General features: G+C 40.5%; 2 protein-coding genes across 4 annotated transcripts; both read left to right on the top strand.

Moving 5' to 3' along the window:
• The first annotated feature begins 23,782 nt into the window (after nucleotides 1-23,782).
• Nucleotides 23,783-34,031, top strand: ndnf (neuron-derived neurotrophic factor). Its single transcript, XM_023266892.3, has 4 exons — nucleotides 23,783-24,304; nucleotides 30,056-30,250; nucleotides 30,644-30,768; nucleotides 31,892-34,031. Exons 2-4 carry the CDS (start codon nucleotides 30,057-30,059, stop codon nucleotides 33,286-33,288), a joined length of 1,716 nt encoding a protein of 571 aa, XP_023122660.1. The 5' UTR covers nucleotides 23,783-24,304; nucleotide 30,056; the 3' UTR covers nucleotides 33,289-34,031.
• A 13,248-nt stretch (nucleotides 34,032-47,279) lies between these two features.
• prdm5 (PR domain containing 5) lies at nucleotides 47,280-94,313 on the top strand. Of its 3 annotated transcripts, XR_004847068.2 has the most exons (17): nucleotides 47,281-47,533; nucleotides 50,007-50,090; nucleotides 52,342-52,464; nucleotides 53,872-54,037; nucleotides 54,198-54,375; nucleotides 55,610-55,702; nucleotides 55,795-55,916; nucleotides 56,590-56,669; nucleotides 59,767-59,851; nucleotides 59,945-60,102; nucleotides 60,494-60,587; nucleotides 65,952-66,112; nucleotides 69,768-69,861; nucleotides 79,741-79,826; nucleotides 86,365-86,469; nucleotides 89,648-89,863; nucleotides 90,074-94,313. XR_004847068.2 is itself a non-coding variant. In XM_055004095.1 (16 exons), the coding sequence occupies exons 1-16, from the start codon at nucleotides 47,435-47,437 to the stop codon at nucleotides 89,247-89,249; spliced, it is 1,734 nt and encodes a 577-aa protein (XP_054860070.1). In that variant the 5' UTR covers nucleotides 47,280-47,434; the 3' UTR covers nucleotides 89,250-89,639. The 3 variants fall into 3 exon arrangements, 2 of the variants coding, with proteins under 2 accessions (XP_054860070.1, XP_023122725.1); XM_055004095.1 differs by lacking the exons at nucleotides 89,648-89,863; nucleotides 90,074-94,313 and adding an exon at nucleotides 89,244-89,639 and having other exon boundaries at nucleotides 47,280-47,533; XM_023266957.3 differs by having other exon boundaries at nucleotides 89,648-94,313.
• The last annotated feature ends 49,866 nt before the right edge of the window (nucleotides 94,314-144,179 follow it).

The raw sequence follows: 144,179 nt of genomic DNA, 5'->3' as shown, positions 1-144,179 counted from the left end.
CTTCCATGATTGTGTGGATTGCTGCTTGTACGCTGCATAAAAGGAATTCTATTCTATTCTCAACATAAGAGCAGGAATATCAATATGTGCACCCACTGTCAGATCATGCATGAGGATACATCATGTCAAAAAGGGTGGTTGGAATAAAGCAGCCACCGTCACGTTGACCAGGTTTCTGGTTATGTTGCAGATTATTAGGAAGCACCTGGCCCGCTAAACAATATCAAATTTCACTGCGTTTGTAAAGCTAGTTCTATTTAGATCTCTGTCAGTGTGGATGGCTGTCACACTGCAGCTGCAGTCGTCATAGCAACAGGTAATCTGCATTTCCTTTTGTGTGCCTGATTAGTCTGTTTGACTATCTGTGCATGTTTTCAAGGGTTGGGCTGATGACATTGATCAGCTCATCCTGTTTGACAGACCTATCCATCAGCCCTGATGACTCTGTTCTGGGGTTGATGGGGAGTGTGTTCCACCTCTTATAATCCCATCTCGGCATACAGAAAGTGTGCCGACCTTTGTGCTGCTCGGTGCCACATTCAGGTTGTGAAGATGTCACTGAGCAGAGCGGCCATCGGCCTGCTGTCTGAAGGGGAACACTGAGACTCAAAAGGTGATGAAATCAGATCCGTGGAATCCTATGAGTCTTGTTTCACAAATTACAAAACTGTATTTTCTCATTTAGCTTTAGTTGTATTTTGTCATACAGATAGTTTTGGTTTCGTTCTTAAAACTCTTTTAGGTTTTGAACTATTGGTCTGTAAAATTTGTTCATTTACCGCCATATAACAAAAGTCAACAGCAATGTCTCTGTCCAGAATTAGAGCCATGATTAATTAAGCTAATCATAAGGCCTTGTCATGAGCAGTTTTCATTGCAACCGCTTTCTAAAACTGTTTAAAAAGCCAGACCTACTTGCTCGGTGCCTGGTCAATGTGTTAGAATGGTCTGACTGCACCTCTTACTATTCTGCTATAGTAGGGGAAATGATTTGTTTATATGTCTTTAAAACAAGAAACAAAGTCTTGGGTGGTGCTCAACCCAGAATGTAGTGATGGTGCTCCAGAAAAATAGGGACACGGGAGGACATTTGCATGCAGGCAGGCCACTGTTGTCATTAAAATGCTAATTCACCAGAAAAACCATGCAAGACTGCCTTATTGCACAATCTAAATCTGTAGCAAAAGTGCTCAGAAGTTGTTGTTGCTGTTTTCTGTAGCGATTGTGAAAATGGTAACATGTAAGCAGCAGAAGTAAAGGAGAAAACTGCGTGAAATGCACAGCAGGCTTATATCCACACTCTGCAGACTAAGACAGACTATTAAACTGTAAATGATGCTGGTGAATTATCCAAGGTAATGGCTATGGTGATTGTTGAAAGTGATCGTTTCTAATTGTGATGTGTCAGTTAATGTCTCCAAACCAAAGCAAATCCAATCAAAACTGTCTGCACGGATGGATACCACTCAGGGTAAATAGATTTTTTTCGTAATTTGGACAAACTGACCCTATGCCTTGTCACCTTTTTCCATTTATCACAGTTCGCAGACACCAAGTCTCATTCTACCTGCAGCTCTAATTTTTCGTGGCAGCCTACAGTTCTAATGCCAGCTCACTGGAGGGGTTTTGTTCTGATTTGCACCCAGCACGGCCTCCAGGACCGAGGTGTCTTTGTTGCCGTAAATTGTCCCTTTGTTGTGTCTCTGTGGGCACTGAATAGCTCTTTGTGTTTGCTGACTGATAAAGCTTCTGCAAACAGTCATCTCAGTCACACACACACATAAACACACACACACACACATAGCCAGAGGTGTCGCTAACGATGTTACATCCACGTTAGATCACAAACTTACAAACACACACTGACCTACATTGGGAAAGAGGACGCCTGCATAAGCTCATGTCGTGTCCAAACCGGGGCTCGTCCTCAGCCGTCACACCCACTTAAAGCCTCGATTTCCTCAATCAAAAAGGCCCGTCCCAGCTATGATTGGCATTATTCTGTGAGATTGAATGAGCAGTCGGTCGGTATCACGAGCGGCGCACATTTGCATTTTACGGCCCATTGATTGACTGATTAGATGGTTGGTTTTCCCAAGGCTGGATGAGGCACATCTGTCATGCTTTACACATATTAGAAGTGTGGCATGGTGTCATCCTGCTTCATCAGTTTGTATGACCTTACAGCAGTGCAGAGGACTCTGAGATCAATCCTTCTCCAACTACGATAGCTTTCTTTGATCAACTTCGTCCCTGTTCTCTTTGTCTTGGCGCTCTCTTGTCTCTAATCCTATTCCCAGTATTCCCATGAGTGCTCTCCACTGACTGTGTCCATGTCACATCTGTCTGCTCTCTTAGCTGGTGCATGTATGAGTGTGTGTGTGTGTGTGTGTGTGTGTGTGTGAGGGGATAACACGGTGTTATCTTAATGTCAGAGTAAATTTCCTTTGGTTGTTGCACAGAAGCCAGAATGCTGTTGTAACAGCAAACATTCACATGAACAGATAACAGCCTCCAGCCTTCTGCTTTCCATTGGGCCCTTTATTTGCACACAAATACACGAATGGGACGCGCGCACGCACACACACACACATGCAAACACACACACACACACTGTAATGTCAGGCCTCAACAGGGATCTTAGTCATATGGGGATGCCTGTAATGCTGTTTAAAGGAGAAACAAAGAGGACACCAGTCTAACCACACACACACGCACACACACACACACACACACACACACACACCCACACACGCACGCACGCACGCACGCACGCACGCACGCACGCACGCACGCACGCACGCACGCACACACACACACACACACACACACACACACACACACACACACACAGACAGTGTGTTTCTGATTAAATCTACAGAAGCACCTGTTCACCAGTGTATTGCATTATTGCAGGTAATGCAATTAGGCGTGGCTCCCTTTGTGTGCATGTATGTGTACGTGGCTGCTTGTGTGTACATCTGCATTTGTCTTGTATACATTAGAAGAGAGCAGCTCGAGTGTCCAGAGAACAGAGCTGCAGCTGGGGGTCAGAGGTCATCGCTGACAGGTGTCTCCGGCCTCCAGATGCCTCGCTGAAAGCAAGCAGGTGTGGAGAAAATCCCAGAAAAATAATAATATAATGATAATTTCTGAAGATAATACAAGATAACAGAGTGCATGTTATGTCTGCTGCTCTTATGGTTCAAAAGATGCTCATAGAAGAGTCCAAATAATCAACAATCACTGTCATTTGGAAACATATTCATCCTGTCATCTGATTGAATTTTATTAGGCAAATGTATTTATCCATTATCTCTCCATGTATCAAGAAAACATTGTATTTTCAATAGGAAGAAATCTCTCCACATCCATCCATCCATCCATCCAATATCTATCCACCGCTTTATCCTCATTAGGGTCACTGGGGGCTGGAGTTTATCCCAGCTGACTCAGGTGAAGGCAGGAGACACCTTGGACAGGTCACCAGTCTGTCACAGGGCTACATATACAGACAAACAATCACACTTACATTCACACCTATGGACAATTTAGAATGATCCATTAACCTCAGCGTATTTTTGGACTGTGGGAGGAAGCCGGAGTACCCGGAGAAAACCCACACATGCACAGGGAGAACATGCAAACTCCATGCAGAAAGATCCCGGGAAAGCCGGGACGCGAACCAGGGATCTTTTAGCTGCACGGTGAAACTGCTAACCACTGAGCCACTGTGCAGCCCTCTCCACACACATTTTAAATAAAAAGTGAATACATATAATTAAAATATTTGTACTGCACAAAATCAAACATTAAACTGCTATTATGTAGGCAGTGAGATGATTTGCGCTTGTTTTCAGTGGTTTGTACTTTATTAAAGCATTCTTCACCACAGCTGCTCTTCGTTGTCAAGAACAATAGATACAACTTTTTTCTTTAAAGCAATTGGTTTATCTTTTATTTATCATTAATCCTATTATTAAGAATTTAAATAATAAAAACAAGAAAGAAATGTTGTTTGTTTTCAGCACCACAGAGGTTTAGCTTGTTAGTATGTTTGTATTTTCTGCACTTTGAGGTAAAATGATTGAAATTTATGACACTGTGCCGCCACGCTTCCATGGTGATGACAAGAACAGCATGCATGCTGGTATCTTCATTATTATGAATTAGTGATGCATGAATCACACATCAAGAAAAGCCTAATTTTATGCATCATCCACAATGGGGAAGATGCAGAAAAGTAGAAATTGCATGGCACAAATAGACTATTATCAATATTATAGAAACTCTAAAATGTCACAAATCTTTTTTTCAGGAGAGCTTGTGCCTATAAAAAGGAGTTGAGCTCCACTGTTATAGCCTGTTAATGATGTTTGTTTAAGCCAGGGGTGTCAAACTACTTTTAGTTCAGGGGCCACATTCAGCCCAGTTTGATGTCAAGTGGGCAGCACCGGTAAAATCACAGCATAATAGCCTATCAATAACCACAATTCCAACTTTTTCCTTTGTTTTAGTGCAAAAAACTATTCTGAAAAAGTCCACATTTAAGGAATTATCTTTTTACAAAACATCATGAACAACCTGAAATTTCTCACCAAAAATAATTTCAGTTTTAACAATATCATGCCAGTTTATCATTTACACATTAGCAACTTACAGATCACAGAGTATCTACAAAGACACAAAGCATTTAGTCAAAGGTTTCTGGAACTGAACAAAACAGTATTTTACTTTATGATCAAAATAACAAAAGTCAGACAAAAAAAGACAAAAACCAACAAAAACAAGACAAAATATTACAAAAATGAGACACAAAATGACAAAATCGAGAAACAAAATGACAAAAAAGACAAAAAAACAAGACAAAAAGGAAACACAAAACAAGAAAAATGAGAAAAACGACAAAAACATGATACAAACAACAAAAGCCAGACAAAAAACAACAAAAGCAAGACAAAATATTACAAAGATGAGACACAAAATAACAAAATAATAATGAGCCATATAGTATTTTACTTTATGATCAAAACAACTTGTCATGGTCTAGAAATTATTTTAAATTTATAGTTTTACAAATTTACAATTTGCAGCTAATGTCTTCTCTCTAATTTTTACACTTTACAAAGTCGTCTCACGGGCCAGATTGGACTCTTTGGCGGGCCGGTTTTGGCCCATGGGCCGCATGTTTGACACCCCTGGTCTAAGCTGACTGCGTGTGGATCAGAGTGGGGTGAAATTCTTAATTGTTGCACCTTGTGATATGGACTAAACTGCATTGCTGTAAAAGCCTTTTTACTGTGAATGCTGCCAAAGACAGACTATTAACATGTCAAAGCAGCCAAATCCTCAGGGTTATTCAGATCTATATAATTAGATCAATTGCAGGATTTGCGTGACTGAATATTATTTTTGCAAAAATCATGTGCCAAATGCAGTCCAGTTATATATGTAATATATTTCTAATATATTGTGTATATTTTCTTCAATCGTAGTACTGAAAGGCTTCAAATCAACAAATATTTTCGTTGTCGATACACATGACGGTCATTTTCTTTAATAATCTGCTGGTCGGTGTAAAAATATCAGAACGTCATAGAAAGTAATAAACTGAAATAGCTTATTTTTGGTTGAAAGACAGTATGAAATACTTTCAGTTGATTATCATAGAAAACTGGGATTTTTTGCCCTGCTGCCCTGCTGCCCTGCTGCCCTGCAGAAGGTTAACCTGAAATAACACTGGATCTTCCTCACTGGAGCTGCAGTGGTGGACGGAAGCATAAACTGCACACTGCTGCCGCTCAGTGGTAACCATGACATCTGCACTGTATATGGAGAAAGCCTTTCATTTCTAATGAATGCAGCATTGTAAAAAGGCTTCTTATGCTCATTTATTGCATGCAGACGTGCACATATAATTCACTTAGTAAAATAACATTGCTTGCAAACACAAAGTTGTCATGGATACTAAACAAACTGTAAAGGGTTTCACGTTTTTAAGATGTCTAAAATTTCCACAGCAACCTACACAACCTTGAACGTCCTCGGTCAAGGTGACAGTCTTGAAAAATCAGACAAAAGAAACAGATTTTATCTGATATATGCCGGTAAGCACCCCCCTTCCCCTGACTCACCTCGTCTGGCTTGGTTGACTTGTCGGCCTCTCAGCTTGACAGTTTATTCACTGAAGGCTCAGAGAAGGTTGTGGAAGGTGAATGGAGGAAAGCAGCTGGGCCAGATGGCGTCCGGAACAGGTTTATAGCAGGGTTTGTATAAGATGCAGCGATAAAGTCAGGCAGAACTGGCTTAGTGCTGCAGTCATTAAGGGCTTTAGGTTTCTCAATCACTTTCCTCAACACAAACAGAACCAGAAAAAAATCTATTTGCAAGTAGTTTTGCTTGATTTATCAATAATAACACTATTTTTAGATTGTGTTTGAACTGACAGAATAAGGAAAAGGGCTAAGTTCTACATTATAACTTTGGTTTGACATATTTTAAGAAACCTCTCAAGCATTATAAACCTTTGAAAAGCTGCATCAGTTGTGTTTGGGTTTTGTAGTCTTAAGAAAGATTAAGCGAGTCTTGAAACAATGCTCATGTCTTCACATGTATATTTGAAAGAGTCTTTGGTCACTGAATTCATTCTGCCTCTTTCCATTAGCTGCAAAAAATAGAGATTTCCTCTAAAAGTGAATCCAATGTGACTGATGTAGGACATCTATCTTTCAAAGTTACAAAGTCTTTTTAAGTACAAATTTCCCTCTTTGTGTTGCTCTCTTGTGAGGAAATGCCCTCATGGGAGCCAAAAAGGGAGAATTTAATATTAAACAGCCTCTAACTTTTAAATGATAGCTCTTTGATTTGTCTGACGCAGAGTGCCAAAGCTCCATCCTGGGTTCTTTTTTTTTATTGTTATTAATTTTTAAATGAAATGATGAAAGCATGGATCTCAACCAGTAGGGAAACTAGGAACCATTACAAAGACGGCAAGGTGGTAGGAGGACATCCTTTCAAAATATGAGCCAATCCTTCAGTGTATTTAAGTCATCAGAGACATGAAATAAAATCACTTTTCTAGCATTAAAGACAGGATTTTTAAATACATGCTCTGGTGTCTAAATTTTTCCATCATACCTGACGCGCTTTTTGTCCGAAAGTGAGAACTTATTTTTTCAAAAGCTTATTGTGGGCCCTTTATTTTGAAAGGGACAGTTGGACAACAAAAGTGGAGGAGAGAAAGCGGGGGAATAAAACTTGGCAAATGTTTCCCAGTTTGCTGCTCTGTACATATTTTCCTTGTAATGTGGCTTTTTTTTCTACCCCAATCTTTCTTTAAATGAAATAAAAATGTGGAAAAATAAGTAGGAGACTGCTCAGTACGTGGATAAGATGTGGTATATTGTCACTAAATTTTGCAGCCAGGAGTTACCGCATTGTGGAAGAGGATGAAAGTATCTGTGAATACTGTGAAGTGAATGAAGGAGAAAATGAGTTTTCATTTTCTGCCTTCTGTCTGTATGATTATTTATAACAAACGTTTTAAAAAAGCTCAAGTTTTAGTGTTTTGAAAAGATATTTTTTAAAGCACAGAAAGTGAGCGAAAAAACAATAAGATGTTTTAATTTACATACAAGTGACAGATTAAAAGAAAACCCAACATAAAATGTCTTCATAACACCATGACATCATTCTCATTTGGTGTTGTGATGATGGTGGTGGGAGTTGGATTGAGATCTGTGAAGGTCTTAACGCATGATTCACATCATTTTTGTGAAATCCTTCAGTGACTCCTTGTGCCTTATGGATGGAGGCATTGTCCTCTTGAAGGAGACCACCCCTATCAGGATAGAAATATTTCATCATAGGATGCAGGTGATCATGCAGAACAGCTTTGTATTGATCGGCAGTGAACCAAACAATGCAGTGAAGACCCCCACAGCACAGTGGATCCTCTCACTGCAGGGGTCCAGTGTTCCGGCCTGTACTCTTCTCCTGGTTGCCCATTTGTCGAAAATAGTAAAGGATGACTCATCTTCCCATCTCTGTAGAGCAGTGCTTTTGTTTTTCACTTCACTAAACTCTCAAATGCACATTCATCTATATGTACACTTCTATAATATCCCTCTCTACGTATTGTTCTTGCTGACAGCTTGATCAGGTCCTGTGTGACATTTTCGTAAAAAGCACAATTATCATGTTTATCAAATGTGTGTTGTCAACCACAATCCCCAGCCTTACTTGCTGTCATCTTTTCCCATAGGTGTACACATACTACCAGTCAAAAGTCTGGACACATCTTCTCATTCAATTTAATCATTTTATACATTGTAGATTAATATGGAAGACGTCAAAACTATACAAGAATACATATGGAATTATGTTGTAAACAAGAAAGTGTTAATCTTCAGTATTAATCTACAATGTAGAAAAGAATACAAATAAATAAAAAGCATTGAATGAGAAGGTGTGTCCAAACTTTTGACTGGTAGTGTATGTATGTCACTTTAGTCACTGTTTACATTGAAACACTTACCAGTTGAGCAGCCTCTTATTCATTTTCCACCAAAACAGTTCAGCCAACGCCTACTTTTGAAGCGATTATTAACATTTTGACAGTCAAAGAACTGGATCTGACCACTCACTTCAGGATTATAGTGACCAACAAGACAAAAAACAAAGCTAGTAGATAGATAGATAGATAGATAGATAGATAGATAGATAGACAGACAGACAGACAGACAGATAGATAGATAGATAGATAGATAGATAGATAGATAGATAGATAGATAGATAGATAGATAGATAGATAGATAGATAGATAGATAGATAGATAGATAGATAGATAGATAGATAGATAGATAGATAGATAGATAGATAGATAAAGCTGGTGTAAGAAATAGAAATAAGATGCCCAAAATGCTATTATTTACCAAAAAAGGTGCAGAAATTATTAGTGTTTACAATAGAGTATTAGAAAAGAAATAAACTACAATTTGAAAATAGAACTAATGATAATAAGGGATGGGTACGCTGCATGTGTTTAATTGGTTTAATTGCACAGCTGAGTTAATACCACCAGCTGGCATTCATAAATGTCGTTACAAATATAAATGATGGCACATAAAGTGTCATGGTCTTAGTTATTGTTGCTCGTTGTGTTTTCATGATCCATTCCTGTGTGTTTTTCCTTTCCCTTTCCATGTTTCCTGTTTCCTTTGTCTCTGTTTATGTGCAGGTTTTAATGTCACTCTTCGGTTACGTCCTGTTTTATTTTGAAATCGCCTTGTCTAGTATGTAATTTGTGTGTTTACTCCTGTTCTTTGTCTCACTTTTCCCTCCATTTTGATCACCCTGATTAGTTTCACCTGAGCCTTGTCTCCCCAATCATTTCAAAGTGTAAAAATAATTAAAGCTGCAAGCAGCGTTGGACGGGTCCTTGCATCCGAGCGGCACGGCTGGCCCACGCATATCCACCAGGAGGCGCTGCAACTGAGAGAGTAAAGTTTCAGGCAGATTGGAGCATGTACAGGCTACTTACACAGCACTTCCTGTTTCATGGCGAGAAATCCAAAATGGCCACCAAGTGGCAAAAAGGCGCTCTTTGCGCTCTTTGCGCTCTTTGCGCTCTTTGCGCTCTTTGCGCTCTTTGCGCTCTTTGCGCTCTTTGCGCTCTTTGCGCTCTTTGCGCTCTTTGCGCTCTTTGCGCTCTTTGCGCTCTTTGCGCTCTTTGCGCTCTTTGCGCTCTTTGCGCTCTTTGCGCTCTTTGCGCTCTTTGCGCTCTTTGCGCTCTTTGCGCTCTTTGCGCTCTTTGCGCTCTTTGCGCTCTTTGCGCTCTTTGCGCTCTTTGCGCTCTTTGCGCTCTTTGCCTTTTCCAGCAACTTCTTGGTTTTGCAGGAACCACCCTTCAACTCCAGTCCAGTGACACTCCACACCACAGACCACAACCTTTCCACTCCACTATCATCCTCCACAAGGTTCCCAGTGGGGATTCGAACCGTGACCCTCCACATGACAGACACACAACCTATGTGTGAGCTATCTTTCACACAAGCTCCTTCGTGGACTTTGTTGTAATGATGGTTGAAAGAGGTTGTCATACAGCCAAAGTATGTATATATTGTAAATAAAGATGCTGTAACAATGTAAATTTCCCCTGGAGTGGGGAGAAATAAAGAACTTTATCTTATCTTTATCTTATCTTATAAAGTGTCAAAAGAGCCCTGGGCTGGATTCGAACCAAAAACCTCCTGGATGAGAGGCAGATAACTTACCACTGCGCTATCCTTCCTACTGGATGTAACTGTTAGTTTTCGTAAATGATGGTACACAAAATTATTAAGGAGGTGAAGATAATAAAGGTACTAAGGTGGATTTCAACCGGGGACCTTCAACATGCCAGGCAAAAAACTTACCTCTACACCACCTGTCCTACAAGATGCTGCTCTAACTTTGCTTAAATGATGCTAGCAATTAGTACTGGAGCATCCAAAGGACACATAAAAAGTGTGAGTGGGGATTTGAACCATGGACCTTCAACATGTGAGGCACAGAACTTACCTCTGCACCACATTTCCTACAAGGTGTTGTTGTAAATTGGCTTAAATGATGGCATCAATCAGTACTGGAGCAATCAAAGGACAAATAAAAGGTGTGAGTGGAGATTTGAATCATGTGAGGTACAGAACTTACATTGCAGGTTTGTTTCTGAGACTGAATACACCCAATCTCATCTGATCTGCAAAACTAAGCAGGGTTGGGCCTGGTTAGTATTTGGATGAGAGACTACCTGGGAATACCAGCTGCTGTAAGCTTTTTACTTCTCCTCACAACCTGAACAAGACACTGCTGGTCATTCACTAGAGACAGCTATCAACTAAAACCTCTTGGTTTCTTTATTATACACTCTATGAGGTGGATAAGCTGCAGCTCATGCTGATTTATTGCTGGTTCTGGTTGGAGCCAAAGAACAAAGGCGTCACCTGTTGGAGCAGCTGATGTCCTGCAGCCTCTTCACCACAGAAAGCCTCTGACAGCTTCAATTCTTTACACTCTGACTGCAAGACACCAATCACATAGGAACATATACATGTGTGGAACAAAGAGCTGAACTGACACTCAGCATGTGTTTGACCATTTATTGATAAAGACATTCAAACATGTCTAGAGATAGAACACCAACGCACGGTGTAAGAAAGGTCAGAACAGACTTCACCTGCTCAGGAAACTGAGGTCCTTCGGGGTGCAGGGAGCAATTCTGAGGACCTTTTATGGTTGTGTGGTGGTATCAGCCATCCTGTATGGAGTGGTCTGCTGGAGCAGCAGCATCACGGCTGCAGACAGGAAGAGACTAAAGAAACTGGTTAAGAAAGCAAGCTCTGTCCTGGGCTGGTGTTAGACAGGAGGATGATGACAAAGCTGTTGTCTATCATGGAGGACATCTCCCACCCCCTGCAGGAAACAGGACCATCACCGGCAGCTCCTTCAGGGACAGACTGCTTCACCCACGATGTTTAAAGGAGGTCCTTCCTTCCTGCAGCAGTCAGACTGTGTTCAATCAAACCTGCTCCCAGTAGTTCAGATCACCCATGAAGTAACTGCAATAAAATGTAAATAACTCAATATGTGCAATTTCACAACGTTTTTTTTTTTTTACAAGCATTTCTATTTCTTCTCTAAGGAGAAAGCATCTATTTATATCTGTGCACTGAATGCTGCTTTTCTTTTTACTTTTTTTCCTATCTGCTACTGCCACACTGAAAATTTCCCCACTGCAGAATCTACCTATCCATCCATCTATCTATGGTCCATCTACCTCCCTACCTATCTATCCATCCATCCATCCATCCATCCATCCATCTCTGTCACAGGTGTGGGGGTTGATTCACCTGTTCTCAATCACCTTAATCCACAAAGGCCCGGTTCTTCATTCTTCCGCTCTCTGCCAGACCAGAGACTTTGAAACCAGAACCTTTCTCCTACAATTAGTCTGGTTTCCCCTTTTTGTTTTCACCTTGGTTTAGTTATCCTTTCTGTGTTGGTTTTAGTTTCATTCGTTAAATAAACTGCTTGTAATCTTTGACCTGTGTCTGCAGATGTCCTATGACACCAATGATCCCATCTGATATTTACCATGTTTTCAATTATTGTTCCCATTTCTTAAAATAAAAAAAAAAAAAAGCCCGCTGAAATCTGATCAGATAAATGAATGTGAAACTACTTTGGGTCTGCTGCAGCTGCCTCCCTCTGATCTTGTTCCTGCCCACAGCACAATCTGATCAGTGAAACACTGAAGGACAACTTCAGCATGTAAAACATAAATAAGCAAAGGCTGCAACTCGTGATTATTTTAATTTTAACTTAACTTTATGTGCTGTTCAAAAACTTTATTTTTTCTGCAAATGTGTAGTGATTCCAAATCTTGGTTATTGATCTCCTTGATTACAAAAAAAATCTGTATCGACCCGGAAAAAAAACAAACATGTCAGGCACCCTATGATGTTAACTGTTTGCCTGGATGTTTTTATTTAAAATCCTCAGTAATAACCTTTGACTGGTTGCTCTTAACCCTGTAAAACTCACTGCTGCAAAAATACAACATCAGCTTATTTTTTAATTACTATTTTCTATTATATATATCTGAAATAAACCCTAATCTGGGGTCTGACAGCAGCATGAGGTCAAAGAAGCTGCCATCAGCTGCTGCACTTCTGTCCGTCCAGCAGATGGAGCCATGGAGCTGCAGTGAAGTGAAGAGCAGCACAAGGCAACCACCACTTCCATCCACTGACGCATTCAATTTGACTGACGCTAATGTTTTATTGACTTCCAACCACTAAACCAATAAAAGCTGCAAGCAGCGTTGGACGAGTCCTCGCATCCGAGCGGCCCGACTGGCCCACGCATATCCACCAGGAGGCGCTGCAACTGAGAGAGTAAAGTTTCAGGCAGATTGGAGCATGTACAGGCTACTTACACAGCACTTCCTGTTTCATGGCGAGAAATCCAAAATGGCCGCCAAGTGGTGCAAAGATGTGATTAGGGCCGGACTCTGATCATACATGTAAAATTTCAGGCAGATTGGAGCATGTACAGGCTGGTTACACAGCACTTCCTGTTTCATGGCGAGAAATCCAAAATGGCCGCCAAGTGGCACAAAGATGTGATTAGGGCCGGACTCTGATCATGCATGTAAAATTTCAGGCAGATTGGGGCATGTACAGGCTGGTTACACAGCACTTCCTGTTTCATGGCGAGAAATCCAAAATGGCCGCCAAGTGGCACAAAGATGTGATTAGGGCCGGACTCTGATCATGCATGTAAAATTTCAGGCAGATTGGAGCATGTACAGGCTGGTTACACAGCACTTCCTGTTTCATGGCGAGAAATCCAAAATGGCCGCCAAGTGGCGCTATGACTGTGAGTGTATATCAACCTATGGATGTGATTAGGGCTGGACTCTGATCACACATGTATAATTTGAAGCAGACTGGAGCATGTACAGGCTAGTTAGACAGCACTTCCTGTTTCATGGCAAGACATTCAAAATGGCCGCATTCCGCTGGTAACTATGGCCACGCCCTCAGACTTTTGTGGAGCGTTTTGATAACTTTTGATCAACCATGACTGGTGTCCATCCTGACCAAATTTGAGCTCTCTCGTGGTTACGCTGTTTGAGGTTATAGCTTTTGAAAATGTCCAAAAATGACAAAATTGTCCAAAATATGAATCATATTTCAAAATGGCCGCATTCCGTGGCTCGCCATTTCCACGCCCTCAAACTTTTGCAGAGCGTTTTGATAACTTTTGATCAACCATGACGGGAGTACATCCTGGCCAAGTTTGAGCTCTGTCGGGGTTAAGCTGTTTGAGTTTATAGCTTTTGGAAATGTCCAAAAATGACAAAATTGTCCAAAATATGAATCATATTTCAAAATGGCCGCATTCCGTGGCTCGCCATTTCCGCGTCCTCAGACTTTTGCGGAGCGTTTTGATAACTTTTGATCACCCATGACTGGAGTACATCCTGTCCAAATTTCAGCTCTCTCAGGATTACGCTGTTTGAGTTTATAGATATCAAAAAATGTCCAAAAATGACTCATAATTCAAAATGGCCGACTTCCTGTTGCATTATGGGTAATGATGCAAGAAGCTTTTTTGTGCGTCTTGATGAGTTACATATGTGTACCGAATTTCAGAAGTCTAGGTCAAACACTGTCCGGGGGCTGAATTTTCTTAATTTTCTAGGGGGCGCTATTGAGCCATTTTGGCACGCACGCGTGCCATTTCCCTAAAATATCAAATTTTTCGCCGGTTCTGATGTGTGTGGCGATTTTCATACGTTTTCGTGTATGTTTAGGGTGTCAAAAAGGCCGATTTCCCGGCGGACGAAGAAAAATAATAATAATAATAATTCTTAGGGTTTCAATAGGTTCCTCGCACCACTTCGTGGTGCTCGGACCCTAATAATAATTCCTAGGGTTTCAATAGGTTCCTCGCACCACTTCGTGGTGCTGGGACCCTAATGAGTTTGTCCTGTTGCCTCCTGTTTTGCTACCTTCATGTTCTCCTACTGAGTTCTGTATTGTACAGTACTGTGTTTTGGATCTTGTTTAGTTGGATTAACTTCTCTATTTTTGGATGTTTCTTTGCCTGGATTACCAGTTTGTTCACCTGTATGCCCTGGTAAGTTTGTTTATTATAGTTTTTTTAGTATTCACAATCTGTTTGCAATGTCTGTACTTGTGTCTTTACTGAGAAACAAACAGAGCAGCATTCACAAACACAACTGCCATTTGCAACGTGAAAACATCAAACAACAGGCAAAATGAGATGAATTATGACCTCATTAGCTTCCCAGCAGTGGTCTGTAGGAGATCTGTCTCCTTGCACTGTGGTCCTCAACCAAACTTTAGAATTGAATAAGGGAAGTTTCAAGAACAAAACCTAAGTTCAAACAAATGTATGCAGTGAAATGACATGGAACTGAAAACTGGTTCTTAGAAGGTTCTCAAGTTGAACCAAACCAAATCAAACCAGCACAGGCCCAGATTTAGCACCTAGTTCATGCTAGAAAGGGTTTAGCTGTGACTGAAGCTCTTGCTGCCTGCGCCCCAACAATACATCTTTGCTCAAAGTCCCTTACATCTGAGACTCGCTCAACATTTTTACAAATGTCACAGAGCATGATTGGATTTGATTTGCTTAACTGTGCTTTTTCAAGTGCACGTGTGTTGAAGCATCTGGTTTCATTGGGTTTCTCGGCTCATTTGTTCAGGAGTTTCCCTTAATTTGTCACCCGTCTGTGCACAAATCAACATTGCTTTAACTGTCATAACGTTTAAACTGAGGCTTTATGTTTATGTTGATTTATTTTCTGTTACTGCATATCTCCTGGGACACGAGTGCTGTTCAAGCCTAGTTGTACACACTGTTTTAGTTTGTGGATTAATGTGTCTCAATGACCCCATGAGGGGGCAGTTAATTTGGAAATCTACACATGAGACACTGATGACTATTCAATATGATCTTGTAGAAAAAGCTGCAGTTTGTGTCTCTGGTCAGGAGGGTGCAGTGTTTCCATTCCTAAAGCTCCACACAACTGAGAACCACTTATTGCCTTAACAGACGTGACATTTGGGAATAAGGGACTAAATTCTTGAAACTTCTTTAATCCCACTTCAACCCTTAATGGGCCACATTAAAGTCAATGAAAGCTATTTTTTGTATAATGCATTTCATTTATATGTTTTTCAGTCCAGTAATCTGGATTTTCATGTTCATGAATTTTTCTCCAGGGCTGTGAGCATGCTGGGTAAATTCCTTCATCTCGAGCAAATTCATATCAGAGCTATAAACTTTGGCCTGCTCCAGTAGACTGTGATATTGTTGCTGGAATGTTCTCTGTAAGGATTTTATGGTCTTTTCCTGTAAAGTCTCTTCTGGGACTGGCTGAAAATCCTCCTCAACAGACAGGACATACAGTATTTTGGTAGAAAGTCCCCCCTGACAACCACAGAACAAATCTAATAAAGTCTGAGCACCTCGCTGGGCTTTCTCAGGTCTCTGTGATGATTGCAAACATTCTTTCCGTGCACAATAGAAACTCTAAATCTGCACGACAGCGAGGTTCGTGCATCTTTTTTGCGTCATCTCATCGTCATTATTTGCACAACATAATGACGTGCTGAAAAGTGCAAGATGATGACCGGACAGTGAAATATAAAAGCTTTGTTGTGCTACAAATGTTTCCTCTCGTGCACAGCATGAGTTGCATGCTAGTTTCCAGTTTGCCTTCTGTTTTTGCTGCACCATAAAATGTGACAGTAAATCCTGTCTTTGAAACTGTGGTAGTGAAATGGGAAAAACAGGACTTTCCTTTTGTTTGCAGGGCTATTTGAGAAAATCAAAGTTGGATATGCAAAACTTGCAAGCTATTGATACATTTCTTATTTTTGCACATGCATTTGGATTTATATAGGGCAATAACTGACTTTATATGTGCATTTATGGAGAAAGTTTAAGTGTTTGAAGCTACACGTTTTGCCTTCACACACTTTGTAACAGTATTAAGGTCACTGTAGTGCTCGATTTCTGTCTTTTTCATGTAAAATACTGAGTTTAAATACTTTTTAAAAAACTAAATTCATAAGATAAGCTAAAACTTTATTAATCCTGACTTAAATTTATGTGCAAGATCAAATAAACAATGCAATTGACATAATGGGAGAAAGGTACATTTCCTCAAAGTAAAAAGCAATAAAATATATGTACAAAACAACATGAAATTGTAACCATATTGTCTGTTGTATAATTTCATTAATTATATCAAAAACAGTATGAGCTTTGGATTGATGATCAGGTTGGTTTTTGGTGAACTGAAAAATCCAAATGTGCCATAATTTACAACTTAACTTCAGCAGTCAGATTACTGTGAGATGTTATTACTGTAAAGATAAATTAAGAACAATGAGATTTATAATGTGCAGAATATGGAATAAATTAATGTTGCAGCTGGAGAGATCAGATTAAAGTGAATTAAAATGATCGATCTTAGACTAATTAGCTGTAATGTGGGGTAATGACTGCAAGCACAATATAGAACAATAGTGCCACAAAACAATATTTCTTAATTCTGTGCAAAAGGTCGTTGTTGTTGGTTAAAATTAAAACCTAAAGAAGAATTCTATTACTTTCTCATGCAAATCTATAAATATACGACCTTAGATTATTTCCTTTTAAGGAGGAGTTTTTCTTCACCACTGTGATCAAGAGTCACATAGAATCAGTGGGTTTCTTTCTTTAATATAATGCTGTAAGGTCTTGACCTTACTGTGTGAACTGCCCTGTGATGAATAATGCTGCAAATTGGCAATATATATGTAAAACAGAAATAAAACTGAATATCAAAAGGAGCATTTTTGACACACCATTCCTGTTTCTAGTGCCTCTCATATCTAAACAAAGACAGTCAACATGAATACATAGATGCAAACATACAGCTGCTGTGTGTAATATTGCATTTTTATGGCTTAAGCGTTCACATGACATGACCATAGTAACTTCTTGTACTATGTACTGCAAGGAACTGCAATAAGACTTAAATACTTTTCTTACAATTTAAAAATCCTTCATAATTGTCTCTCCATGCCAAAAATAGCTGTTTGTTGCTCAGAAATAAACACAGTAAATTAAACATAAAACCCTGTTACTTTTCTTCCATCTTCCAGCTGCATCAGATTCGTCTTCTGAAACTAAATGAGACGTGAAGAGTCAAATATGACACTTCGCCAGTTAGTTTCAGTACTAAACTTGATCACCAGATGTTCCAAATAAAATCATCTTCTGTTTTCATGTTTCATGCTTTTATGTTTGCTCTCCAATTAATCAAATCCATCCTCTTTCTTGCTTTCTGCACAGCTCAGGGTTTGACATGACATTGGCATGCTACCTCTGTAAAGTATGAACATAGAACTAGATGTGTGAGGTGGATAAGCGTTTATCGGTGCACAGTTTGAACTGCATGCTTCATGAGTCTCACAATAGCACAAATGTCAAAGATGGAGTTACAATAAGAAACCACTGGGCAATTTAGCATTTTGTCCTTCCTCTGAGCGATTAGGTTCAGTAATAAATGGCATTCTAATGTTGCTTGGCTGGTTTAGCTGCTCCTATAGTTATAGCCATAATAACAGCATGAGTGGTTGAATATTTTTCTGTGAACATCACTTCAGCAGCTGCTTCAACATCAGAGCAGCTCATGTGTCTGTTTATAGTGCAGCCAAATAAACTGCTGAGGTAGGCACTTTGTATTGTGGGCAGTAATGGTGAAACCCACCACTCACAATGAAAACTACTGTATGAAAAGGTTACAGAAATACACTGAGTGGCTAATGCAAGTACAATAAAAACCATGAATAGAGGCTGGAAACGTAGAGATTATCACTTTAGGTTCCTGTTTGGCTTAATATACGTGTGAACATCAGTTGTGCAGCATGTTGCACATGACGTAATGCTTCTTCTGGTTTGTCCTCCCCTTGGCCTGCAGACAGAAAGCAGAGTGGGGAGAGCAGAGCCTCCTCTTGGCTGTGTTTACAATGGGCATACCACGCCTGGAGCTGCTGCGCTCTAGAGTTTCACTAAAAAGGCCCGGGACAGACTCCTGTTTGAATCTTCCCCCCGTGTGTGAATGATTGTGAGTCTCAAACTTTGCTCTTTGTTTATTCCTCGCCGTCCCCTGAGTATTTCAGGCACCGCCGACTTGCTGCTCTCTCACTGGATAATAGGATGAAGTTGGAGGCTGACAACTGCTGCTCTCTTATTGGATAATGAGAGGAAGTTAGACGCTGACACGACATGCGCTCTTCACTCGTGTCCTCTTTCATCTGGTTTCAATTGAGGCTTTTAGTCTTTTTTTGCCCACACTATCTAGAGCCAAAAGCGCTTTTGAAGAAGAAAAAGAGAGGATGAGTAAACGCCTGAGGATGGCCTAATTTTAGAACTCCTGAACCGCTCATAAAACCTAAATGCCCTGTATGTTTATCTGTATTTATCTGTGCAGCATCACGGATCTCTCTCCATCACACAAATTCATCCAAACTGCAGGAACTTTCCTTCCCTCCATGCCTGCCTTATCTGCACTTACAGCTTCATTTTGTTTGAGCTGATGGAGGTATCTGTAGAAGGCCCGGTGGGTACACGCTGGGATAAAACTCTCACAGCCTGGTTAACCGTTACCACTGTTTCCCTCCCTCATTCTTTGCCTTGAACTGTAACCTCCTTGTCTCTCCTCCCACTCCATCTCGCTGCTCTTTTCAGGGATGATGCCTTCAATATCACATACTTCACCCAGCGGATCCGCTAGAAAGCTCAGGTCGGAGTCAGAGTTCACACAATGTTTGTCCTCCCTGAACCCCTCAAGAGGGGAAAAAATGACAGGGAGAGATGTTTACAGAGAGGATGTTTGTCTGGCGAAGGCTCTCGGCTCTGTTGAGTTAATGATGAACTCGGTATTAAGTAGGCAGAGTGCTAAAAGCCAGACCTGGTCGTCCTTCTTCTCTGCAGCTGTGATGGATTCAGCCTCTCACACGGTGTTAAATGGATGTGAGGTGACTGATGCAGATTATGCCTCCCAGGCTCTGCTCAGCATCATATGAATGCATTTCAGTCCAATATGATATTACTTTCCATCCTCCCTGGATTAATGGATTACCTGAGCCGTCAGGGAGGTGTAAGGAGATCAGTTAGGTGAGGCAACAGTCAGTGACAGACTTATCCCCCAAAGCAAACGTCTTGATAATGAGTCTCAGCGTGCATCTGTTGTTCAGGAACTGACCCGTAAACATTTCGAAGCCACAAAATGCTGCAAAGTTTTTCCTAAATCTTAAAGCTGGGACACTGGTTTTCATTACAAACCCTCAGTGAGACACATTAGCCGGAAACGTAATAGAACACCAGCTGCTGACATTTTTATGCTAAGAGCAGACAATCAGGATGGAAAACTAGTTTAGCTCAGTGGGTGACTTGATATCCAAAAGCAAACAAGTCAGCCTCCCAATGCTTCGCACTGATAATAAACCGTTAATCATTGGTGAGATGTACTGGATTAAGACTACATTTTTACTCGACATTTTTCCTGTTTTCCATCAATTGTGAGTACGAAATGTTTGATTTGACCTGAAAGTATAACTTTTTGACAAATCTGACATTTCTGCCATCGTCCAAATATAATGAAAGTGAATGATAGTCATCTAAAAACCTGACAGTAATGTATATTTACAGAAATATCATTCCAGTTTCCCTGTATAATCCCCAAGAGAGTTTTTCTTTGGCCATGCATGTGACATGACGCCGAGGACAGCGAAAATGGTCCGTCAGAAGGTTGAGCCATCGCTTTGGTCTTAAACATGCAACTGAATGAACCTACCAGGCACAGGGCCGGGGTCCAACGAGTCAACGGGACCCTGGTCCAGAGCCTCTGTTTGAAGTGACTTTTAACATTGTTTAGTCAAACCACCACAAAGAGGACACTCAAGGAGGCTCAAAATATTTAAAAGACTCAAATGACTCAAAACATCAACAAAGAGTCTCAGAATTATATAAAACAATGACAAGACTCAATACAACAGCCTTAAAATTACTCTGACAACCAAACTCAAAACAGCTAAAAGAGAATAAAAATGACAAAAACAACAGCAAAGACACCCAGGATGACTATAAATAACAACAAAGAGACTTAAAATTACACAAACCTACAACAACCAGACTTGCATTCTTGGAAAAGAAACCCTACATGACTCAAAACAATGATAAAGAATCATAATGACCACTAAAACAATACAAAACACTTAAAATTATGTGAAATGACAAGACTCAAAACAAGAACACAGAGAATCAGAATGACAAATAACTGACTAAAAAGAGACTCAAAATGATGCAAAACAACAAAGAGACTCAGAATGAAAAAAACTACAAGAAGGCTCAAAATCACATAAAATGATGACAATGAGACTCAAAACAACTACAAAAGGATTAAGATGACCAGAAAGAATTGCAAACCAAGAAAACAGTAAAGCATAATGAACAAAATTAAACACAAAAATAACCCAGAAATTGACAGAAAATGAAGAGAACTTGATACAAAACTCTGTAAAGAGCCACAAAATTACAAATTACATCAGACCAACACAACAGCCTCAAGGACACTTTGCTCATAATGTGCTGATGGTCCTAAAGTATCTCAACAACTAGTGGATAGTTTTCTACAAAATTTTGTACAGACGTTCATGGTCCCAAGAGGATTAATCATGCTGACTTTGCATACCCACATTACCTTTAGGCCAAAATTAAAAATTTTACACGAAAGCCTCCGTTGTATTTTATGTTTGACCTGAGATGGCAAACATTATACCCGTTAATCAGTGTGTTAGCATTAGCCTGGCTGCCAACTCTTGGGCTTCTGGAAATCAGTTCATATAAAAACATGTGCAGTTGAGATCTTAACTCCACCAGTGTTTCACAGAATCCGCTCAGTGACCAAAGTTGGATGTACTGTATGTAAATGTGAAACAGGGATTAAGATTGCCTCAGCTGACTTTCTCTGAAACATTAAACGGCCAAAAAGATGTGTGTTGTGTGCAAATTTTTCAGCAAATCTGTTAAAATGAGATTTGTTAGCCTCTGCAGCGGAACAGGGCAGGAATTAGTATTACAGGAGCGTTTTCCACCTCCTTATTCCCCTCCACCCTCCATCTGTAGGCTACTAAACTGTCCCTGGTGTGGATTCGTTTTCAAGGTTCTGGCATGTAGCTGGGTCAGCGTGTGTATGTGTGTGCCTGTGTGTGTTTCTGGGTTATTGTGAATATACATGTCCCCAGAGTGGATTGGTTTTCACAGCTTGGTGGTGGGGCTAATAGCAGCTTCAAATTGGCATCTATTTCAGTCTCAAGGATGTGGGAGTCACAGCGGCACTAATCAGAAAGCCAGGCATCAATAAACCACACACACACTCGCATTTACCTGTGTGTAGCCTACATATACACTACCAGTCAAAAGTTTTGGAAGGGGGGCTGATGTAACCAGCTGACTTGGGACGAAGGCAGGGGCCACCCTGGACAGGTCACCAGTCTGTCGCAGGGCTACATACACAAACAGTCACACTCACATTCACACCTACAGACAATTTAGAATAATCAGTAAACCTCAGCATATTTTTGGACTGTGGGAAGAAGCCGGAGTACCCGGAGAAAACGCACATGTGCACAGGGAGAACATGCAAACTCCATGCAGAAAGATTACAGGAAGGCTGGGACGCGAACCAGGGATCTTCTCACTGCAAGGCAGAAGTGCTAACCACCACTCCACTGTGCAGCCCTATTTTGAAGAATCTAAAATATAAAACATGTTTTGACTTATTTCATACTTTTTTGTTTACTACATAATTCCATATGTATTCATTCATAGTTTTTGATGCATTCAGTGAGAATCTACAGTGTAAATAGTGGTGAAAATAAAGAAAAAACATTCAATGAGAAAATGTGTCCAAGCTTTTGACAGGTAGTGTACATCAGAAGTCCCAGTCTGTATGTTAAAACATGAAAGTTAATATAACTAATACTGTAAAGGAGCTGTTTGTTATGAGAGACAGTGTGAGTTGAGCTTCCATCCTTATTGCAGCTGTGTTTTTTGCAGCCTTTTGGGCCTAAAATGTCACATTTGTTATTAAAAAATGAGTATAGGACAAAAAAAATATCTATCTTCCCCTTTGATTTCTGCAGTGTCCTCTGTGGAATTGTTCTGGCAAACACTAGATGACGCTGTTGTACCAACACTTTGTCCAGATTCACAGCCAGCAGCCTGCAAGCCAACACATTTATTCATTATCAGTATAAAACTGAACCCAAACTCATTTATACTCATAATAAACACACAAATGTTTCCAAATCAAAATATTTTCAACTATAGATCTTTATGTTTGATAATGTATCCTTTTATTTTTCTTAATTTACCTGCTTTCTGCAAACATTCATCCAGAGTCTGGATGTGACATTTTCCAGATGTTTTCCATCTAATTAGAAAACATAACTTGTCATATATGCACAGATATAGGAAAACTGCATAAACTGAAGGGGTGGCCTGCATATGAAGATATCATCTGTGGTCCTGCGTGCAACCTGCAGCCTCTCATGTGTGCAAATGTGCAGATACCCGACATGAAAGACGGTCCTCCTGAGGGGAGGAAACGGCAGGAAACGGCAGCATCCTCTAAAATCTAGATTGCCCGCTCTTCAGCCACGGAGCCATAAATTCAGGGAGGACAATTCAGTTCCGAGACAGTCAATGGCAGCTTATCTTGGATAAATATTTGCTCCAACCCAGGAACTGACAACAAAAACTAGTGAATGCCTCACTGGGAATTTCCACAGCTGATCAGTAAAACTTTTGTTGTGTGTTGAGGTCCTGTGTGACACATGAAGGAGACGTTTCTCGCCTTTCTGCTGAGCCCATCATGATGATCACGCTTTTGCGCACAGAGGGCCCATGATAAAACTTGCCTGCATTATATAGCCTGAGGGGTTGCGTGACTTCAGCAGAGTGCTACTGCCCAAACTAATAATTTTCAGGGAGCATCACAGCCAACAGCGAGGAAATCTAAAGTATGAGGGGGAAGCCCGCTGTCTGAACACCGAGGGGCGTTAGATTCATGCTCTGGTGACATCTGACTGTCTGCAACACACACTGCCCCTGTTACAAGCTTTTAAGAATTTACATGTCTCCATATTTTTGGGGAGTTTGAGGGCCAGTTAAACCTCTCTGTGCATGCATGGTTTGGTTTTTTTTCTTCTTGTGGCTTGCTGCTGAAGGAGTGGGCTGGTTCTGTGTCTTGGAGTCGTCCTACTCAGAGCGCAGGGAAGAAGAAGTTCGCACCAGTTTTGCCTCCAATCCAGTGGAGGTTTCAATAGCAGCGGCGCGGCAGGGGAGGGACGCACTGCCAGCACTCGGGATACCCACTCAAACGCACTCTCACACACACTCCTGCCCACTAGAGACCAGTTAAATCCGCAAGAAAACTGCAAACACGCACCAGAGCTGTCGCCTAATCCGATTGATAGGCACCAACAATAGCAGTGAAAACTGAAGGAACTACTGGACACTGTAGAGGACAACGTGCGCTTTTCAGTTCCCCCCTTTTTAAATCGCTTTAAGGCACTTTTCTTTTTCATTTTTCTTTTTTTTTGCATATTTCTTCCAAAGTGGTTTTGAGAACAAGAGGCGCCATCCTTCAGATAACTTCATTTTCCGAGAGGTAAGACTGTCTCCTGTAAAGATATATATATTTTTCCACATGATTTACTTCTGGCTTGTAGCGGCTGCGCCTGATCGACGTTCAGAAAAAAACTTCCCCTTCTGTCTTTAACTTTTCTGAAGCTTTTAATATCTTTGTGCGTAAAAACGAAGCTCCATATAAATTTAGAGCCGGACTCCCCGAGTGAAGCAGCGCCTTTGAAACGCCTGCCAGACACAGAAAAGAAGTGGAAGAAGAGGTTTTTGCGGTTTTTACAACTCCGGGAACTTAAAAAGTTTCAAACACATTTCAATCAAGCCCCCACTCGCATGCGTTTTTAATTTTAGGTTTTTTTTTTTTTTTGGTTTGGGATTGCGCATGAGCTGGAGAGGAGATGAACTTTAGGAAAAATCTTTTTGCTTTTGTAAGATCCCGACAGTTCCCATGCTCCCAGGGGTGACACGGCACCCAGTACAGGCGATTGTCAATACGCGCAGTATTTCCACCTCCTCATGTGTAAGATTTCTCTCTTTTCTCTCCACCTGCACTTGTAGCTTTCAGCTTTTCACATGCCATCCAGTTTTCATAAATATTCCCTTCACCGTGCCGCCCTTGGGTGCTTTTACGCACCTGTAACAGCCATTTGGAACGGACCGGAAGAGATGAAGAGCCACTTTTTAAAGATATCAATGAAAATGTGGATGTGTTTGAGCTGCCGTCGCCTCGGTTGTTTTAATTGGGCTAATTCTAAGGCAGATTGATGACAGTTTAGCTCGTGTTGGGAGTTGTTTTCCTCATCCGGTCCATGTGAGAGCCTCTCAGTCAGTGTTTAATGAGAGACATACCCGGAGTGGGGATTTGAATAACTGTATTTAGCAGCAGGGTGAAGCCACACTGCCTCCCTCTTCTACTTTCTCAGGAGAATGAATCATGAACAACAAGGAAAAGAGAAGAAGAAAAAAAAGTCTTAAAATGGGAAGGTCTGCGTCGCATACCGTAACTAAACCGTGATTTGCATATGAAAACTCTCCGGCTGAAAGAATTCCGCCAGTGTTGCTATAGCCCGTTTGCGTCCTGGAGAAAGTGACAGGCTTCAGCGGTGTATCTACAGTCTCCTCCGCGCTGCCCCCCTTTTTTGTCACATATCCAGAGTCAGTGGTGGAAGATTAAGGGCGCAACTTTTTTGTATTTCCTTGTTAAATTATTCATCATATCCACACACACACACACATGCACACTCCTCTCCATGCGCTCCTGCTCGCTCTCTCCCTCCCCCGGGGCACGCTCACTTTCCAAAGGCCCTCATTATGCTCCCTCAGATGGACACAAGAAGCTCGCACTAGCTGCTGAACAGGCTTTCTGTGCTTCCCTCCAAGCACAACATAACGGATCATGATTGACTCATTTCCCACGACGCAGGCCGGGCCCGTGCGCCCCGGATGATGGGCAGTGGGTGGATGACTTTCCCATGAGGGGGGCATTTTCTCTTGTCATCTATAATCACCCCTTCGCAGCCACAATGCCAGCACATCAGTCAGAGCCACCACCACCACCACCAGCAGCAGCAGCAGCAACCCCCCTCCTCAGTTCTATGTGAAAACGCAGAAAGCGACCCTCCTCATAGAGGCATTCCAGGATGCAGAGGGAGGGGAAGGGAAAGAAAGAAGAACCTCTCCTTTCCATCATGCTGTTGTGCCAGCCTTCGTGGTTCTGCTGATGTGGATTTTGCTCAGAAACTCAAACTGTGAGTGATGTTGTGGATGGCGAGGTGACAGGTCCTGAGTGATGACTTTGTCTTATACACAGAGTGGAGCAGAGGAATGTCATGGTTTGGACACACGCACCAGATTAAAAAAAAAATCCCCATTCTTGGGTCAGAGCCTCCACCACAGTCTCTACCAATTCATTAATGAGCCGTTTAAGCAGTCCAAGAGAACCAGACCTGATTTGGTTTGGCCCGCCTATAGAACAGGTCCAGTTCCTGTGTTGTTCCATCCTTGGCTCCGGCCCCCTCCCATATATACTCCACTTACTCCAATCCCCACATTGGCCCTGAAGTGACAGCGGTGATGGAGCTCGCTACCGAGGACCCACCATAAATCTGCCTTCAGACTTCCCCGTAAAGAAAACACACAGAGGCTTCAGGTCCATGCCAGGCGTCTTGTTGGGTGGAATCCGAAATGTCTCTTTATTTGTGTTGAAATTAAACTGTCTTTTATTCCCCTCCCGTTCGGTTAATGAGCTCCATGTGGCAGCAGGCAGGAGGCTTATCCATCTTGACAAGGAGCTGGAGGGAAGGAGGGGAGAGGCCGGTTAAACAAAGTGAGTGGAGGTCAGGGGCAGTTTGGTGCACGAGAACATACGTGCACACACGGGGATGCGTGGACGCAGTCTCGCCTTGTGTTCAGAAACGCCGCCATACATGGAAAGCTTATAATCAGTATGTTCTTGCTGGGAACACACTCCTCACACATGTGCACGCAGAGCTGACCAGGTGGATGGAAGTTGAGGCTGTATTGTTGTATGTAATTGATATTTTTTGCTTTAATCTTGAGCGGATTGTGAATGATCTTAATTTTGCAGCGGTTTGCTGAAAAGATTGCATCCATCTGGGAGATGTAAATACAAAGTGTGAACATTTTGTTTTGGCTTTGCACATGATTTGCTTGTAATGACCCTAAATTAGAGCTGGGTCAAAGCTGTTAAAGAACTTCAGTTGATGGGATGCCATTCCGCTCATTATGCAGGAATGGAGAGGAGATGGGGGGTCATTTTTCGTGTATTTTTTTCAGTTTGAGACTGATATTGTAGATGTGGCAAGTAGGCAGCCATGGGAAGGAAGATCACGACTATTTCCACCCGATGTAACTTGCTGCAGTTGTCCTTTAATCTCATTGCACAGCTCTCTAGATGCCACAGTGTGCCAGTTAGCACATTCTACCCAAAATACTTGACACATCCCAGTAAAAGTGAAACAAAAACCTATAAATATATAAATAAACAGATAAAAAGCAGCAGCAAAACAAAGTTGACACGACTGTGGGTGACTTTGCCTTAAAATTATCCATTCCTCAAATTGCGATCATTCATTCTTCCCCATTCTAATTAAACATTGGACTTTATTTGTTCCAGATGCAGCATTTTTCCTTTCTGTGTTATTTTGGTAAGGGAACTCTGTGGCATGAGAATGGTGGCGGGCCGCGTGTAAAAGCAGATCCAGAGCAGGCTGTGTGACCATGTTGACTCTGCAATGCTCTGTGCAACCGCAGTGACCCAGTACAACTGCTCCAGTAATATTCAGATGTCACCTCCCTGCAGTGTACAGTATATTGTGACGAGAGTGCTTCAGTGGCAGGAGTTGGAGAGCTCGCAGGGTTTAAATCAGCGGTGTCACATGTGAGGAGCACATTGAAGGCGCACATCAAATGTGCAAATGACAGCGGTGATAAAACCCCTGAGTGTGCGGGTGCTTGCAGACATTATGTGTAATGACATCAGTGTGGTGGACGGAGCTGGCTGGGGGACGGGGCCCTCGCTGTGTCTCTGTGGTGTTTGGGGATGTCGGAATGAAAGACGGCTCTGAGCAGCTCTCTACATACCACCTCAGCGCTGTCTTGAGTATTAATAGACATGTCTTTGTTCCGACTGACACGTTTCTGAAGTGGAATGAGACAAGCTGAGGCGATAAGGATCTCCACCCTCTGTGTGAGTCAAACCTCAAAGTACCACTTAGGCGGCTTTTCCTTTTGCTCTCTGAAGTCTGGCGGTGCGACGGGAGGCTGGGCTCAGACAACAGCAGAGACAGAGACACTGACAGGAGCTGTCAAGGGCTTTTTCCCCCTGCTTGTGTTTTTAAAGGATCATAATGCAGAAATGAAGCCACGGTTGTTTGCAGTGTGGACCTTCATTTGGGCCTCCTGGTTTTTACTCATCAGCCTCTGTTTAGGGAGGCAGTGAAGGAGGGGAACATGTAAAGAGGAGCCGAATGGGACGGATATGTGTGCACAAGTGTGAAAGAGATTATTTGGCTGATGAAAAACTGTGATCAAGAGAAAGAGACAGACAAGGGAGGGTGAGCAGAGAAAGGGAGAGGGAGAGGGGTCATTAAAAGGACACCATCTCGCTTGCAGTAAATGGCAGTAAAGTATCTGGCTAATCTGCCATCATTACACTGATTAAATCACCAGGGATTTGGCGTTCCCATCAGCTGCAATCAATGGGGCACAATCAATAGACAGGGGATACGTGAGAGGCTCCCAGCTGCACCTCGTCCTCGGCTCCAACTGTGGCCGCCACCACCAAACATTTTTATATTAGCGTCAATAAAACTTAAACGACACGGATTTGGGGATTTTTTATATTAAGCGTTTTATGAAACTGTGTGGTTCCCTGGAGCGCCAAGCAATGTCTTTTCCTTCACACATTCCAGTTTAGATCTAATCCCTCCTTCCTCTCTCTGCGGCCCGGGGTTCTCATTCACTCCTTTCACTTTTTTGTCTCTCGCTCTCTGATTCCCTCACACATGGTGATTGTGTTGTGATCAGGATTTCCTATTAAATGTTAATTAAGGCTAAAACTGAAAGGGAAACATGGCAAGAAAGCACATTTTAACTTGAAATACAATATGTAGTGGGGGAGAAAATTAAAGCAGGATCCCATAAAAACACTGTATGCGTGTCGCCAAAACTAAGTGGTGCCAAATAGCTATAACTCATTAGGGAGAGTTTTTGTGTTTTTAGCCAATGCCAGAATGAAAGGAGAGATTAGAAAAAGCTATTTAGTACCTCCATGAAAAAAATGACATTTTGAACACATCGTATATGTCACCAGTACTCATTTCTAATGTGCATTAAAGCAACAGTTATTTTGGTATTTGACTTCTTGCTGAGAAGATGTGTGAATTGATATCTATCTTGCTTGTTACTAAACATTAAGCTGCAACCAATAGTCGCTTAGCTTAGTGTAGAATAAAATAAAAATCAATGGGAGCAAAATCCTAGAACTGTTTTCACAATAAGTATCACTGTTAGTTTGGTTGTACTGTAAAGTAATGGTTTAACATTTAAGGAAGCACATTTGTTGAAGTTCAGTCTGAGAGTTGGTTGAGAATGACCATCTCATGTCTGTTTGCTAAATATTAAGCTACAACCACTAGCTTAGCGGCTATGAGAGACAGACCAAACTTTGTGTAATTATAACAATAAACATAATAACAATAAAAGAAGAATAAAATAATATATATGGTATATTATATATTACTAATACAATAAGACATATATGTTTAGTCCACAACAACTGCTGCACTACTGGCCCTGTTACATTCACACAAAGAGAAGATTTCTACCAACACTTCTAAAACTCACTAGTTAACATTCTGTTCAATCTGTGATAACAAACTGTGACAAAAAAGTGCAAAAATGACAAGTTACAGCTTTAAGGGAGAAAGATGTTGAGCGTGAGACCTTGGATTGTCTGAAAGCGGTGTGGAATAACTAAAAAGGTCAAAACTAGTTAAATTGTGTAAATTTTTAAGTTATGTCTTTGAATAAACTCAGCGGTTGCCCCCTGTTAGGTTTTTATACTAAGCTAACTGGCTCCTGGCTGTATAGTTGCTGTAGAGATACCAGAGAGGTACCTTTTTATCCAGCCATCATCAAGAAAAGAAGTTCCAAAAATGTCAAACTATCCTTCTCAAATCAGACAAAAGTCTTTTTAGGATATGCTGCATATTACACTGAATGAAACTGAGCCCTTTTTGTTTTTGTCTTTCAGAATGAGGCAGTGTAAAGGTTGGAGCGCGGTGCTGCTGGTGTTGTTGGGGCTCGGATCTGTGGCCCAAAAGCTGCCTACGAGAGATGAAGGCCTCTTTCAGATGCAGATCAGAGACAAGTCGCTGTTCCACGACTCCTCTGTGATTCCAGACGGAGCTGAGATCAGCGGCTACCTTTTCAGGGACACGTCCAAAAGGTAAGAAACAAACTGTGACTGAATGAATGACATAATGCTGGTGATTAAAACTGTCTGCATGGCTGCAAAAATGAGCTAATTCCACCTTGAGCTGCTGACTGATTCACAACAATCACTGAGGTAAACATTCAACCAGTTGATGTCCACTTACTGTAAATAGATAGGAAACATCAGATGTTGCCCTGTAACAGGATCTCTTGTGTTGATGCAAAAACTAAATAATAGATGAGAAAGTCTGACAGCTCAGAAGGAGAGAGACCAAGGTCGACGGTACAATAATATCACATTGTGCCTGAGCTTTACAGTCTCAGCATGTTCATGCATTTACTCCACGTGTAATTTAGGATAAACTGTGAATCTTGAACGCTCATATCGAGCCTATTATTTTCACAGGTACTACTTTGTGGTGGAAGAAGACAACACACCCCTGTCTGTGACCGTGACACCTTGCGATGCTCCTCTAGAGTGGAAACTGACGCTGCAGGAGCTGCCAGAGGAGGCCAGTGGAGAGGGATCAGGTATAATTGACATCAGGCAGCCATAGAAGAGGTTAATGACATGTTATGTGGAAATATCACTATCCCCCACACACAATTAACCTACACAGTGATGTTAGGCTTTGTGTTTTGGTGGGTTTTAATTAAGTCACAGGCGTAGTGTCTAGTCTGACCACTTATGAGGTCTGACTCGCCTCAAGCTGATGTCTATAATTTCAGTCTACTGAATCAAAGCCGCTGCATCCCTTTACTTAAGCTCTCTTGGTCCTCTTAAGGTAAATCCTGTTGCACTCCGTCTGTGCTCCTTCCTCTTTTCTTTTGTGCCTTTTTTCTTTTTTTCTGCATCACATTAAAACTTTCTACATCTGGAGGGTGTCCTTTCAGCACAGCAGATCTTGCCAGATGACTAAAGCAGCGGTTTAGAGCGTAGATGTGTGATGTGAGCATATATTTGAATGCCAATACATGAGCACCTGCATGTGTCCGTACTCTTGTCAGATCAAATATTCCAAAATGATTTATTGGGTAGTTAAACTGTTGAAGACATTTACCATGCCTCAAGAGAAAAGAATTCATCCTGAACCGGAAGAATAATGACAAATTTGAACCCAACACACGCAGTGCCAGTCTGACTTCACTAGATGTGGTGCAGCAACGGTTCAGCCAGTGAACTCCTTCCTGCCTTTGCAGCCGTTTTCCGAAATGTCTCTAGTGGGAGTAGATCTTTGAGCATTAATTTTTAGTACACCACTGAGCACACTCTCTAGTTGACAAACATAATATTATGGTTTCTTGCTTGAGCCGGGGTAACAGCTTGGACTGTTTCTCTCACATAGAAACTACAAGGCGCCTCTTTGTAGCGTGACTTCCCCGGAAAAGCCAAGTGAATGCTGGCCTGTGATCTTTGGGGATGTTTGGAGTGAAAACATGGCTGCCTTGTGAGGGGGCTAATCGTCCATGAGGCTTGCAAAGCTTCATCATGACCTCATATCATTAAACACTGTTAGCTTGCCTGGAAATTCTTTCATCAAGAAAAATACTGTAAAGGTCATGACTACAGATGTTTATCAAAGCTGGATAAATCAACTTGGATGTTGAATCAAGCAAAGGGCTCATGTTGTGCGTGTTTGCTTTTGCTTTCCAGGAGAGCCTGAACCTCTGGACCAACAGAAGCAGCAGGTGACGGTAGATGAAGGGACGGAGCTCTTCACCTACAAGGGGAACGATGTGGAGTCCTATGTGGCCACCAGTACGCCTTCTGGTCTTTACCAGCTGGAGCTGCTGTCCACTGAGAAAGACAGTAACTTCAAGGTATACGCCACCACAACTCCGGAGTCCGACCAGCCCTACCCAGAACTGCCTTATGACCCCCGAGTGGATGTGACCGCACTGGGTCGCACCACCGTCACTCTGGCCTGGAAACCGACGCCAACAGGCTCCCTGATGGGCCAGCCTGTGCAGTACTGTGTGGTGATCAACAAGGAGCACAATTTCAAGAGCATGTGCGCTGCCGAGGCTAAAATGAGCACTGATGATGCCTTCATGCTGGCTCCGAAGCCCGGCAGAGACTTCAGCCCATTTGACTTTGTGCACTTTGGCTTTGTTCCCTCTGACAATGGTTTTGGTAAAGACCGAGGCCTCACTAGTAACAAGATCTCACGGGCGTACACAGCCAAACCCAGAGCGTCAGACATTCAGAAGGTGTGCATTGGCAATAAAAACATTTTCACTGTGTCAGACCTGAAACCAGACACACAGTACTACTTTGATGTGTTTGCTGTGAATTCTGCCACCAACACCAGCACGGCATACGTAGGAACTTTCGCCCGCACTAAAGAGGAAGCCCGTCAGAAGACGGTGGAGCTGAAGGATGGCAAAGTATCGGATGTTTTCATCAAGAGAAAAGGCAGCAAGTTCCTGCGCTTTGCCCCAGTGTCTTCCCACCAGAGGGTCACTCTGTTCGTCCACACATGTCTGGACGCCGTTCAGGTTCAAGTGAGGCGCGATGGCAAGTTGCTGCTCTCCCAGAACGTGGAGGGAGTACGGCAGTTCCAGCTGCGAGGAAAGCCAAAAGCCAAGTACTTGATCCGCTTGCGAGGCAGCAGGAAAGGAGCCTCCACTCTGAAGGTGCTCGCCACCACGCGACCCAGCAGCAAACAGCCTTTCCCTTCGCTTCCGGAGGACACCCGCATCAAGGCCTTCGACAAGCTACGCACCTGCTCCTCCGTCACTGTGGCCTGGTTGGGCACGCAGGACCGCAACAAATACTGCATCTACCGCAAGGAAGTGGCCGACAATTACGGAGAGGAGCAGCGACGCCGGGAACAAAATCAGTGCGCCGGGCCAGAGACCCGCAGGAAGTCGGAAAAGGTCCTGTGCAAGTACTTCCACAGCCCGAACCTGCAGAAAGCTGTGACCACAGAGACCATCACGGGTCTGGAACCAGGCAAGACCTACCTGCTGGACGTTTACGTGGTGGGACACAGTGGTCACTCAGTGAAATACCAGAGCAAACTGGTGAAAACAAGGAAATACTGCTAAATGACTCTGCAAAGAATAAATCTATTATAAATATATATATTAAATAAGTTTATTTAACTCTAAGTGATATTCTACTAAGGAGTGTATACAGACTGACTACTCACACAGCTGATGCGCCTGTGGCAGTGACTGAACTGTTTGTAGAGAGAGATATCAACCTGTATATTTATGTTTACATTTCATTGTGGCACGTCTGGGTGGCCCATAGCGTGCGGTGCTTTGTTACCAGGCTTGTCGTCTTGACATCGTGTTGCCACTGGGAAGGCAGAACTTCAAAGAAGATCATTTTTCATCTCGTATGTTTCTCTGTTGCTGCATGACACTTGCTTTTGTCTGTCATATTTGTCTCGTCCTACAGTTACAAATCACGTTGACTGGAGGGGACATGGTAGCTACCCGCTTTGTATAGATCTCTCACTGCATATTCACTCAGCGTTTTAGGAGGAAATTTAAATTATTTTATACTTTTCGTCTCTCTTTTTCAATCGTCTGTTTTTATTGATGACAATAATAACTGTTACAAGAAGATTCCAGTTTTACGAGGAAGTTGTCGTAGTTCAGACATTCCCTTACGTATCTCAGCCAGTGTTTGCTCTAGAGCTCATCTTGTAAATGTGTTCTGTGCTGGAGATCTGTGTTATTATCACTGTATCGCTGTGTGTGCGTGTGTCACATGTACAGAGCTGTCCTGCCAATATTCATGTACATAAAGACTAAATATAGAACAAGTAATCCCTGTGTCACCCTGGGTGTCATGTTCTTTTGCCAAGCAGTTAACATCACAAACTCTGAGATGAAAGAGCACACTGCACATTGTGTTTATGGACTCAGACACCTAAATTAGAGTCGCATAAGTAGAACTTGATACACTGTGGGATCTAAAACAATAACTTGATCCTAGAAATGATTTGTGACTAGAGAAGACAAACACAATATGAATTATGAGCTGGAAAAAGAAGCGTTTCATTGATGTGCACTCCCATAAATACATAGAATGTAGATACTTCTTTTGAGTGCCAGATAACCATTCATGTTCTGTATAATACTGAATTACAAAAAACCTAATTAGAACTGCTCTCACTGCAGAAAATCTGCAGAAAAGTTGAATGCTTGGGTTAGTTCTGGGAGTACAGACCATCTTCTTTCACACAGTCCTCTTGTAATCTATATTTTGAAATAAAAACACTTTGTTGCTGCTGTACTTACTGATCTCCTAAGTGATGAAGTACAAAACTGTGGAGACTGACAAATTTGCATTTCATAAATAAAAACATGCACAATATCAGTGTCATAACGGTTGGAGGAACAAGTACGATAAAAGTCAACTGTGTCTGATTTAAAAGTTGCTAGCAGTACTGATAGAAGCAGATTTCTTGTCAAATACTACAAATAGTTTGGCCGTTTTTGTCTTATTTTTTATGATAATGAAGGAGCCACAGTGTACCATGGTGGTTGCCAAACATCTGCCTGGACAGAAATATTTGGTGCTGCATCAAAACTGCTGCATAACTTCAGCTGTAATTAACACAGTACATTTTCAGTTTATGTAAATCCCAGGAAATATGTCCTTATAATATCTTATATTAGTGCAAAAATTGCATCTCAAACACAAATATATAACATCTATCACATACAGAGGCTGCTACCAAGACACTTTTCTAAGGCAAGAACATTAAGAGCTGCACTTTCTTTCAACCATAAATTTAGTATTATTTGTTATTTTTGTGATTAATGTGTTATTGGTATGTAAACATTATGTAGAGGTGGGAATCCATATTTACCAATCACAAATAATACAGATAATCATAAATGTCGGTATGTTAGTAAGACTGACAAAAACCAAACAATGACCATGAATATCACATTTTGCATTTGTTCTATTATGTTTCTCTTTGCCTCCCTCCCAGTTTGACTCACCCTTATGGATCTTATGGACACAGAGAGCAGTTGCATTAGTCAAGTCACTGCTTTGAAGCACATTTAATATGATGCTCAGAACTTGCCGTTATAATAAGTAGCTTGGTGGTTAGCACTGTCGCCTTGCAGCTAGAAGATCCCCGGTTCACATCCTGGCCTTCCTGGGATCTTTCTGCATGGAGTTTGCATGTTCTCCCTGTGCATGTGTGTGTTTTCTCCAGGTACTATGGCTTCCTCCCACAGTCCAAAAACATGCTCAGGTTAATTGGTATCTCTGAGTTGTACATAGGTGTGAATGTGAGTGTGATTGTCTGTATATTTCCCCTGCTGGGATAGACTCCAGCTGCCCTGCGACCCAAATGAGGATTAAGCGGTGTATAGATGAAGGATGGATGGATACAGAAATTAAGGAGAAAAATTATATAATCTGCCTTTTACAAATTAAAAGAATTTTTAAGCAATAAAACACACCACTGTTTATGTCAGTTTACCCAGAAATTGTGGTTGCTGGCATAAATTTATATAGCTGACATTGCTTAGTCAATTTGGTGACTTTGGGTTACTGCTGCATTATTTTATCACATTTAGCAATAAACATATTGTTAGGAATAATTTAATGTTAACTCAAGAGTGTTGGAGTGGGTAAGTCAGTAAATGAACAATATCTATACAACCTTAGCCACCAATGTACCACCATACGCTGCTGGTCAGACAAAACCAAGTAAGACTACAGTGATGAATTTCTCCAGTGGGGAAGCAAAACATGTACTACTTTCATCAAAAATGTAAAGTATCTCTGAGGATATTGTCTGAAATTACATCAGTCACAAAGAACAGGTGAAACTAAACAGACCACCATCCATGAAGCAATCTTTCTATTCACCTCCACTTATATTCTGAGGTGTGTTCCCTTAAGAAAACAGACTCAAAATCTGGAAGAATTGGTTGAGTTGCAACACCATTTAGCCATTAGACACCGTTAACCACAAACAAGCAAAGAGAAAAGCCAGACACATCAGCACACATGTCCACACGTACTGAGCAGTCTCAGGTGAACAGAAAGCTTCTCTCTGTTGTGGCCAAGAAAAGCAGCTGCTGCTCCAGAATTGCCATGTTTCCATCCCGACCCTGATTCTGGGTAGCTGCGCTCCGATTCATCGCTGGAGCTCGCTGTCAATCAAGCGCTCCTGGTCGGAGGAAACGCAGGGTGGCTCCACCTGGCTTCCATTAACCTGCTGTTGCCCTGGAATAATGTGGAGAAGCTTCCAGAGAGTCATGGATATCTCTTTAAAGAGCCACCAATAAAGCTGGCCAACTCAACTGCTATCCTGCACGTGTGAATAATATCTCCTGTGAAGCGTTAAAGACCCTCCTGCTCTCTGGTCAACTCCAAAGGTGTGGGATGGAAAGAAATGTACTGACACTTCTGTTTTTCCAACATGCTTCAGGAGATCCCCTCATAAACGCACATGCAAACATGAACATACAGAGAAACCTCTATCTGAGCGCTAACCATCTGCAGGGCTCCCTGTGTTTATCTTTTGCGTAGAAAGGAGTGCAGGGCTTTGATGTATAAGTTTTGTATATATGTGTGTACATAGAGCAGGGCAGGGAGTGGAGACAGACATGCAGGGCCTCGGTAAGTGGTGGAATAATCACAGCAGTGCACAGAAGAACTGAATCCCACTCCTGGTTTGGTTTCTTTTATACACCACCAGATTAGATTCAGAATGACTGAAATGAATGAAGTTGTTTGTAACGCTTCAACTGTAGCAAGGCTGTCAATGCTGAGGCTGACTAACTTAATATGTCAGAATATCTAAGTGGTGTTTTATACAGTTAACACAAATATAGACCCCATACTGTAGAGAGCTAGAAGTTTGAGCTCAAAGGCATCTTAGACATCTTATTAGATAAACTGCAAGCATCTTGGGAAATATGTTTAGTGGCTTTCTTACTGAAAATTACATGAGAAGATCTACACCGCTTAACCACAACATTGAAACCACTGAAAATTCAATGTTCTGCTGGGAAACCTTTGGTTCTGGCATTCAAATGGACGTTACTTTAACACGTACCACCAACTAAACACTGTTCCCTCCTGCTGCTTTGCAATGTCACTCCCAGACGGCAATGACCTCCCACGGCTGGACAAAACCCAAAAACTGATTAGGAACAGCTCGAGGAACAGGAAAACGAGTCCAATGCATTGACCCAGTCTCCACACTCCTTAGATACCAACCTGATTGAGCATCTGTAGGTTTCAGTAGCACAAGTCTGATCCAAGGAGGTCTTACGCCTCAACCTACAGGAGCCAGAGGATCTGTTACCAACGTCCAGATGCCACCACTGGATGCTACCAGCGTCTATATGCCAAAAGAATCTCAACTGTTTTGGTGGCACGAGGGGATCTACACGATATTAGGCAGCTGTGTTTTAGTTAGCTTAGCTTAGTACAAACACTTCTGGTAAGATGCTGCTGTTGTATATTTTGTCTACAATTTAATGTTTTCAGTGACTTGTTCTTCAGATGCAAAACAGAAAAACATTTTTAGGAAATTATGTTTCTATTTCTGTTCTCAGTCAGATCCATCCCTCACTTCTTATGTCTAGTTTTAAAAGACCAAGATGGCAACGGCCAAATTTCAAAGTCAAGGCTTCAAAATAGTAGTCTGCAAACTAATGGGTCATTGTGGTTTTGTCCGTCTCTTATATACAATCTTTGGTAATAGTGTGGTAAAGTTCAGTAGTTAACTGCTGGCTTATTTTATTTATCTGTAGTTTATTTTGTTTGCTTTTTAAAAATATCTATCTGCACCTCTGAAACTCACCATTGAATATGTTGTCTTGTTTTTTCTTGCTTGTTAAAGCTTGTTGTTTTACATTTCAGTTGTTTCTCCCTGCTTACAGTCCTTATGGTTGCCGTCTTAGCTTTAAATTGCGTATTTAACTAGCAGATATGAGAGTGGTATTAATTTTTTCACCTTTCGCTTTTAAACAATACTTATAATATTACCCCCAAGCTTAACATATCACTGAAATCAGCTCTCATTCTGTTTGAATTTCTTTATAAGGTCTACACAGTCAACATTATTAGCAAACTTAATTCATTACTCATGAAAAACATACACCTGCCTCTGCACCGAGGGTCTAATTTCTGTTTTCAGTGCATCATCATACTGAAGCACAATCCTGACTGAAGCATACTGTTAGTCAGACACTGTAATCCTTCTAATGGCATCGTCACATATGGTTAAGGGTGTGAAGAGTTTTTCTTTTGTTGTTTTTATAGTTTAAAAAAAAATGTATATATATATTCCAACTCCCAACAAGAAAAGCAAAAAGAAAGGGAGTTTCCAAAATGATAGAAATATTATTAATGCATTGAAGTCAATGTGGAGCACTGGAGGGAAAAAAAAACTGAAGAAGTGTTACAGAAACTATATGATGTCACAGACGTACCTCATAGACTTGCAGCAGTTAATCTGTAGCAGAAATCCCAACAGCACTCTTTATGAGGGCTTTAGGAGTTGGCATTTGTGAGTGTGTTTGGTGTATGTGTGTGTGAATGCATTTGCTGCTCAACTTAGAGCTGAGTGACACTTTGGACAGAGATCGTGAAAAGAGAGCAGAGGCTCGAGCAGAATCCAAACAGAGACAGACAGCAAACAGACGGACACGCTGGGAGGGCTTTGAGTGTGACTTCTGTGGCCGAGAAAAGCTGGGAAACACTGTTTGTGTGTACAAAGGTCTGAATGAAGGGCTCCTGCCATGTATGGGGTCAGTACTATACTGGAGGGTTGGTTAAATTAAATGATTCAGCTTCACACTGGTGCAGTGTCTCAGAAATCTCCAAAGTAAACAGTGAGAAATGAAATTACGAAGCTTTGATATCTCACACACAGAGAGGGAGCCCCGGCAGGAAAGTAAAGAGGAGAAGACCATGATGAAAATGATTCCACTTCAGCGGCTCCGGGGATAGATCATTACTGAGGCTCAGGTCCAAACCAGCTCTACATAGCTCTGATTTAGCAGAGGGCCAGGCAAAAAATCTGAGGCTTCACTCCAAACCCATCCCGACCGAGAGCCCATTCCCAGGAAGGGTGGAGAGGGACCAGCGGCCCTGGGGCATTGCTCGTCCCAGACGATCTCCAAATGGATAACTCAAGCAGTGAAAAAAATGCAGCGACTGGCTCATTGAATTCTGCTGTATATTTCACTGTAAGGTCAGTATTACAATCAGATTAGATGCTACACATCTGAGGATGAAGTGTGGTGCTGATATATCTGCACTTGAATGAGATTTGCATGTGTGTGGGTGTAGATTTGTATATGCATTAGTCGCATGCTCATGTGTGTGTTTGTGTTTGTGCACTCGCTGCCATCGCTCCCTCTTGCCTGAGTTGCATAGGGGTGGTCCCCTCTGCTCTCTTGTGCGCATGAAATCACTCCTAAGTGCCTGTAATTTCTCACGCTTCATCAGTACTGTAATTTCAAAAGGCTCCCTCTGAAGACCCTCCTTCAGTGGCGACCTGGGGTTGTCAAATGAAAACATCATTTATCCAGTGACCTCGGAGCTTCAGGAAATGGTTTGCTGGCTATTCAGCGACAGCCTTGAAATAGGGAGTTGTGGTGAAGGACTGCGGGGGTTTGTGAAACATGAAACAAAAGGTGGTCTGGCCCCTCAATCTACAGTATCAGGTTTGGGAGATTTCAGAAAAATGCGCACATCCATTTGGAAAATCTTGTATGGAACCATTTGTATGTTTGCCAAACTGAGGTTTTCCCCCAGTGAAAATATTTACTTAGAAAAAAAGAAACTCTGAAAGTATTTATTTCAGTGCAATCCTTTCCTTCAGCATGTCCTAAATGTGGTTTCTGTAGCTTTTGGCCCTCAGAGACTCTACTGGCAGCTCAGCCACTGAGTGGCTCCGTTCCAGGGCTGGTACGCTCACCTTCAAAGTCTTCATCCTATGGGGCTGATCATTCAAATGTTTCGGTTTGTTTTAAAAAAATAATTAAATGTCAGACTTTAAAGTCTTTGATGCATCACTGCCTACAAGTATTGCTTTGTTTTGTCCGTGTGTATGCCAGGAGTGGTTAGTTGTTTGGTCCACCACTGTCCAGACTACAACATTCTAAGTAAGCACCAACTGGGATTTCAGCTCTAATTTCTGGTTGAAAACTTGGTAATATTTAGTCTCAGACCTTTTTCACCCTCTTTTCAATCAGCTGAAGTGCATCAACAAATCACAAAACACATATTTGTTTAATTGACGATCACAATTTTGCACTAGTAGGGTTACACAAAGACATAATTACAACACATTTCATAAAAATTTTATAAATATGGAACTATAAAGCCTGTGTGTTGCCAACAAGAAGCTTCCAAGACATTATAACGGGAGCATTTGTATATGTTAATGCAAAATAAGACATTTTGCTGACTGCTGCAAGGGTTACAGCTTCGACTACTCCAAAGATAGAACATGCCTCCTGCCCTTCCAATATAAGCAGTACAACACCGTGGCATGCATTTAACTCTGCAACAGCTGGTTAGCTCAATAGCTTAGAATGTGGGTTAGTAATAGCAAGGTCAGTATGATTCCTACTAAGATTTAAGAAGTTGGAAATGTTCACAAATCACAGTGAAATGTGGTTTAAATGTGGACTCCAAAATTAGAATCTTGATAATAATACAGAATAAAAACCATTCATTTTAGAGTCCATTCTGAATATCTTTTCAAGGGTAACCACTGTCTTTTCAACTTAAACTGCTCACTGAGCTGGATGCATTAGCATTTAATCACGTACAGACATTGATGGTGCCCAGAGGATGAATCCTAATAGCTTTGATTCTACTGAATTTCCCTACAGTGCTACCATGAAGTTCACATTTTCTTTTCTGTATGAAGTAAGTGGAAAAAAGAATAATAGCTTGCCAGGAGTTTGGTTCAAACATTCACGTCGCCCTCAGGATGAACTGCAGCAACTTTGGTTACATTACTATAAATCCCAAGTGGTTGGGATATTCAACTGGCTGCACCTTTGCTGCATGTGCCACACATACTCTTTTTGACATATATTTTGCTGTCTCTCTACACTGAATTAGGTAAAAAAATATCCAAAAAATTCTTTAAGGGAAAAAGTTATAGTGGGTGCAAATAAATGCTAATCTCACAAAGCACATCTTAATCTCAGTTTAAATTTGTGTTTTGTTCTAATTAGCAAATATTAACATGACAGCACACTAAACTAAGACTAAGAAAGTGAATGTTTTATCCTTATTTCGCTAATGACAACAGTTACAATTTTTATTGTCTGCTTGCTGATGTTAGCATTTAGCTTGTAGCACCACTGTGCATTGGTAAAGCCTTACAGAGCTGTAGGCATGGCAGTGGATTTAGAATTGTTTAGAAGACTCTCTTGTGAAAAAATGTGTTTGTTTTTTTACCCTGTTACCATGTATATATGGTGTTTTTTTATGGATGCTTGAAGAAACCTCATTGGCGAAAGCTGCATTTAACACCACCTTGACATTTGAGTGTCTTGATGACAGTCTCAAAATTACAGATTCAGATTTCCACAGTTTCATATGAAACAAACCTAAAGAACCAATCCTGTCAACTTGCAGGGTAAGATCAGTTTCTGGTTACTTGTGATAGTATAGCTTTGAGTAGTTTTACAGTGTTTAAACCAAATTGTAGGTAAGCTGGTGTGCTTGAGCTACAGGGATTAGGTGAGGGGTGAGTGGATAGAGTCAGGAACTTCATACGCTATGTATTCTAAAGGAAATGACAGTGTAGAATTACATCCAAGCCATTTTAAGGTAGGAAGGGATTATATTCATGAAAAAAATCTACAACTTTAAAAAGTTTAGATGATGAGTTTATAGGAGGATATCAACACCCAGAGATGGACTTTCATTCAATCCAAATGCAAAATATTTTGTATCACACAGTTAGACCCACTCTCAACACTGAAGGATGACCTGTCCAGACCAGCACAGGTTCCTTGTGATCTCAAAATGACCCAATCTGGATTATCATCTTGTCTTTTGATGAGTTCCCTGCATGAAGAGAAGATGTCTGAGTGTGTCTCTGAGTGTCTGTTGTGCAGGTGTTGGAGATCAGAGCTGGTGGGGATAACCCTGGGATCTTAGTGAAAGCTGAGTGAAAGTTAATGGGTTGGAGGGTCCTCAGAGGGCGCAGAGGAAAAAAAGGGGTCGTGACATTTAATCGCCCTGCCCCGACAGGCCAAGGCACTGACAGAGAGGTCAGGGGGGACAGAAATGGACCAAGGAGGACATGGGTGGGGCGGACACACACAAAGACCCCCTCAGTGCCGTGATCAGGCCTGTCACCCAAGTGTAACCCTCTCCTGTGGCTTAACTCTCTGAAATCCACCAGGAATATGACTCCAGGCCATTGATGAGAGCATCTCAAATACAATAGTAGCCTGGGAGGAAAAAATCCCTCTTGAAGGACGTGTTTACCTCCATTCTGAAGCAAAAACCCTTTAAAAATAGCAGCTGAGACACTCGAGTACAGCAGCTCACTGACTCTGATGTAAACATGTGCATCATGATTCGGTCTTTGCTGTAATTGTCAACCAATGCTCGTCATTTGGACCAATCATGGAGCAGTTGGGCATGGAGCCACAACACAACAGGAAGCCGTTGGCATAAACACGAGTTATAAACACAGTAAACAAATCCAACAGAACACTGACACACAGCTGATTAAAGGGGGAGACGTTTGCTGAAGAGGTGTTCTTTAACAGAATATACACAAACAGTCAGCGATTAGACATGATGCTAATCTCTCTCTGCAGGGTGAAAGTCAACAAATCAAGGTGAGGGCAGATAAAAAAGAGCATAATGGGGATAATATGAAGTCTGTTTGTGGCCTGATAGTTTCAGCTTTTTCACACCAGCATATTCATAAGCTGCAGTTTCTGTGAAGCCACATCCATCCTTGAGTGTTTAGAGTTAATGGTCTGTCAGCAGAGAAAAGAAACATCATCTGGCATTACTTAAACACTTTTAATTTGAAATGTCATGCGTCTTTTTTGAAACAATCTAGTTTGAACTCCATCTTCTCAGCCTCCGGAAATGATAATGATTACTTTTGAAATGTATACTTTTTTACTTACAGTTCACTTTAAATTAGCATTTTTGTGGGTATGCACATGTTAAACTGGTGCTGGAATAGCTCAGGAGTGCTGGTTCTACTGGGAAAAGTGCATGTTGTGAGTAAAAAACAGAACAAACAGACTACAACAACACTTCCATGTCTCCCATGTCCACATTCGCTGACTATCTCCTCATGACCACTTTGCTGTCATTTCTGTGTGCGCTGAAAATAAAATCTGGTGTTCGTACAGAGTTCCGGCCTTGTAAATGGGAAACATCCAAAGTGCCTCAGATCTTTCCACAAAATATTATTCCAGCTTGTCCTGTGCATGTTCATACTCATGCACAGGACACACGGAAAGGGATGGTTGTTGAGGAAAAAAGTGACAACAGGAGCGAGAGAATTAATCCTTTTGACGTAAATTTCAATATTTGTCCAATTCTGCAAGGGTCTGTATGGACCCCTCTGAAGAAGTACTTGTGTAGCCCAAAATTTGTGACCATTATGCGAAGAGATTCTTCATCAGCCACACGTTTACATTTCCTCATTTAAAGCAGGGGTGTCAAACTCATCTTAATTCAGGGGCCACATTCAGCCCAGTTTGGTCTCCAGTGGAACAGACCAGTAAAAGCATAACATAAAAACCTATGAATACAGACAACTCCAGATTTTTCCTTTGTTTTAGTACAAAGAAGTGCATTCTGAAAATGTTCACATTTAATGAACTATCTTTTTACAAAACATTAAGAACAACCTGAATATAAATTAAGTTTCAACAAAATTATGTTTCAGTTTGCCATTTGTGCATTACAATTTACAGATCACAGTTTATTTAGAAAAAGGCACAAAACTTTTAGTCTCTTTATGATCAAAGCAACAAAAAAGTCAAAAAAAGACAAAAAACAACCAAAACAATGCAAAACATTACAAAAGTGAGACACAAAACGACAATAAATGAGACAAACGACACAAAAAACAAAATAGTTAAAAAATTAGACAAAAAAATTTACAAAGCGACAAAAAATGGACAAAAATGAGACAAAAATTGCACAAATGACACAAACAAGACAAAAAATGACAAAAAAGAAACAAAATGACAACAAAATAACAACACAATCAAGACAAAAAAGCACAAAACAAAAAAATGACACACAAAACAACAAATAAAGCGAAACACAAAATGACAAAAATACGACAAAAAACACAAGTGAGACAAAAAGGAAACAAAACGACAAGAACGAGAAACAAAAGGACAAAAGTCAGACAAAAAAAAGACAAAACTCAAAAACGACAAAATATTACACAAAAAATTAAGATCAAAACAACTTGCCATGGTCAAGAAATGATTTTTAAATTGATAGTTTTACAAATTCACAATTTGCAGTTAATGTCTTTTCTGTAATGTTTACACATTACAAAGGTTCGGATCGGACTCTCTAGCAGGCCGGTTTTGGCCCACGGGCCACATGTTGACACCCCTAATTTAAAGGGTTCGTAATTGAAGTAGTTACTGCCAGACATTGGAGGTGCTTTGATGTGAACAGGCTTTCCACTGATGGTGCCCAAACATCGTACAAACTTGTAAATTCTCCAGAAATCCTGTGCTGTGTTTGATCACTGTGCTCTGGACACCTCAGGAATAATCGATACGGTGCAACAGTCCTATCAGCAACGAGCTGCTGCATCCTGTAAATAGTATAAAATCCCAGTCTGTCTGAAACATCCACAGGATCCACATGTTTTCATGTTTAATATAAGGGACAATACGACTTACGACTCACTACAGCAGACCGAACCTATTAGTAGCATGAACAGAATTGCGTGCACATCCTCTGTCTGCTTTCAAAGTCTTCATGAGTCATGTGGGAACCATGAATCCCGTTTTAATCTGGCACATGCAAACTATCTAAATATACTAACTAGCTAAATATCAACAGTGTCTCTTCAGAATCACAATTTCCATCTTTAACCCACAATAATAATAAATCTAATGAAAAGAATCAAAATATCCTCTCATCATGATATGGAACAGAAAACATTTAAAACAAATAGGCAGAACACTGCTTAGTATTTGTTTTTATAATAGTAATGAACAAATGTTTTAACAAAAGTATTAAGAAAATAATCAACAAGGTAGCAGTCGTCATTACTGGAACAACACCACCTACTTCCTGGTTTTTATTTGCCATTAAGTCTTGATTTATGTGTCATCCTGAGGGTTGCTGAACAGCCGGCCTCAGGCCAGATGAACCATCTGTCCCAGCCGCCTCCAGTTGTTGGTAAATTGTGGTTTCTGGCCTGCTGAGAGGACTGTTTCAGGCTGACAGGGTCTGTCAGACCTCTGCTCTACTGTTTGTTGGTACAGTGCGGTTTCTGAATTACAGAACAGATCAGTTCAAGCCAAAGCACACAGAACATCACAATATTCTGCGTTTTTGGTTTTTTTTTTTAGGTTAATGGTGAATGGGGAGATTGATGGCAAGTGGGTTTTTTTTTCCTGAGCTGTGTGAAATGCATGTGTTTAGTGTAGTGCAACAATTTCCTGTGCAATAACCTGCAAGTATTAATGGGGAGTGTTTGCAGTGATGATCACACTGGCACATCCATTTTCTACACTCGACACACAAACTGCATTAGAGCTTCTCTAATGGAGATTTTACAGTAACATGTGGATGTGTCACAGTGGGAATCACTGTCCCATATATTATTTAGTAATCTTCATTTTGCTGTAGCTTATCAGAGGCTCTAAATGTGGCACTTTTTTGTGTAAAATGGTTTCATGTGTGTATATTTAACCCGTTCTAAAGTACTTTGTCACATAGTGAATACCGGATGGATAAACAGAATATTAAAATGTCACAGCATCATTTCCACCACTAAAAACTGATCGAACAGCTGCCCCAACAACACTTTGGGTGGTCTCAGCTAGCCAGCTCATTCTGCATTATACTTTTTGTTACCCTGTTAGCATTTGTGTATACATTACATAGGTAAAACTGTTTGTTCGGGTATAGCCTGCTTGAGTACAGTTCTGGGATACTTGGATGTTGCTTTCTAATTTTTTGCTGTTTTCTACTTTTACTCCGTGTCTTTTTGGCAGTTAAAATTTTACGTTTGCACTTCTCTCTTCATTTATGTGGAAGCTGGAGTTCAAGACAAAGATGTCATGTAAAAAACTATATTAATAATAAGCCTTGCTTATATAGCAATTTTCAAATCAATGGTACAAGTGCTTCACAAAGGGATTAAAAACAACAATAAGACAAGAATGAAATAACAATAAAACATAGATAAAACTGAAAAATAATAAATTTGAAATGATTTTTAAAAAAATTCACACAGACATGAAAGCATTACGCATTTTAATGCCAAAAATGATGACATGAAAATAATGTGTTGAATGTATATTAAGGTTTTTCATCTCAGAGCGGTTTTTAAAAGGGAAAAGCTTTAGTTAAAATGGTGCACAACCATAATAAACATTACTCATTATTTTTCAGAACAAATAGCTGGTTAAGATTTATTAAGTGAGGGAAAATCTTGGTGCAGAACCATAAACATCACACCTTATTGCAACTTATTTTTCATATCCAACAGCTGTTTTACAATGGGGAACAAGAGGAATTATCCATAAGGATTATTTGTTCAAAAAATCCGCCAACACTACAGGCTTTCCTGCCTACTGTACACGTGTATACATGGATTGCATTTATAGAGAAAATTTACAACTTATAAGTAAGCTAAATATTATCTATACATATATATATACTACTCTTAAATAACACCTTAAAGTTTGCGTTTCTTACTGTAAAGTGTACTTGAATAAAAGTGGGTAATGTTAGTACAGTGTCTGCAGTGTCTGTGGGTCTGAATGAACGAGCAGCGTGTTGTACGACAGCAAAGGTAGCTTCTGGTTACAAACTTTGGACCAATCAGGACGCAGCGTTGCCTTCCTGCAGCAGGAGACTCAGAAGTTCAACCTGGACCTTCACGGAGAAACTATCTGCTCCAAATTCACACTGACCATGTCCGTCCACCACCGCTGACATATCCGCTAGAAAACTCACTGTCACTGCGGGAAACGTTTCCGAGTGATGACAATGTTGGGTATGTACGTGCCAGACAGATTTTCTCTGAAATCGTCCAAGGTCCAGGATGGAATCGGTCTTTACACGGCGAGGCGAGTGAAAAAGGTTTGTAGTTTCTCACCGCGGCCAACTTTGTAACTGAGTTTACACGACGGAAACGGTTTTGTGTTACTTTCTTAGGAGGTTCTCGGCGGTGTTGCTTGGTTTTCTTACACATTCCTACAGTCGCTGTCAGAGTCTCAGTGAACGAGGCTCTGACGTGAAGTGCCACGTAGCTACAGTAACTCAGGCTCACAGAGGGTCGCTCAGCTCGCAGGTCTGCACTCATATTTCATCCACATTTCAACTTTATATTCTGCAAAACTGAGCCCATTTCCCCCCCAGTTTGTAGTCAGACGTGTCGAGGAGGCGTGGAGCTGTGAAATGTGCTGGCGGGTTTGTGTGTCAAGAGGGATGTATTGTCATGCAAATGTGTGGTGAGAGGATGAACGTGAAGGCAACATGAGGAACACAGTGTGACCACGCCCCCTGATCTGAGGGTCGCAGTAGATGTGCTGGACTAAGTGATGCGTTCACATGTCACATCAAACAGGAGGCTTGCATGGAAAACCTGTCTGACGTGTAACTAGACTGGATGTATAGCAGATAGTCAAAATTCAGTTTTCCTGGTCAAAAACAACATGTCAAATCATGTCTTCCACGACAAATCACGAGGTTGCTCTGTACATATACCTACACTTGATTTGCATATATCTGTATTTCAGACGCAGCTATATGTAGTTTCAGTTCAAGGTACCTCCTGTTTATTTCTGACTAGTCATTATTCCTGTTCAGGATACTGGCTGTTTAATTCTGACTAGTGTTTGTTCCAGTTTGAGATACCTGCTGTTTAATTCTGACTATTCATAATTCTAGTTCAAGATACCTGCTGTTTCATGGTGACTAATCAGAATTCCAGTTCAAAATACCTACTGCTCAATTCTGACTAATCATTATTCCAGTTTGAGATGCCTACTGTTCCATTCTGACAAGTCGTTATTCCAGTTGAAGATACCTACTGTTTAATTGTGACTAATCCTAATTACAGTTCCAGATACCTACTGTTCTGGATACCTGCTGTTGAATTCTGACTAGCCATAATTCCAGTTTGATGTACCTACTCTTTAATTCTGATGAGTCATTACTCCAGTTTGAGATACCTGCTGTTTAATTCTGACTAGTTTCAGTTCTAGTTCAAGATACCTGCTGTTTAATTCTGACTATTCATAATTCCAGTTTGAGATACCTATTTCATTACCTGTTTCATTATTTCAATGGCTTGTGCTGCTCAACAATGGTTTCCTGCAACTGTAACATATGCCTGCCCAGCCGATAGAAATGATGCATCTTCTGGGAGCAACTGGGAGCTTCCTGTTTGAAAGGATGAGTTGACCTAGAAGTTTTGAAAACTTGCCTTATTTTGCCTATTATGCTCTGTTCTCTGAGGCGCTCCCTTAAGCAGTGCATTGAACTGTATTGTGTCTGAAAGGGCCATTACACACAATGGTGTTCTTGTTGTCGTGAATGACGTGCTATGGCTAGCACTGTCGCCTCACAGCTAGAAGATCATAGGTTCGAATTCTGTGTGGAGTCTGCATGCTCTCCTGTGCATATGTGTCAAAGCTGAGGTTAGTGGATGATTCTAAATTGTCCGTAGGTGTGAGTGTTTGGTTGTCTGTCTTTGTGTGTTGGCCCTGTGGTGACTTGTCCAGGGTGTCCGTCACCCTGAGTCAGCTTGGATAGCGTCCAATCCTCCAAAGCTGTGTATAGAGGATGGATGGATATCTTGAATCAGAGTTTTAAGTTTGTGAAGTGATATTGCAGATATTTGTAGTTGCATCAGAAGCTATGGAAAGTCGGAGGCGGCTGACTTTTCAAAGATATTATGCCACTGCAACTGTAACTGCATATGACAAGCCGTTTTACAGCCGTGTCAGAGCAAGCAAGCTTCATGTCTTGTAAATATTGTACAAAAAAAAATACTCCAATGTATCCAAGAGCCCTTACATCTGAATTGATTAATTTCTGTTAGACAGATTTCTCTTGTAGATTAGTCATAGAAAATAAGAACTGTGCAAGTTTTCTTTTTCTGTCAATCAGCAAAACCCGTTGTAACATGATGTGTTTGTGTTAATTTGCCTTACTTCGCATTGAGCTGTGACGATTATCGCTAATGTGACTATTATGTGTGTGCACATCGCAATGCTGACGCTGAAATGATATACTGTGCAGCCCTACTATTAAATAACAAGCCCAGGCTTATGAGTCAAACCACAGTGTGAGCCTGAACCAAGTGGTATACATTGATCAATGGGCCGACATAAATAACCTCTGAAAGCTTCAGTCATCTCTGAATAGTGAAAATTGAGTTATAGCATTAGCCACACCTAGTGTGTTTCGATGCAATGTTTTAAATTTGTGGATTGTATTGCTTGAAACTGTGATTTTGAATAGAAATCAATTAATTGTTCAGCCCTAGCATGTACTGTGTTTTAATATAATTCGGCCACTTTGTTTGATATTTCTGTTTGTTTTAAAGGGAGAAAAGTTTGGTCCCTTTGCAGGTGAGAAAAAGCTGCCTAGTGAGCTGGATGAAGGCTCGGACACCAGGCTGATGTGGGAGGTGAATACGCACACGACCTGCATTAGTTTTACACATCTCAGTGTACATGCGTTTACAACAGTACCGAATGATAGTATTGACTTTGAATGAGTTTGGCAGGAATCACTTACATTTGACTTTTATCAGTATTTAGTTGAGAATCCACCTCATGATAGCACATTAGATATATTAGATACTCTGTTGACCAGAAGCCCTGTATGTAAGTACTTGAATATTTCCTTTTCATGCTACTTTCTACTTGTAATCCACCATTTCACTGAGTGACACACTGTATTCTATGGTACACTAGCCTACATTATCTGACAGCTATAGTTGCTAGCAGGACTACAACTAATGAATATTTTTATTGTGAATTAGCATGTTGATTATTTTCTTGATTAATGAATTAGTTGTTTGATCTTTAAAATGTCAGAAAATGTTCATTAATGTTTCTCAAAAGCCAATATGATGTCTTTAAATCTCTTGTTGGGTCCACAACACAAAGTTCAGTTTAGGAAACTTCAGTAACTAGAAAATATTCAATCGGAGAACTTGAAAATACTGTAACCGATTAATCAATTATCAGAATATTTGCCAATAAATACTAGATGAGACCTAATTGATTAATAGTTGCACCTTTAGTTATTTTTCAGATTAAGATTTTACATTCAAAAACAAATAATAAGCATATGAAATACAGCACCACTGTTCAGTATTAAATCAGTGTTTTTGGCCATCCCTTTCCTTTGACCTCTTACAGAAAAAGTCAGTGCATAGCTGTGTAATTCTAGCTTTGCTTTTTGGAACAGAGAGGTTCACAAGCTGAGTTTGGCCTGTAAAAGGCTGCGAGGGATTTATCTGCAAAGTTTAACTTCCATTGTCCAGTAAGTATTAAAGATATTTCAGTAATATTTGTCTTCCTGCTGTAAAACAAACTTGTATGAGGCAGTCATAAAATTTGACACTTCCATTCCATAGCCATGTTTATGGGCCATTTTCTGCCAGATTCCACAACCTACGGAGCTGAAACTGGAAGGATAAATACCAAATTTGCTATAAAGTAAGAGAACAAATATTATGGAAATGTTTTTGTACTTTTTGAGCAGTGGATGTTTAAATGTTTTGGAAAAAACACCAAGAATTGTCACAATGTGCTTTTGTTTCATTTTTGAGTGGCTGTATTTGACAGAAATTTAATAATGTGTCAACTGTGGCAGAATTCATTTCAATTGAATTCTATTCTATTCTATTCTATTCTATTCTATTCTATTCTATTCTATTCTATTCTATTCTGGCATTATGTGGTGAAGGAGTTATAAATTCTGAACAGAAAAACCCAATAAATTCAAAATTTCCTTTGGATTCCCTTTGAGCAAAAATATACATGCACACAAAGTACTTATCCATCTCCATAAACAAAATGTCAAAGATATACCATTTTCAGCCAGCTAGTTTTATGACATCCCTAAACTTTCTCTGCAATTTAAGCATAAGGGAGTACTTGGACAGCTATTCTGTAATCCCAAATGGCTGTAATTTTTGGGATTTCTCCACCATAAATGTAACCCTTTCCACAGAGAAAGCATCAAAATATAAAATTTGAGGTGGAAACCCCTGGTTGACCTGGCATAGAATGTCCCAGAGATTAAAGTCCAGGCAATGTTTATCAAATTGTGGAGTAGAACTTTGTTTTGTCCTCCTTTCTACCCTACTAATGATCTTGTGACCCTTCAGAGGGCCCCCGCCCTGAGATTGGGAACCACTGTGCTGAACTTACTCGACCTTTCTATTAGGTACAACAGATGATACATGAGTATTAGCAATCAAAAATTGACATCTAAAAACAGATTCCACCTGCAGGAGACATTTTGCTTTAAGCACATTCTGTTGTTGTACTTCTATACTTTTACTCGAGTAGTAATTAACAGTAAACACGATAAATTGTCTTGTTCAAACTTGCGTTTCAGTACAAAACACGTTCTTTATCACATGATACAGCTGCTTGTAGGTATAAAGATAAAGAGGACATTTAATTATGTTGCAGATGAACCAGCTGACTCTTCTCACACTGTAAAGAGAAGCTTCTGATGGTAAAATACATGCTGTGAGGTATTTATCTGTAGCTGCCACATTGTGACGTTCAGAGCAGTGCACGTGAGTCAGTGTTCATATGTTCGACCAACGTACAAACCATCAAAGTAACAAGAGAACAAGAAGGAAAAAACAGTTGCACACTTCTGACGACTCATACAGCTTCTGTTTTCTTTTTCAGGTCCGTGGCAGTAAAGGAGATGTGCTGTATATTCTGGATGCGAGTAATCCTCGCCATGCCAACTGGCTGCGGTTTGTCCATCAGGCGCCTTCGCAAGAGCAGAAGAACTTGGCAGCCATTCAGGTACATTTCCACTGGGCAGACAATAAATCCCTCAGACTTACCTCAAAGAAAGAAAATGATAAATATTGCAGGCATCTGTCAAAGTGGACAAATATAGAGCTTTGAACTTAAACAGGCAGAGTATGCTACAGATTCTTTCAATTTTAGACTCAACAAATAAAGAAATCTCTTTTTGGCTTGGAAAAACTTCAGAGCCAGATGGAAAATGTCCCATTTTTCTAGTGGTGCAGGTCAAGAAAACATCCCAAATGACCATGTGAGTTGAAGTAATAGTGGGAGAATGCCCATAGTACTGCAATACTACACAAGCAAATGAAAAGATGTTTAAGAACTGTGATTGTTTTTGTAATTTAAATAGGTTTAACGTGAAGAGGTAACTCTCAGTTTGATACGATGGCGTGCAAAAGAATCCACATTATTCATTTACATGGCAAAGGAAAACACTTAATTTCAAGTCTCTGTGTAGCCAGATGTCTAAGCTATCATGAGCTGTTATAAATGAGTGTTAATTGGATGTAAACATGACTAAGGAGGGAAGTGTATTTATTTCTCTTCTGTTTTTCTCTTTAGGATCCATGAATTTCTAGAGATTTTGCTGAGGGAATAGTTTTTGAGATTGCAGCCACCAAATTCCTTTTACTCGATTTGTTATTTTCAAAAGACTCCAAGAACACGTTACTATATTGACAAATAATGTGTTAACAACAGTAGTTGGGCCCTATGAGAACCTAAAAATCTGAAGAATTTTAAAAACACAAACTCTTACGGCATACAAACGCACTTTCACACACACACACACACACACTCATGAACTCAGGGAATCTGGGAAATTTCACTTCTTGTCATTGTGTGCAAAAGATAAAAAAGTATTTGTGGTGGAAGAAAAATAGACATGGAAGGAAGAGAAGATGAACATTTCAGGTTTTGGAGCCAAGTTCCTGCCATTAATACTCTGAATGTCCAAAGTGATTGGTCGTTTAAAGGTCACGCATGTGCGTTAAATCTCTGCGTTTCATCAACAGTGACATTTATTGTGCAGCTTTCCTCTTCTTAATCATTATTTATGTATATTTAGAATCCCATAGTTAAAACAAAATGACAGTTTGATTTTATTAACATGACCTTTAAGGACAGGGAAGTTAATGACAACATTTTTAAGGGTTTGAGCCTTTGACCTGTGGCCTCAATCAGGCCTTTAACAGACTGTTGTCTCGGTGTAATGAGTTCAACTCTCAGCCGGCCTCAGTAGTTTCTCATTGTGCTTTACCATAAAAGGTTAAAACTGATTTAGAAACCGGCTGGAGTGTTCTGTCTTTACATTCCTCTCAAGTATGTTGAGTCATGTTCTGCCAAATCTCCATGTCATCGCTATTAATGTGTGACAGTAAGCATGTTTTTGTGCGTTAGGACGGAGAAAACATCTTCTACCTGGCTGTGGACGACATAGAGACGGACACGGAGCTCCTGATAGGCTACCTTGACAGTGATATGGAAGAGGAGGAGGAAGAAGAGGAAGAAGACATTAAAGATGATGATGAGAATAGCAAAGAGGCCAAACACCTTGTTGAAATGGGTAAAGTGGAATCCCATTATTCTTTATCCTGTTTATTCCCAAGTACAGGCAATCGATGTATGGCACACACATGAAAGAAAACGCAGAAATTACATTTGCTCCTTAGATTTCTGCAGCATAACTTACCATATATAACTGTGTGTGCACCACATCTCACCAGAACTAGTAATAAAGAAAGAGGACCACCCCTGCTTGCTGTGTGAGAGCAGTTTTCCCAGCGAGGAGATCCTGGCTGCCCACCTCCAGAGTCTGCATCAGAGGCCCAGCACAGAGGAGAAGGAGTTCAAATGCAGGAACTGTGGCAAGAAATTCCCTATCAAACAGGCCCTGCAGCGCCAGTGGGTTCACTGTTCCATCGCTTAACTGGTTAAATTTTATTTAATGTTCAACTTCTCTCCGGTAACAATAAACATCAGGCCACTCAGAAGTATTAAAAGTATTACCTCAGCCCGTCTCAGATTACATGTTCGGTATTCATTTGTTCTGATACAAAACAAATGCATTAAAAAAAATCAGAATGAGGTAGATGCTGCTCTAGCCTGAAGCTAAGAAATAGTACATTTTGCAGAAATTATAGTTGGGAAATACACTAAATCAGTCTCTGCCTTGACAAGATCTGTATGTGCAAAACTAAGATCAATGAAGCATACAGTTAGCTTGACTTAGCTTAGCACAAAGTCTGGAAATAGAGAAACAACTAGTGTAGGTAATTAGCCAAATCATAAAACAAAAATTAAATTGTTCACTCTAGCCAGATTCTGTAAAAAAAAACCAAACAAACAAAAAAAAAAACGCTCTTACGTCCAACTGAAAAGCATCAACTAACTTGTCTGTCACCAAGAGTCATGTCACAAAAATTCAGGGACTTTTTGACTGAGCTGCAGTTTGTGTTTACACGGAGCATCACACTTGTTGACCAAGTGTGGAAACAAATTAAAAATGTAAATAGTTAAACTATAACATTTGGAGTCATCATTTTTTACTAGTAACATATGGAGGCACTTTGAAGAACATTGCACTTGCTAATTACATTTTTTTTCCATTTTTGTAAAATACATAATCAGAGAAATTCAACCTTTTTTTTTCCTGTTGTTAATGATGTATGGCATTGTTACTCTGTCACGCTATACAAAATACATTTTAAAGTTTTCTTTATTTCTAACAATGGTGGTTGTGTTTCCATAGAGGTGCAGGATACTATATTGCAGTGACAAATGAGCCATCGGTGAGAAAAAAAATGAGACAAGCAAAAAACATCTAGAAAATGCCAGAGGCTAAGCCAACTAGCTGCAGCTTTATATTGCACAGACATGGGAGTGTTACCAGTTTACTCATATAACAGTCAGTAGAGAAAACAAATGTGTGAATGTCCTAATATATACTTCCCATTTTTAATTTAGTTTCATTAGTTAATTCAAATTTTCCAGAAAGATGTGATTTTTGTGTTTATGTACAAATTGGTTACAAATCTTCTGATTGTTTAATTGAAAATGATTCAAATGATGGTCCATTCTGGTGTGATTCATTTCCTATGTAATCCCTAATTTGTTTTTGCTTTAAATCCTTCCTCAGTGTTTTGCATTGTTCTGAGTCACTGGATCCATCGGGTGACTCTAAAGCTCACCAGTGCTCCCTCTGCCACAACACCTTCAGCTCAGAATCCAGGTAACACACACTGTCCAAACATGAAGATTTGTTTCCTACAGGCACACAGTTATACCTTTATTCTGTAGCTCATGGAGCTTTTTCCGTTCCAGTTTTGAGCAGCACAAGGAAGCCTGTAGAGGAGATGCCAGGTTCATATGTAAAGCAGAAAGCTGTGGCAAAAGATTCAAGAGCAAGGATGCTCTGAAGAAGCACAAAGGAAACGTTCATGCAGGTTCTCAGTCTGTCCTACTGTTGCACTGTATTTCTCTACGATGCTCTCTCTCTCTCTCTCTCTCTGTTGCACACATATTCACATGCACAGACGTCGAGTTATGAATATAATTGTCCATTAGCAGCCTCAGCACTCAAGGAACTGCAGTACCAGTGCGTGACCTCGATCAGTTAAAATCCCTGCAATGTTAAGACACATCTCTAATTACTTGCGCTCCATAATTGCTGACCTGTGTGTTCTGGGGAGGCTCACTCTTTCAGATAATTGGACTTCCATAGCTATTTATGATGGGATGTAGGGCAGCGGGGATCTGTGCAGACCTACATGTGAATCAAGTATCAACCTGAGATTAAGACGTTCATCTGAGAGGCTGGTGGAGCTGAGATCTGGGCCTTTATGTTTTTCCCAGTGTGGTCAGGACAAGGGGTGTGTGTGTATGTGTGGGCGAGGGGGGAAGTGGATCAGACGCAACAGATGTGGTTCATGTAATTCAGATGAGGATAAAGGGAGGGTGTCGCTGGTCCTGAAATGGTGGGATCACTGGGCCTGTGATTAAGAGAGCAAAACATTTGGCGTGTTCCCTTCACTGCGTAATGATGTGTCATAAAATTGTTGCTCAGTGTTATCAGTCGTGTACGTGGAAATTTGTAATCCAGTTTGTTGTTTTTTACAGGGAGCGCGCGACGGAAACTCACATGCACCATATGCAACAGAAAATGCTCCTCGTCTTTGAATCTACAAGAACACAGAAAGGTGAGATTCTCTCACATCTGTTTTACCGCTCTGCTTTATCCCAACCAGATACTTTGCATCGGATCTGTGAGGATTTGCTCAGCTCACGCAGTTTTGCTTGATCCATTTCTACACTGATGTCTCTTCAGTGCTGTTCAGTCGTATCCATCACACTCCACTGTTTCTATAACCCAGTCTAACCTCCTAATCTGGCATTTGCCTCTTCTGAGTTCACCTATTCCCCTTTTTATGATCAAGTTCTTGCAAATTTATTCTGGGTGACACAGAGCAGAGCGAAGGTTTCTTTTTCACTGGCTCATCCCACAGGTCTCGTGAAATTTAAGAGGCTCTATTGGCAGACGATAAGGTTTGAACCTTGGCGTCAGGATTCTCTCTCGTATTGATGGATTACAGAGTGGAATACATCTTTCTGAAAGCAATTCTGAGATATGTTCTTACAGATAAATATTTGTTGTGTTACTGTGTGCATCGTCTCTTTCTCAGTTCATACTCTAGCTGTTGTAGACACTTATGATTGGGAACTTCTTTCAATGCCACATTCCTCTGTTGCACAGAAAGTAGGCTAATGAGTCTTCCATTCAAAGATATAATTTCTCTGCAATTACATGCTATTAAACAAACTGCATTGAATAATTAGAATTAATGTAGCGGACATGTACAACTGGTGATTCAACTTTTGCTATGACGATCTCAAGGTAAACAGTAGAAAGACGGCATCCATGTTACAGAACAAAGGAGTGATCACACTGTATTTTGCAGTTTCTTTCTGCTGTGGATCAAACACTGCAATCTTCAGCTGCCACTATTAGATTTGGAGCTCTAAGTTTTTACCTTTCTATCATATAGATGAGGCTGATGTGCCTGTTTGCCAGTAGAAGCAGGGATGCAATGTTTGTATATGTAGAAAGTGTTAATTTGTGGTTTTGTTACTATATTTAGTGCAATATCACATTACCAGCCTACAGACTGTAGCTTTCCACTTACACTGATCAGCCACAACAATAAAACCAGCTGCCTGAAGTTGTGTAGGTCCTACTGGTGACACTCTGAAACAGCACGGATGTGGGACCTCTAGAGATGTCCTGTAGTGTCTGATAGCAGGATGTAGGCAGCAGATCCTTTGTTTCAGCACAAGGTCCTGCTGGTGGAGGCTGCTGCCGTGTCATGGGGCTTGCTTGATCCACAAAAGTGTTGAGGTGGGTGGTATGTGTATGGTACTGGAACCCTAGACGCCCCAGCAGAACATGACTGTGTAATGATCAGTGTTACAGATTTCATCTGTCAGTGGTTTTAGTGTTTTGGCTGATCAGTTTATCTTGTGCTTACATTCCGTAACTGCTCTGACTAATGTTGATTAATTACCTGCGTCAGAAATGTGACATAATGTTCTTTTGTAAATGTTAATGGAAACAGAATCCCTGTTGAGACCTGGAATACGTAACATTGATGATTTCATCAGTCTCTTAAAGTGACAGAGAGCTGTTATTCAGACATATTTTTACATTATTGTTCCTCACATCTTTATTAAGACATACCTTTTACAGTGTCAGAGACAGTCACACCACACCTGAGATGATACTTCAGTTTGTCGAAATCTTGTGCCTGTCTACCTGGTAATACAACTCCCTGCAGTCCAGACTTGTGCTGTGTTGGTAGTGATACAGATGTATGACTAAATCTGACCGTCTTCAGTCAGATCTTTGCATCTTTCATGTGACACCAGTATTCACACAGACAAAAAAACCAACACATTCAGATGCCATCAGATTTGTAAAATGGAACATGTCTGTGTCACCAGTAATGTGTCTTTGAATGTTTGTGACTGCCTGGATGACGCTGCATTGAACTGCATTGCAGCACAATCTGAGAGTGTTGGATCACTGGGCTTTGTTCTGGTGGAACCTCTGCGTTGGCACCTCCACGTATCAATGCACCAGACCCATTCAAGTGAATGAGGAAGCTGTCAGCTGATTTGGCTGAATATGTGAGCTGCCTTTTATGTCGAGGTGCTGATTTTTACATGTGTATTTAAAATTAACTGCTGCACTTTGACCTTGTGGATGTTGTTGTATTTTTCTCTTAACTCTTTTAGTCTTCAGGTCAAGAGTACTCTTTTGTTGATGTTGGGCATTAGTGTGCAGGTTGTCTCATATAGTTTGTCTTATTGGTTTTCATTAATTAACTAACATTAGTTCATTAATTCTCCCAGCTAGTAATTTTAAATGAAATTTTCTCCTGTCAACATGCATCATCCAGATTAATCAGCAGACATTAATCCATCCCTGTCAGCTTATTCATCACCAAGTGTCCAACATTTAAAGTCACCTGGAAGTTGTGACATAGTTCTGCAGTGAATCATTTAACCTACTTCACCTGTCTGAGTCAGTATTCTCCAGTTTCAGATCTCTGGTGGCTTTTAAAATAGGAGTATGTGATATTCCTCTGTGACCTCCTAATATGTCAGTGTGCCAGTTTTACTACTATGTCTAATCACACACTATTGTCTATTATAAAATAGAGATCAGAGAGGCTGCAAATTTAGGTCAGCATCACATCAGTTTTTGATAAACGCCTTTTTTTGAGTAAAAATCCGATGAAGATGTGCAGAAGAATTCATGCCTACTGAGTGGTACTATAAATATGACAAAAATATCTGCCGTGTTCTTATAGCTTCAATCAAAGCCATTGGAGCATCACGTATTATTCTTGCAGAAGAGCAATCAAACTTTCCATAATGACAATTTAGCTCCAAAGCAGCTTAAAACTGCCATTATCATCATTTAGCTGAACAAGCTTTTACAGAAGCAGCTGTGACAAGAGGAGCTGAGTTGCATTAGCATATGCTTTTGCAGCTGTACGCCGGGGAACTATTGAATGTGCAATTATTGGAACTATGCTCCGAAGCAGAAAGGGGATTGAAACTTTTCATCACTTTAATTACTTTTCTGTCTGTGGACATCAGTCTAATGAAAACAGACAAGATTTAGTTTGAGTTGACCATCGCGGGCCGTGATCCTTGAACTTTTACAGGCCCTTTACAGTCAAGTTTTTAAAATAATCAGCAAGCCCAAAACTTACTTTCTCTTTTGTGTTGTAGGTACATGAAATATTTGAATGCCACGCCTGCGACAAAAAGTTCATCTCTACCAATCAGCTAAAACGCCACATGATCACACACTCAGGTAAGAGAAGGCTGCAGTAAATAGATGATTTATGGATTTCATGCATCACCTTTGTTTCCTAAAAGCAGTCTCTGTCCATCTTTGAATGATTAGAGAAGCGGCCGTACACCTGCGAGATCTGCAGTCGATCATTCAAGCGTTTGGATCAGGTGACGGCTCACAAGATCATCCACAGCGAGGACAAACCATACAAATGTAAGCTGTGCGGGAAGGAGTTCGCTCACCGCAACGTCTACAAGAACCACAAGAAGGTGAGAAAATGCGCCAGTAATAATCCACTATAAAGATATTGAGAGGCAGAGTCGGTTCAAAGTTGTTATTAGTGAGGCTGTAATCAATCAGGGTCTCATTGGTGGCTGTTATCTGTGGGGTCTGTGGTCCTCTCCACCCCCGAGGTTCTCCCCATGTTTACTTTTGGGATTGAGGTGTCACTCAGATAGATGGTCGGGTGGGAGACAGACGGGTCCTGAAAGGGGGGAGTCAGAAAAACAGAAGCACTTTGAACTTAAAACCCCTCAAGCTGCTTGTCGTCATCAGGTCAACAAACCAAACTGGCTGCGGAGCCTCATGCAGGATCCTCTCACATTAATTCTAAGAAGCGTCCATGTTACAGACATGCTGATGCTGATGTTCTCTCTGCAGACACACTCTGAGGAAAGGCCCTTCCAGTGTGAGGAGTGCAAAGCACTGTTCCGAACCCCCTTCTCTCTGCAGCGTCACCTTCTCATCCACAATAGTAAGTACAACCACAAGTGTGTTCTTGGAAATCTGCCCACAATGCAGTAAAAGAAACACATAAGTTTTCTTTATGTCATTTATACAGCGTTGTGATGCTTATGTTATACAACTCAAGGTGAACTTATAGAAAATGTTCTGAACTCCTCGTCTGCAGTGCTACCTGTGCTGCCCTGTTGAACTTATGTCACATTCGTCCATTCGTTAGCCTTCGTTGCTAAGGTTGTTCAGTGGGCTGCTGGCTTGTTTTGCATATGTATTTGAAATTTTGAAAAAATCTGTGGAAAAGAGCAAGAACAGTAAGTGAAATCCAGCTGTCATTTTTCTTTTCTTCTGTTTCTCAGCTGATGCCTGCAAAGGGTTTGGCCAATCAGAATAGAAAGATTTTTGAATATGATTGCCTTACAGAGACAAACCTATTTCAGACAGAAAATGAACTGAGTCGATGCCTAAAGAGCTGATTTAAGTTTTAAACTGTAAGTCAGAATATAAACACTGTCCTGGAAATACTCATGACACGTCCCCTTAAGTTTGACAGAAATACTAGATTTTAGCCACCATTTGCTACTGATCATTCTAGGTGAAGTGAGTCTGTAGCTGCTACGCTACTGAGTGTATTTGATTGGATAATGACTCACATTTGTTTTGCCTCGATATTACATTGTTCACTTGTAAGAATAAAATGTGTTACTCTTCTCTTAAAAGTTGCACAGCTACACATTAAATATGTGTTTGAAAATTTGTTGTCAACCACCAAACCAAGTTTTTCGTGATTAAAAATAACACCAAGAATATAAAAATTTGGGTTTCAAAATTGTGAAAAATAAGATGTATTCTCTGCTCTGCTCTGCTCTGTTCTGCGGGTGACGACTGGCATCTTTCACACTAGTTTAAATGAACCAAGAGTTTGTTTTCACGTAATCAAACAGGTTAGATGTTTGACATACTGTGTCTGCATAGCTGTAACTGCCAAATCTCATACAAGATGACTCAGAATACAAGTATCATCTACTGTTTCATAGCTTGTAAAATGCTGAATCTGAAATGTAAATATTTAGTTTTTACTTTTTTTTAAGAGGCTTTGAGCAGGCTCAGCATAAATGTTGTAAAACACACTGTAAATACAGCATATTTTCAGCCCTTTGTGTCTGTGAACTTCATTATTTACTAGAATAAACTACGCTTACAAGACAGCTTACCCTCACTGGTGAGGATGTACTGCTGCAGATGGAACCAGATGTTGGTGGGACAAGAGAATGAAGGCTGAAGAGGGAAGTTGTCAGTTTGGCTTCACTCACAAGGACCAGATTATTAGTGGATCCCAGTTGTCTCTGATGAAAGTGTGTAAAATGACCTGATGTGAAATGGTCACAGCAGAAGCAGGTGTTGGTTGTAATCCTCAGGTGTCCATCAGTCTTTACAAAATCATTTAATCTTTAGCTCTTGATTCTTAAATAAGGAAACTGAGCTGTTCTTCAAATTCTGGTATCCAGGGAAGTGGTGTTTGCTGGATGGAGGTGTAGCTTGTTAGGCCAGAGTAGGTGCAGTAACTCATGATTGAGCTGCAGATCTACTGATGTTCTTCTGATCAGTTTTTTAGAACGTTATTAGGTCGTGCAACGTAAAGCTCCAGTTTGTCACTGAGCCATATTTTCTGGCCTGCCCAAAAACCCTGACCACAGAAACAATGATAGGCAGTTTAATCGTCTAACTCTGCAGTTCTGTACTGCATAGTTGGTGCTATTTTCAGCAGCTGCTTTTGGACATGCATATTGTGAAACGGGTCGAAGTCATTTTTAAAGCCGTTCTAATGTGTAAAATATTTGTAAGTTTATGAAAGAACATAATATTGAGAAGGGACAGTAAAACAAATGATGTTATTCTGATCTTTTATAGATAAAATGCAGTAACAAAATGAACCCAGTTCTTTGGTGCGAATGGTTTTTCTCCCTATACTTTGATTAAGCGATCTAGAATTGTAACCTTTAAAACCAGTCCAGTGAGTTTTACAGGCGATGCATTTTTATTAGCTGTCATCTCATCCTTACCCCTGTGGACATTTCCATTAGCAACAGATGTCACAGCCCCATCAAACGTGTCCATGCTGAGACATCAGTCTTCTGATTGCCTGCCCGTCCCTGGCTGCTGGAGTCTGACAGAAACCTTCTCCCTGGACAGTTGAGCTGCAGTTGGATGCAGCTCCGGTCCTTGAATTGAGCCAGATAACAAAGAGATTGTAAAGCTCAAGGCATTTCCTGCTGCTGTCTCAGGCGGCCGGCAACATAATACTAGGACTTGTATTATGTATCCAGTTCTAGACAGTATGAGGGACTTGAGGATAGAGTGTGTGATTTCACTGTACTGCAGGTGAGAGCCTGGACATGGCACTGAATAAATCTGACTGTCTTTACGGGTTAAAGCCGGAGCACCACTTGAACTCTCCAGCAAGTGGCCCACAGTGAGAAAATGAAGCCCAGCTGTCGTTGGACTTTCAGATGAAACTCATTTTCATTCTCTTATTCTAAACTTCTGACTTCTCTCTGTGAAGTGTGTTTGTACACGTGTTCCAAACGGGATTCTCCTCACTTTCTTGACACAAGTCTGTCATATTTAGCTTTTTTTCCCAACCTCATGAAAACCTATTTTTCACGAGCGAGATTTGTGAGTTTTGAAATCTTAATTTATATTAAAGCTGCATGTGCTGCTCTGTTTATGTTCAAGTTTCATTCACAAATACATGGACGAAGACGTTAAAGAATAAACTCACCCTGCAGAGTTTCAAATGTCGCTCTTTGAATCAGACGACAAAACATGACGAATGTAACTATGGTAGTTTTATTCAGTAGTCCAAATAACTTGGAAAATATATTTTCAATATTCTCTCTTTGCTGTGCTGTGCCAAAATAAAGAAGGTTTAACATGAAGTTAAATAAATAAAAAAAAAAACATGACTGACAGAAATAGGTAAGAGAATATTATGCAGGCGATGACGTTATACTGTCAATGTGACAATGACGAAAATCCTTGGAAAGTGACCTGCATTTAGAGCCTCAGGCAGCTGAGAAAGTGAGGGAGAAATTTCACAATTATGTAACTATTGAAAAATGTGCAAAAAAAGAGCAAGTAATTTTTCTCGCGTTTAAACTTTACATCCATTCACATTAAGGCATCATAATTTCTAAATCTTACAAGTGTTTCCCGCTTTGAAAATTTTAAGTCTGAGAACAATAAATGCAACAACATGCAACGTATGTGCAATTTACTGCACGCTTGCTCAACATGCTGTCTTCTGCTTTAAATCATTCTACACCTTGTATGTTCAGTGCTGACTTAGTGTTTGGGACTTGTTTGTCATCAAATTTAGTGTGAAAAACTAATGTTAAAGACGTTTAATGAGAAGTGGGCAACCCTCCGGCTTTGTCTTTGGGCCATCGACTGTCCTATAATGGCATCCATATGCCACTCAAATCCATGCCCTTAATTATGAATACCTTTAAGCTGTAATACAGTTTAAAACAAAGCATTATGTAAGAATTCATCCCCATACAGTTGTCATGAATAGCAAAACTATTGAGACCAGAACTGCTTTTTGTTCCAGACTGTAAACATGTATTGTTTCTGCTGTATATTTGGCTATTTTAACATGGGGGTCTATGGCGATTACTCGCTTTCTGTGCCAGTCGCAAGTGGCCATTTGAGGAACTGCAAATTTTTGGCACTTCTGTGCTGGCTGCTGCATATTTAAACCACTCTTTTTAAAATGTGTCTGGACTGAGAGTCATCATTCACATTAGTTGAGGCTAAAATTTGCTAAGACTTTAGTGAATATTTCTTTTAATTTTGCTGTAGTGGTCCAGAGCTTTGCTTTCTTTAGCTCTGGGCTAGTTCTGTCTCAGGACCACCATAGTCCACTTCAAGGGTCTCTGGAGGAGAATGTCCCCCACTTCAGAACATCCTCTGTGACACAGGTATGGGTGATTCCATGTCAGAGTAGAAGAAGTAGAGGTCACAAACTACCACACAACCTAAAAGAAGTAAGAACAAACAAAACCAATTGCCTTGGCCATGTATGGCTAAAAATGGAGAGAGATCCTCAGGAATTCTTTTCAGCTCTACCATTCTCAAATTTACGTTTTCTCTACAGGCAACAACAGCTGATTGTTTATGTTAGTTGAATGTTTGCTGCATAAAAACTTCTTCAGAAAGCTTGTTTCCGTCTTCTGTGAAGCACGTTAACTCTCTTATGGAAAAAATGTCAAAAAAACACCTCAATTCAGCATCATTTTTTATTTTTATGAAACTGAGGAATTTTTTAAAGAAGTTTGCAGTTTTCAGTAACTTTTGGTAACACGATGCATCAGAAGGTACATAAAAATATACAATGGAAACAGCTATTAAGCAGCTCGTGCCTCACATGCCTTTTTAAGTTTTTTCAAAGTTATGTAGTGGGTGGAGTTGAGCTCACAGCTAATTTAAGCTGAAATCAGAACATGTGGTTTTTGCATGAGGCGCAGTACATTTATGTTGGGTCAGTTGTGTTTCGACCCTATTTTAGGTTCCTGAGAATAATTGTTTGTGTGCGTATAAATTAATATCTGTACATGTGGTTTACTATCAGACTGAGGCTCTGCTCCATGTATTAATGCAATCGTGATATGAGGGTGTCATTCACCTTAATTGTTGTCAAGTGGATGTTTCAGTGTGACTAAGAACACAGTGAACCTTAGCTTCCGCTGGTGTTCCACTTTATTAAACTGACTGTCATTGGCTTTGGTAAGAGGAAAATGAGCACAAGCTTGTAACTGTTTGCTCCCTCTATCTATGCTGCTGTGCAGAAATTGAATGATCTCCATATAATGGAAACATGTCCCCTTCAACAATAGAGGCTGTTGTGTGGAGGCGTGAAGGAAAACATCAGGCCTCATTCTGCGAACAGCTGAGATTGTGCCCCGACATAACTGTCTGAGTGCTGTCTGTGGAGTGATTAATAAAATCAGGCCTGTTTTTCAGTGCACTGTAAAAAAAACAATAAAACAGAACAGCTTGAAATTCAGACCAAACCTATGGTGGAGCAGTTTGTTTTACTGTTTCCCGTGGGATGTGTTTGACTACAGATAGACAATAAAAACGGCTTTTGTTAAAAAAACAAACAAACAAAAAAAAAACAGAACCCAACCGTTCTGAAGTGCATTGTTTGGGGTTTGTCTGTGCAATGAAATGCCCTTCCTTTGTAGTTTTCTGCCCACACAATCGCCCCGGTGAAATTGGGTCCCCTCTTGCTGTGCGTGATGACTGTGTGTTTAGAAGCACAACAATGGCTAACTGGAAATGGCTCTTACAAATGCCCCGTGTGTCCCTGCTACAGGTGAGAGGACATTCAAGTGCGACCAGTGTGACGCTACCTTCAAGAGGAAGGACACGCTCAACGTGCACATCCAGGTGGTGCACGACGGCCACAAGAAGTACAAGTGTGACCTGTGTGAGAAGGCCTTCGTCACTCCGTCTGTCCTCAAGAGCCACAAGAAGGTGAGAGAAAAGAGCTCGAGCCAGACGGCCTCAATCACAGGCGCTGATTGCACGTCTGCTGGGGCTGCTGTCACTTTGTCCTGAAATTGAGTTCAGACAAAATTGGTGTTGTGTTTATTCGAAAAGAGTTCAAACGTAACAGTTAGAAAATACTTTATGAAACCTTACAAAATGGTCTTTATATAGTAGCAAAGTTTAGACTGCATTCTGAGTGAAAGGCAAAAGTAATCGAATTTCACTAAATTACAGTTAAACACGATTTTCCGTCATCCATCATCCGCCATCAAACTAAATTTACAAGTAATGAAGTGACTGCATAACCATCCACTTCACCAAAACATTTCCATTGTTTCACAACCAGCCTCGCTCCTCGTCTTGTGAAAGACTTGGACGATCAAAACTGCCGGAGACATCCGTCTTGACCGTTGCTGCCCATGAAGGCCTGGAAATCAATTCCTGTGTTGATTAGAAATGGCAGTTAGTCCATTAGCTCCGCAGGGTCTCAAAACCCCAAACAGATCTCTCTGCAGATTATGAGCCCTAAATCTGACAACGTCCGGTGTGGTTATGGATCAAGATTGAAACCAAACAGCTTCTTGGCACACGGCAAAAGGAAATGTCTTGGAGGTTGTCTCAGAACAGTAGGGCTGAAGACAGGCATGTTGAACCGTCTCACTGCTTACAGTGTCTGGAGGCTGCTGAGAGATCTGGCCTTGATCAAAGTCAGGTTGCAGAATAGAAGACAACTCACTGACTATGTTTACATGTGTAGAGTAGCCCAGCTTGTGGCCTTACTGTTGTTGAAATCTTACTTAATGTGCACTCTGCAAATGTTTGTCTGAGAAAACTTGGCGCCTCAAATAAATACAAATAATTATCACAGCCATGTTCTAAATGGAGCTCGGTGCAACGTTTCCGATTCAACACGCATGATGAAAATCAAAAGTAAATGGTGAAGGAGAAGTATTTTAACATCATGAAATATCTGACCCACAAATTTACCTCTGTCTTTACCCTCGGAACCCCAAGTACTTTTCGGGCTGTATGATGTACTGACAAGTGCAGATTTTTATTTTTTTTTTACAGAATCTGATGCAAATGGTTTATTTATTGGTGAATTTTTTGGTGAAATAATTCTGAGGAAATATCACAATTTAAATGTAATCTAGGCAATTTTCCCAGCGGACCTGTTTAATCAGCGGACATGATTAATTGATTATTAACTCAATTTTTGTTTGTTTTTTTTAAATAGTTTCTGGTTATAATAAACTGTGTATTTATGGCTGTTTTCTGCAAAGATAAAATGTCTTTCAACCCTGCCAGCAGATTTTTGGGTTCAGAGGGTTAAATAATTAACCTAATGATGCTGAATGACTAATATTAATTTAAGATTTAAAAGATTTTTTTTTCAGTTATTCTCGTTAAGTCAATGAAATAGCAGAAAAAAATATAAAACTCAGTTGGTATATTTTTCCATACAAAAGTCCAAAACACAAATTTAAAATGACAAATAAAGGGGAAAATTCTCATGTTTCAAAAGCAGGAACATGCAAGTTTTGGTCGTATTTTCATCAGAAAATGACTAAAACCACTAATTGATTATGGAAATAGCCGCTTGTCTAATTGTTTCCCCTTTCCATTTGGATCGCCCGGTTCGTCTCTGAGCAGAAACAGATGCATTCACTGAGTGAATAAGTCAAATATTTGGAAGTTTAGTGTCCTGAACAATGGACTGGTGACCTGTCCAGGGTGTCCCCTGCCTTCACCCTAAGTCAGCTGGGATAAACTCCAGCCCCCCCGCAACGCTAATGAGGATTAAGTGCTGTATAGATGATGGATGGATGGATGGATGGATGGATGGATGGATGATGTCCTGAACCCTTTTAGTCTTGGCTGCTGTTTCCATTTTTTGTCTGCTTCAACTGTAACTACATGAAAAAACAATATGTTTTTTCAGCCCAGTTTAAGCCATTTCAGTGTGTGCTGCTCTGATGCACAATTATATTACAGACAATTGAAAGTTAAACAAGTTTTAGTTTCTCATCTGTATTGCCTTAGGCAGCAAAAAAAAGTATCAACTGAACACTTTAGAGACCTTTGAATGTTAATCTAATGTCAGTTTATTTAGTGGCAGCAGTAGAAAGAAGTAACATTTGTTTGAATAAGAAACATAGATGTCAAGATGAAAGATGACACTGAATGACTTGCTGAAATAGATGTTTTTGCTGCTGTGCAATCACATTCTTTTTATCCTCTAATGCTTAAGGCCAAACAGCAGTTGCTTGTGTACATGAACAGTCACATATCAGGCCGGAGTTATTTGTGGAGCGCTCTTGTGTTGCAGTAAATGCTTTCTCCTCAGTGATCTTGGATTTGTGTTATATGAGAGGGTGTGTGTGTATGTGTGTGTCAGCGTGTATGTGCATTTATTGTATGTTTTGTACATTGTAGAAGGTGGTCTCACCTCTGTCAGCGCCAGGCTGGAAGAATGCATGTATGAATGAAAATTGCTGGGGTGCTATTTTAGTACCTGCAAACATACAAATTATTTATTAAAAAAAAGCCTTTTGATAATTACATACAACTCCCAGCAAATTCCGCACTAATCTGAATCCCCATGTGAAATAGGAAGCATGCCTGTGTGTCTATGAAGGTGATATTTTCTTTATTGTGCAAGCAACATGCTAAATAATGCAGCATTGATCCATCTGGGACACATGTGTTTATATAAGTGGATTTATTTCTGCATGATTGTGCGTGAGTGTGTGTTGGTTGATGTGCATGTGTGTGTGTTTCTGTGGGAAGATGTGTGTGTGTGAGTGTGGATGGAGCCTTTGTAACGAAACACCCGAGGTGTCAGAGGGACACAGTGGGGTGATGGAGGAAAGGATGGGGCCCGGAGAGGAGGTGTTCCTGTATTGTTGTACTGCTGTTGAAACTGTCGCTCTGAGTTTGAGCCTTTCATACTCACAATTATTCTCGGGAATTTACAACAGACCTGGAGGAGGAGGAATTCAGAGCGGACTTTTCAACAAGGCAAAGAGGGGAAAGGAGCAGAGTGGAAATGGGGGAGGCGGGATGGAGGACGCCGTACACTCTTTCCACATGTTCGTCTTGCCTCTTTGCATGTGTAGCCCTCATGCGTCCACGGAGCTCAACACCGTGGACTGCTGGGAGGTGAAGGGAGAGGAGGAAGAGGGAGGAGGAGGAGGAGGATGAATGCATACGTGCACCCTGGCCTTTAGGCCTCTTGGGCTTATGGACCCGGGAAAATCTGCATCGTCTGTGTTCTTTGATCCCGACTTCAGCGCTGCTCACACAGTCCACTGTCATGTGAACATGTGCATCTCCATTCACTGAGTCTACCTCTGGTGCATTATGGAGGATGAAATGTTGTTTGTTCTTGACCCAAGAGCATAGTTCAGTTACAAGCATGACATTTAAAGTGGAATGTAGGATCTCAGGTTGTACAAAAATCAAATTACGGTTGTTTGAAGATACTGTATGAAAAAGCTTAATTTACTGATAATATTCTGATGACTATCTGATACAAATCAAGTTATCACAGTAGATCACAGTTTACTAATGCAGGAAAGAGGATACAAATGTTTTCCTTAACATTCACCATATGTCCGTTTTATCATTTCTCTGCCAGACACACACGGGAGAGAAGGAGAAGATCTGCCCATACTGCGGACAGAAGTTTGCCAGCAACGGCACGCTAAGGGTCCACATCCGCAGCCACACAGGTCAGTGGTCCTTCACAGGTCAATGCCTTGTTAAATGGACCTTACATCACCTGCAGCTTCGGAGTGAAAGATGTGGAGTATCATATCAGCAGATGTCCGTAAAATGTTCACACTTAAATCTTCAGATCAGTACAAACGGAGTAATTTGTGCTTTAATCAGATTCAGCTTTATTTTTTACTTTATGCCAGTGCTGCAACAAATAATCAAGGAAAAAGTAAAAATATCTGGTTCTCGCTTCCTGAATGTGAATATTTTCTGGGTTCTTTCCACCTGTGTGACAGTTGAGTGACTATCGTTGACTTGTCGGCATAACAAGACATGTTAGGATGTCATGTTGGACTTCTGGATGGTGATAGACATTTTCCACCATTTTCTGACAACTTAACTGCCACATTAACTCATGAATCAATTGACTGGAGGCCTAATTTTGAATTTAAATGTTCTTCGATTTCCTGATCTTGGTGCCATTATTCAAGTACATAATGCCAGCCGGTCACACATTTAATTGCCCGTGTTAAAGAATTAGTTTCACATTTTAGTTAATATGGTTATTAAGCGTCTAGATCTAAATCAAGAATCCAGCGGAAACAGCTAGCATTTCCACTAAAAGTGACTAAATTAAAAGACAACATCCACCTGCCAGCAAATGCAAAACTCACTGAACATGTCATGTCTATCCCACATCCAGAACTACACATAACTCCCTGTAAAATAGCCATATTGTTGTGTTTTCACTTGATTTTTTCATGCAAATTAAGCAAATGAAATATTAGTATGCTAAGCTAAGCTAAAGCTGCTCATTGTAGCTTCATAGTTTGGCAAACAGATTTCAAACTAGTTTCAGTTTTCTCAAATAAATGTCTGTAGCATTCAGACTTCAGTCTTGAGATCAGTTCAAACTGATAAGGAAATTGTGACGCCATGCATTTGAATATTTTCTGATTTCATTCTTCCTGACGGTAAACTGAGCATCTTTGGGTTGTTGACAAAACAAGGCGTTTTAGGATGTCGTGTTGTACTTTTGGAAATACTGAGCAACATTTTTCACTATTTATCTGATGCATCTATCATGTTGATTGAAATGTGTGTAGTGTCAGTTTAAAGTATGGTGCCATTATTCAAGATTATTGCACGTTAGTCGCACATTTCATTTGCCCTTGTTATACAAATGGTTTCACGTTTTGGTAAATATGATTATTCACTTCTTTAGATTAGAAGATCAGTGCTACTCTCAGATTTCATGTCTGCGCTTTTGAAATATGAAGCTACGTCCAGCAACTAGGTTAGCTTAGCTTAGCATAAAGAATGGAAACAAGGGGAAAACGCTAACCTGACTCTATACAAAAGTGACAAAATCCACCTGCCAGGAAAGCCTGTTGATTGAACATATTATCATCCATATCACACCTAAGAAGGTGTCTGGCACATAACTTCCTATAAAACCACCAGGCTGCTGTTTTTACCTTTGATTTTTGTGCAAATTAAGCAAATAAAATATAAATATGCTCAAATAAACTAATCAACAGCTCACTGTTGCTTCACATTTATCAAACAGACGTCAAAGTGGTATCGATCTTTTCAAATAAGTGTATAAACCAAATTTGGAACTATTACTTCAGGTCCTTGTCTGTTCCTGGCACAATATTGATGAACCCAAACACCCCCAAATAACACCTAATCCTGGACTAAATGCCCCTCTCCTTCCACCTTCACTCCATGCACTCTGCACAGATCAAGACTAGTTCAAATGAATGAACATTTTAATGTTAGAAAATTGCAACACGTAGCGCTGCTTGTGCCAGCCTCGGTGCCGCCGCAAAAATAAAGCCCTGGATGTTCATTAAACTGCCTTAAACTGGAAAGCTACACATTCCTGTGCGTTTCCTTACCAACAGACTGGTGCAGAGACCTGGCACGGCCACACACACACTTCTTGGCCTCGCTTCGTCTTTTCATGTCTCTCTGTTTCTATGCCCACTCCTGGCTATCTTCTTCCTTTCCTCACTTTAACTTCATCGTGTCTGTCTTGTCTTTGTTGTCCTGCAGCTACAGACTCACCTGTTGTAAGTCTCTGAAGCGAGTGTAGTTTAACTAATTTCATCAGCGTTTAAATCATCAATCAGCTTCTTTTCCATCCTTTTTGTACTACTGGATCTTACGGCAGAGCTCAAACTATAATCGATTGCAGCAGTATTTATGAGGGCCCATCAAACCTCCTCTCCAGCTGTTGTGTAGGATTAGTGTGTCAAAACGTGTATATTTGGTGCATTGACAAGGCTACCACACTTTGTCAACAGCTCCCTTTGTATCCGTGTGTGTGCAGGCTGCCTATGTGTGTGTTTGCGTACATGTGTATGTGTGAAGGACAAACCAACAGAAAGAGGGAATGTATACCAGTGTGGTCCGCGGCCCAGTCTGATTGTATTTATATAGAATAAACAAAAGAGAGGAATGCTGGGGGAGGGGTGGGAGCCGAGGGGACACCTCAAAGAAAGAAAGGAGCAAAGAGAGAAAAGACCACTCCAAGAAAGCATCCAGCAGGATGACCCTTGACCCTGACTGGCTGTAAATCTGTCCCCTCATTCTATAGACTTGGGCTTTTTTTTGTTTTGTTTGTTGTGTTTTTTTGTGTGAGGGGGAAAAAATAAGCTCTGGTTGAACAGTCGTTCCCTGAGCGACAAGAATCACTTCAGACAGATCATGTAGCTCATCCGTGGGTATGCAGATTGTGTTCTGAAATCGCCCAAATCAAAAGAAAAAGCCTGTTAATGTAAGGAAAATCTTAAAGACGTCTTGTTTTTCACTGAGCGATGTCTTAAAGAAGGCCACCAGCTGAGGCAGAAGCCTTTAAACCTGCAGCTTCTCTGGATGGCCGACAGGAAAGCTTCATCTTGTTTGTCTTCCTGCTTCACAGGAACAAGTCAGCATTGATTATTTACCTGTTAAACACAGAGGACTTTGTAAGGATTCCTTGGAGATTTCCTTCCCCTATCATTTTACCTTCAGAGCTTTAAGAGAGAAATGGGCGAGTAGTGGGAGTGAAGTGTGAAAAAGATTAAAGAGAAATTTGAAAGAAAAATCTACCTGGGAGTATTGAGGGGTTTGGACAATGTGTTCTGTATATTTGGCTTGGATTTAGTTTCAATCTAATTTGGTTAGAACATCGTGTTGAGCTCAAACAAATTAGCTGTAGTGCCACAGAGGCAGGCGTCTTCTCAGAAACGCTGCCTTTATGAGATCACCGACAAGCCATAAAAACTGGAGCTGTCAAAAAGCTGGATTTTGTGGAACTCAGTAGTCATGATGGATGTTTCTATCATTTTCTAAATTATTCTTTTTGGCCCCAAGATGGAGCAAATATGTTCTTGTCCACATCACAGCTCAGTGAAAGCAGATTTTCCCACCATGTGTGCCATGATGTGGTGAATAACCAAAATGGGGTCATGAAAATTATTTGTGCCAAGGGAAACGCTGACAGAACCCAGTGACTTGCTGTCATACTGACATCATAGGACATGTCATGTTGGCAGCGGTGATCAGTGTTAGCCCATGAGCAGCATTACAGCAAAGCAGTGTGTGCATTTTAAACCTGAAAGAAACAAGCTTCATATGCAGTCGGAACAGCAGGTCTCCAGGGTACTTGCACATGTTCAATAGCTAAAAAACAACCATTTGTTATAAATTTAGGTTTGTTGTTCATAATTATTCTCATAGGCAACAGATTAAATTGTTGCTTCCTGAAAGCCGAACAAGCAGAGACATGATAAATAAACAGAAAATAGAACTTTAAACAGCTATCTATGATGGGATGCATCAACACACAATGTTTTACCATTTGAGAATGGGTTGAAAGTAATACATGGGGCCTCACACATTCAAAATCTGACTTAAATTCCCTCAGGTTAATGTAGATGCTACAGCAGAACAAAGTTAAATACACAAAGAGATGCTTGAAACAAGATCATTGTAACCAGATGTAACATGATGTTAGTATTATCTTACAGAATTCACTGTGTAATAAATTATCTAATTAATGGGAAAATTTTAAATGATTCATTCAACAAAAATGAGATCCAATTTCCCGCACTCATAATGATAATTAATTAAGGTTTCAATTGCAAAATAAGTTTTAGAATCCATCAGTGGCTATTAAACTTTGGACCATACTGCTGCCTGGTGCCACAGCGGCTCTTTCCATAAAGATCCTGTCATGTTTACATTAAACTGTTAATATAAAAGCATCTGCAGTCAAGCAAAGTAAAATCCCCTGAAGTCATACCTACTCTTGATCCAATCAATGGATCAGAGGCTAGCCTTAAATGAGTTTTAAAAAGATAGAAAATGTAGCTTTTTTACTCATTGTAACCTGGTTATATATTGAAATGATAACAAGAGTCTCAGTGCAGATCAGCAGCTCATATTTATTTGATTTAAAAAAAAAAAAAAAAAAGAATATATCAACTTGTGATCCCAGCACAAGGACTACTGAGGAATATAACATCTGAGATAGCTGCTGTTTTTAGATGATCCGCTGTTTTAGTTGTTGCACTAAGATATTCAAAGTGTTGTTTGTAAAATTTACACTCCTCTTTATGGCCTTTAATGTAAGCAAAATACAGCAAAACCCATGACTTCGTAGACCGTGAATTATTATTAGCCAATTTCAAGTATACATAAATAAGTCAGACCCTAGTCTCTGATCAGGTACAGTTCTCAGTTTTATTTCTATCTTTTGTACAGTAGATATTGTTAAAACAGTATTTTGTGATATGTAGTTTGCAGTTATAATGCAGGGATTTCGTGTGGAGAATCAATAAAGTTCCTCCAGCTGCCAAGAATAATGGATTCATCCAGGAAGCCTATATATTTAGTGCTTTTCTCCTTATGGACTTATAAAAACTATTACTTGTTAGTGTCAGACCAATGAAAATGTAATCAGATGAGAGCAAAAATACCAAACAATTTCCCTGGACACGACAGAACTTTATAAAAGTCACACTTACATTAAATTAACCTATGTGTGAATGAAAGAGAGTCATCACATTTTCAGTTTCATGAAACTTGGAATGTTAATAAATGTGACATTGCTTTTGTTTCACATTGTTAAGTACAGTTTGTGATTTACACCCACACTGACAAGCTGAAGAGGCAGAGGTCTCAGTGGTCCAGGCCACCAGGTAATCATCATTATCAAAGCATACGGTCTTTTATAAACAGGCTGTATGCAGGCAAACTCCTAGTGTCTGCTTTTGCTCAGATGTAGGTTGAGGAGTGGCTCGCTAACATTTGCTCCGACTTTGCGTCAATGACTTGAAGGCGTGTGTTGCAGTTGTGCTATATGTAGCATCACAACATGAGTAAATCATTGCCATGCGAACCTTAGGCAAGAAGACATCTGTTGTTTGAGCAAATATGGCTTTCTCAGTAAGACAACAAATGATATTAAACAATACACAATGAAATACTTAATGCTGTTAACCCACACCAGCCATACTGCTGGCACTGCACAGGGAGTATAATTGTCTTGATGACGTTGTCATTTGTTATGGCGATTATAGCTTTCGACGGCCATATTTTGATGTTTAATAAAGCTACACGTTGGAGCTGTAAGTGATCTTGCAACAGGACAGCTGCCCCGAAACTGACATCTGGCAGAACTCTGAAATCACTGAACCTGTTTACGTACAGATGACTTTGTTTGTCTTCATTGTGGTCATGGTTACAGTCTAATTCAGCAAAATCGCCATGTAGTGAATTATTGTCTGTCTCTATAGGGCCTCACCACTGCAGACTGACTTGTTTTTGGCTGCCGAGATGCTTAATTTGTTTTTGAGACACGTGTCAGGTTCAGATCTGCAGCATGTGTGGCGAGACTCGGGCATGGATTCGTCTGATTAAGTTGCTTCACACGGGCGACTTTAGACGAATAGTGTGAGGAAGTGGAGAAATCTACAGAGACCCAGGCCATAATGGAAAGGTCAAGTGTAAAAGTTGTTGGGCGTTTCTATTGCTCATCAAAGGCAATCTCTTATCATCTTCAACACACTGATATCACATTACCTCTGTGGCCCCTGTCGGCATGTGGCTTAGGCCGGAGAGAAGGACAGTGGAGGGCCACTGTCTGCCTGAACTGGAGGAAGCTGGGAATTAATTTCTGACGGACAGCACTAATGTCTTTCAGACCGGAGCCCCGAAGCTACAAAGCGCTCTCCATAACACGAACGCTGTGCGGCAGGCAAAAACGACAAAGCCAACCATCTGCTAACCAGACACACGGTTGTATGCGCACACATATACAACACACAAGGGGTGCCAAACGGATCGATTAGCAGACAAGGAGTGTGAGGGCCACAGCGGGGGGCGGGGGAGACACCCAGGGTCAAAGAGATGGTGTACTGTTTCAGCACATGCTAAATCAGTTACCATCTCCACACACATAAAGCCCTGGCTCAGTGCTGCAGCCACCCCTCATAATCCCCAAACAATCTGGCTCAATCTGGAGAATAAGTGGAGGGTTTCTAGTTACAGTAACACTCAGCAGAACAGACACTGAGCCCCTCGTACGAAGACCAAAGTTGCAAGAATTTTACTACTTAAGTTTCCAAGTAGCATTTGTATATTTCCTGTTTTGCAAAGACACTCTGAGTAGCTCTAGTTTGATTCCAAGCAGGCTGAAGCACCAATACTGTTTAAAAAAAGTAGTTTTGAGTGTGATATTTAATAATAAGTGACCATATTTATGAGTGATAGCTGTCAGAATATTGAAGACCATCATTTTCTGTTTGTGTTCTCCAAATGAGACGCGCGTGCTCAGAACTGAAGAGTGTGTAGGTTAAGTAGGCAAATTGCTGTTCACTTATTGTGAGTCTCCGTGTTAGCAGGGTGTGGTTGTCTGTGCCATGTATTAACTGACAATAGCCAGCTCCTGGGAGGGATGTGATCCAAGTCACAGAGTACACTAGCACACTGTGCTCCAGTGCTATTAGCCCACTAATGCCTTCCCCAGGACTCCCCAAGGCTAACGCTGGGCCTGAACCCGATACCGCACATGCTACATAAGACATAGGATTTGCTCTCCTCTGTCTCAAAACACATCTGGGATTCAGATTTTCCTGTTTGTCAACAAAAGGCCTCCTAGAGGCTGAGGTTGCACAGACGGGGATTTTGGGACAGAACACTGAGCTGCCCTCGTGCACATGTTTCTGTATGTGTAATCTGTCCACATATGTCATGTTAACCCTTTCCACACCAAGTTGAGGTTACACGTTTTATCACTTCGTGTCACAGTGCGTCTCCTTGTGCTCCTCTGAAGCCCTCTTGTGGGGGGTTTATGGTGGGTTTTGAACCTGACTTGTAAATCTGCCATGTAAATCTGTGTAGAAAGTCACAGGCTTCATGCTATGTGAAGACAAAGTGTTGAGATCAATGCCCTTGAATATTTGTGCAACTCGGCTCTCACAACTTCAAGCAGCTTCTGGCTGTTTTTTTGTTCCTGTCACATTTTTACTCATTGTGGCCTCATTTTTACTGCAATGAGTCATGAATGGCTTCATGGTTGCGCTTAGGAGTGCAGGATTTTTTAAATTTATTTTTTTACATAATCTGGTTCATGTGAATGGTTTATTATTTGCATAATTTTAAATGAGATGTGTATCATATAGTGGCTGTGATGAAATATTACAACTTTAAGTTTAGACTCTGTTTCCTAATGGAATGCACATCGCCAGTGAGTAGTTTAGGGACCATCGGAAAGTTGAAAATCAGACAATTCTGTCTGTTTTTACAGTTCCTGGATCTGATAAAGGGTGTAATTTTAGCATTTTTAAAGAAAGACTACAGGCTTTTCAAACCCACCAGTGGGTTTTGGGGTTATATAAGTATAGACTAATGGCCTTTAAATATTGACTGTACATCTCAATCAAACCTTGACATCTTGGCTGTTTAACCAGACTTAGACTTGATATGAGAAACATTCCTCTGACACAGTCATGTTTATAGCAGTGCAATAATATTACTCTTCTCATATATTCCCTAGATGGATTTTCTGATTTAATAAGCATCTTTGCATTTGAATCCCAAGGAAACACAGCTAATTAACCTTATTACTTAAAGGGGCAAAACATCTCCCCCATCAATAAAATTACTTGCTTGCCTGTTCAACAATTAGTCACTGAAGGGAGATTACGTTACTGCGAAGTGGATCAGAAATTAGATTGTTGTACTGAAGGAATGAGCCAACAAATGTGTAGCTGTAGGTATCTATTTTTGGCAGTACTTCATTAAAGTGTAGTGTGTACACTTGAAGGCAGATATAGAAATTCAGCAGCGTTTCATTAGGAAGGAGACTTAAGAAAATGTAGATTAGTACGATCCCCAGATGTATATTTAGTTTTCTGGACACGGGAGTGAATTTAATCTTCAGTTTGATTGAAGAGTATGAAATAAAATAAGTAATTATTGAAGCCAGATTTTTTTTTTCTTATCAGTACTGTATTTTCCTGTCTGAATCTTTAATTTCAGCACGGCTCTGTAGGTTACCTCACATCCTTTCTATAGATTGGTAATCAGCTGTGGGGCTCCTATCTGGCCTGTGGATCAGCTCTTGGTAAACAGATCCATGTGTCAGTGGACTGCTTGACTGACAGCCTGTCACTTTCTCTTTGTCATCAGCAGCGTGTGCTCAGATAGGATCTGTATGAGTTTGGCTGGATTCGCTTTTGATCCGACCGGGAGAAGCCACATTGCCTCTGATGTGCTCCTAAACTGTTGGCCAGTCGAGGCTCAGATACCGAGCCATGAAGTGAAGCCAACACAAGCTGCTGCTGCACCGTAGTGGAAAGTTGGTGTCCATCAGACATAAACAGCTCAGAGTGAATGATATTTGCGTCACCAGTAGCCAGGTCAAGGTGTTTGGTCAGAAAAACATTTACAGGATGGGAGGGAAATAGTGCGATGTGTGCAATGTGCGTGTTCTCTGAGGATTTTCTGTGTGAGTTAGGAGGATACATCCACACATTTCTGTGATATATCTGAGATGTAAATGTGAATTTCAGAAGTAGTTCACGCCTGTATGGTAGAGGATCATTACCTGGCTTGTTACACAGGACCGTCTGTGATGTTGCCCTTGGAAACTGTTTGCAAATGTAAAAACACATCCCAAAAAGTATTTGGCAGGTGATTGGATGAACACATTGGCATAAATTTCAGGAAGTACACATGGAATGCATCTCTCTCTCAATATTTACAACAATTGCATTTGTCCCTGACCAGTAAAAATTTGAAAGAAGCAGAAGCCGTATATTTTGAAAACCACTATGATTTTAGTAGTAGATAAAAAAACAACTTAGACAGGGGAAACTAATGTTCTTTAGCACTGAGCTGTATATATTATGCTATATTTTGACTTATGAATTTTGTATGTGTGTGTGCGTGTGTGTGTGTGTGTGTGTGTGTGTGTGTGTGTGTGCGGGGGGGGGGGGGGGCAAATTGATTCAGAAAAGGCACAAATTGATGCGTAAAAATTCACCAGAATGCAGGAAATGAAGTGTTAGATGTGCAATATTTCCTGAGGGACGACCCACACACCTTCCTACTTAATGAATCCCCCCCACCCCCACCCCATATATTCAAATGAAATCTACGCTCATGGATGAACCGTCTATCTGTCACTGTCTATCACAGACTAAATAACACCTAAAACATGCTGCAGCTCCCAGTAGTTCTTCACAGGACGCTGATTAGTCCGGCAAACTGCGGTTCGGCCACATAGCTTGAAGTCTGGCAAGACGGATTCTTGCATGATCTTGTGAGAAAGGTAAACAGTATCTGGTTCATGCATGAATGATGTCTCATGCACACTAATGATTTCCATTCCCCAGGTGAGCGTCCATACCAATGCCCCTACTGTGACAAAGCATTCAGCAAGAACGATGGCCTGAAGATGCACATCCGCACACACACTCGGGTAAGTTTCCCCCTTTCTCCCTTTCTTATTATTGTCTGTATGTCAATTGTTTATTCAAGTGACACCATTCTACTCTGTACACATGCTACGATTTCCTTTCATATTACAGTTTATCAGATCATAAGTGCAATCATAATTTATTTTTTAATCCTGATGGGATGAATATAAATGGTTTGGATGTGCAGAGTAGAATTCAAAAGTCAAGATTCATCTGCAATAGGCTTTCATACATGAGTGCCAGTGACAGACGTAGCCAGAGGCGTTATGTTCTCACGGTGTCACATTTTCATGAACATGATATCTCTTGAATACAAAGAGGAAATTTCTGCAAATTTGGAACAAATGTTCACTTGGACTCAATGATAAAATGGTTAGATTTTGGTGGTTAGAGGTCACTGTAACCCCACAAAGCCTAGTTTTTGTATTAATTCAACAATCCAGTACTGATGAGGCCACTGATGATCTTAAGGTGGTTCACTAACACCAAAAGGCATAACTGAATTTCAGGACTTCTCTTATGCTGCTGTTGTTGCCTACATGCAGTGTTCAAAAATAATGTCGAGATAAAATTAAGGTATTACATTTCTACATGTGTTCTACAGTTATCAAGACTAATTATGTGCTGTGCATAAATTAATACTGATGTGATGCAGTTTTGGTTATTAAGGAGGAACATCATTCAAAATAGCCCAAGAGAAGATGCTGTTGTGTATTCAAAGGGAAGACGTTCACCCAAAGGCAAGATGGTATATTTAGGATTTCAACACTGAAAAATCTGTCTATGTGTGATAATAATTTATGTAGCTACAGACAATTATGGAACAATAAAATGTTCTTTTAATGTTACAAGACTACCCTAGTAATATATAAAATTATAAGTCATAAGTTAAGGTATTGTGTTATTTTGTCTGAAATGTATGCACTTGTTCCACACTCATTTGGATCCTGCTGCTGTTTGATGCTGCAGGTGTTTCATAAACTCAGAGGAGACATTCTTGGAAACAGCTGGAAGCAACACACTCAACTTCAGCTCCAGTTAATACTTTGAGGTTGTGTATGTGCCTTTATCAACAAAAGGCACACAAACAGTGTCTTTTGCGCACAAAAACAGCCAACTGCCACTGTCTTCTAATGTTGCTTTCACATACACTTGGACACCATAGTTGCCTTGAATGAAAAGTTGAGTTTGAACTTGACCTATCAGATCTGGGGCAGCCAATGAGGTTTCAGTGGTGGCTGTGGACCCCACAGGCAAATTATAATAGAAGTGTGCACAAATATGTCATGATAAAATGATGATGCAATGGCATTTTATATCCTAAAGATCAACATCATGGTGACATCATAATGTTCTGCAGAAACACTTTTCTGGCAATTATTCACCATTATGACTTGGAAACCAGAGGGGGGATTAGGACCATATTTTATGTGTGGTTAATACTGAATTGTGACACTGATCTATGGTGCCCAACTTGAAACTGTGGTGATTGTACAGATGTTCTGTGCTGCTGGTTTGAAGATGTGTGTGGAACATCCACATATTGGAATTTGTGGCTTCTTTGCAGCAACATCCATATTTTAAACATTATCTGCTCACCACAATTACAGAATCAGCCTTATTTTCCAAACTTAGGTACACTGAATTAACCTTCTTTTTTTATTTAAGCAATTTTTGATTACTTCAGTTCTTTACTGACATATATGAGCACATGTACATATATATATGGAGATATTGGCTGGTGGAAGCACGCAACCACAAGACAGTAATTCTGGCTTTTCTTTGCAGCATTTAAGTGATGAGGCATCACCAAGTGCACAGAGATCATTTGTCATTTCCCCAGAAGGTAAAGGATAGATGTAAACAACACAATTAAAGATGGTTTTATTCACTGTAAGTGCTTCAGTTTCATAGTCCTGATGCTGTTTTATTGTGCTCCTGTTTTGACAAGTCAAAATATGCACTGCTTATTAACACCTACACTGCACTGCTGTCAGTGTTTTACCGTATTTCAGAATACAAAACGAGTGCAGCCGGATTTTTATGTGTATTTTTTCAATTCAAAAATAGGTTGTTACAGTTTGAAATTGAGTTGTCTGCATTAATCCCTGCTTGAGTATTTGATTTCAGTGACAGTAATAGTCTGAACAGGACTTTATAGCTCTTTCAGTGAATGATATTGTTAACTAGCCAACCGGATGGGCACTATCAAATTCTTTTTGACCTCAAACACTAAATAGAGCAGCATACATGATGTCCACTTCATGGATATGTGAGCTCCATGCAAAATTCAGACAGACGAGATACAAAATGATAAGAAACTGAATAGTTGGAGACAGAGAACGAGTGAAAGAGATGCCAACTCACTCCCAGGTGTCCCATTGATTTTAGTCATGTATTATCAAATGCTGTGCTTCAGTTTTGTTTTTTTTTGTTTAGCCATTGTTTGAATTGCAGAGTGTGAATAAACTCTCAGGCATCTCGCCATGTGAAAAAAGTGTGGCTCCTCTGTGTCTAACATACGTGACACTCCCTGCAAATTTAATTATGAGGTAATTTATACACTTGCAGGTTCCTTCAGAGGTCTTCCCGCACTGCCTACTGACTCAATGCACTTGGATACATTTGACTTGCCCTGTATTGGCTTCTCACATTCAGAATTTTACTTCTTTATACACTGAAATGGCTGTAATCTAAGTGAGGGTGCTCAATATTCATAGCAATGTTTTGGTGACCGAAATATGTAAATGTAAAGTGGAACAATGTTCGGGGTGGAGAAAGGAGAAGGTACTGAATGTCGTGAAGTCATTTCCTGAGCTGCTCATTTCTCTGCGTCACTTTTTGACCCATTGAAGTTCTTCGCCAAAGCGGCAATTTCCATGAGTTCTCTAAGCATCTGGATATGTGTGGTGGTGTCACTATTGACGAATGAGACTTAATATGTATTTCGTCATAGATTTCCATCATCAGTTTGTACAGCTTTGACTGTGACAGTCAGGTCCTGTCTGCATTGTTAATTTCTAAGATTTGTTCCGTTTTAATGGTGTCCAGAGCACTGCGCTGTGCTGTTACAGTGTTCTGATCATGGAGGTATCCTGCCCAGGTTGGCTTGTCTCAGTAGAAACAGGCAGGTATAATTTTCTAGTGTGGTGCTGATTAAACTGACTGATGTTTTGTTCCTAATGTTCCCAGATCTGCCTTTGCTCATAGCACTCTGAAATATGGGCTGAACAGTTACAAACAGCAGAGCCAGATGAAGTCACTGTTGAGAAAAACTAATGTCATTTGGCTGAAAGAGCTACAGCTCACTGTTAATGTACAGACGATTTGAGATGGATGCGACTGCAGTTTGTTTATACCGCAAACCACATCATCGCCAAACCAAAATGGAACACATTTGATGCAGATACGAGCTGCTGACATTTTGGATGTTAAAGAATGTTTTAATAATATTGCTCTCCGATGTAAAAGGATGTGCCGCTATGTTCCATGATTGCAAAAACATTTGTTTTTGTCATCATATTGTCTTTTATCCTTGGGCAAATAGATTGTGTAAGTGTATTGGGCTATAGGTCAATGATTCCCAATCAGGGGTAATTAGGGGGTGCTTCTACAGATTGAAATGAGTACATGGAAAGACTGACTCAAGTAATTTGCCAAAAGAACCTCAAATTACAGATTTATTAAAAATGACAAAGTCGGCGGCTGACTGCGCTGTAACTGTTGCAAAGGATTGAGAAAACATGAAAACTAAGTAGCACAAAATGTCATCCAAATCCGTAAATCCGTTTTTGAGTAATGTTCCTAACAGACAGACAAAGAGACGGACAGACAAACCAACACCGATTGTCGCATAACTTGGTGGAGTAATAAGGGAAAAGGGTTAATTTAATGTTATGGAAGCATGGCTCAGATGTACCACTTCCACCTGCATTACAAAGGGAAATTTTACCAAACCAACCTAAACACTGTTGTTGTATGAAAAAATATTCAAACAATATTGACCCTTTATATAATTCATACCGTTAAATCAAAAGACTCAGCTGGAACTTGACAGGTGGTGTTGATGAAGAGGTACTAAAGCTCATCTGACAGGCCTGTTGGGGTCGTGTCTGACAACAAAGACTGGAAATCACAAAGATAGGCCACTTTAAAACTCAGTGTATAAGAATTAACATGTAAATAGTCCAAATAATTTCAAACACAGCTCATGTTGTTCAGTCTCAAACCAATATGTAGAATATATGTTCTGTGCTACTTAATAGAGGGAATAGTAACCCCGAGTCGACTCAGGTTCGTTGTACTATTGTAACCCTTTTGCATTTTTCAGCAAATGATCTTCCTTTATTCACAAAATATATGATGTCAAATCCATTCACTAATCCCTTCAGCACTGTAATTTGTAAATAGAACAATAACTTTTCTGAGGCAATCTCCATCTTTGTTTAGCATGCTAAACTTGGCTAATTAACACAAAACGCAAAGTGCAGCTGAGTCTGATGGGAATTCAGTTAGTTTTGCAAGAATTTTAGCCACAAACCAACAAATTGGACAAACACATATTTTGACCTGATGAAAAGTCAGAGAATCGCCAAAGGGAGGATATGAAGCCTGAGCCAAATGTTAATGTTAAGTTGCTGAGACATTTCACTGTGAACAAATAATACGGTCTCATGGCAGTCGAAGAAAAGTCAGGGGATCACTCTGGAGACCAGGAATGGCTGCTGAGATATTTGACTCTGGACCAAAGCAAAGGAAAAGCTAATCAATCGACAGACAGACAGACAGACAGACAGACAGACAGACAGACAGACAGACAGACAGACAGACAGACAGACAGACAGACAGACAGACAGACAGACAGACAGACAGACAGACAGACAGACAGACAGACAGACAGACAGACACTGCCTTGAGTCATGCTGCTGGCTTCTCTGAAAACCATTCCAACCTCCTTTAATTTTTGTTGATATCTAGCCTGAAGCCTAATTGAGCAAAAGGACTTCCTGTTAGCATGCTGCTTAACAAATACCTGCATATTTAACGTGTCAGACGAGAAGATCGGCTCTGCTGGATCAAGCAAACACGAATCCATCGCATTTATAGACGAGCTCTTTGTAGAGTGTGATCAGATTGAGAGGAAAGGTCAGGTCAGAGGTCAGAGGCTGAACAGCTGCTGAAGAGTGAAGGTCACCAGGTACAGATGTTCGATGTTACCGGGGTCACAGTGATGCATTCTGGGTACATCACACCACATAAGTCCATCCATGTGTCTCAGGACCTTTGAGCCTTGACCCCTCATAGTTTTCTTTCTTTCATACAACAACCGTCCTCCCCTAATGGAAAAAGACGTGGTCCCTGTTAAGGCTAAGGACTTAAGTGGAAATTTGCATTACGCTGATCAGGATGGAGTCTGTTTCCTCGAGGAGGGTTTCTCCCTCTCTCTCTCTCTCTCACACACACACACACACACACACACACACACACACACACACACACACACACACACACACACACACACACGGCTTTATTTCCATTGTCCGCCTTCTTTCTGTCACACATACACAAACAGTTGCATACTTAAAGCTGCTCATGCACTGAACCTGATCTTTACCTCCTTTTGTATCCTGTGTCACTGGGCGCTCCTTGCCCCGCCCACATGATAGCGCTTTTCCCAGGACCCTTACTTCCTGCATTCACCCCGTTCCCATGACAACTAAGCTTTAAATGGGTAGAGCCTCTGCTATCAGCCAGACTTGTCAAAAACAGCTTCCCAAAGGGTGACACTGGGAACTCGGCCGCTCCCTATCTCCAGGCCTCTCGTTTCTCCTCAAGTCTTTTAGGTGTCACCACTGTTTCCCCTCAGACTGGGCAGCACACGCCTACTGTCCAAACTATTCAACACACTGTACAGCACACACAAACACACACTCACACACATTCATGCTTTTTAGTGAAAACACACCCACAGCACGATAGCTGCTTTGACTGACACTGAGACAAGCCTCCAAAAGGCACAGAGGAAATGTTCTTTGGTAAACTGATGAGGTGTGGAGACAGAGGAGTGATATTCTACAGCCCCACAGTGCCGGCGCTCTGATACGCGTTCAAAGGGATTTTCTGTTCCGTGTTTTTCTTGCTCTTTTGAGGAATCCATGTGTTTTTGATGGCCCCTATGCCGGTCATTTCCTCCCTACTGCAGGGGCTGTACGATCTTTCATTTCATATCTTCATGAACTCACAGAGAGAACGCTGGGGTGTGAAGTGAGAGGGCATCAGTGTGTGAAAGTGAATGTGTGTGTGTGTGGGTGTGTTAGAAGGATATTTCCACATCTCCTTGTGTTTTCCACTGTGCTGTGTGTGCCTGTTTGTTTTTCTCTGCGTGTGTGCATGCACATATGTGTGTCATTAGTTTTTTTTCCTGCAGGTTTTGTCCATATGTGACCAAAACCAGGGAATTACTGTTTTATGCAGTTTTCTAGTGCACACTGACAGATAGAGTGCCCTCTTTAAATGCGATGTGTGTGTGTGTTGCTGCAGGAGAAACCGTACAAATGCAGCGAGTGCAACAAGGCCTTCAGCCAAAAAAGAGGACTGGACGAACACATGAGGACCCACACAGGAGAGAAACCTTTCCAATGTGATGTAAGTGTGAAGCCGTCTCTGCCGCACCTCTGAACCAGCCGCTGCCTTCTCTTGACTCTTACTTGTTTTTGTCTGTGTGTATTAATGCGATGGCGCTCTGGCTCCAGGCCAGATGTGCTGAAGAGTTGGGGCTCAGTTAGAGGCAGATAGTGATCTTGCTTCTCTGGAGGGGCCGACTGGGCTGATCTCACGTAAACACATTGAGAGGATCAGAGGGAGAAATTACCCTCCGCTTATAATACTGTAGGAGTAATAATTATTCTCAGAGAGCAGGGAGGGAACACGCGACAGAATTTGCTGTCAGTGTTTAGAAGAAATTTTAATGCTGTGCTTTATCGCCATTTGTGGAAACTGGAAACATGGTGCCATTGATTCTATATTTTCGTTTTTTTCTTTAGAAAGCCACAACTGTGTGTTGGGAAAATCGAAAGTCTTTTGAAATTCTATCTAACTCAGAAAACTTTTTGATGTGATGGATGAATATAAAGCATAAAGATCAGTCACTACAAGTTACTGCATAGGAATCTGGGATGTGAGACACCTTTCAAACAGAATTAACATGATGTCTTTTGGATTATTGTAGAGCAGAGGTTTTCAAACTCTCCAGGGGAGCACGAGGGAGTTGAACGGGGGACAGCGGGGTGGGACTTGGGGGTCTGGTCTTGAATGTAAGCTACATCTTCTCTGAGTCATAACACAGTCAAATCTCAAACCACAGACATGATGTGCATATTTTTAGATTCAGCGTGACAGACACTTTCCAAGGACATCATCACCTCTGATGTCCATCATGAACAAATGTACATAAATCTACTTTGAAATCATAGAAAACAGACACACCTTAGTAGCTGCAGAACTTGGCTGAGAATTATTATGTTTTTAAGTTTGCTTTAGTATAAGAGCATTTCAGTGATTGAAATGTGGCTAATTCGTCATACTTTTTCTGGTGCCAGTTTATCAAAATGTGGAAAAAATACAGCCCAAGTTGTAGTATACAGCTAGCTCACCGAATCCTTTACAAACTTAGAACACAAATGTCCCTCAAATAAAGTACATCAAAAAATAAAATAGGAGTCCCTGTACTGTTTAGTGTTAGACTTTGAATTTTTTGGCTGACAGTACTAAAGCTCATATATTTGCCCAGTATTAAAAACCTGTGGATACTTAAGCAAAAAACTCAATTTTTACACATTTTTAAAGCTGCTCAAGGTGCAGGTGGTTCAGTTTCATTGAGGAAGTTCACTCATTTTCAGGTTTTAAAAATCATTGTTCTGGACAGTTCAGTCATGGCCGATGCTCTGAGCTCGTAACTGTAGGATCCAAATACTTCTTAATCCTCGAGTCGTTTCTGTGCATTTTTTTTTTTTTTTTGCTTTTGTCACAGTTTTCACAGCAGGATGTAAAATTTTTCCTTCTATGTACACAAAACCACCATGACCAGAACTACAGAGTAAAGTTGTAAATTCATACATCATGTCAAAGAAATACGATGGTTGAGCTTCATTTTATTTTGCAAAAATGGGGACAAAAAAACAACAAAAAACACAAATCAACAGGTGTTACCAACACTGGAAAAAAAACGGTGACTCTAGATATTATAGATATTTTACAATTTACATTTGTAATTTGTTTTGTCTCCATGCTTTAGACGTCGTCTCCTGTCTGCTCTCAGTATTCTGCCCAGTCCAGCAAAAAAGTCTCTGAATTTTTGTCACGCAGCATGTTTTATTTTTGAATAAATAATAATGTGGTTTTGATGACATATCACGATTTTTAAGCTCAGATTAAATTTTTCCAAAGCAACGGCATGTCGCAGATGAGTCATTCAAGGACCATTTGAAAGCTGACATTTTTTCAGTTTTCTCAGTTTCTGGCTCTGATAAATGGTGTAGCTTTGGCAATTTTTAAAAAATAACATCTATTTCATACCTGCTGGCAAATTTTTGTGTTCAGAGACTTAAACTAGTTGAGGCACAGTCGCCTTGAGTTTGCTGAGGGGGGATCCACAGTATCAGCTTTGAAAACCTTTGTTCTAGACAGTTCAGTCACGGTCAGTACTCTTAGCTTCTAACTCTACAATCCAAATATCTCTTAATCCAGGCTGAAAATCTAAAAACAGCAGACTCTGGATTCTCAAATATCATCTGAGCTTTAACACCCCAGTAAGCCTCAATCCTCAGTGTCGTCTTGAGTTCTAAACCAGAAAAAACACCCATATCGTCTGTAGCTGTCCTTTTAGTCAACAGAATCAGCATCTCATTTGTTGTCACTGAAGCATCACTGGAAAGCATCTTAAAGCGACATCCGACATTCATCTGGATTCTTTTTCCCAGCTCTGGAAGAGACATTTTCATGTAAATAATTCGACACTAAACTATTAGAGATAATAGAAATAACATGTGGATTTTATTTCGGGGTGGATTTTGAGTCAGACAAAAGCATCACACGGTTCCAGGAACATTTTCCAGACGAGCTGGAGGGGCTGTGGACGCAGCGTCTGTCATAACAGCATTAAAATGTTGTCGAAGCATCCAGTAACATCTGGGTTACGATGAGACACGGAGGCCCCTCTCTCATCAGCTCCTGTCACTGTTTCACTTTGTAAAAACTGAAAATATTTTGCTGACACCAGATCTGATTTGTCGATCGTTGGATCCATATACAACAACAACATGATAGCACATCAATGCAAGTGTCCACCTGAGACACTATTGATGTGGTATCGTATGACCGTTCCGCTGCTTTCATTCATTGCTCCTACTTTTCTCCCGCAGATGTAAGCTGTCTGGGAGATTTTCTGAATGTAATTCATCGCGTTGAAGCTCTTCACAGATGGAGCGAGGAGGACGCATGCTGTGATTCTCTGAGCTGCATGTTAAACTGCAGCCAATGGCGGATTATCCTGATTGATAGAGGGCCGTGGAGTCATTTGTACAGTGTAAAATGGCTCATTTAAGATGCATGTTAAGTTGTGTGCATTCCCTGCCGCTACTGGTGGGGAAAAAAAAGAGGATTTTTGTGTCCAAGTCTATGTCTTTAGCTGTGCCTTAGATAAGCCTACACTCTACAGTTAGCAGAAACATTTTGTAACAAGACGAGACATAACTAAATTTAAATAAAGTGTGTTTATTTGCTGTATTCTTGACCATTGATACCTTGTATTTGTTGTGTTTCATAGGTGTGTGACTTGTCATTCAGCTTGAAGAAGATGCTCAGCAGACACAAGCTGACACACAACCCCAACCGGCCCATGGCAGAGTGCCAGCTGTGCCATAAGAAGTTCACCAGGAACGACTACCTCAAAGTGCATATGGAGAATGTACACGGGGAAACCGAGAGCTAGAGCCAATTATGGAAGCACTGGCTGAAAATGAGGTCTGATCCTTCAGATAAGGTCCGTGCTTCATGCTGCCAGTATACATCCATACTGTACACACAGATGGATAGATAGCAGAAATGTTGCTATTAACAATACATGCATGTTGAATATGGAAAACATTAAGGCGAGTATGTTAAAACTGAAACATAGGCTGTACATTTGTATTATTTTTTTTGTTATTTTTTTGACCATACTGTTTCCATATTGTTCTGGATATTTGAACAGAGTCCCAAATATGTTTGATCTGCCTCCGGAGCCGCAGTGTCTGCTCACAGAGATGTCCGACATTTCACTTCCAGTCATCTAACCAGTGTTACTGTACAGACTGTTACAAACATCCAGACCTCTTCCACTGCGGTCTGAGTATCTTACTGTACATTTGAGGCCAGTTGCCAAGTGTTGAAGAAAACCTACGACCAAAGACCTTTCAGCGCACTTTTTTTTTTTTTTTAAGATTTACCTGCACACTTTGTACATGTTTACACCTGTCTGTTAAATATTACAACTGTTCTTTAGGGAGTCATAGCGTGTTTAGGTGAATTATAGTGAGGGAAATAACTGTTTGATTCCCTGCACATTTCGTGATTTTTGGCCACGCGCAAAAAAACCCAAAAAAAAACAAACAGCCTGTAATTTTAGTAATAATAATTATAATAATAAATTTATTTATAAAGCACTTTAAGTCAATGTGCTGTACATAGAGATAAAAACAACAAAAACATCAGAAATCCACAAACATACAGACCTCATCAAAATCTTAAGACCAGTTGAAAAATAGCTAGAATTTACCTTTTGCACATTTGGACCTTAATGAGGTTTTAAGTAGAGCTACAGTATGCAAAAGCAAGAAGGGGGAGTGAGACAAAAAGCCCTTTGAAAAAGTAATTTATTGAAAACAAGTAAACTGAAATAGGCTGTTTATCAGCTGATTGAAAGTTTAAGACCATCGCTCAAAAAATTACAAAAAACTCTCAAAACCAGAACAAAAAATGTTCTCAGTAGGACTCAGTAATGAGTAGCTCCACCGTTTTTGTTAATCACTTCAAAAATTCGTTTGGGCATGCTTGATGCGAGTGTTCCCAAGAGGCTGGTGGGAACATTGCTCCAAGTGGTGAAGATGGCTTCACGAAGGGCATCAACTGTCTGGAACTGATGGCCATTTTTATAAACTTCCCTTGCCATCCATCCCCAAATGTTCTCTATGAGATTTAAATCAGGGGAACATGCGGGATGGTCCAAAAGAGTGATGTTATTCTCCCTGAAGAAGTCCTTGGTCAAGCGAGCATTGTGAACTGCAGTGTTGTCCTGTTGAAAAACCCAGCTGTTACCACACAGACGAGGGCCCTCAGTCATGAGGGATGCCTGCTGCAACATCTGCACGTAACCAGCCGCCGTTTGACGACCTGCACCACCTGAAGCTCCAGTGTTCCACTGAATGAAAAAACACCCAGATCATGATGGACCCCCCTCCACTGTGCCGGGTAGAAAACATCTCAGGTGGGATCTCCTTGTCATGCCAGTAACGTTGGAAGCCATCTGGACCGTCAAGGTGAAATTTTTTCTCATCAGAGAATAAAACTTTTTTCCACCTTTCAATGTCCCATGTTTGATGCTCCCTGGCAAAGTCTAAACGGGCAGTTTTGTGGCGTTGTGGGAGACGAGGTCTTTGAATTCGTTTTTTGTTTTTGAAACCCTTTTCCCGCAGATGCCGTCTGATGGTTATTGCGCTGCAGTCGGCACCAGTAAGGGCCTTAATTTGGGTCGAGGACCGCCCTGTGTCTTGACGGACAGCCAATCGGATCCTCCGGCTCAGCGCAGGTGTAATTTTTTTGGGTCTACCACTTGACTTTTTTGTTCCATAATGCTCAGGATCTTTCAAAAAATTTAGAATGACTGTCTTACTGCGTCCAACCTCAGCAGCAATGGCACGCTGCGAGAGGCCTTGCTTATGCAGCTCGATGATCCAACCACATTCAAGAAGAGAAAGCTTCTTAGCTTTAGCCATCAGGAGGGCATGACCGTGTGAATGCCTGACAGAAAATGAGAATTTTGAGCAGATTTGGGCTTTTACAGCCTGTGGTCTTAAACTTTTGATCAGCTGATAAACAGCCTATTTCATTTTACTTGTTTTCAATAAATTACTTTTTCAAAGTGCTTTTTGTCTCACTCCCCCTTCTTGCTTTTGCATATTGTAGCTCTACTTAAAACCTCATTAAGATCCAAATGTGCAAAAGGTAAATTCTAGCTATTTTTCAACTGGTCTTAAGATTTTGATCAGGTCTGTATGCAAACATACTGAAACAATAAAAAAGACATCAGTAAAACAAGCAATTTAAGATACATATGTAACAATAAACAAGTGGGTTCTCAGCTTTGTTTTAAATACATCTGTGGAAGATGCCTGCTTGATTTCAACAGGTAAACTGTTCCACAATGTCGGTGCACTCAAAGAAAAAGTCCGTTCCCCAAACGTCTTTCTGCAGACTATTGCAACTCTCAGAAGCCCAGTTCCGTGGGAACGTAAAACACAAGCGGGGACATACGGGTTCACCAAATTTGGCAGTACGATGGGGCAATTCCATTTACAATTTTATATGTTAGCAGCAACACCTTGAAGTCTGCTCTAACCTGAACAGATAGCCAGAGCAGAGAGGCCAGCACTGGAGTGATACGCTCATATCTACTGGCTCTGGTCAGAACACGAGCTGCTGCGTTCTGGACCATCTGCAGACCACAAAGGCTCTTCTTTGGCAAACCTGATAAAAGGACATTACAGTAATCTAAACATGACACAACAAAAGCATGAATTAGGACCTCAGCATCCTGAAACGACAGAATCGATCTAATCTTTGAGATGTTTCTGAGGTGAAAAAAGGTCACTCTGGTCGCCTCTTTAACGTGGAACTTGAACAAAAGAGTTTGATCAAAGAACACACCAAGATTCTTCTCGCTGTCTTTACAGTGAATAACACAGTCACCCAAAAACAGGGTAAAATTGTCAAACAGAGGATTAAATCTCCCAATAACCATCATTTCTGTATTAGCAGAGTTCAGAAGCAGGAAATTTGTTGATAACCAGCTCCTAACAGCTGAGAAACAGGCTTGAATTTTATTATTGTCAGTTCCACTTTGAAGGACCAACAGCATGTATAACTGTAGATCATTTGCATAACAATGAAAAGAGATCCCAAAAGAACTCAAAGATAGAGAGAAAACAACAGTGGACCCAGTATAGACCCCTGTGGTACCCCATGCCTAACAGCACAGGACTCAGAGAACACGTTGTTGAAGAAAACACTTGGAGATCTCTGACAGGAGGCCAGGTGCTCAACCACTGGAGCACCTGGCCTGAGATGCCAAAGTAATTCTCAAGTCTGTCCAGTGAAATACAGTGAGCGTAGGCTTATTTCAGCTGTAGGGGACAGCATATCAACAAAAAATCCAGAAAAACACATCCAAAAGTTGTAAATTAGTACTTGGTGGAGTAACTCCTTGTTAGCAAACAGACGTTTCTTGTAGTTGATCATCAGGTTAGCACACATCTCAAGAGGTATTTTATACCACTTCTCTTCTAAGATTCTTTCCAGATCCTTATTCGTTGTTCTCTCAATGCAGTGCAGTCATCCCTTTGTCTTGGCAGAGAAACGGCCCTAAAGCATAATGCTTCTACCTCCGTGCTTGACTGTGGGGATGGTGTTGTTGGGGTTACATTCAGCATTCTGCTCTCTCCAAGTTGAATTGATGCCAAGGAGCAGAATTTTGGTTTTGTTTGACCAAATCTCATTTTTGAAATTTATACTGTTAGATAATTGGCTTCTCTGGATTTTTGATTGATATTATGTCTCTTACAGTTAAAATAAATCCACTATTACAATTAGAGGCTGCTCCTTTTTTTGTATGAGGCCAAAATCATGAAATATGTAAGGGAATCAAATACTTACTTCATACTCATCTAAGAGCAGACTATACATGTAGTACAGCATTGCTGAACAGGAGATGGAGAACTGGAGTTCTGAAAACAGTTACGAAACCTACTCCAAAATTTGAAACAGCACACAAATATAAGTTTACATGATCACCACAGAGTATAAACATACTGTCTTTAGTCTTAGTCTGGTTTAAATAGACTTACATATTTTGTTCTGTTTTTAGGTAATATTTGTGGGATAACTGTTGGATCTCCATCATTAGCTCAAGATGAATGGATTCAGCTATTCCTTTCCCATGACCTGTTGTATGAAATGCAGTGGTTCTTAAATCGCGTTACTGTTCTGTGCCACACATCTGTGGACAAATGTGTCCCAAATCGGGAACAAAAAGAAAATCCAAAGTACTGTTTCTGTTGACTTTTGTAATGAATCATTATGTTTTCATATGAAAGCCCTGAGGCTGTTGTGCCTTACAGTATGTGAGTAGCTTGTTCCTTATTAATCATAGTTCAATACAGAGTTTCAATAGAAGTGCAGTTCTGTCCTGTTTTCCATCCACTTCCATTTGCCTCCTCATTCATTGCCCCCTTTCAATTATACCCATTTTCCAGCTGTTTATGCTGCATCTGGTGACTGTGAATTGTCAATTCACACTTTTGTATTTTGAAATGTATAAAACCTCATCACCTACCAAACATCCATTTCCTGCACTCGTTCTAATTATGTGTTTGTGAACTGTTGACATTGGGGGGGGATAGAGGCTTTGAGAGTTGATTAAAAGCGTTCAGTTCTCGTTGTTAATCTAACCCCTATTCTTAGGTTGGCAGTCTGCAGGGAGCGAAGGCTAATTAAGGCTTTTTTTTCTCTCTCTCTTTCTGAGGCCACAGTCACCACTTGCCTGATCTGTAAAGCCACACACTAAAGAGCGCCTCTGATGGTTTCTCTCTGTGGATGCGGGGACTCTTTCTCACGTCCGTCCGCCACAGAGCCTCTCCGGTATCTCAGGATTTAACTCTGTGAGAATCTGAAGTGGGGAGAGCTGCGAGTTATTCTCATCATACGGGCCGCCGTTCAAACTCAATAAATCTTGCCATGTGTGGTTTTGGCTTCCTTAAAACACATAACTATTACAGTATGTCTGTCTTCACGTCTTTGAGCGTGCGCTGTTTGTTCAACAATTAACTAATTACTGGTGTTCATGTTAGATTACGTTTCAGCTCCGTTGCTCACGAGCATGGAAATCAAAAACTGCATCGTGTCCCTGGGCTCATGTCAGGATTCGCTCTCAGATCACGCTAACCTGCCCTCTGTGGAGCTCGGTTCACCGCATGGCCGTGCAGGGCGCGGCCTGAATAACCCGGCCTGGCTGAGGCCCACGCTGCCCGCTGAGCTCGTGCTACCCGCCGCCTGCTCTTTAGTGGTGAAGCCTCCAGGCCATACTGACGCACTCTCAAATACAGTGGCATTTATACTGCCACTTGTAAACAGTAGTAGTAGTAGTAGATTTGCTACAGTGGAATATTATTGTCTGCCACATATCACACTAAAGTGGCTGACAGGTCGGACTGTGTGTTGAGATTTCCCTGCTTTTCATTATCGCTCTGCTCTCTAAAGCTTGTCACCATCCATGTCTCCGCTTTTTCCATTTCAGTCTTGCAACTTTCGGTTTTCTCGTGGGACTTTCCCAGTGACCCAGTGATCTTGTCCTCCACTTCAATCACTTCATATTTTTTTTTTGTACATCCCTGCCTGCATGTGTCTCTCCCTTCCTGATGGGTGTATCACGCCAAAGCTCCCCAGTCAATGTGTTTCTAATTACATGTTTTTACTGGAAGCCCCAGTTTCCTGTGTTGCCTCCCCGTTTGTGAGTGTGGGCCAGACTGGGCTCCGACCAGTCATCCACAGAGTTGAACGCCAGCCCCGCCCACTGCACAGGAGTATCATTAGCAGGCCGGCCTGGGTTTATGGCCAACCACCGTCACGTTAGGAATGACACGGACACGCTTGTCTGACCCCTGTGTTTGGCCGGTGTCGCGTAGCAACAGGTAGCTTTTCCCTCCGCTGGTCGGAGTAAAGTGGAATGTGCTGCCCAGCGTAGAGTGCCATGCAGAGGAATTTTAATACAACTGGGCAGGGTGTGTTTGGGTATTCTGGGTCACCCTCTCAACAGTGATGGACATTCCCTTACAGCCACATTTCCATGGAAACAGTCTGGGTACCTAAAAGCCTTGACACTGAAAACCAGCAAAAGGTCAAATGCCTAACGCAAGGCCACGGGGCTGCAGTCGAAAACCTGCCTGTCTGGAGGAAAAAAAACACACATACACACTACTCTCACAGTATTTCTGTCCTGCTTGATGATTTACTAGATGTTTTTAATTTAATCTTCAGACTAGACCTGAGGCTATAAAAAAGTGGTGCATCAGGTCAGGTAGACAGGGATTATTTCATTAGGACAAAATTGGAGGAGGAACTCTCATGAAAAAGTGCACAGCAACTCCCCACCCCCACCAGACTCACTGAATTTAAGGGAGGCAGACGAAACTAAAGCGTTATTTTTGGTCATGCAATTCAGCATTTAAGAATTTAACTTTCATGGCTGCTATAAGGAATATTTCTAAATTAACAATGGATCAAATGACAATGTGAAAACGGTTGCTCACAGTGAAGAATTCCACAAGAATTGTCACTGAATTCTGCAGTATGGAGCATTTTTTAGTGTCTTTAAACTCATTTTGAATTTATTGGTCACTCCTGTTTTGGTTCACTCTCACTGCTCTCAGTGGTAAACTGCTCTGAAAAATCTAATGTATGTTACCTTTCCAGCACCATAAAGAAAACAGACATAGTTAACAACTGGCAAATGAACCAGTGGTGGAAAGTAATTCAGCACATTTACCCAAGTACTGTACTTTACTGTATCATACTTTATGCATCCACTTCTCTACATTTTAGAGGGAAATATTGTTCTTTATACTCCACTACATCTGTCTGAGAGCTGTAGTTGCTGGTTATATTAAAATGAAGATTTTACACAATGGATAATACAACAAGCTTTTAAAAAATACAACACACTGTTAAAGATTAAATCCATACTTCTTTTGGCTTCTTACAAAAAGCAGTAAGTAGTCAGGGTTGTAGGTTGTATTTGAAATGTCTATGTGTCGTTAACAGCTCCACCAAATAAGGATTCTGACCTTTTCACATAGTTATATTCCAATAAATGCTCCAATGACCCAATATCTGAGCAAAAATTAAGCAAAAACTGATTTGTGCATCAGTTTATTGTTTTTCCCTCTTTAATCACACAATAATCAGTTTTATCTACTGTCCCTGTATATAAAACTAAAGTAAGTAGTTCAAACCTGCAACGGCTGCAACAGCAACATGCTGCTGTCGTGCTGATGATTCAGTATTAATAATGTCATAATGCCATATGTGATAATATATCAATCAGAGGGACCAAACCAGTACTTTTATTGTATAACTTCATTACCATTTACTGCTACTCCTTAAGCATATTTACTTTTAGTAGGATTTTCCATATACATTTTAACATTGTTGTATTGGTATTTTTACTCAAGTCAAGGGTCTGACTACATCTTCCACCGCTGTCATGAACACAATGGAGTGTTTGGCTGCTGAAAAGACAAATGTTTCCCTGGAAAGTTGTTGCACCAGACCAGAGCTAATACCTGAGTGAATATTTGACTGACATCCAAAGGGTGGCCAGAACCCCAGAATTCATGCTCATGTTGCAACACGTCTGCAAAATGCATAAACAGGCAACTGCACCAAGAGACTAAGGTAAATAATATGTCAGTTTTTGTTTTGACAGCTTGTTTCTGCTGCCCTCAAGTGGCCAAGCAAATCCCTCAATGCTGATTTGAATAATAACATCAAGCTTGTCATGTCATTTTACATTAAATTGTTTTCCCTCCTTTAAAAAATCTGAACAACTGCTGAGGAAACAGAAAGCCACGGTTGTTTATGTTTAAACAGCCTGCAGGAAATGGAACCACATTTGTTGAATCACTGCAGCACAATGGTGCCTTTGGACTCGGGCTCGTGAGAAAGACGAGAACTCAACAATACACCGAGGGAAAAAGCCAGCCAGGAAACGCTCTGGAGGAATGATGGAGAATTGTCTCCTTTTCCCAGTTTTGTCCTCTTTTGGGAGGTTAAACCCTGTAAGAATGGCTCCGTCTATGCCAGGTATAGCTGCTAATTCCAATAAACAGGACTGTTGGCTTTTTGTAACTGTGAGGAAACACAGGAGATGAAAGGTGCTGCAGTTTGTTATGGAACACGGAGGCTGGCTGTGACGGTTAAAGACATCAGTCAGTGTGCTGGTCCACCTCTGGAGCTTCGGTGTTGGTCAGTTCTGTCAGCACGTTGTTGCTGTGTGCCGTCACTCCTCGGCCTCATTAGGACCACAGCGCTGTCTTCGCTTCGCTGATGGGCGCCTCGTGGCCTCAAATCGTACGGTAGCGGCACAGCAGATACGAATGATCGAAAAATGTGTGCAATCTCACAAGATTCTAAGATTCCGATGCTGTGCTCAAGTTCAGCCGTCGAAGCAGAAATTCGACTTGGCAGAAAACATGCAAGAAAACAGAAAATCCAATAAGATTCTGGCCTTTCTTGAGGTTCATCGTTAACCCACGAGGGAGAAAATGTGTATGATGACCTGCCAGGAACCAAATTCAAGCCATTCTTTTCATTTGTCTGTGAATATCTGAAAATGCTGTGTGAAAAACGGCCTCCTCTTGCAGTCGTCTTTCTGCTTCTTTCCTTCCCTACTGAGAGCTGCTCAGGGATTTATTGTTAGGTGATTAGCGATGACAGAGAAGACTCAAGCGGTCTAGCCAAAACATTTGCGCAAACGTGACGAGAGATGAGCTATAATTCTTCTCTTGTCTCTTTGGTCAGACTGTTGCTCATCCTCCCCCCTCCCCTGCGCTGTTATTGTCTCAGCCCCCATAATCTTTGCTGTTTTGGGAGACCTGTGTTAAACACATAGCTCAACGCAAATAACGCCAAACGCCTGCTGGGCTGTAGAACAAGGGCGAATGACTGCAAGGACACACACAGAAAGAAAGAAAGATTCACTCTGAATAGACTCAAAAGAGTGAAATTTAAGTAGCAAACTCTTCTTAAAACTTTTGAAGTTAATATGAAACGTTGATGAGTTAGATTTTAATACATGCACATCTTTTGAAAAATCATGCAATATTGATTTATGAGGAACAGCAGTGAGCAATCTGCGGGATTAAATGTAACTAGTGACATAACATTGGCCTCATTGTCCCCCTTCATGCCACATTTCTGTTTTGAATTTTGCACCACGTTTGAAATGGAGTCCTGTGTGTGAGCTTGGAAGAAACCGTATACCTCCACCAGGGTCTGTTTCCTGTCATAGCAGCAGGAGAAGCAACACTGAGATACACACCTTTCATGTGCTGATTTAGGTTTCGGTCCATTGAACAACGAAACACACACGCACACACACACACACACACACACACACACACACACACACACACACACACACACACAGCAAAACATGCGTGCACAAGGACGTTAACTTCATGGAGAAAAGGCCTCCAGTGTCTGAAAAGTGTGAGGTGGAATCGGGGGCTTCTGTCTGGGTCCTGTGAATTAGCCACCCAGACCACACACACACATACACACACACACACACACACACACACACACACACACACACACACACACACACACACATACACAAATGCACACATGCATGCACTGAATAATAATTCCCTCTCTATAGAGGAAAATCATGCGAGGGGAGTGACTGTTGTCAGAGCGAACAGCTGCTCGAGCCAAAACACATCTATCTTCTGCAGGAAATTATTGGTCAAACAAATGTAACGAATCTGTTGTTCTTGTCTTGTTGACTGTGACCGTATCTGTCTCCCCCTCTCACACTCAGCCCACACCATGCACACACTCTGAATAAGCAGCGTGCACGTTCACTCTCTCTTCCTCCCTTCAACAGGAACAGTAGCGTGGAAAGACGACCAAGGTCCCCAGAATAAAAGAAGGGCCCGTTCACTCCCACACCCATTTAGCTCCAGCGCTCTATCAACAAAAGCTGTCTCGGCAGGTTGTATAAACACATGCAATATGTGCGTGCATGCATGCAGACGGTGTTGTGAAATGTCATTTTAAAAAAGAGATCATATGGCGGTTTGTTATTGCTTCATATGGTGGTTGATAATAGCTTCTGAGGGTAGTTGAAGTGGGTCCTAAAATGTGTGGACCTCACATGTGGGGTTCTCCGGTCGGTGATCAGATGGAAGAGAGTCGGTTCCCCTGACATGAAGTGTGTCGCTTCCAGAGCTAGAAACATTGAGAAATTAGATAAAAATACAAGAAATCACACAAAGAATGAACAGACGTTTAAAACTGCAAAAGTATTATTTAAATTTTCCAACCTATAGCAAGATATGGTCCAAAAAAAAGTGTTAAAGTTTAGTTTTTCTTCTTTCAATCACGCACATATTAAAGATTTAAATGTGCTATATAAATGGAGATGACTTGATATGACAAAGCTTCTTTTGCCTTTGTCACATGACCTTCATTTTACTGTAAATGTGCAGATCAACAGACTATTCAAAATCACACAATGAAATCATTTTTGTGCCTGGAATTTGATGCAGCTTTCACTATTTTATTGATAGTTTGAACTACTGTAAACTCAGTAAATGACAGAGGATTTCCAGACAGCATAATTTTTTTTTTTTTTTTTGTGGTTGACATAACATGAAACATCTTGTTGTCATAATGTTGTTTTTTACATAGAGTGAACACAAAGCATTGATGTTGTTGAGCTAGAATAACAGAAATTAATGGGCAAAAAGAAGACATGTTTAGAGTTAAAGGGTGTGCTGTTATTTGAAGTTAAACAAATGAAGCTGCTGCCTTTACACATCTAACTACAATGAAGCCAAAACTTGATGAAATGAGGAAAATGAAGACTGAAGACACCATTAGATGTGTGTTTGTGTTCAGTAAACAAAGTTTTATATCATTTTGACAGTTGCAAACATTTGCTTTAACTCTATGCTTTTGCTTCGTGAATCAAGTATCAGCCAATGTGTTGCTAAAGTTCAGGTTGTAATGGCGACTATGTCAGTGAAGTAACAATACTGTTTTATACTTGAGTGTCAAAAATAGTGGAAAATACAACAACAATCAGCCACAACAGTAAAACCATTTGCCTAATATGGTGTAGGTTCACCATGTGCCATCAAAACTTAGGTCTTAATAGCAGGTAGTCTAAGTCCTGGAACTTGCAAATTGGCTTCTCTGTCCCCTGATGCATCCTTTCCCAGGTAAACAACACATTCTGTAATTTAAAACACAACCTGATTTGTCACATCAGGCCACCTTCTTCCATCGGTCCACGGTCATGTGCCTATAGTGGGAGCTTTCAGCAGTGGATAGCCGTCAACATGAGCACTCTGCAGCTAGGCAGCTCCATGTGATACACTGTGTGTTCTGACGTCTTTCAATCATAGTCAGCGTTAAGGTTTTCAGCAGATGTGCTACAGCAGCTTTTCTGTGGGATCAACCAGCCTTCATTCCTCACACACTTCAGTGAACCCAGCGTGGCCATGACCCTGTCACCATTTCACTGGTTGTCCTTCACTGGACCACACTTGTTAGGTACTAACCACTGCACACTGGAAACAAACCACAAGACCTGCTGTTTTGGAGATGCTCTGACTCAGTCATGTAGCTATCAGAACTTGTCAAAGTCGCTCAGGAACACATCATCCTCATATACTGACTGTTCACTTACGGCCGAATATACCTCCATCATTTACAAGTGCTATTCGAATGAGATCAGTGTTATTCACTTCACCTGTCAGTGGTTTTCATGTGGTGGCTGATCGGTGCATGTTGTATTCCAATATTTCATGAACATGCACAAGAGAATTTTGTTGTTCAGTTTGATTTTAGAGGATATGTTATGTTAGTATCTGTTTCACATGGTTGTACAGAGGTTACATTTGAATGCAAATTAGATCACATGCACTTTATTCAACAGACTTTAATGACATATATTCAGGAATGTGACATATTCTCTAAAAAATCCTTACCTGGAGTTGAACCATAGACAGCTGTGGCTATGTGGACTTGGACCAAAACGACGACCCGGCATTGCATTTCTTTCACACCTTCAAAAACAGCACACTACAAGAACGCAGAACATTAAGCTAGTTTGTTTCCTGTCAAATACATCATCAGCATTTTCATATCTCATTAAATGCAAGAAAAAATGAGACTGCGCAAGAAAGAATTAATTCACGGACACGAAGTGCGAAACACAAAGTCTGCAGTTCTGCTAATGTAAGATGGAGGCCACTCATTAAAACAACAACCAATTAACAAACAACAGCAGGTCATTTAGTGCCAACACTCTGCAGGTGGACTACACAGCACAGCGGCTGGATGTGAGCTCAGCCTGTCATGCTACATTTCTTTGAAGAAGAAGAAAATGACGGCACACATGTACAACATCAGACGGTGTTCTGCCTTCCTGCCTCTCGGCTGTCATCAGAAGCAAATGATTTATAGGGGCCCTTGTTCATGTTCACTTGTTGGAGAGCTGATAAAATAAGGAAGTGCAGATACCTGTTCCCCCGAGCGATACTCTGCAAGACATCAGCCTTGATCCCATAACTCTGGGAGTACAGCCCTGTCATGCTGAAGAATGAGTGAGTCTGACCCGGGTTATGGAGTAGTCAGGGCCTTCAGATTCTCATAAATTACACCCTTGTTATAAATAAAATCCTGTCTGCAGAGCGAAACAGTTAGAGGTGGTGAAGTCTGGCTTCTGTTCACTTCAATGAAAATCGAGGCAGCTCACAACAGAGAGTAATTCTATTGTCTACAGATAGACTACAGTAGTATATAAGACAACAACTGTACAAACGGGACAGAAAACTTTTCTTTCTTTCGAATGAAAACAACTAGATAGCGAATCAAGAAAGACTTCTTTAACATTCTCAGGTTTCGGCTTGTGTTGGGTCTGAGACAGTTTACCTCCATGTCCTTGAATGAGTCTTTGAAGCTCTAACCCTCAGTCTTTGTGCCTCAGTAGCACACAAAGATGTTTGTGCAGGACTTTCCGCTTGTTTCTCCTGGCAAATGTGGGCAGCCCGTATATTTAACCTCTGCACCAAACCTTTACAGCCAATTCTTTCACAGCTTCCCTTTATTTCCCCACCACAAACTTGAAGCTGATACTATCACGAGGTTACTCATGCACAAGAGGAGTGGAGGTCCGCTCATGCTGCGAAGCTCTATCTGGGGGTCATTGTGCTCTCAGTCCTTTTAAACCTTCTGTTTGCCATAAATGAGCGAGGCCACTCTTCAGCCCCATTAAGCAAAGGGCCAGTTATTTACTGTATTTGTTTTCCTTTCTCCAGCTCTGGACACGACCAGCCACAGGTGCAGGCTGAGCTCGGAGGCCTCAGAGGCAGCGGACCACCAAACACAGCAGTCTCTGTGGGGAAAGTAATGGACCTTCCCCCTGGTCTGACTTAAGATATGGACCATTTAAATGGGATTTGTTCTCTCAATGTAGTCTCATGGGCTCAGCTGAGGTACAGATGATGATTTTCACTCAATGAAAGGGCTTTATTTCAATAAACTGCAACACTAGACTGTTCAAAGAATCATTTTGACTCGTGATATTAAAGGTAAAAGAAAAAAAATTAACATATTAGAAATGTACTTAGATGAAAACATTGATAGCATTCTCATGTCTGTCTATCGATATGAAGCTAGAGATAGCTGCTAGTTAGCTTAGCTAGAATAAGGACTAGGATAGTAGAGAAAAAACATCTGCTAACTGCCACCTCTAAAGGACACTAATTAACATGTTACACCATAGACTGTGCCATCAACCTATATCCTTTCTAATGAAGTAATGAAGAAGTCTATGAGAAACTGACCCTACTTTTCACTTGATTTGCTTCCTCAGTAATTTTTTCTAATAAGTTTATGGTCTCAGTCGCTCAGTTTCAAAACTTTTTGAATATAGCATGTTCGTTTTTGTAAATTTGGATCCCATTTAGAGTAAAACAAACATTTAAGAGAGCATGTTTTAGAGCAGGGTTATGTTTACAGGCTGCTATCATATTGCCATGCATTGTTTCCTTGAGTTCTCAGGAAGATTCACCATTCCCTTGTTATATTTGCTTCCAAAAGACCATGAATGCAACAGCCAATTTTGAAACTTGAGGCTTCAAAGAGGTTGTCCAAAACCGATGGATGATGTCATGGTTGCTATGTGATCTTTTATGTACAGTACATACTCATGACTGGGTGTTAGCTTTGTATGAAGAGTAGAAATGTGGAAACAGATATCCTGCAGGCTTTTTAAAAAAGTGACCGTACCTGCTTATCAGCAACTCTAAATCATAATAATTGCCGTACAATATCTTGTTTGTTTATTCAGCAAACGGCACTTAAAAATACATCATATTTTACATTATTTGTTGTGGATTGTGTGCAAAACTTCCTGCTGTTACATTTCACTTTTTGTCTAAAAATATGTGTCACATAGTGAATTCTAGAGGTACTTGCAGGCAGATTTTGTTATTTATGGAGGAAGTTGGGTTACCCTGTTTCCATGCTACGCTAGGCTAATTGGCTGCTGGATGTAATTTTATGTTAAGCGTAGACTTAATTTTGAAGCCTTGAGTTTGGCACTTTTGACCATCAGCATATCACTTTTTAAAAGTCTGAGAACTTGAGGAGGCTACACACAACCATACAGCAGTGGCTTGTCAATTACAAGGTAGTCCTGCTCTAAAGCACACCCTACTTTCATGTCTGTTTTGCTCAAAATGGGATCAAAATTTACGAGACTAACATCATGCTGGATAGAAAAAGACTAAAGACTGAGATCATAAACCTATTAGAAAACTGTTAAAGTCGGTAACAAATCAAGGGAGAGGAAGTTATTTTCTCATAGTTTTCTATACAAACTAAACTCTTTTTGCAACTAGAGGTGTTGCCCCCTGCTGGCTGTTAGAAAGAATGCAGGTTTGCAGCACCTCCGTATTGATTGCATTTTTCAGACATGAAGGCTACATCAATCTTTCACATACTAAGTAAGAACGTGACAGTGGTACCAATCTTTTCATCAAACTTTCAGCAAGAATACAAATAAAGTATATGTACCATAAATACCTAACTATTGCTTCAAATATAGCCTGTTAAACACAATTATTCACGACACAACATACAGAATGCTTAAAATGGTTAAAAAATCTTTCTTTAGTGTATCTGGTAACAACTTCTTATGAGAAAAAGTACTTTTGATTTAAGATCTGTTTTTTCATGAGTGAACTGCAGTTCATTTTCATTCAACTGATGCTTTAAACATTGCCTGTCTTCAAAGCTTGCTGACGTTTCAGTAGCCTCAGTTTCTGGCCCTAACATCTCTGGAAGTCATAAGCAAACTAAATTGTAGTTTATCTATATGTCACAGACTTTTCAAAACAAATTGTAATTCTAGATAGCAAAGGTAGAAAGTCTGGCTTCATTTGCTGAGCTGCTTTTTGGTGTTTTAAGAACAGGATGCCTCAGTGGGGCCTTGTTTGGAGTTGGCCTTTTGTGAAGAGCTGGTGTTTAGAGTTGTGAGCACGCTTTAGCCCAGGTCACTTCTGCAACAGCTTTTGATTCTACGCCTTTGTTCTCCAATCAGAAACGTGTTTCAGTTTGAGTTTCATTAAAAGCATGTCCTGAAATTGGATCCATCTCTTTGTACACCCGCCGAACAGGAACAGTGTGCAACCTAACTGGAAGCAGATCATCCTAACCTTCATCAATGGGCCGAGTTGCACATGTATGTGTGTTTGAGTGTGTGTGGGTGCGCACCTAAGTAGCTCATGAGCAGCATATGCTCCAGTGTGTAACAGATCTCTGCTTGTGAAACACTATAGCCCAAAGTGTCACTCTCTCCGCGAACATCTCACATGACCTTACAGCAACATATATTCACTGTGCATGACATCATTTACCCTTCAGACATATTAATGGTTATTTCATTCTCTCCTGCAGCCAAGGAAACACCCTGGTATGTAACAGAGCAGCACACTTAGCAGAGATTTTCCACAGGAAACAGGGGTCCAAAGTGGCTCCATTACAGTCTGCTGAGCCAACAAGTGTCCAATAAACATCCCTGAGATTTCATGCTTTGCTTACAGTAGATGCTAGCATGCTATCACAGATGCCACCGCTGACCTTCCACAAATAACCCCTCCACAAAAGAGGTGTTAAAGACCCTGAGACTCACAGCAATTTGCTACCATTTTGATCTGCCTTTATTTTTCACCTATAGAGGAAAGCGATCCCATAACATCGGGGGTGAGGAATGTGTCCAGAGCACATTCATTAGCCCAGAGCTGTTATGTAGAAATCTCAAGTCTCCGTTTTCCAGATCGTTACAGGAGCTTCACAATCAGGCCTCCTGGGAAAGGGAAAGTGAGCAGAGAAATGTCTATGCAGCACATGTAGGGAAGAGCTTCCAGATGTGACATGTCAGCATCAACGACACTCAGCGACGAGGTGAGGATGTTGGAGGCGGTGGGGGTTGACTGACTGACTGACGGGCTCTCGGCATGAGCGAGAATATCACTCCATGAGAGAGAAAAACAATCATCCTTCCAATAGCAACCTGTGTTTGCAGCTTCAGACGTTTTTGAGGAAGGTTGTGTTTACATGTGGATGCCTGCGTTCAGGTTTGTGTGCATGTTTCAGTGACAACATGTGCTTTGGAGCTGACATGTGCAAGTGTGAAAATAAGTCACTCATACATATATACATGTATGGATCCTTTAAGCATGGCAGAGATGTGTATTTATGAGCTTGCCTCTGCAGGTTGAGAGACAAACAAATTGCCAGACAGGAACTAGTATTCAGTGTCAATCTTCTTAATGCCCAATTTTTATTTTTATATATATATATATATATATATATATATATATATATATATATATATATATATATATATATATATATATATATATATATATATATATATGGTTATAGTAAGGAAAATGGCTGAACTTGACAGCCATTTCAGTGCAACCTTTTGTCCAACTGCAAGAACTGCTCCTGTAACACTCTTATGGCTTTTTTCTGACCAACACTGAAATACTGCTGTTTGGATCTTGATGCTGATTGGTGATGATAACAAATGCTGATTAGTTAAACAAGCACCAATTTTCAATGTCCTTGTCTAATAGCAGTTTTCTCCTTTCTAACATCATCATCATCATGAATGTAGAATTCACCATATAGGTAAAAAAATAAATCCTCCATTGTTCTATTGTTCTGCTTATAGAATTAGAGTTAACTACAATTTGCCATTGTTTGACGAGCTTAAAGTTAACATTGCAGTTGAAGCTGTCAGATCCTGCAAAGCATTGGAAACAGAGAGGCTGAAGGATGGATTATGTCCCCGTAAACATTCACGTTACTTTGCACTAGTAGTGAAAATGGGAAAATAACATGTTCAATACAAAAGGCAACAAAAACACTTGGTAAAGAAAAGACTCATTATGGATAAAGTGTAAAAGCCTTAATGAAGTCAAACTACTTCCTATTACTATTTATGCACAAACAGGCAAAATATCTCCATTTATGCTGCATGCTGCAAAAGAGGAAGACATTTCATCTTATTAGTTGTTTAATGTCCTCTGCTGAAATGACAACTTCTGCAAAAAACTAAGGGTTTGCAGGCTTCTGGGACAGGAATCGAAGCTATTAAAATGTCTTACATGTAAATTTATTGTCCTGTTAGTGGCCCTGCCAAGAAAGTTATCTAACTGTTGTTGGAGAGATTTAATATCTTTCATCAAAAACTATTGATGGAACAAAATGCCAGGGATGAATACAGTGCATAGACCTGAAGAAAGAAGTTGCTGCAGGTCACAATAAAGAGGAGCCTATCCCAGCTGACTTAGGGCGAAGGCAGGGGACAGGTTGCCAGTGTATCACAGGACTACACAAAGAGACAAAAGTTACTGCAAAGGAGAAATGAGGCAAAGAAGGAACATCTACAACGAGCTGTTCAATGAAGAACTGGAGGTGACATTCTAAACACCTCCATCTCACTATACAGTAAGGCGACCAGCTTTACTGCACACAGCTGGTGCGTGGAAAACTACTCGCAATGTGTGAAGGATGAAATCACATTGCTTTTGGCACAACACAAGTTTGTTTGGCGGCGCTGTAAACACCAGTGTCTCTTCTGCTGTGTTCCTGTCAAACAGTGCAGAAAACGTAATGATTACAACTGTAACTATGAATTTGCTGGCGCTGGATGTAAATAGAGAAGTGCAGAATCATCTGTAATGAAGATAAGTCAAAGGATATCAAGTTTAAAGAGGTGTGTCTGATGTATTTATGCATCTCTGTGTCTTCTTTACAGCACAGATACACTAAAATGTAGTGTGTGTGTTCGTACATAGCATCAGTGGGTCTGTGGGCCATATGTAATGTACTGTATAACCAGAGAGAGGAAGCCCAGCTGAAGAAGTCGACGCTGCTGAATTCCTAAAAAGAGGAACATTCAGTGAGGCTCAAACACGTGTGGAGGAAGAGACGTCGTCCAACTCAGCCACCAGCTCGGCTTCATTACCTCAGAAGCACGGCTTGGACCGCAGCGTTCTGGCTAAATGGCTGATGGAGAGGCGATCAGGCCCACAGTTTCCTGCTGGGCACAAAGTCGCTCTCACAAGCATCGAGCCAGATGTCAGCCAGATGCTGCAGGCCTCAGTCCCCTTCAAAGAAACAATTAGGCACAATTATCGCAACATATAAATGAATTTCATCCATGATTAAAATGTTTGGGGTAGGAGGCGAGCAGGACGCACAGCCAGGTGGTTGTAATCTCGATGGTAGTCGCAGTGGGGCTTCGTTCAAAGAGGGCAAAAGAAAGAAAAACCTGCCGAGCTGTTTATTCAGGCACTTGTACGTCTGGACAAGTGCTCCCCGTTCTCCCCCTTCCTCTTCTCGCCTCACGTTCAGCCTACCAGCAAAAGCATCTGTCCCTTAATACCGCTTTAATGAAGGTCATTCATTTTAATGGAGCCTCATTTCAAACTCCAGTAATTAAAGCTTGTGGTGCACTTGACTGGGAGGTTGTTGAGACAGTGTGAGTGCCACTACTCCAAATAAACAGTCCCCCCTGCCTGCAAGCCAGTGGGCATCTGAACACCATGATCCTGTTCGCAGCGGTGGGAAGAGGAGAAGGCAGATCAGCTCAGAGGAGAAATGGAAACCATGTCAGAGAGATGAAAACCACATTTAGTTAAGTGGCAAGAAGGATGACAGGTGGCTCCGGCATGTTCCGAGGATAACAGAACAATCAGGAATAATCAGGGTTGAAAGGCTGAGAACACAAGGAGGAACTGAGGAGTGATAGAATGAGATTCTGATGTCAAGTGTTTTTCAGACCGCAACTGGAAACTGCTCGGCTCGGTGAAGGATCAAACTCGGTGTGGCTGTGTGCGAGTGTGAGCTATGGTGTGTGTTTATGGCATCCTGGAGAGAAGAAATGTGTAGAGAGATTTAAAAAAAAAAAAAAAAAGCTGTGTAAGCTGAGGTGAAAGATGAAGACCTTTACAGTCATTTCTCTGTGTCTCCTCTGCAAAACATCATCAAGGTCTCCTGAAAAATCACTGTACGGTCGATCTTAAAGAGACATGCAGCACTCGGGAAAGATGTGCAGATGATGCATTTTGATTCCCAAATGAAGGATGTGACAACAGATGCTGCCATATATGTCAGGCTTTCAAGCCCCAGCAGCGTAGGAAGTGACATGTCACACACACTCATGTGCGCTGTAATGAATTTCACCAAGGTTAAAAGAGCCACAATCTGTAAGACTTGTATTGTTTTAAATATCTTCCTGCATGCTGTCACGTGTTAGAAAATCAGAAGAGTGTATGCAAATCAAATGCTACATCTCAGCTAAATTGAAAGCAACTTCCCATGCATGTGCTTAAATATATCCCTTCACAATTTATGTGTTTACTCCTCAGATTAGAGAGCTCCATCTTTCTAGGTGTAGCGTCTACCCAGCATGCTTTGCTGCGCCCCGGCGTCAGAGAGCATAATGTTGATGTATGATCTGTGAAGAGGAGCTTTGTTTTATCTCCTGCATGGTGACATGGGACGGTTGTTTTATCTCCCCGCCAGGAGGCATGGGATGCTCGCTCTGCTCCTGCCTGCCTGCTGAGGAGCTGATGAAAGAGTATGACCACCTTGTCCAGACGGCCAACATCCATCAGAGGAGCAACGTGTCAAACGATGAGGGCAGCGGAGAGTCATCCGCAGGGCGAAGGAAGGGCATTGGCTCAGTCAGACAGGGTTTAGGCCTGTCGGATACCTCAGCAGTGGTGCTGTTAGTAGAGACGTTTGGTTGGCAGCAGTCAGTTTCTATGTACCAGGAGGCATATTGCTTAGAATACAAGTGATTCAGGGTTTGAGTGCAGAGCAAGTTAGTAAATAGCATTTATCGTCACTTTAGTTCACTTTTTTATTGATCCTTGTTCTTTTACACCTTCCCATTGCTTTATTCCTCCTATTCTGTCACCCTAGTACAGCCTTTGCTAATGCTACTTCTGCTGCATTCTTGCTAAATGACTGAAACTCCGAATGCCATTGGGGTCTCAGAGATATGCATAAGGTGGACTTTGATGTTGATGCTACCTATGTGAATCCTCAACAGCCATTTTTCAGTTTATTCAGTTTAAAAGAGGTTCATAAAGAGATTACAAAGTCACAGGAGTTTCAGCCAGGAGACTGAGGTTTATGTCCCGTGTCAATCCATTACTTTTTCCATTTAGTTTCATGTGATTTTGTGACTCAAGTTGGCGAGGAAAGAGCCCAAACACAGGCACAGCAGACAGATGGAAGTTACAAATGAAACTTCAAAATAACTTAAGCAATAAACAGACTGGCAGGGGAGCAAACAAAGAGTGGAAGATTATCCAGGTAAAATATTAACAGAAAGTTCAAGATATAACTAAAGAAATCAAAAACTGAATCCAAAAGATAGAAATCAAAAAAACACAAACTCAAGAGCACGTGGAGCGCAAACATGGGAACAGGAGGAGAACAGGCATGAGCCGGCACATGACAAAGAAAAGACAAGACTATTTATACACAGAGGACAGACTGAGGAGAGAAGACACAGGTGACCCAGGAGACGGAGGTGAAACTAATGAGGGTAATCAAATGAGGAGGGAAACAGAGACAAAGGGCAGAACTAAAAACACAAGCAACACACAACGAAAAGGAATTTCAAAATAAATCAGGAACGATTCTAAACAAAACCACAAACTATGGCTGTGTTCCAGTTTCCATACTATCATACTAAACAGTATGTTAGAAAGAGATAGCATGTCCCAAAGCTTGGTATGTCAAATGTACTCTGTTAAGAGTATCAGGACGTCCTGGTAAGCCACTGACAGTACACAAACAGACGGCATTGTCATTTGCAGCATCCAGCAGCATGACATGTTGACATGATAGTGTCATGTCGTTGTCACTCACTGTTTACTTTTGATTGCCTTTGTTGTTTTCAGTTTAGGCATCAAAACTACTTGGTTAAGGTTCGAAAAAGTTTTTTTTTTTTTTTTGGTTAAAAATAGACCATTCCCACCACTTACTACGTGACACAAGGCAAATTTGTTGTTAGTGCTGAGGACTCATGGCATCAGTTTTTGATGTTCACAGATTTCTGTAGGTCGATCAGGCTAACCTGTGCATTAAGCAAACACATTAGAGATAAGAGAGACAAGCCAGTGTGTTCAAAAGTGGAGTGACATCGTACAATGACTAATGACTGCAGTCATACTACTTTGATTTCAAATGGTATGAAATATGCTTTAAATTACACAAGTGAAGCTGTTCCCAACTGTTATAGACATTAAAATAGAAGATGCTGTGTTCATTCTGTGTGACAGTCAGATGGTTCTGTAGATGGATCTTGGCATCAACACATTTGAAAACAAGAAAAGCACTCAGAGAATGCAATACTCTGCCAAGGCTGCTCAGTCAGTGAACACTACATCAGCTGTCTGACGTAGTGTTCACTTGTAGTCATAGTTACAGTGATGCTGTGCCGCAATCTCGCAATGATATGGAAGTCCTTAACAAATCTGTGGATCCAGACTATCACTGCCAAAATCTACTCAACTGGTCCTTGTGTCATTTCTGACCTTCCCTGAAAATTTTATCTAAATCCGTTCATCTGTTTTTGAGTAATGCTGCTAACAGAGAGACAGACAAATAGACAAAACAACGGCAAATGTCACATAACTCCGCCAAGGAACGCAGTGGAGTTATGTGACAACTGAAGCACGTTACTTGAGGCAGGGAGAGTAATATAGGAGGATGAGATGATCTCTGCGACTTCATGTTGGCATGAATTTTCAGATATAACTTAATTATTTTGTTCTAACTTCTCGAATACTGTATATTTGTTGTATCATTTAATGTTCTGTTATAGCAGCTTTCAGAGCATTTGCTGTTGTGCCTCCATAGACATGCCGGATATTAAACAGGCCTGCATGACCAGATAAATCTGGCTTAAAAGAGTGTTGACTTTATAGGGCTTCTGCATCATTAATTTAATGCTTTTTTAGAGCCGTAGTGGCTAAAGAACGATGACCAACTGTAAGTGTAAATCTCTAGCAAAGTCTTAGTGTCCACTGATACCCAACACAACTAAAGACTCATGACAGTACAATGAAAACATCATCGCACAAGCAACAACATCATTAAAATGTATAAATGCGTACAGCAAAGCCAGATAATCCCAGGCACATGATACTGAGACAACACTTTACAAGCCTGATAAATGAAAACAAACGGACACAGAGGCATTAAAATGAACAGAGCCTTTCCTTGTATTTCTGCACTAAGCGATCAACACACCAGCACTCTTTGAAGTGGCTTTCGAGGGCTAATGATCGGCATGTTGCCCGGTCTCACAAACCCAATGTTTCTATTTTTGTCAAGTGACTAACCCCACTCACTCTGGCTCTTTAGAAAATAAAGACAAAATGCGACATCCATTTGGAGGCAATTGCCCAAGCAGGCTGATCATTTCAATTGGGCTTTTATAAATTTCTGCAGTTTATCCTCCAGGCTTAGCGACATTCAAATCTGTGAACATAATTTCTCCCTCTCCCCTTGCTCTCTCTCCATCTCTCTGTTTCGTGATTGCTTCCATACACTCAAAGCAAGTCCAGCTGGAGACTGTAAAAATAAACTTCATGTTTAAAAATGGGCAGATTAGCCCTTTTAAATTGGTTTCTTTTCATGTTTTTGCTTCCCTGTGTGTCCAACCTGGCAGGAGTCGTCAGGTTGAGAACATAGACTGAGTGCGTGTGTGTTGCTGCTGCATGGGAACATAGCGGAGAGCAGAGAAACACTAATTGGCAAGAAAAGACCTGTCGCCTGCCAGATGTTTCTGTAAAAGCCGTTAGGTCCACAGCGAGGTGTCGGAGGCCTACACATGCAACAGAGGGAGCCGTCAGGATCCTGGACCGCTCCCCTGCTGGACACCTGGCTTCCTGTCGCCCTGCACAGCTGCATGCTACATCACATTCACGCTGTTCCATCTTCAAGTTGCATGTCGTCAGGCTTTTGTTCAGTGTTAAGCGAGGATACCATGCAGAATCACTTTCGTGATGTCAAACATACGGCAACAATAAGACAGAATAAGACCTTCATCTCGTTCCTAGTTTTATTACATAATGCTTCTGCCTTTTCAGATCCTGTCTGCACACTGACGTATGCGGATAAGCAATGAGAGAAGGGATTTCTAACCACACACTTCCCCATCCAGTGTTTATTGTGCAAACACTGATATAATTATAGTATACAGTGTAATCATTTTGGAGGTGTACTTTCACTTGCAGCACTTCATAGTATCTTGCTGCATGGCGCCACTGGAGGGGTAAGCTCAGGACAGTGATGATCAAAAGTGTTTGGTTTACTCGAATTTTCTGCGCACAAGCTATCACGGCCACCTCTCGTTTTTCAACAGTCTGTCATTTTTCTATGGCCCATTATGAAACCCATTACTCATCACTCATCACTTTTAGGGAGACAGACGGAGAGAGAGGCTTACAGCGAACCTCAAGCAAAACCCATCTGGGAGGCTTAATTACAAGTAAGCTCTGTTTAATAGGTGGTGGATCATATATCCCAGTGCAGCGTGTGGAGCAGGAGAGAGGAAACTCCAGAGGCTCAGGAATGTCAGTGTTTGTGTATGAATGTATGTGGTCGCATGCCAGCAGTGCTGCACTGAGGAGCTGTTTCAGGCTGGCACTGTAATCCACTCTGGCAGGGGAAATTTGGCTGCCCAAACCGAATGAGTAACTCTCTCCTCTCAATGACTGCTGATGAGGCACTCTTGAGCAAGACACTTAACCTTCAACTGGCCAACGCAGCACCCAGGAATGTGTGGATCTGGAGACCTGGAGGGCTGCTGGATCCACCTGCTTTTATACACAATTTTTAATTTGCTCATAAAAACCGAATGTGACAAAAGAAAAAATATGACTAAAACCACATACTGGAAAAATGCTCATGCACTCGACTAAGATGGAAAAGTTATCAACAAAAGCAATATGATGTTCTGACATAATTTATGGAAACATGTCTCCATCACATTTTCTTTCTTACTGAAATCTTCTTTTGTAGTAGTCTCGCTTAGCCAGACCATTCTGCGCAACAGTTTTGGTCATTCTGTAAGAGGGAAAAACCACTCTGGTTTGTATTTCAAAGACAGTGGTCCTGCAAAATAGTGATGGGCAAATGTTTTGGTGTAACAACTGTATACAGAGAAGCGAGCATTATCATTAAAATAGCAAATTCACCAAAAAACAACGGCAGTGCTGCAAGTGCAAAATTTGAAATTTCCAGAGTGGAAAGGTGTGGTTCTAACTTTTTTGTTTCCATAGTGAATGAGATTTTTTTAATTGTAACATGTTGATAATGAAAACAAAAGGAGAAAGCCGTGTGAAATGCATTGCCAATCACAGGCTTATACTTACAATCCATATAAGGGGAGGTAGACTTCTTCTGCAGTGGTGTAATGATTGAATATTTAGCACCATTAGCTGTTTACATGAACCACGTCCTGATGTTCAAAAAGTGGTAGGGATGGAATGCATTGTCTGATGCCTGTTTATTTAAATATATGTATCCTATGCAAATTTCATGTTGGTTGATGCTCTGGTTTGTGTTGGTTTCCAGCAGCAAAGCATTGTTCAACAAGACTCAAAGCAGATAATGGAAAGGGAAGAGAAAGTGGTATGCTCGGTAGAAACAGCAGACTTACACCTGAAGTCAAGTGAGTCAGGCTAAACCAATCAGAGAGCTTCCCGGTCCTGTGTGAGAAGTAAGAAAGACAAGTGATATTTGTAACTGACATAAAAACCTGTTGTATGACTCACTTCATGTATCTGGTTTAGGGCAGTAGTGTTCTGATAACCAATCTATTTTAATTTTTTGTAAATGTTTTAATGTTTTGTAAAGCTATTAACAAACATAATATTTCATGTGCTCTCAACACAAGAGGTGAATCCAGGAGTGAGTCATGGGGCTGCAAGATTACCACTAGGAAGTTGGACAAATTACATTAAAACAGAGTTTTATGGACAAGAACGAAACAAAGCTACAATGACGGAACATGTACACGAATTTGGTAAAAATAGGAATGTTTCAGTTTCTAAAGACAAGTGCTATGACAGATGACAATTTCTCTTAGAATATGCAATCTCCAGGAACACTTTGCATTTTTTCCCCCCGGATAGACAGGTGCAGAAACATCCAATAAGAGATTGCATTGAATTACTGGACTTGATGGATCAGAGGCTAACTCGGACATGACGTCATTATTTAGTTTTTCTATAAGTCTATATTCAGACCAGTGACTCTAAAATTGGACAGACATTCATTGATATAAAGAATATGCTTCCTGAAGAGCGGTTTTGAAGCTCAGTTTGAATTGAAAAAACAGTACAGAGGTGGAGCGTGGCTCAGATGGACCATGTAAATGTCTCTGGACCATGAACTGTCCTGTGATGTCACTCACCTGTCACTCAAAGAGGCTACACCCTTAGTTATGTAGAACTTTAAACCCTTAAAACAATTTAAACAGATGTGTTATATAAAAATCCACTCCTTGTAAATATGTTTATTTCCATTGCAAAGTTGAGCATTTTAACATGGGAGTCAATGGGAAGTGACTCGCTTTTGGATTCAAACTCAAGTGGCCATTTAAGGAACTGCACTTCTATGTTGGCTTCATTCTTTAGCCGTGAAGGTAGCCGCAACAAACCCAGGTTCAACTGTGCCGCTCAGCAACTGGCTCAACTTTTGCTGGACGGATGTCATCTGGCAAAGCCATGGCAGAGTCCAATCAAACATGTGCGACCACACATTCCTGGTAGGTTACTTTGTGACTTTAATGGTGTATTTCTGCTTTTTACCTCACCATGTTTCACAGTTACTTACCAATGGTTGAGATGTTCCAGTCAGGGCCAAAGAGACAGATTGATAGTTACTGCAATCAGAAAATCCGATACTGTGTTTCTATCCCAGATCCCACAGTTCAGCCACCTTCACACAGTGTTTCTGTCTCAGATGAAGCTATTAAGAAAGATCTCAAACTGTTATTGGATACAAATCATCGGGTTACACAGTAAAAACCTCCACAGAGAGAGGCTGCATTCACCGGTGTCGCAGGAGTGTGACCTATAAATACATAAAATGGGTGATTTCACTTTCTGCAGAAATACAGCCAAGGACCAGCTGCAGATTCACAAGCGAGAAAGGATCAGTAAAACAGAACTCTTAGGCACAATAGAAATCACATGTGCACTTTTAGCCCCTTACACTACACTGTGCTGTGTGTGTGTCCTACTTATATGTGTCTTCATTACACGGTGGTAGTTTATGTTCCCAGGTCATCTTCGCTTTCAGTGAAAATCAATATGGCTCTTGTGGTTGGGGTTTCTATGATGACATCATCCACGCAGCAGCTTCGAGATGCACGCATGTTTTGCTTTTCCCAACAAACACCCACAGGTCGCAAAAGTCACGTTATTCCAATACAAGCGAGATGCAGCCTTTCTACAACCACCAGCATGATTTTAAAGTACATTCACTCCATCTCATCAAGCGGTCCAATTAAACTACTGAAACAAACATAAGGGTTTTAACGCAGCGTAACTCTCACAGAGGGGGATTGCCCAAGAAAATAAAAGCATGCAGGTTCTATAAACTCTGAAGGATGTGATGTGTGACAAGATAAGAGAATCATCTCCGCTGTCAGATGACATCACCCTTCCTCCGTGAAAACTCTTTCACACACATCTGATTTTGAAAAAGACAGCACACTTGTTCCAAGCTTCAGGCTTTATGTTCTTCTAGCATCACAGACAACCATGACTGCTCTACAAAGGTACTGAATGCTAATTTATTCAATCAGTCTGTTTTTTCCATGACTGCCAGGCTGCAAAGAGAGGAAACTCCTGGCACTCTTAAAAAAACACCTGGCCTCTGGCAGCGTGGATCAATCAGTCAGTCACATTTTATACAATGCACACAAACCAGATGCTTTAAATCACACTGTCTTGTCTCGGTTTAATTTCAGGTGCAGTAGATATACCACTCAACTCAGTTATGATTGTTGTGATTGAGAATATGCAGATTTAATAATGAAAACTTTGATTTATGGCCAAATACCTTCCTGCAAAAGTAATGACATTTCCATCAGCCCTTGCTAATGATACTTTCCCCTCGTTCCAGATCAGATATTTATTATCTTTTTCCTTTCAGTAGATACTGCAGCTACCCTTGAAAAGTACACACTGTTCCCCGCAGTATTTATACAACTGAGATGTACTACTTCTTTGTTATATTGTGCCTTAAACCTTGACCGTCTTGCTCACATATCCACCACCGTTTGTAGTGTAATATTACCTCTTGGGGAGGTCAAGTTTGTTACTCAAATGAGATGCATTGACATATTTGACGTCTCCCGCTGCACAGAGGATATGGGTCAGAATGGCCACAAAATCATGCTGTTTTGCATACTGCAAAATGAGATCAGATGTGGTATTTTGGCATACTGCAGTGACAGGTATTGAACCACATCCTAATAGCACGATGAGCCATATAGATATATACGATTGCATGTTGACATTAGCATTTAGCTCAAAACACTTCATGCTGTGTTCATAGTATGTGTTAAAGGTGTGAGCTTCTTTGTACGGTCCTCTAGACCATCACAACGATGCCTCTGCCCTTCCAATATGAGTCAGTGTTGCATGTTTCTCCAGTGCAGTGGTTCATTAGCTTAGTAGGTTTGAACATGCAGTTAGAAATGTCAGGACTGTGAAGAAGACCCACTTGTGTTTTTCATCTCTCTTGCTGGATTAAAAATTTAAAATAATTTTTTAGCTTTTAATATAAATTGATTGCATAAAATTCTGGTAAAGATGCTCAAATCTCTGGACATGGGCATGTTAGCAGTGTGACTGGTGACTGTCAGTGCTTGTTGTCTGTAAAACACTTTGAACTGTCCTCAGCTGTATGAAATGTGTTGTGCACATTAAGTTTGATTGATTGACTGATTCCTCTTGCTAGAACATTCAGAAGGGCATCGAGTGGATGGCCAGGTAACATTGGCACATCTGTCATTTTAAAGCTATTTTTCAACCATAATACGATGTCTTTTGGATGTTCAAACAGCAGCCATTCAATATAAAATGTTTTCTGAAGTCACCCTTTAAGCTACTGCTGAGGCCTTCCTGTTCTGCCTGCTTGGACATCCATCATAATATTCACCCACACACATTCTCGAGTTGTTTGACTGCGACCCAGGCCCGATGGAAATACGGTCTGCACATTCACAACCTTGTTGAAAAAGAAGCAGAGAAGTTGATTTAGATGACCCTTTGATGTGCTTCCTGTAGTGCCGCCGTCAGACCAAACTGTGTCTGTCCTTGCATAAATATTCTGTTATCCACTCGACAAGAGAGACGGCTCTGACAGTAAAGGGTAACTATTTGGCCTCGTTTCCTTGTTAAAACTTTTATCTCAAACTTATGTCCGCTTTATATCGCCAGTGTCTCTGATAATCTGTCATAATTCAGAGTTATCGTACGCGGGTCAGTCCAGTCTGCCGGCACTTCAATTAGTGTGCTGTTCTGCTAAAGTTGTGTTGAAGGAGAGATGAAGGATTTCTGACTTGACTAATAGCCTGAGCTCTAATCTAGGCTGCTGATTGACACTGTCTTCAATGGCCGTGTTTACACAAGGTCCTGCCGTTAGCGTCTGTCATCCAGTCACCTCTCATACATGTCATGAGGTGCCCTGTGTCCCCGCTGTCTGGCCAAGTCAGTGGAAGACACACAAACACTGCTTCTGTCGTCGCCAACTAAACTTCCACATGTTCTCCAAGTCAAAGGCAGTAACACTGTGTATGTCTTTCACATTCTTGTTGCCGTTTGTGTCTATTGTACCGGCCTCCTTTACTATTCCTGCTAATGTCTGCACTCAGTCTGCAGAGCTAAAGGCAGGTGGGCTTGTTTTGCTCTATTCATTCTTGACGGTGTGAAAAAGTACAAGAGGCTGAAGTATTGTGTTTATGAACTCAATAAACCGAAAGAACAAAAATAAAACCTTGGTTTGAAGTTCTGTTCATCTCCTGAAACACAAAGAATAAAAGGAAACTATCTGAAAGTAATATTAAAGACGTCAAACTAAAACTAAAATGTGACGCAAATGCAGCTTTTATTTTCTCCTGGTAGATTTGTTTTTCTCTGTTTCATTTTTTCTGTCTTGGTCTGATTATCTTTAGACACATCAGTGCAGCAGAAGTTGTCATGTGTCCACTTGCTGCTGATGAATAAAGATGCAACCCAGAACCAGTTGACTAAGTCTAAGTTGTAAATAAGTAATCAGGTTGAGTAGGGCCTTGTTTTACTGCTGCTTGTTTCAGTTCTGTGTGGTGGTAGAAGCTTAAATTTTTTAAACACGTTTTTCTTTGGAGCATATTAACAATTTATATTAGTTTCTATGACTTTACATTTATTCTACATTGGGCTCTAGCTATCTTTTGGTCTGGCTGTGCTCAGGCCCCCTCAAATCAGATCTGTGTTTATTTTTTTATTAGTGTAGCAATGTTGGGTTTCACAATAGACTGTATATGAAGATGGACTAATCCTCCTGGACATCATCCACAGGTTTCCTGAACCGCGGTTTTGGAGCTCAATGTTGTTGCCTCAGTCGTCGACATCGTGGCAGGTCTGATTCGTCCCAACTCCTGGTAAATCATAAACGAGCACAATTTTAAATCTTAATACAATTTAAATGTGTGAGTTGTATAAAAAAAACTCAACCCTGCACAACTGTCAAGAATTAGATAATTATCTACGGAGACTAAAGCTGTTTTTGTAGCAGACTGTAAACATGTTTATTTCTGCTGTAAAGTTGGGCATTTTAACATGGGGGTCTGTGAGGACTGACTCACCTGTAGAATCAGCCTCAAGTGGCCATTAGAGATACCACAGTTTTTGGTACTTCTGCATTTTTGTTTTTAGCCCTGGAGGTTTCTGCTTTGGTTCAACTTCCCAAACATATCTGAAACCCACACACACTCACATGAACCAGGATGGCATTATATCACCTCATTTTTTATTTTGATCTCTCCTTAACTCTCATCTCCCCCTTTTCTGCAGAGCTTTCTGCTCTGTGGATGCTGACATGCACAATTTATTTACATGTGAAAGAAGATGCTCATTAACCAAAGCTAGTCTGTCCCAAATGTATACGTGTAAGCTAAAAATATAGTAAATTAGAAGTTGCTACTTCAGATGACTACAGAACTGAGCGAATGCCATGTCAGGCAGATTATGGAAATGTTGTAAAAAAGCTTCATACTGTTAGTTTTAGAGGTTTGACCATTCTTCAGATATGTGTTTGGACACATTCACATCCACCCTTCACTTATTATGTTTTTGTTAAATCTTGTAAATGTGTTTCTCATTAGCGCTGTGAGATTATATGTGATAAACAGCCTTTATTTCCTGAAATATTAAAGCACACATTTTATCCATTTTGGTGAGGTTTTGGACACCAAAAGACATCTCATTACCTCTTAAATGCTTTTACTAATCAGACTGAAGTTTGGTACAGTTGATGCCAAGATAGAGTTTTATGTACTGGTATTTTGTAGGTTTTGTATTTGAATGATACTCACTGTCCAATATTGTGTTGAAGCCAAAGAAAATCATTATTTTGTCTGTACGTTTCATGGTACAAGGCTTTCTTCCACTGAAGCCATTAACCTTGGTTCTGTAATGTTTTTATGAGGTACTATTAAGCATTAAATAGAGATATGTAAAATCAGAGAGAAATAACCCCAGAGCTGCAGAGGTAGGTTAAATAAATTAGTTCCTTAACTGATAATGATCTTGCCTGACTGAGAGGTGGCGATGCAGCAAGACTTGACTTGTCAGAGTCAGACTTGTCAGTGTGGTGATGTGCTGCTGACTAAAGCATCGTGGAGTACTGTGACCTTAGCAGAACATGTGCTTCTGATAGTTAACTGAGTGGTAGTCTGTTGTGTTTCAGAAAAACAAAAGTATACGAATGTTAAAATCTGATTACTGTATGCAATGTTCCCTGTAATTTTTCCTGAGTCTGAGCAAACACACAAACTCCCTGAGCGTCCCTTGGACCACTGTGAGCAACATCAGATGTGTGCACTGTGGTCACACCAGCATCACATCCATTCAAGTTACATGGTTCATTAAAAGAATCAAATTACAGCATTTACATTTCTGTTAAAACACTTTGTCAACAGGAGCCAGTTGAAGGCTGCAGCGATTTTAGTGACACTACAATGTATAAGAGTGAAGTTATTGAATATTTGTCTCTCTTTACTGTTGCAGCGGTTTTGCAAATTGCAGAAGGACCCTGTTCACTCCATAGACACCAATGTTATTCCTGTAGCTTGAAAGACAGCTACTTTTGATAAAACTGGGCTTGTAGCACATTGTCTGCCTTGCAACAATGGGAAAGAGGCACCGTTTATGTTTAGACAACCTATATCTAATGAGTTATTGATGCTGGAAGCCTGAATCTGTGAATATCTTTCCAACTTTACTGAACTCGGGGCCACTACCACTTAAGGAGTGATATATTTAATTTTGAAAAAAGCATTTAGCCATACTTAAAGCTTTAAGCACTTTATTAACATGGAACTAAACATTTTGTATTGTTTTATTGTCACAGGTTCTGTCTGAAAAGAGGTGGCATCATTTTAAACAGTGAAATCAAACTAACAAAATGTAATGACCAACCAGTGAGCAATACTGGATTCTGCAAAAACATAAACAACTTTTTTAAAAATCTAAATCTTATCTTAACACAGTTAATGTATTAACTTATTTTTGTGTGTATGCATGTATTTATTGATTTATTTAGTACCGTTGTTAGTGTTAACATAGAGTTCTGAGTGAGTTTTTCTTAAGATAGGCAAAGGCCATTTATTGATTACATATAGGTTGTTAAATGTTTATTAAAAACTGAAAAGCATTTAAAAAAAAACAACTTAGGCATTTATTGAGTCACTAAAATACTGTAGAGTACAGACCACATCAGCATGATTATAAGCATCCTCTGGTAAATGAACAACCAGATACTGATGTCTCTCACCATATGGACTTCAGGAGATGACTGGGGGATGATAAACTGTGACCTACTGGTTGGATTCTCTCTGTTCTCATGTTTCTTACATGTTTGTCCCCTGACAGCCGGGTCCTAATGTTTTTTTGAGCAACACACCATACTATGATGTTTTTACAATGATGGTTCTACTATGGAACCAGTTTGACATGTTCAGGTGTTCTTTGTGTGAAAACTCAGAGATTTCAGGTATCAGAAGGTGGTTTTCAACTTTCTTTGTTAACTTTCTGCTTCAAATTTAAACTAAATTTCCTTCACTAAGCCAGCCTCCTGGACTTCCAGTAAGCTGTGTTCCTATTGGCTGTCCAGGTGGCTGCTTGGTGTTATCAGGAACACCTGAGCAGCTCAGTGTCTTCCTGCTTTATTTAGCTGCAGACAAACATTTCCTCTGTGTCTCTTCATTCACTGAACCGGGTTTGGCTCCATTGCTTTAGTTTGTTCTTTAGGCGTTGGCTTGCAGCTTCCAGCAGTAAAATCATCTTTAATGTGTTTCTTGGTGTGTTTTAGGTCTTTGTACTGGATAGTTGTCTTGGTAAATGAGGTTCTTTAGCCACAGGTAGCACATGGTGCTAATGTGTGCAGTGATTAGTGGATTTGTTGCAGCTGAGTTGTGTCTTTATCTTGGCTGTAGTGAGTCTTTAGAGGTTTTTGGCCAGACACATTCTGTATTCTTGTTTGTGAACCCACGTTGGTTGTCCAGAAGGTAAGAGTTCCTGTCCTGATTCTCTGTTCTCAGAGGTTCTCTGGTAGGCTGCAGGAGACTTTAGAGTTTGGGTTGTTCTAGTTTGGTTTTTGTATGGTTTCATTTGGACGACTATCTTGAGGACCCTCCATGTGGTTTAGCGAGGTTTTCTGCAACAGTTCTACAAAGCAACCTGCAGCAGAAGAGACTTTGAGGGTTTTTAGGAAGTTCTGGAGAGCAGACTTTAGAGCAGCAGAAACATTTGTCAGCAGTTTGAGCAGGAGAAGGTGATCTTCAGAGTAGAAATGAGACAGAAACCTTCTTGACCCGTGTGGTGAGGTCCTGTACCAAGAGTTTGAGCAGGTTGTGAAGAGTCTGTAGTTCTTTGGTCTGAAAGCACAAGAAGAGTCAACTCATTAAAGGAGAAAGCAGGAGATATTGTTGGTTCTTCTGTCGATCTGCAGTTTCCTTAGACTGAATATCAAGTTTATATTTTAAATGATTTCCCATGTGAGCCCAAGAAGACTTCAATAAACTCCCTCCATCCCCTGGACACAACATATTTTATTACCATGTTAAATCTTTTTGTTTGTTTTTGAGTTTTAATCATGGATTTAGCATAGTTTTTTCTCTTTGCTTGTTTAGTTTTGTAATCTGTGTGAAAGGTGCTAAACAAATAAAGTTGAATTGATAAACTGAATAATTGACTAAGTCATGATTGTGACAACAGAAGTATTTTCATTGTGATTTAAGGGTTTATTTCATTTTTAAGGTTGGGGTTAATATCTTGACAGAAAAAAAGATTAAAGAAATAAACTACAGTAAAAAAAGCAATTAAATCAAAGGAAAAAAACATTTAATAAAACTTTTAAAAAGAAAATTAAACATTAAATACAATTAAATTATATTAGACAAAATATTTAATTAGATAATTAAGCGGAAGATACAAAGCATGTAATTATGAAATTAAACAAAAATTTTTAAACAAAAATATTAAACATTAAAGATGAAATATTTTAGATAATTAAACATTTAAAAAATGCAATTAAACAAGAATATTACACATTTAGAAAAATACAAAACATTTAATTAGATTATTAAACCTTTAAAAGTCAAAACATTTAATTAAAAAATTAAATGTTTAATTAGAAAATTAAATCTTAAAGACAATAAAATTAATTAAACAGAAAATACAATGAAGCATTAAAAAAGAAAATTAAACATTAAAAGGTGGTAAAGCATTTAAAAAGAAAAACCTGAACAAAGATTTAATCGAAAAATTAAACATTGGGAAAGAAAAGGAAATTTTTCAAACAAGCCGATAAAACATTTGAAAAAACAACAATTAAACATTAAAAAGACAAAACATTTCAAAATCAGATCAGACATTAGAACAGAATAAAAGGTGAGAAAAGAGCAAAACTAAACATTTAAGAAGAATCAAACTAAAGACAAAACATTTGAAAGGGCACCAGTTAAACTTTAGAAGATCAAATTAAACAGAAGAAACAATAAAATGATCAAAAGAGCAAAAACAGATAAAAGCCTTAAAGTGTTTTCTAGTCTGAAATGAAAACATCAAGTTGTTTCTTCAAACATTTCCTCTTTCTATGTTCTTGGTTTGATTGTGGATAGATTTACTAAGAACTCATTTCAGAAAACTGATTTCCAGATAAAGTCTAATAGTAGTTGAAGGCATTGATCAAACTAATGTTACCTTCTGATCTCCACAAACTTTACTGTTCAGTGAAGAGAATCAAAGTTTGTTGAGGATTTCTAAAAAACCCACAGGTGAAGGTCTGAGAAGAACTCAGATGGATGGTCTAAATGTGAAATCAAGACTCATGGTCACAAGTTTTAAGGCTTCTGTTAACCATAAAGTTCAAACTAACAGAGAAGTACTGAGAAACTTTTAAGATTTCAGTCCTCAGACTGTCTAAAGGTTCAAACTAACAGAGAACTAGTCAGGAATTTTTAAGATTTCAGTCCTCAGACTGTCTGAAGGTTCAAACTAACAGAGAACTACTGAGGAACTTGGAAGATATCAGTCCTCAGACTGTCTGAAGGTTCAAACTAACAGAGAACTACTGTGGGACTTAGAAAATTTCAGCCCTCAGACTGTGTGAAAGCTCAGGTCCTGAGGACTCGGGAGGTGTGGAGGCTTGGAAAGTCTTGGAACTGAAGGTTCAACCCTCCAGCACAAAGGCTGAAGTCCAACCTCCTGAGAAAAACGGTCGAGTCGAGACTCGAGTTAAAAAAAAACTCGAAAATGACAAAAAATAGATGATAAATGCGCAAAAAAAACAAGAATTAGTATCTGAGCGGATAGCTCAGGGGGATAAGAAGAGGACTACCAAGTGGAAGGTCGCAGGTTCAAGACCCGCCACCGGCCTTTTCTTTGTTTGTCTTTGTCAGGATTTTGAGAAAATTTAAGAAGTGTCTGGTCTTGAACCAGCGACCTGCAGCTCCATAGGCAAATCCTTAACTCACTGAACTACAGATCAGATACAAAGAAATAATTTCGTCGTCCCTTTGACATCGTAGTTCCTGAAGTGACCACATGGGTGGAGCCAAGGCGGAGTCTGGGTGGAGTCAGGGCGGACAGTAGGCGGAGAGGTGGGTGGCGGCCTCCCCCCTCTACTCCCCCACCACCCACCACAGCTTCCCCCGCCCGACGAGTTCTTCGAGTCTCCACGAGTTCTTCCGAGTCTCCACGGGTTTTCCCGAGTTTCTGGAGTTTCCACGAGGTCGGAGGCAGAACAACTTGTCATGAAGAGGTGTTGAAGTCGGCCAGGATGGACTGACTTTTTACAGCGACTAGGAGGAAGACGACGAGAAGAGCAGGTCTTTAACCACCATCCATAAAATCCATGGAGTCGACTCCAGAGAAATGAAGGGAGGTCAACTTTTATCAACCTCCATACAGATGTTCAACTTCATATCTTTACTTTGACATTTTTAGCACCACAAACCTTTAGTATCACACTTTATTATCATTTATTAGGACTTTAATGGAATCCACCAGCAGATTTAGTTTTTGTTGAGAAACTTTATTGTCGTCGTGGGACTGCAGTATTTAAAACTGTTCCTTCTATTTGACCTCATGTTTATTAGTTTTAGTTTAGAAAGTTATTTTAATTGTCGATTAGTCTCTTAAAAACCAAATAATAAATTGGATCAGTCAAGAGGTTTAAATTTCTTACTTTGTCATATTTTAAATATGACAAAAAATATATAAAAATAAAGCGTCTTGAGACAATTTGACCTGTATTTGGCGTTATATAAATAAAATTGAATTAAAATTGTATGTATCTTGTAATGTGGGAGTAATTCAGCCATATATGTTGGAAAACACATTTTCTTTGTCCATTAATCTGTTGATTGTTTTCTCCAGTAATTCATTTCTTGTTTTGGTTTATAAAATGTCAAACCCAAATATATTCAGTTTACTGTCATAAAAAACAAAAAGAATTACATTCATGATGCAGGAATCAGGCAGTTTTTCACTTTTTATATTAGTTTAGTCAGAAAGATAGTTGATAATGTGTGAATTGTTGCAGCTTTTGAGCCGTAAAAGGTTTTAATCTTTGGGGCCGAGTGTCAAAAAACATTTAGAAACAAATATATATTCATATTCATCCTCTGGAGCTTTCTCTTCACATCGTCTTCCACCTGGACTGGTTTGGTCGGGAGCATGTGCAACAAACATTTGAAAAACTGCACTTTAACATCAATTAATGACACTGAAGTTTAATCTCTACATAAATGAGACTGAGTCTGGATGTGATGCTCTGTCATTAACTCCTAAGTTTAGGGAAAGTTCAAACAAAAGAGGACAGTTCAGATCAGACTTGAGAATGAGCTTATTCTGAACAAACATCTCAGACTTTCTGAGCTTCAGCACCTCTAGCAAGATATTTTAACAACAAGCAACTCAAGAGATCCAGAAGTTGGAGAGAGTTAGCTTTAGCTGAGCCAAAGAACATGTGGGACGCTAACCTAGCAAACATTTCAGACTTTTCTCTGTGAATCCTGAGAAATAATTTCCTATTTAATGACAGAGCTACACATCTTAACTCAGTCTCATTAAAACAGACTCTAATTCAGTGTCATCCATCCATATTAAAGTGCAATTACCCAAAATGTTTGCTGCATGAGCTCCAACAAAACCTGTCCAGGTAGAAGGCCACTTTGACAAACAGGAAGTGGATGATTCCAAGCAGATTTATAGAAGGGGGAACCGGACTGTACTAAGTGTGGTCGAGTATAGAGGGCTGTTTTGTGGGTTTTTAAGGCTGATAATGATTATTAGTGAGACATTTGGAGTAGATATTCATTTGCAGTAAATGAAAGTATTTAAAATCTTGGAGTTAAACTTAGAAGAACACAAACTCTAACAGAAAACTTTGTTGATACGTTTTTGTTTTGTTCACAGATGTTAAGTTAAAGGAGTTTTATTCGTGACGTATAACCAATCAAATCACTCCAGAAGACAGAGCGACCACAAGTAGATAAAGGTTCAGAGCCAAAGTAGCGCCATTTTTAAATGTATTTATTACCGTAAATCAGTAAAAAATAAAATACTGATAATCAGTAAATCAGTCAGCCCACAATTACTACAATTCTACAATGTATGTCTCTTTCCTTTGACTTGTTATTTGTACAATATACGATGTATATGATGGCGTTTTTTCATACCAAAGGCTATACTATGATGTTTTCTAAGAGACATACGATGCTACTCTGGTTGTTCTGGCTCTGGGCTGCTGCACTCCTCCTCTGTTGTTTTCTGGATTGTACTCAGCTGCATGCCTTCGTCCACCCGGCCTCCGTTGACTCGTCCCGCCTGCCGTCTCTGGAGCTGAAGCTGGATTGGAACAGACCAAAGTACAGTCCAATCACGATGCCAGCTGCCTCTCAAAAGGCTCCTTCATCTGGCAGGTGGCAGCACTTCTTCTGAGGGGAAGCTGAGCTGGCCCGGCAGAACTTTGGAGATGTGTTCCAGTGGTTGATGGATGTGTGGGGAGATAGAGAGGGACCTTTGAATTGTTCAGAAAAGAAAACAGGGAACCCATTGGTAGTTTTAGTTTAAGATGCTACTGCGGTGTGTTTTTGGGTTTTAAGAGGTGAACAGGAAGAGTTTTTTTTCGTATTGATTATCTTTTACTTTGTTCCTGGTTGGAATGCCCATCAATGTCAACATGAAGTTCACTTTTAGTTCTGTCGATTTATTTTTATTTTACTAACACCCATTTGTTTTTAACCCCCTCACATGGTGTGTTGTTGTAAACTTCCTCTTTCAAATAAATACTCATCTAACCCTCTGGAAACCAGCGTTTGGACTGTTTTTGTGTTGCTCCTCACCTACTGACAGCTGTGGACTAAAGGATATACTGTGATGTTTTTAGAGCGACATGCTATACTATGATGTTTGTTGGGCGACACGCTATACTATAGGCTTTTCTAATTGACATATTACTGTGACCTTTTTTTTGTTGTTTTTTTGTTTTTTTTTTAAGCAACATATAAGAATTCGTTCATAGTTACTATACTTTTACTTGTGCAATGAAATTATTATTCTATGGCATTTTTTAGATGACATATTATACTCTGATGTATAAAACACGTTAATGGGGGGGAAAGAAAAAAAAGAATCCGCACCAGAGTTGAGGGAGTTTAGGGGAGCGATTCTCATTTACATATTGACATTGATTTGGTCGACGTGACAACCCAGAGTTCAGACCAGGATGCAGAGTTGTAGTCTTCCACACCTCTCTGCAGTTTCCTCTCAGCTCTCACCCTCCAGTAATTCAGTTAGCTTTATTGAGACTGTCTGTCCCCCGACCACCAAAATTCAATAAATTAAACAATTCAAAAATAAACAAAAGACATAGTAACCATAAAAATCTAATTAAAATTAATACCACTATTTCAATTGAGCGAAGAAACAGGACAATTAAATGTGGTCTGTTAAATATTAGATCTCTCTCGTCTAAATCTCTGTTAGTAAATGATTTGATAACTGATAACCAGATTGATTTGTTCTGTTTGACTGAAACCTGGTTGCAGCAGGAAGAATATGTTAGTCTAAATGAATCAACTCCTACTAGTCATACTAACTGTCATGTTCCTCCAATCACAGGCCGAGGAGGAGGAGTGGCAGCAATTTACCTCTCTAGCTTAAAAATGAACCAGAGACCTAAACCTAGTTACAGTTCATTTGAAAATCTTACTCTCAGTCTCTCTAATCCAGATTTAAAAGCTCAGAAACCAGTTTTATTTGTTGTTGTATATCGTCCTCCTGCTCCTTACTCTGAGTTTTTATCTCAATTCTCAGACTTTTTATCTGATTTAGTGCTCAGCTCAGATAAAGTGATTATTGTGGGTGGCTTTAACATTCATGTTGACATGGACAGTGATAGCCTTATGACTGCTTTAAATTCAATATTAGACTCAATTGGGTTTTCTCAACATGTAAATAAACCAACTCATAGTTTTAATCATACCCTTGACCTCGTTCTGACTTATGGCATAGAAATCGAACAGTTAACAGTATTTCCCCAGAACCCTCTTCTTTCTGACCATTTTATGATAACATTTCAATTTACAACAATAGACTGTATAGGAGTTAAGAATAAATATCATTACAGTAGATGTCTGTCTCACAATTCGGTGACTAAATTTAAGGAAATAATACCCTCTCTATTTAGTCCAGCACCAATTACTGATATAATGGAAGGGAAATATTATAATTTTACCCCCACAGAAGTGGATTATATTGTTAATAATGCTGCAGCCTCACTGCGTACAACACTTGATAGTGTTGCACCTGTAAAAAAGAAAGTTCTATCTCAGAGAGGACCTGCTCCTTGGTATAATTCCCAGCTGCGGACTTTAAAGCAGGCGTCCCGAAAGCTGGAAAGGAAGTGGTACTCCACTAATTTAGAAGAAGGTTATGTAGCTTGGAAAAATAGTCTAGTAATTTATAAAAAAGCTATTCGTAATGCCAGGACAACATATTATTCATCTTTAATAGAGGAAAACAAGAACAACCCCAGGTTTCTCTTCAGCACTGTAGCCAGGCTGACAAAGAGTCAGAGCTCTGTTGAACCTTGTATTCCTTTAGCGCTGAGCAGTAACGACTTCATGAGCTTCTTTACAAATAAAATTATTACGATTAGAGAAAAAATTAATCTGGCCTTTCCTGCAAATGTCACAGATGTATCATTGAGTACAGATACTTTAGAGTTGGCTGTAAGACCAGATGGATATTTAGAATTTTTCACCCCCATACATCTCTCTGAACTAATTTCAATAGTTTCTACATCCAAACCATCGACATGTCTTTTAGATCCTATCCCAACTAGACTGTTCAAGGAGGCTTTACCTTTAATTAATTCCTCAATGTTAGATCTGATTAATCTCTCTCTAGTAACAGGCTATGTACCACAGGCTTTTAAGGTTGCTGTAATCAAACCTTTACTTAAAAAGCCCACTCTAGATCCAGATGTTTTAGCCAACTATAGACCGATTTCCAACCTCCCATTTCTCTCCAAAATTCTGGAAAGAACAGTTGCAAATCAATTATATGAACATCTACAAAGGAATAGCCTGTTTGAAGAGTTTCAGTCAGGCTTCAGAGTGCATCATAGCACAGAAACAGTTCTGGTGAAAGTTACTAATGACCTTCTCATAGCGTCAGATAATGGACTGGTCTCTATACTTATTTTATTGGACTTTAGTGCAGCATTCGATACAATCGACCACAAACTTTTATTACAGCGACTAGAACATTCTATTGGCATTAAAAGGACAGCACTGGACTGGTTTAAATCCTACTTATCAGACAGGTTCCAGTTTGTGCATGTCAACAATGACTCTTCTGAGCATACTAGGGTTAATCATGGAGTTCCTCAGGGTTCTGTCTTAGGACCAATACTGTTCACATTATACATGCTTCTCTTAGGCAATATTATTAGGAAGCACTGTATTAATTTCCATTGTTATGCTGACGACACTCAATTGTATTTATCCATGAAGCCAAATGAAACTAATCAGCTAGCTAGACTGCAAGATTGTCTTAAGGACATAAAGACCTGGATGACCTATAATTTCTTACTACTAAATTCAGACAAGACTGAAGTCATTGTATTTGGCCCCAAACATCTTAGAGAATTGCTTTCAAAGCATATAGTTACTCTGGATGGCATTACATTGGCCTCCAGTACTACTGTGAGGAACCTCGGTGTTATCTTTGACCAGGACATGTCCTCTAACTCGCACATAAAACAAATCTGTAGGACTTCCTTTTTCCACCTGAGAAATATTGTGAAAATCAGGAACATCCTGTCTCAGAGTGATGCAGAAAAACTAGTCCATGCATTTGTTACTTCTAGGCTTGACTACTGTAATTCCTTATTATCAGGTTGTCCCAATAGCTCTCTGAAGCATCTACAGCTGATCCAAAATGCTGTAGCCAGAGTACTGACGGGAGTTAGCAAGAGAGATCATATTTCTCCTATATTGGTTTCTCTTCATTGGCTTCCTGTTAAATCTAGAATAGAATTCAAAATCCTTCTTCTGACATATAAAGCTCTTAACAACCAATCTCCATCATATCTTAAAGACCTGATAGTACCATATTATCCTAGCAGAACTCTTCGCTCTCAGACTGCAGGCTTACTTGTTGTTCCTAGAATCTCTAAAAGTAGAATGGGAGGCAGAGCCTTCAGTTATCAGGCGCCTCTCCTGTGGAACCAGCTCCCAGTTTGGGTTCGGGAGGCGGACACCCTCTCTATTTTTAAGACCAGGCTAAAAACCTTCCTTTTTGACAAAGCTTATAGTTAGGGCTGACTGGGGGACCCTGACGGGGTGAGCTGGTGTTTTCATTTGCAAAACTGACTTCCCCTCTTGACGTCCCTTTAGTTTGCCCCTAGTTATGCTGCTATAGGCCTAGACTGCTGGGGAACCTCACTTGATGCACTGAGCCCTTCTCTAACTACCTATGTATTTACTATATATACCATTATTGCATTACATTCACTCTGTTTCTTTCTGTGTCCTTTCTCCGAGTGTCCCTGGTCCCAGAGCTGGATGCTTCAGATGTGTGGCTGTGTTTTATGGTCCTTGTGTCCCACCCCCCACCTCTCTATCTCTACCTCTACCCCTCTATCTCTACCCCTCTACCTCTTCCCCTCTACCTCTATCCCTCTATCTGTATCCCTCTATCTCTACCTCTACCCCTCCATCTCTATCCCTCTACCTCTTCCCCTCTACCTCCTCCCTCTACCTCTACCTCTCTACCTCTTCTGTCCCTCTCAACCCGCCCGGCCAGCAGGCAGATGGGTCTCCCCACATTAGAGCCGGGTTCTGCTCAAGGTTTTTTTCCCTGTTAAAAGGGTGTTTTCCTTGCCACTGTCACCTTTTGGTTTGCTCTGGGGGTCAGGCATATGGGTTCTGTAAAGCGTCTCGAGACAATTTTACTGTAATTGGCGCTATATAAATAAAATTGAAATTGAATTGAAATTGATGTTTTCTTGAATAACATACTATTTTGACAATATACTGCACTATGACATTTTTTGAACCACATATCATACATGACAATTTTAGGCAACATCCTATCATTTTACGCTTTTTGAACCAAATAATAATCTATGTTTTGTTTTTTTTTCTTACCAACATGCTGTACTATGAACTACAGGCCATACTATGTTATTCTTGAGTAAAGCATACTATACTTTGACATTTTCTGAACTACATCCTATACTATGGCGTTATACACAGAGTGCTTTGGTTACATGTTGATTTATAATCTAGATGTTTTTCTGTTTTGTTTTTTGATGGGATTACCACAGACCTGACTGTGAACACCGTTGACACCCACCTGAGGGAGACGCTGTCTAATATTTCAAGGCTGCTTGGTCGTGGTCTTTCTGGCACGTACTCTTCCAAGATGAGCCGGGAAGGTTAACACTGATGGAATGACACCAGGTCTAAGCTGACAAACTTCCAATTCCTCCTCAACCCATAGTCTCTGGGAAACCTACATGGAGTAAGAAAAGTAGACAGAGAAGTAATTAAGTCTGTACACAACATATTAAAAATAAATCATGCTAATAAATTAAGTACAAAGAACTGAATTTGCCAATATACTGGAGCCCAGAGCTATTTAACTTGATAAGTATAACCTTGTTTAGTAACATTATTTGAGAGCAGTCCTAAAGAACTGCCTGTAATCCCAATCATAAAATGGGTTTGGAGGAAGAACATAGATGGTAATCTGGATATATATGAGTTAGGCTTTATAACTACTATTGGTAGTATTGGTGGTAGTAATAGCAATGTGACTACTACTAGTAGTGCTGCTGATACTGGCACTGCTACTACAACTTGGAATACTATTACAAATGCTGATACTACTTCTACAACTCTAACAGCTGTTTATACTACTACTGCTGCTTGTACTTTTAGTATTACTACTACTGCTTGTACAACTATACTACAGCTACTATTAATCGTCTGGTATTTGGTTGTCAAGCTGCTAGCTCGCCTTAGCGTTTTGCTAGTGGCTAACTAGTTAGCTCTCATAGACTGGAAGCTCTCAACAAGATTTCATAATGAAAAAAGAGCCAAAAACTATTCTTACCTATGAAAAGTCATTCCAAGTTTCCTTGTCTCAATCGTACGACGTAGTGTGTAGTTGTATGCAGCACAGTGAGCCGGCATACTTGTTTCCGTTTTCACACCGTCTACATCAACAGAATGCACTGAAACTTTGCCCACACTAGCTTAGCCTCGCAGTAGCACGCAGCTCAAAGGGGCGTGTCCTATCTACTCATTCATATCTATGAGAACTGCGGTGGCTGCACATAAGGACGCCTGACGTTAATTAGCTGCGTAAATACCATTATATACAGTCTATGGTAAATACGTATGTGAATCGCATCATTGGCTGCAGCAGCCAGTTACCGGTCACTCACTGACTCACATTGAAAAATAGCACAGAATGAATTGTTACGTGTTTATTTTATTTACAGTTTAGGTTGGATTATTTTTTGTGCGCAGCTCAGATTTTCTGTGCGCGGAGACCGTGTCAGCAGTGCGCAATTGCGCACGCGCGGCGCTTAGAGGGAACAGTGACTGCATGTTTTCTATTATATGTACACGCTGCTGCTTTGACTGACACCTGCGCTGCTCTGTACCTGAAGTCATTTACAGTCATGAATATAACATACAGTCTAATCCACTTGATTTCACAGTAAGCCACTATTTTACAAATACTTCCCTTGTTTGTCATTCACAATAAATGTCTAATGTTCTCATCTCTGTGGTGACACTGATACAGTGTGTGGGGTCTGAGCGGTATATTGAACTCTATATTTCAGTCCAGTAATTACACACCAGGAGGTTTCTCTCTGCAGCCCTCAGGACACGTCGCCATGCCTCTCTGACGAGATGGGAATTTCCCATTTCTGTGTACTGCCTGCTGTTTCAGGTGTTCAGACAAGCTTAAATATGGAAATTCTCCCAGAAGACTTTGCTTCAGCTTCACTTGTGTATTGTGCAAGTGCTGTAGTTAGTCTTTGATGAAGAAAAGAAGCCCCTGACAGACAATCTCTGGCACTCTTCAGTCTTCAAAAATTTTGTGTTCAAGAAGCAGAAGATATAAAGTTCTGATGCCAAACAGGAGGATACAGAGCGAAGAAACAGCAGCCCATCAAATAGAACAAGTTTAAGCTGAGGTGGCAGGATCAAATGTGACCAAACCAGAGTGACGATAGGGGAATAGATTGAGTTTCACGCAGGAATAATTTAGCACTTCTGGAACATTTCATGTCAAACACAGGGCCTGAGCAGCTCTCCTCCAGGGGAGAGTTTTATTTCACCGGCCTGTACCTGCACTCAGAGGTCTGCCATCACAAGTTCCCCACTTCTATGACTTCAGTTTGCCTTTGGGCACCACAAAATGCCTTTATACACTGTGCTAGTATATCCTTTGTGGGAATACATTTAGACTTAAATGCTCTTGATTGAGCGTTGGCAGGAGATCCAGCAGGTCCCAGTTTTTCCGTGCTGGGGACCACAGCTGTGTTGAACCACACAGACATGACATCATGTGGCAGACGGATGCATGTAACAGTCAACCCTTCATGACAACATTTCATCCCAGACATCACGTTAAGTGTCTGTCACATTACCTGAGTTTTGGATTACTTCAACACAATTTTGTGAAATCAAGCTCTCAGCAGGAGTGACTGAATGTAGGATGATTATATTTGAAGAATTTCAGACATGTTTGAATGGATGAGAAGTGCTCTGACACCTAAAGAACCTATGAAACCTTTCATAGGTTGAGTGTTTTCCAGGTTCTTTGGAAATGTTTTGGTGAGGAAATATTACTGTCAGACAATTATCCTCCTGCCATCAGCACTTTCCATACCAACACTGTTATCACAGCCTGATCAGTGTGATGATTCATAACATCTAACTGCTTTTAGAAGCAAATGAAAGGCTGCCATTCATGTTGCCTCGAACCATTCTGGAACAACAAATCACCACAGCCATGTATTTAACAAGACAAAGACTCTACAGCTCTGCTATCAGCTCCGTGAAGCTGTACTTCAAGGCTGCTTAATGGCTTCCACATCCCTGTACGCTGATCAATGCTTTGAACCTTGAATGTAGTTCCATTCATACAACAATATTCATACTATAGGGTGTGTGCTGGGTCACACAAGGATCCTGTGGAAGCTTCTGAAAGGCTGAATGTGGTCTGATGTCTTTTAGAAGATATAGCCTAGTCTGACTCATTGGATGTACTGGTAGGCTTCAGTGGTAAGCTTGTTGAATCCACAACAGATTTCATTACGTTTTCTTCTGTCCATCTGCTCTCTGTGTTACTGTTTTCAAAATCCCTTTCACTGCAGGAAACATTTGATCAAAATTTCCCTGTCATTATTTGGGACACCATTGCAGCAATCCTGGGCTTGCAATCACCCAAGAAGATTGTAATTGGTTGGAAGATATGCAAACATAGAGCACAATGATAATGAGGTGTACCCAGACCATTCTCCATTGCTGATACAGTGAAGATGCATCTGACTATGCAAGACTAGACTTAGTTTAGCAGCTAATTCCACACTGGGCTGTCAGTGATTACTCCTAGGATGTGCCAAGTGATATGCAATGTGGGTTTGTTGCCTTCCTTCCCAGCAACTGTGGGTAGACATGGTTTTCTGGAGACTTAGGTACTTCTATGTTTGGGCACTGTCAATGGAAGACATGTTTAAATCAAAGCACCTCCACAGTTCAGCAGTGACTGCTTTCAGTACAGTCTTGCCTCAAAACAAGTATTTGTTTTCAGCACCATTTGTTTTTTTTTGTGCATCTGCAGTCGGCATGCTTGTACTACAAACAACCCACACAGCCACAAACTTTAGGCTGCACATGGAATTCCAAAAAGGGCTCCACCCTTGGTAATTTGGGCAGATGACAAAATTTTGACGTGAACAACAGAAATGTGAACAGAAAGCATGAACTTGCCTAAAGGCTTTGAGCCAAATGTCAGCATGCTTTTCATGATAACAACATGCTAATGTACAATCTTGCATGCTGACACTGAATAACTGGCACAAAACATGGAAAGCATGAAGATAACACAGAGAAATGTACATTTTGACCTGATGCAACACTTCAAGAAAATTATGATGCTTATCAACATGTTTACAAGGAAAGAATTTCGCAAATTGTCTCAACAAACCAGGTGTCTAGATCAGGGGTAGCCAACACGGTGCCCCCAGATGCCTGGTTGCCCGCAGAGACCATGTGAGTTGCCAAGGACACATGTTCTAAAAATAACACAAGTCACCATGAAATTCCTTATAAAAAATTATAGTTGCTGTTCTTTTTAAATCAAAAATACTTACATTAATGCAGATTTTAAATTACAATATTTATTATAATTTTTTTTTTTTTTTTTAAAACAAAAATGTCTTCGGTGTAAATGAACTTTGACCTTGTCCGAGTCAAAGTTCACTGCGCATGTCAAACCACTACGTCATTCTGCTGAAGCTTCCGGGCGCAGAAGCTTGATGTGGATTTTACCCCCAAAACATGACAGAGAAGTGAAAGAGAAAACACTATTTTCACGATGACTGGGAGGAAGAGTTTCTTTTTCACGACAGCGAAAGATAAATGTATGTGTCCAATTTGCGGGGCGACTATTGCGACGGCAAAGCGGCACAATGTGGAGAGACGCTACGTTAGCCGCTACAAAGCTTCCATGCTAACTAGCCACCTGGTAGCGCACATAGACTGTATGCGCACTATGGACAGGAAAATCCCGGGACTTAAAGGCTGTTTTGGCATCTACTACGCGGCGAAAAGTTTCTTCGTGGAGAAAAATGTACCATTAGAAAAGCTTGTTTCAGTGGCGACGGATGGGGCTCCTCCATGACGGGTCGGCATGCAGGCTTCATTGTACGATGCAGAGGTGATCCAGACTTCCCAACATTCCTACATTACCACTGCAGCATTCACCAGCAGGACATATGTATGTACAAAAGTGGCCAGATTTGATCATGTGATGACTCGTGTCGTGAAGATCAAAAATGGCTCCAAAGCCAAACAACCAGGACATTGAAGGTGCTGCTGGAGGAGCTGTCAGCTGAACATAGTGACCTGTTATTACACACAGAAACCCCATGGATCAGCAGGGGAACAGTTTTGCAGCGTTTTTTGTCACTTTTGGCCGAAATCAAAGAGTTCATGCAATCCAAAGGGGAAGACACCTCGCTGCTTGAGGACACTGAGTGGATTCTTGCCCTTGCATTTCTAACAGACATCACTGGGAAACTGAACCATCTGAACTGTGAGCTGCAAAGTAAAGGTAAGACATGATAAGCTCTGCAATGCCAGGTTTCCCACTAACACACATTTACAGACAAAGAAAGAGTTAACATGTTGTCATTCAAAACACCGTGCCATTACATAAAAATGTGAAAAATAATTTGTTGAAAACATGTAATGATTTGTTGTTATGATTTGTTAAAAATGTTGCAATGCTGGTGAAAAATGCTGGTGATTAGTACTAATGTGATAGGATTCATTTCAAAATGTGAAAGAGTTGATTTTTTACTTACATAACTGATAATTTGTACAAACATGGGACAGAGTTCACGAATTGTTCAAAAATGTCACAAAGGTAGGGGTTTGCACAAATGAAGCATGATTTGATGACAGTTAATGATTTCCTAAAAATGTTAGAAGTGACAATTTGCAAAGAAATCTAACTGGTGTGATTTTGAACAAAATGCTGCAAATATGCTGATTCATACAAAACTGCCAAGAAAGATATTTACCAAAGTTTCAGAGATGGGATACCTCTGACTTTTAAATACTGGAACAGATTTCCATATGTGTGTGTGTGCGTGCGTCCGTGTGTGTTTCTCCTACTGTCATTGTTGTGGAAATCGTTAATAATTATTGTAAGGAATAATTAACATAAATGTGACCAGACAGTCTTTTTACATATTATTGTCATTATTATTATTATTGTTTAAAGATGATGGCACAAGTTTGCTATTGAGGAAGTTTGTATCAAACAAAGTGCCCTTCGTACTACTCAGTACCCTTGAAGTTGCTCTCAGGTTCAAAAAGGTCGGTGACCCCTGATCTAGATATTTTACTCTGGACATCAGTCAGTGGGTCACCAACTGTCTCATCCTTTATTAAATGGAACTATACATGCAAACTTTCAAGGCAATTTCATCCACTTTTTTTAATTACTTCACTTTCGCCCAAAGTGGTTGGCAGAAATAAAATATAGGTTTTTGAAAACGCAGAAATGGAAACAGAAATGCGATGTGTTTGAGATAAAGTGCTACATTTGCTTTTGAAATGAAACATCCCATTTGGGAAAATACTTCAGATAGCTTTATTTATGCAGATTTTGGGAACACGACAAAATGGAATACAGTTGGCAATGAATAATCCAATTGGAAGACATTTCAAAGTCATTCTAAATAGAAAAACAGATTGAATGAGTGGGTGACAGATACATAAAAACAGCAAAACAGAATGAATAAATTGACTTTTAGGATTAAGTTTTAATGAGTGTAAATTATGTTCAAAGCTTTATTTTAACAGCTAATTTAGCTTTTCACTGAAAAATCTCCTTCATTTTTTCACCATAATCTGCTTTCACTGGTCCATATGCTTCTTATGGCAAAAGAGTGTATTTAATATCTTTGCTTCAGTCCTGAAAGTTAAAACCTAATGATACTGTATCTTTCTTTTGTATGCATCTTATTCCATCCTCTCTTTTTTTGCTCACTGTGAGTTACAGAAAAACTCTGCAGTTACTTTGTCGCGTCTTCTAGCACTAAAGTTCCTTTAGAGAGAGTCGATCGCTCAGCTGTGAAAATCATTCCTGTGTTTAGATGCAGCCCTGTGATATTGGCTTTTAGCACTGTGAGCCCACTGAAGCATTACCAGCTGGACGACGTAGTCTAAGAGTTCACAGCTACTCAACACACCACAACTCTGGTTCAGAAAGAGGCAGCTCAGCACTGTTTCCTCCTGAACAAGATCACAGTCAAATGAAGCACTGATTAAGCACAAAGCCTTTATGGTGAAATTCTGTAGAGCACATTATGCCTCTATGAGTCTCCAGAGGATGAAGGATGAAGGACGTGGTATAGTGCAGAGGCCAATCAAATGGATCATGATCCAAAATTCCTCTTTTGAACAAAAATCTCAGGCATAAAAGCCTCCAGACGAGAACTTAAAGTGACTAAGTGTTTCTATTTGAGTAAGTGAGAGCGTGCCTCTGTCTTTCTGTCTGTGTGAGTCACTGAGCGTCTCCAGACTGTACAGTAGATAAGAAAGGGCAGCAAGGGGCGCAGGGGTATCCATTACTCAACTGGATGCCTATGGAGAGCAGAGGAGGCAGCACCTGAATCTGGTTTAATGGTGGAAATGGATGCACAGTCTCCCCATGGAGTAATCCCCTTTATGGCCAAAGCTCACCTGTGATATATGGAAAGAAGACAGATGCCAGCGAGGGAGGCAGTGGGACACGGAGGTGATTGGACAGATTCTTCTGGGCGATGCGGAGGCTGAATGTAGCTTTGAACTCATGCCACAGTCCAGGGTCATGCTGGGGGTGATTAAGTGCTGCTGTGCTCCCGTAGGAGAGGAAAAGGATGAGAACTTATTTTCAGCGAGCCAACTGGAAGGAAACAATCCTAATGGCCGTGCCTCGATCCAGGGTCGAAGCATTCAGACGTGGCTTCAAAAACAGTCGTGGAAAAAGTTGCCAAGCAGACTGCCGGCACAACACAACAAAGTTTGATCACAGTTTTTCAGATTGACTGAGGCCAGCAAATCATGAAGCATAACTTTTAGAATTTCTTTAAAGAATAAACAGGCATTACTGAAGTTTGAAGAGTCTACAGCGATGATCATCTCTGTGAATGCACAAAGTGGTGCTGTGAGCTAAATGCTAACATCAGACTGCTTATTTGCAGGGAAAAGAAAGTACAGAGGAGGGTGATGGAAATATCAGTTAGGAAGATATTTGGTTATAAAGCAAACTAATAAAAATGATCAAAGGAGGAAAAGTTATTGCATGACATAGCAGACATTGTAATCCAACCAATAAATGTCACTCAAAACCACGTGTTGACCTCATGGTGGTGCCAGAGGGAAAAACAATGCATCCGCAAACATGACAGGATCTACTGGGTGAAAGCAATGAATGTCTGTACAAAATATTATACCAAATCTAGTAGTTAACCTGGCAGATATTTTATGGTATGAGCAAAAACGTGACACTAGAGGACAGATTTTGTTAACTCCATGTCCAACTTCAGTCTGACAGTGTCAAATCTAATAATTTTTGAAGTGGTGATTTGATTTTTCCTACTCAATAACCAGAGATCAACATATCAGCCTGCATCTAATGCCATTTTAAGGCAATGCTGATAAGTAGTTCCGCAAACATTCTGGTTTTGGTTTTCACGAATGAAATGGAGTTAATTAAAAACAAACTACAGTGTTGGGTGATATTGAGAATATAGCCTATGTAAAATAAATCTGTTAATCGAGGGGGTCTTGTCAAATGTTAAAATATTATTATCCTCCTTCTTTGTTTTCTCTTGTTATTATTCCTCCTTGGTTCCAGCGCACAGCTTGACAAAGGCGTTAGTCACACCCATGATTGGCTAATTATTAGTTCTCCCACAGCACTTACTGCGCTTTCTGATTGTTTTTTAACCCAGAAAACGCGTTTCATGTCACAATGCCAAACTGATCGTCATCATCTCGGTAGAGTCGATGGACTTAAAGGTTTGGACCAAGAAAATCACCTGGGGACCGTGAATATCTATATAAAGCTCGTAATACATCAAACATTTATTGATATATTTCAGTGTAGATCAAGAAGTTACCAACTTTACCCTCCCTAAAGCCACACTGCTGGAATTGCTAAAATTCTACATTTACCTATAAAAACCTGAGCAGATTTTGGGTCAGTTAATCTGAGAACCTACAGATTCTTCACATCCATTATCATTTTTTTGCAAAGTGGTGGTTCAGAATGAAAATACGTTTGCTCTTTTGACCATGGCTGTAGGTTTCATAAAAAAAGCTGCAGCTTTTGTTGATACCACTCTGACTCCACTGCTAAACAAAGTCCTACCATCAGCTTGTTAAAGTTTGTTTTTACAAATTTGAAAAAGATGTAGTCCAACAACTAAACAGCTAATTTCATAAAGTAAAGGTGTGACATTTCCAAAATCCAGAAGTCGAAGATTCATGAGTTTCCATTGTTGAAACTTCCTAATGAATGTCTGAACAATAAATAAATGTTCAGTTTTTGCCCCAAGCTCTGGCTAATGTCACATCAGTCAATTTTTTTCTGATATGTTTGTGCCTGAATGGCTTTCCTTTCTTGAGAAACAAACTAATCAACACTGAAATGCATAAACAGAACTGCCAGCAGCTGTCTGATCATATTACCTCATGAAGAATTTATACTAAAACAATAAGAAATATGAAAATGCCAAGCAGAGTGCAAGGACATTTGCCTTTGTATTTTTCAAATATTGACGGACTTCTGTTGGACTGTAATAAAAGAAACGAAGGTAATATCCAAAGCGACTGGCAGAGGTCCTGAAGGCCAGTTCATAGACTGTATAAACTGAAAGTTGACGTCCTGAGTCAGGCATTCGTGTGTTCATGGTGATGACACGTGAGCCTGTTTAATAATGGATTTGTTTATTCCATAGCTGCTTTCTATGTGCATCATGAAAATAATAATGTTGAAGAATTGCTGTTGGGGCCGAGGAAATGTTACGGATTTCAGTACAACTTGAAGCGAGTCACACGCACACACAGACAGACAGACAGACGCATGCACACAGACACACACACAAACACATGCCTCGTCGTTATTAGCGGTTATGATCTGTCCCAGGACCCCCCCTAACTCTTTCACACTGGGGTGCAGGGGGGAGTCAGAGCACAGAGGACTCAACTGCCACGGCTTTTTATTGCTTTATTGCTTCCTCCCAAAGAAAAAGGAGCACAAGGGACCGTGGAGCGCTTCCCTCCCTGACCTCCCCCTCAGACCTCCCCCCTCCTGCTGGGAAGAACAGGCCTGCGGTGGGTAGGAAGCCTCCCCCTTTCTTAAGGCTGCACCTCTGAATAGCCGGCTGCGGTCATCGTTATCCTCCCAATTAACACTCGTTTGTCTCCAGTGAATTCAATTAGAGCCATATTCATGAGTGACCAGCAGGGGAGGTGTGCATGTGGGAGGGTGGGTCACTTCCCTACATATGTGAGGTAGTCCCATTCTCTTAGAAAAGAACAGAGCGGTGAGGAGCGAAGTATCATGCAGGGTTTACGCAGAATACTGATTGAGGAATGTAATTTTAAAAAATAATGGAAACAAGCCAAGACCAAACAGTAGGCAAGATATTTACCAACCGTTCTTTGATATTTTCTACTGAGAGTTTAAATATGATTAATATCAAATGCAGCAAATTGCCCAAGTAAGCTAATTTATAGATTTACAGGCCAGAAAATGACTAGATTAGTTGTGAAAGTTCTTTAAGACATTGAAGTTATGTATGACTTTTAATAGCTATAGCTGTGTTTCAATTCATCCATCATAGACTGCACTTGAAGGCCAAATGTGTCACAACAGCTGTGTAATTCTAAAGGCTCCTTCAAAGAGATGCAGCCTTCTTTTTCTGATCCACAAAGGATCCAACAGGTGGATCTTGTTTGTCTATTGGATTTTTCCACATAATGGCTGAATCCCAAAATGAAGCAGTGACTGAGGAGTGCGTTTTTAAATCTAAGTACTGGTTTCAGCTCTGTCATATGTGTCCCTGCTGCTGGAAAAGATTACTTGGCAACATGAGCGGCACTTCGTCACACAAGAGTACAGCTGGTAATAGGAAGTGCTTCATAGACCAGATTGTCTCATTTAACAACGCTTGGTTCGGCCTACGTGTTTTGATTAAGTCACGCCGTCATAGACTACATCCCTGGCTATATTTCTGTGTGAGACATGTTGCTGCTCCAGTCACTCTAATCAAATGTTGTTTAGGCGATAGCAGTCTGTATCCATCCATCCATTCATTACCTATACTGCTTAATCCTCATTAAGGTTGTAGGGGTGCTGGAGTCTATCCCAGCTGACTTAGGGTGAAGGCAGGAGACACCTTGGACAGGTCACCAGTCTATCACAGGGCTACACATAGAGACAAACAATCACACTCACATTCACACTTACCGACAATTTAGAATCACCAGTTAACCTCGGCATGTTTCTGAACTGTGGGAGGAAGCCGGAGTACCTGGAGAAAACCCA

The sequence above is a fragment of the Amphiprion ocellaris genome, chromosome 2, assembly GCF_022539595.1.
Source record: "Amphiprion ocellaris isolate individual 3 ecotype Okinawa chromosome 2, ASM2253959v1, whole genome shotgun sequence".
In the NCBI taxonomy this organism is placed as follows: Eukaryota; Metazoa; Chordata; class Actinopteri; family Pomacentridae; genus Amphiprion; species Amphiprion ocellaris.
The sequence above is the reverse complement of the archived record's forward strand: the minus strand, read 5'-3'. Positions and strand labels throughout refer to the sequence as shown.

Coding starts and splice junctions, on each gene's coding strand:
- ndnf (XM_023266892.3), top strand. CDS start 30,057: ATGAGGCAGTGTAAAGGTTGGAGCGCGGTGCTGCTGGTGTTGTTGGGG. Junction 30,251..30,643: donor TTCAGGGACACGTCCAAAAG/GTAAGAAACAAA, acceptor TTATTTTCACAG/GTACTACTTTGTGGTGGAAG. Junction 30,769..31,891: donor GGCCAGTGGAGAGGGATCAG/GTATAATTGACA, acceptor TTTGCTTTCCAG/GAGAGCCTGAACCTCTGGAC.
- prdm5 (XM_023266957.3), top strand. CDS start 47,435: ATGACAATGTTGGGTATGTACGTGCCAGACAGATTTTCTCTGAAATCG. Junction 52,465..53,871: donor AGAACTTGGCAGCCATTCAG/GTACATTTCCAC, acceptor TTTGTGCGTTAG/GACGGAGAAAACATCTTCTA. Junction 54,376..55,609: donor AAACAGGCCCTGCAGCGCCA/GTGGGTTCACTG, acceptor ATCCTTCCTCAG/TGTTTTGCATTGTTCTGAGT.